At 39.5% G+C, this 144,179-nt stretch overlaps 3 protein-coding genes across 9 annotated transcripts; 1 reads left to right on the top strand and 2 right to left on the bottom strand.

Moving 5' to 3' along the window:
• Positions 1-57,477: 57,477 nt before the first annotated feature.
• CHCHD7 (coiled-coil-helix-coiled-coil-helix domain containing 7) lies at positions 57,478-64,538 on the bottom strand. 4 transcript variants are annotated; one of them, XM_015145388.3, is made up of 5 exons: positions 64,490-64,538; positions 63,423-63,570; positions 61,355-61,424; positions 59,533-59,675; positions 57,478-58,750 (listed from the first exon to the last, which is right to left on the bottom strand). In XM_015145388.3, the coding sequence occupies exons 2-4, from the start codon at positions 63,479-63,481 to the stop codon at positions 59,559-59,561; spliced, it is 246 nt and encodes an 81-aa protein (XP_015000874.2). In that variant the 5' UTR covers positions 63,482-63,570; positions 64,490-64,538; the 3' UTR covers positions 57,478-58,750; positions 59,533-59,558. The 4 variants fall into 4 exon arrangements, with proteins under 4 accessions (XP_015000874.2, XP_002805391.3, XP_015000875.2 ...); XM_002805345.4 differs by having other exon boundaries at positions 59,533-59,631; XM_015145389.3 differs by lacking the exon at positions 63,423-63,570.
• Positions 63,756-65,056, bottom strand: LOC144330578 (uncharacterized). The gene is given in 2 exon segments (XM_077942774.1): positions 63,756-64,031; positions 64,034-65,056. Coding segments are annotated over 2 exon segments (1,146 nt in total). The 3' UTR covers positions 63,756-63,908.
• PLAG1 (PLAG1 zinc finger) lies at positions 65,053-115,716 on the top strand. Of its 4 annotated transcripts, XM_001085625.5 has the most exons (5): positions 65,053-65,205; positions 97,192-97,296; positions 105,314-105,412; positions 108,218-108,576; positions 109,100-115,716. In XM_001085625.5, exons 4-5 carry the CDS (start codon positions 108,335-108,337, stop codon positions 110,358-110,360), a joined length of 1,503 nt encoding a protein of 500 aa, XP_001085625.1. In that variant the 5' UTR covers positions 65,053-65,205; positions 97,192-97,296; positions 105,314-105,412; positions 108,218-108,334; the 3' UTR covers positions 110,361-115,716. The 4 variants fall into 4 exon arrangements, with proteins under 4 accessions (XP_001085625.1, XP_001085496.1, XP_028708517.1 ...); XM_001085496.5 differs by lacking the exon at positions 97,192-97,296; XM_028852684.2 differs by lacking the exon at positions 108,218-108,576 and having other exon boundaries at positions 109,100-113,321.
• Positions 115,717-144,179: the final 28,463 nt, after the last annotated feature.

Genomic DNA, 144,179 nt, shown 5'->3' with positions numbered 1-144,179 from the left:
TGAAATCAGGATGATGCTGGCCTCATAAAATGAGTTAGGGAGGAATCCTTCTTTTTCTATTGTTGGAATCGTTTCAGAAGGAATGGTGCCAGCTCCTCTTTGTACCTCTGGTAGAATGTGGCTGTGAATCTGTCTGGTCCTAGGCTGTTTTTGGTTGGTAGCCTATTAATTACTACCTCAATTTCCGAACTTCTATTGGCCTACTCAGGGATATGACTTCTTTCTGGTTTAGTCTTGGGCATGTGTATGTGTCCAGGAATTTATCCATTTTTATATTTTCCTTTTTTTTTTCTTTTTGTTTTTCAGATAGAGTTTCACTCTTGTTGCCCAGGCTGGAGTGCAATGGCGCGATCTTGGTTCCCCGCAACCTCCGCCTCCGGGGTTCAAGCAATTCTCCTGCCTCAGCCTCCCGAGTAGCTGGGATTACAGGCCTGTGCCACCATGCCTGGCTAATTTTGTATTTTTTAGTAGAGGCAGGGTTTAGTAGAGACTTGGTCAGGCTGGTCTCGAACTTCCGACCTCAGGTGATTCGCCCACCTTGGCCTCCCAAAGTGCTGGGATTACAAGCATGAGCCACCATGCCCAGCTGATTTTTTAGTTTATTTGCATAGAGGTGTTTATAGTATTCTCCAATGGTAGATTGTATTTCTGTGGGATCAGTGGTGATATCCCCTTTATTATTTTTTATTGTGTCTATTTGATTTTTCTTTTTTCTTTTTTATTAGTCTGGCTAGTGGTCTATCTTGTTAATCTTTTCAAAAAACCAGCTCCTGGATTCAATGATTTTTTGAAGGGTTTTTTGTGTCTCTGTCTACTTCAGTTCTGCTCTGATCTTAATTATTTCTTCTCTTCTGCTAGCTTTTGAATTTGTTTGCTCCTCCTCTAGTTCTTTTAATTGTGATATTAGGATGTTGATATTAGATCTTTCTCACTTTCTGATGTGGGCATTTAGTGCTATAAATTTCCCTCTAAACACTGCTTTGGCTGTGTCCCAGAAATTACGGTAAGTTGTTTCTCTGTTCTCATTGGTTTCAAAGAGCTTCATTATTTCTGCCTTCATTTTGTTATTTACCTAGTAGTCATTCAGGAGCAGGTTGTTCAGTTTCCATGTAGTTGTACAGTTTTGAGTGAGTTTCTTAATCCTGAGTTCTAGTTTTGTTGCACTGTGGTCTGAGAGACTGTTTGATAGGATTTCTGTTCTTTTGCATTTGCAGAGGAGTGTTTTACTTCCAATTTTGTGGTCGAGTTTAGAATAAGTGCAGTGTGGTGCTGAGAAGAATGTATATTCTGTTCATTTGGGGTGGAGAGTTCTATAGCTATCTATTAGGTTTGCTTGGTCCAGGGCTGAGTTCAAGTCCTGAATATCCTTGTTAATCTTCTGTCTCATTGATCTGTCTAATATTGACAGTGGGATGTTAAAGTCTCCCACTATTGTTGTGTGGGAGTCTAAGTCTCTTTGTAGTTCTCTAAGGACTTGTTTTATGAATCTGGGTGCTCCTGTATTGGGTGCGTATATATTTAGGATAGTTAGCTCTTCTTGTTGCATTGATCCCTTTACCATTATATAATGCCCTTCTTTGTCTTTTTTGATCCTTGTTGGTTTAAAATATGTTTTATCAGAGACTAGGATTGCAATCCCTGCTTTTTTTTTTTTTTTTTTTTTTTTTTTTTTTTTTTTTTTGCTTTCCATTTGCTTGGTAAATATTCCTCCATCCCTTTATTTTGAGCCTATGTGTGTCTTTGCACATGAGATGGGTCTCCTGAATACAGCACACCAATGGGTCTTGATTCTTTATCCAATTTGCCAATCTGTGTCTTTTAATCAGGGCATTTAGCCCATTTAGATTTAAGGTTAATATTGTTATGTTTGAATTTGATCCTGTCATCGTGACACTAGCTGGTTATTTTGCACATTCATTGATGCAGTTTCTTCAGTGTCAATGGTCATTATATTTTGGTGTGTTTTTGCAGTGGCTGGTACCAGTTTTTCTTTCCATATTTAGTGCTTCCTTTAGGAGTTCTTGTAAGGTAGGCCTGGTGGTATCAAAATCCCTCAGCATTTGCTTGTCTGTAAAGGATTTTATTTCTCTTCGTTTATGAAACTTAGTTTGGCTGGATATGAAATTCTGCGTTGAAAATTCTTTTCTTTAAGAATGTTGAATACTTGTCCCCCTTCTCTTCTGGCTTGCAGGGTGTCTGCAGAGAGATCCGCTGTTAGTCTGATGGGCTTCCATTGTGGGTAACCTGACCTTTCTCTCTGGCTGCCCTTAACATTTTTTCCTCCATTTTAACCTTGGTGAACCTGATGATTATGTGTCTTGGGGTTTCTCTTCTCGAGGAGTATCTTTGTGTTCTCTGTATTTCCTGAATTTGAATGTTGGCCTGTCTTGCTAGGTTGAGGAAGTTCTCCTGGATAAAATCCTGATGTGTGTTTTCCAACTTGGTTCCATTCTCCCCATCACTTTCAGGGATCCCAATCAATTGTAGGTTTGGTCTTTTCACATAGTCCCATATTTCTTGGATGCTTTGTTCATTCCTTTTCATTCTCTTTTCTCTAGTCTTGTCTTCACACCTTATTTCAGTAAGCTGGTCTTCAAACTCTGATATCCTTTCTTCTTTTTGATCAATTCATCTATTGATACTGTGTATGCTTCACAAAGTTCTTGTGCTGTGTTTTTCAGCTCCATCAGGTCATTTATGTTCTTCTCTAAACTGGTTATTCTAGTTAGCAGTTCCTGTAACCTATTGTCAAGGTTCTTAGCTTCCCCGCAGTGGGTTAGAACATGCTTCTTTAGCTCAGAGGAGTTTGTTATTACCTGCCTTCTGAAATCTACTTCTGTCAATTCGTCAAACTCATTCTCTGTACAGTTTTGTGCCCTTGCTGGAGAAGAGTTGCAATCATTTGAAGAAGAGGCATTTTGGTTTTAGGAATTTTCAGCCTTTTTGCACTAGTTTTTCCTCATCTTCCTGGATTTATCCACCTTTGATTTTTGAGGCTGATGACCTTTGGATGGGGTTTCTGTGTGGGGGTCCTTTTTGTTGATGTTAATATTATTGCTTTCTGTTTGTTAGTTTTTCTTGCAGCAGTCAGGCCCTTCTTCTGCAGTTTGCTGGAGGTCCACTCCAGACACTATTTGCCTAGGTATCACCAGCAGAGGCTACAGAACAGCAAAGATTGCTGCCTGCTCCTTCCTCAGGAAGCTTCATCCCAGAGGGGCACTGACCTGATGCCAGCCAGAGCTCTCCTCTGTGATGTGTCTGTCAACTCCTGTTGGGAGGTCTCTCCCAGTCAGGAGGCAGCGGGGTCAGGGACCCACTTGAAGAGGCAGTCTGTTCCTTAGCAGTGCTCAAGCACTGTGCTGGGAGAACCCTCCTTGTTAGGATCCACTGTTCTTTTCAAAGCAGGAAGGCAGGAATGTTTACTGCAACCACAGCTGCTCCTTCCCCAAGGCGCTCTGTCCCAGGGAGATGAGTTTTATCTATAAGCCCCTGACTGGGGCTGCTGCTTTCTTTCAGAGATGCCTTGCCTGGTGAGGAGGAATCTAGAGAGGCAGTCTGGCCACAGCCACTTTGACGCACTGTGTTGAGTTCCGCCCAGTCCGAACTTCGAGGCCTCCTTAGTGCTGTCAGGGGAAAACTGCCTACTCAAACTTCAGTAATGGTGGATGACCCCCCCTCCGCCCCCCGCCCACCAAGCTAGGTTGTACCAGATCAACTTCAGACTTCTGTGCTGGCAGTCAGAATTTCAAGCCAGTAGTTCTTAGTTTGGTCAGCTCCATGGGAGTGGGACCCACTCAGCAAGACCACTTGGCTCATTGGCTTCAGTCCCCTTTCCAGGGGAGTGAATGGCTCTGTCTTGCTGGGGTTCCAGGCACCACTGGAAACCCTTGCAGCTAGCTCGGTGTCTGCCTGAACAGTTGCCCAGTTTTATGCTTGAAACCAGGGCCCTGGTGGTGTAGGCACACGAGGGAATCTCCTGGTCTGTGGATTGCAAAAGTCATGGGAAAAGTATAGTATCTGGGCTGGATAGCACAGTCCCTCACAGCTTCCCTTGGCTGGGAATGGGAGACCCCCCACCAACCCCGCTCCTTGCACTTCCCGGGCAAGGTGATGCCTCAACCTGCTTTTGCTCACCCTCCGTGGGCTGCACCCCCTGCCTAACCAGTCCCAATGAGATGAACAGGGTACCTCAGTTGGAAATACAGAAATCGCCTGCCTTCTTCATTGGTCTCGCTGGGAGCTACAGGCTGGAGCTGTTCCTATTCAACCATCTTGCCCAGCAATTCAAGAATGTATTAAGTGTGAGCTGGGTGCAATGGCGTGAGCCTGTAATCCTAGCTATTTGGGAGCCTGAGGTGGAAGGATCACACTTAAGCCCAGGAGTTTGAGTTCAGGCTCACAACATAACAAGACCCCATCTCAAACCAATAAAATCATATCATATATTAAATGTGAAAAGCAAGGAATACTATATTCACTTTTTTAAAGGTAACAATTTGGGATTTCTCAGGCATCTTTATTATAGTTAGAACAAGTTTCAGATTAAAAGACAACTCTTCTGGCCAGGTGTGGTGGCTCACGCCTGTAATCCCAGCGCTTTGGGAGGCTGAGGTGGGCGGATCACGAGGTCAGGAGATCAAGACCATCCTGGCTAACATGGTGAAACTCCATCTCTATTTTATTGAGGATTTTTGCATCAATGTTCATCAGGGATATTGGTCTAAAATTCTCTTTTTTTGTTGTGTCTCTGCCAGGCTTTGGTATCAGGATGATGTTGGCCTCATAAAATGAGTTAGGGAGGATTCCCTCTTTTTCTATTGATTGGAATAGTTTCAGAAGGAATGGTACCAGCTCCTCCTTGTACCTCTGGTAGAATTCAGCTGTGAATCCATCTAGTCCTGGACTTTTTTTGGTTGGTAGGCTATTAATTATTGCCTCAATTTCAGAGCCTGTTATTGGTCTATTCAGGGATTCAGCTTCTTCCTGGTTTAGTCTTGGGAGAGTGTAAGTGTCCAGGAAATTATCCATTTCATCTAGATTTTCTAGTTTATTTGTGTAGAGGTGTTTATAGTATTCTCTGATGGTAGTTTGTATTTCTGGGGGGTCGGTGGTGATATCCCCTTTATCATTTTTTATTGCATCTATTTGATTCTTCTCTCTTTTCTTCTTTATTAATCTTGCTAGCGATCTATCAATTTTGTTGATCTTTTCAAAAAACCAACTCCTGGATTCATTGATTTTTTGGAAGGTTTTTTGTATCTCTATCTCCTTCAGTTCTGCTCTGATCTTAGTTATTTCTTGCCTTCTGCTAGCTTTTGAATGTGTTTGCTCTTGCTTCTCTAGTTCTTTTAATTGTGATGTTAGAGTGTCAATTTTAGATCTTTCCAGCTTTCTCTTGTGGGCATTTAGTGCTATAAATTTCCCTCTACACATTGCTTTAAAGGTGTCCCAGAGATTCTGGTATGTTGTGTCTTTGTTCTCATTGGTTTCAAAAAACATCTTTATTTCTACCTTCATTTCTTTGTGTACCCAGTAGTCATTCAGGAGCAGGTTATTCAGTTTCCATGTAGTTGAGCGGTTTTGATTGAGTTTCTTAGTCCTGAGATCTAGTTTGATTGCACTGTGGTCTGAGAGACAGTTTGCTATAAATTCTGTTCTTACACATTTGCTGAGGAGTGCTTTACTTCCAATTATGTGGTCAATTTTGGAATAAGTGTGATGTGGTGCTGAGAAGAATGTATATTCTGTTGATTTGGGGTGGAGAGTTCTATAGATGTCTATTAGGTCTGCTTGCTGCAGAGATGAGTTCAATTCCTGGATATCCTTGTTAACTTTCTGTCTCGTTGATCTGTCTAATGTTGACAGTGGGGTGTTGAGTCTCTCATTATTATTGTATGGGAGTCTAAGTCTCTTTGTAAGTCTCTAAGGACTTGCTTTATGAATCTGGGTGCTCCTGTATTGGGTGCATATATATTTAGGATAGTTAGCTCTTCCTGTTGAATTGATCCCTTTACCATTATGTAATGGCCTCAATAAAATACTGGCAAACCGGATCCAGCAGCACATCAAAAACCGTATCCACCATGATCAAGTTGGCTTCATCCCTGGGATGCAAGGCTGGTTCAACATATGCAAATCAATAAACGTTATCCAGCATTTAAACAGAACCAAAGACAAAAACCACATGATTATCTCAATAGATGCAGAAAAGGCCTTTGACAAAATTCAACAGCCCTTCATGCTAAAAACTCTCAATAAATTCGGTATTGATGGAACGTATCTCAAAATCATAAGAGCTATTTATGACAAACCCACAGCCAATATCATACTGAATGGGCAAAAACTGGAAAAATTCCCTTTGAAAACTGGCACAAGACAGGGATGCTCTCTCTCACCACTCCTATTCAACATAGTGTTGGAAGTTCTGGCCAGGGAAATCAGGCAAGAGAAAGAAATAAAGGGTATTCAGTTAGGAAAAGAAGAAGTCAAATTGTCCCTGTTTGCAGATGACATGATTGTATATTTAGAAAACCCCATTGTCTCAACCCAAAATCTCCTTAAGCTGATAAGCAACTTCAGCAAAGTCTCAGGATACAAAAATAATGTGCAAAAATCACAGGCATTCTTATACACCAGTAACAGACAATCAGAGAGCCAAATCATGAATGAACTTCCATTCACAATTGCTTCAAAGAGAATAAAATACCTAGGAATCCAACTTACAAGGGATGTAAAAGACCTCTTCAAGGAGAACTACAAACCACTGCTCAGTGAAATAAAAGAGGACATAAACAAATAGAAGAACATACCATGCTCATGGATAAGAAGAATCAATATCGTGAAAATGGCCATACTGCCCAAGGTAATTTATAGATTCAATGCCATCCCCGTCAAGCTACCGAGGAGTTTCTTCACAGAATTGGAAAAAACTGCTTTAAAGTTCATATGGAACCAAAAAAGAGCCCGCATCTCCAAGACAATCCTAAGTCAAAAGAACAAAGCTGGAGGCATCACGCTACCTGACTTCAAACTATACTACAAGGCTACAGTAACTAAAACAGCATGGTACTGGTACCAAAACAGAGATATAAACCAATGGAACAGAACAGAGTCCTCAGAAATAATACCACACATCTACAGCCATCTGATCTTTGATAAACCTGAGAAAAACAAGAAATGGGGAAAGGATTCCCTATTTAATAAATGGTGCTGGGAAAATTGGCTAGCCATAAGTAGAAAGCTGAAACTGGATCCTTTTCTTACTCCTTATACAAAAATTAATTCAAGATGGATTAGAGACTTAAATGTTAGACCTAATACCATAAAAACCCTAAAAGAAAACCCAGGTAATACCATTCAGGACATAGGCATGGGCAAGGACTTCATGTCTAAAACACCAAAAGCAATGGCAACAAAAGCCAAAATTGACAAATGGGATCTAATTAAACTAAAGAGCTTCTGCACAGCAAAAGAAACTACCACCAGAGTGAACAGGCAACCTACAGAATGGGAGAAAATTTTTGCAATCTACTCATCAGACAAAGGGCTAATATCCAGAACCTACAAAGAACTCAAACAAATTTACAAGAAAAAAACAAACAACCCCATTAAAAAAGGGGGCAAAGGATATGAACAGACATTTCTCAAAAGAGGACATTCATACAGCCAACAGACACATGAAAAAATGCTCATCATCACTGGCCATCAGAGAAATGCAATCAAAACCACAATGAGATACCATCTCACACCAGTTAGAATGGCAATCATTAAAAAGTCAGGAAACAACAGGTGCTGGAGAGGATGTGGAGAAATAGGAACACTTTTACACTGTTGGTGGGATTGTAAAGTAGTTCAACCATTATGGAAAACAGTATGGTGATTCCTCAAAGATCTAGAACTAGAAGTACCATATGACCCAGCCATCCCATTACTGGGTATATACCCAAAGGATTATAAATCATGCTGCTATAAAGACACATGCACACGTATGTTTATTGCAGCACTATTCACAATAGCAAAGACTTGTAATCAACCCAAATGTCCATCAGTGACAGACTGGATTAAGAAAATGTGGCACATATACACCATGGAATACTATGCAGCCATAAAAAACGATGAGTTTGTGTCCTTTGTAGGGACATGGATGCAGCTGGAAACCATCATTCTCAGCAAACTATCACAAAAACAGAAAACCAAACACCGCATGTTCTCACTCATAGCTGGGAACTGAACAATGAGATCACTTGGACTCGGGAAGGGGAACATCACACACCGGGGCCTATCACGGGGAGGGGGGAGGGGGGAAGGATTGCATTGGGAGCTATACCTGATGTAAATGATGAGTTGATGGGTGCTGACGAGTTGATGGGTGCAGCACACCAACATGGCCCAAGTATACATATGTAACAAACCTGCACGTTATGCACCTGTACCCTAGAACTTAAAGTATAAAAAAAAAAAAAAAAAAAAAAAGACACCCCGTCTCTACTAAAAAGTACAAAAAAAAATTAGCTGGGCATGGTGGCCAGCACCTGTAGTCCCAGCTACCTGGGAGGCGGAGGCAGGAGAATGGTGTGAACCCAGAAGGCGGAGCTTGCAGTGAGCCGAGATTGTGCCACTGCACTCCAGCCTGGGAGACAGAATGAGACTCCATTAAAAAAAAAAAAGACAACTGTTCTCAATTGCGCCGTTGAAATGTTCTCCACTCTGAACTTCAGCGCTGTGAAGTTACTACTATTCTGCAAATATTCATTCCCTTCTTCTTCGAGGTTCGGGCAGAGTATAATTCCATGCTCCACTGACCTTGGACTTGGTTAGGTAAGGTGTCTTGCTTTTGCTTTGGACAGAGGAGTTTCAGTGTAACTTACGTAAGCAGATGTCTTAAGGGGCATGGCATTAGGCTGACTCACAGCTGAAAGCAAAGTCTCCTCCTGTAAGCAAAAAAATGAATACATAAACAAATGCTTATCTTTGTGATCCCTAGAGTTTGGGGTGGTTCCTTGTGCAACATTATTGGGCAATAGCTGGCAATTACAAATATTATTTACATTGTCTAAGTATGATTCTAGGTAAAGACCATTCACCTGAAAGTAGCTGAGCTGTCAAACCAGAAGATGTGGAACTCCACCTTGAAAAGACTTGGATGAGATTATTCACCTAGAGAATGACCTGTTTTGTAAGCCTGGAATTATATAGGTTACACTGAATCTTATGAAACTGAAGCCTCCATAGATTACTATTGACTTAGCTTGATTTTATCAATGTGCCATGTATATCACACCTGGGAACCCTAACAGATGCCTTTGCCCTTGTTCTGTATCTTATAGAGAATCTACAGTCACTTTCTAGCTCACACCACACAAATCCTATCTTCAAATGTCCCGCAGCCATATTCTGCCCTTAACCCAAATACCATGTCCAAGGTTTATCTGTAACTGACACTTGACACTAGTTGTGAAAGAATTAGGAAAGGAAGACAAATGCAAAATAAATAAAATCAGCCACAGGGAAATGAAGGGAGTTTCCAATCAATTATTTCCCAAATGGGAAAGATGACCTTGAGCAAATGTTGCTGCTCTCTATAGCAAGCACATGACAGTTGAGAGAAGGCTGAGGTAATTGGACAGTTACATATAATATATACGTATATTATATATGTTTACATATATCAATATATGTATATATCAGTGGTATATACTGTGGTACATGTATCAGTGGTATCAGTATATATATATACACACTGATATATACATAAGTATATTTAAAATACATATATAGATATGTATATATATCAGTATATATGTATGTATATATGTATATGTATATATGTATATTTTATATATATGTATATATATCAATGCCCAGAATTACACTTAGCAACTGTGGTATAATAAATAATATTTGATCTTTGTTTCTGGGGACTCCTAGATAGCTTCAGGATGGGGCTGGTTGCCCAAGGAACCAACCATGTGATTAGAGGGTTGGAACTTTCAGCCCTGCCTCCCAACCTCCTGGGAGAAAAGGAAGAGGCACTGGAGACTAAGTCAGTCATCAATAGTCAATGATTTAGTCAATCATGCCTACATAATAAAACCTCCATAAAAACCCCTCAACAGTAGGGTCCAGAGAGCATCTGAGTTGGTATACACATTGAGGTATAGAGAGGGTGGGGTACCCCAGTTCCATGGGGACAGAAGCTCCTATGCTAGAGACCCTTCTGGACCTTGCCCCATATACCTTGTTATCTGGCTGTTCACTTTATATATATCCTTTATAGCAAGCCAGTAAACATAAGACAAGTGCCTTCCTGAGTTCTGTGAGCCATTCCAGCAAATTATCACACCCGCGGAGTGGGTCGAGGGAATTTCCAATTTATAGCTGATCAGTCAGAAGTACATATGGCCAAAAGATTGCAATTGGCATCTGAAGTGTGGGCAATCTTTTGGGACCAAGCCCTTTACTTTGTGTGATCTGATGCTAATTCTAGGCAGATAGTGTCAGGATTGAATTCAATCGTAGGATACCTCATTGGTGTCAGAAATTTGAAGAAGTGGACTTTGAAAAGACACTGCACATTTGGTGTCAGAAGGAGAGAAACCTTTCATCTGGTGTCAGAAGTGGTGTGAGAAAAAAATCACTTAGCAACCATCCAAAATACATTCTGAGAGAGGTGTAGTCAAGGGGTACACAAGTCTGAAGCATATGCAGAGTACCCCTGAAAACGGCAGACTGATGGGTTATATACAAACATAGTCAAGGAAACTTTCGTTTACCAGAGTCTAAAACATTTTTTGAGGGTGTCATTTGTCTTTTGATGGTTCTTGTGCTCCTTCTTTAGCCTAGGCTTTTCCTCTGCTGGGTGTGAAGTGTTTCTTCTGTAGCCTGCGTAAGTGCCCAGTGCTTGACTGCTCACCTGATTCAGCCGTCTCTTGATAGCTCCTTAACACATCGCTCTCTTGACTCAATTCCCACCTTTCTGGCAGCTCCTCCTGTCTTCTATGCCAGTTCCCTTCTTCCACTATAGGTTGCAGTTTTCTGTGTTCCATCTTCAACCCCCTCACTAAACACATTATTTCTGGGTGATCTCATGACCGCAATCATGATTTAATTGGTAATGAGCCCAAAATATGTGTCTTTTATTTAACTCTACATCCACATATTTAATTGCCTTCTTAAACAGACTCACCTATTTCTCAGATACTTCAATCTCAACAAGTCCAAAACTGAACTCATTATTTTCCTCTGGTATTGACCACCCCATCCTCCCATCCCCTACCCTCTCGGTAATGCACACACAAAAAGGGAAGAAGCCATTAAGTTGCAAGTCATCACTGACTCCCCCTATCCTGCAACACCCCCATACCCCATATGAGAAGTCTCTTTTTAGAGATGGGGTCTTGCTGTATTGCCCAGGCTGGATTCAAACTGCTAGGCTTAAGTGATCCTCTCACCTCAGCCTCCCAAGTAGCTGGGATTACAGGCACATACCACTGCATCCAGCATCCAATCTAAGAAGTCTTGACTTAAGCTTTTTTTTTGAGACAGAGTGTTGCTCTTTCGCCCAGGATGGAGTGCAGTGGTGTGATCTTAGCTCACTGCAATTTCCACCTCATAGGTTCAAATGATTATCTGGCCTCAGCCTCCCAAGTAGCTGGGATTACAGGTGTGCACCACCACACCTGGCTAATTTTTGTATTTTTAGTAGAGACCAGGTTTCACCATGTTGGCCAGGCTGGTCTCAAACTCCTGACCTCACGTAATCTGCTCGCCTTGGCCTCCCAAAGTGCTGAGATTACAGGTGTGAGCCACCATGCCCAGTAATTTAAGCTTTTAACTAGGAATGGGAAACAAGGTATTCTGTGACTCAAAGAGAGATGGAGCCATTAATGAAAACAGAAGAATCAGAAAAGAGAACTGCTTATATTAGAAGTGGTTTTTAGAAATACAAAGTTGAGGTGTTTACTATTATAACATCCATGCATGGTTACTTAACAATCAGTGGGAAATTTAAAATTAAATATATGAACTTGAGGGTTTTCTGGGTGGATGCAATCATTGAAATCATAGAAATTTTAAAATACAAAAAAAGAACAAGGTTAGAGAACAGAACTTTGAAAAATGCCTAGATTTCTACACTATAGAAGAAAGGAATTTAGTGAGAAAGTTTATTAAGAAACAGTTAGACCTAAAGGAAGGACTAAAGTAGTAAAATATATTGAAAGCAACAAAGGAAAGAGTTGTAAGAATAAGGCAGAGGTCAACTTTCTCCATTATAAGAAAAATGTCAAGAAAAATTTGAATAAGATTCTACTTTCACCTATCAGATAAGTAGAGATAGAAACATTTTATATTATTCTGTGTTAATGAAAGTCTACGGGAAAAGGCACTCTTGTGCATTTTTAGTGGAGTGTAACTTGGTTCAATATCATTGGAGACAATTTGGCAGGAACAATTGTTATGATAATTTGTGATAGTCATTTGACCCAAAATTTCCTTAGAGAAAAAATTCAGCCCACAGACATATTTACATACTCAAGCAATTATTGTAGAAGATAATTTATTGTAGGATTATTTATTATAAATAAAGGCAAGAAACAAGTAACCCTTAATAAGGGCAAGTTAAAGAAATTATAGTACATACATAAAATGAAACAATATGCATTTGTTAAAAAGAATGACTCGTGTCTGTATGCACTGATATGGACAATTCTCAAGACGTATTATTAATGAAAAAAACAGGTGCACACAGGATGCTGCCACTTCTCCTACAAAAGGCTGTCTTGTGGAAGAGCGGGTGGGTGCAAATAGGTATGCTTTTATACACACAGACTACCTCTGGAAATCTTCACACGTGCACAAAATAGTAACAGAGGGATTTGGAGGACTGGAGAAAAAGACTTTCCTTTTTTACATTTGTATTATTTAATATTTTTAATATAAGCAAATTTTTTTTAAAATGAGAAACTTTGTTTTTTTTTTCTTGGCAAATTGGCTTCCCTGCCTTGGCCAACCAATTAACAACCACTAGAAGTGCTCAAAGTTTGTATTCAAAATATCTTTTCAAATGTATAGGTAAACTGACCAAAAAGGAGGATTCCTAATCAGCCAAAAAGAGGAATTCAAAGAGGAAAACAGGGATTCAAAGAGATAAGTTGGCATTTTCTCTGAACATTTGTTGAACTCAAAGAACTAGAGTTTGGGTTTTCAAGTATAAAGTCTTTAGGGTCTTCCCAAGTTGGGGAGTCAAATAAGAGACACTCCTCTTAAAGACACATTCTCGGGATAAAGGTGACCTTCAAGTAACTCTTGCTCCTTCTTCCCACCCTTGACCCCATCAGAGAACAGAAAGGATATTTTCCTATTGTGAAGCTTGGTTTACGGAAAAGAAGGAAAAATTACAAACTAACCTTCACATGATTTTGTTGTCCAAATACATCCAGTATGAGAGAGCTTAAAATATATTAAGCCAAGAATTTAGCTGAAAATACTCAAAGTTTCAAGTGCTGAGAAGTCCACCATATAAGTCCCACTGACAAACCTGCAAGGAGCTGGACTTCACAATTAGAAATTATGAACACACGAGGGAACAAAACACTATGAATAAGATAAACAGAAGAAAGAGACCCACAAATACTTGTGATTTTTAGAATGTTCAGATACAAAATATAAAATAAGAATGGGTTGAAAATATTCTTGTAAGAAACAAGAAGAATTGTTCCTTACATGAATTGTTCCTAAAATATGATAATTTTTTACAACAAGCTTATTTATGAAATAAGTAAATATAACTTCTAGACATTTTACAACATAATAAAAATTAAAATATTAATAAATGAATTTATTAGAATCCAGATTTAATGACTTACAGAACAGAATTAGAGAAGTGTTTCCTAATGTAGCACAAAGAAAAGCAAAAGAGAAATGAGGAGAATGGAGTTCAGAGTGTCATGTTCCAATAGAAATGTCCTGTGAGAATTTCAGCGGAACAAAAGGGAGAAAATGGAAGAAATATAATATTTGAGCAGATAATGACAGAGAATCTTTGAGAATTGATGAACTGGGTAAAGAACAACAGTCCTCCGATTCAGATTTGAATATTCTCAAGCACAATAAATAAAATAAATCCACACTTAGATATGTCATGGTAAATGTACTGAAAACTAATGACAAAAGTAATCTGCATCGTAACTTGAAAAAAGATACCTAAATAGAAATGACAATTAGGCTGGACAATTGAACTCTCAAAAGCAATAACTGAAGTTCAAAAGAGTGAAATAGGATCTTCAACATGAGAAAAATTAACAATATAAAACTATACAAAATATCTTTGTAGGAAACAAAAATTTCTTTTAGAAATATCTTTTCTAAAGTTCCCTTAGAAAAATCTTTTAGAAGATTTTTTAGAAATAAAATGAGCCAAAATGTCTTTTTATCTTAAGAATGCCCTTTAAACAAAATATCTTTTGGATATGAAAATTAAAAAACAAAGCAAAACAGTTTCAGACAAATAGAAACTGAGAGTATTGCCACCAGCAAACCTGGTAAGTAAAATGGTCCCAGAAAGAATGATGAGCAAAGAAAGTCGTAAAATGTGAATAACAAATCTAAACAAACACTAGCTACATACAACAATAACAAATGTGTTGTTTTAAAGGGTTAAGATAAGATTGACACATCCAAAACCATCACAGATAGAGATGAGCAGAATTGAAGTGGTCTGAGGTTCTTGTACTGCTTGAGAGGAGATTTTAGATTTTAAAGAAGTAAGTAAATGTATATGCTAACATTGCTAGGGTTATTTAAATAAAGTAGAAATGCAGTATATAACTGATAAACAAAACTGAGAAATGATCTATCTTATTCTATCCTTCCAAAAGAAGGAACAGAAGTCACAGGAGAGAGAGAAAAAGAACCACAGAAAGGGCAGAACCAGGGCATCATGGGGAGATGCAGAGGTTGAGCCCTGGCTTTCCAGTATATCCAAATCCTCACAAGAGATTTAAAAAACCAGACAGAGTCTCCATAGCAAAGACAAGAACCCGCAGATAACATTCCAACAAAATTAGGTGACAAATGAGAACCAACCAGCAAGACCTTCATGGTATCCAGCTTCCACAGAGGGAGAGGAGGGAAGCAACAGACGGCAGACAGTTCAAGGGCTAGGGAACCCAAAACAGCCAACAAGTAGCACCGTAAAGTGTGTTGGGCCAATCTGAGAACAGCAGCAGAAATAGGAGTCAACCCACTCCTACAGAAGGTGAGTACAGTGTATCCATGGTAGGAACTGACTGTGCTACCGCAGCCTAATCCCTAGCAAGTCCACCCACTCAGCCACCCAGGCTCCCGTTCAGGAGAGGGCCCAACAAGGAGGAGACATTTCTAACAGAGGAATTAAAATTATACAGGAGAAAAACAGTAGAAAATAAGAGATGAAAAAGGTCCAGGTGAAAGAGATGAGAGGAAGAAAAAGTCAGGAAATCTCAGAAAGCAAGCCACTAATTTTTGAACACTCCAAAAAAAAAAAAAAAAAAAAACCATGAAAAGGAGAGTTTGGGATTTAGAAGAGCTACCCTGAACATCACCACCTTCTAATATGCAAGAAATATACTTTCTCATAAAAAAAAATACAGGAGAAAACTCTCAAAGTTAAATCTCATGCAAAGTGATTTTAAGGAAAAAAAAGGGAACAAAACAACACCTTTAAACAACACCTTTAACACAATAAATAGAAGCATGGCAAGAGAATTCCCATAGAACAGGTCAAACCATAACTTTCTATTTTAAAATTACTCGAAAACAACCAGGCATGGTGGCTCATGCCTGTAATCCCAGCACTTTGGGAGTCTGAGGCAGGAAGATAACCTGAGGTCAAGAGTTTGAGACCAGCCTGACCAACATGGCGAAACCCTGCTCTACTAAAAATATAAAAATTAGCCGGGTGTGGTGGTGCATGCCTGTAGTCCCAGCTACTCGGGAGGCTGAGGCAGGAGGATTGCTTGAAGCCGGGAGGCAGAGGTTGCAGTGAACCGAGATCATGCCACTGTACTCTAGCCTGGGTGACAGTGTGAGACTCTTATCTCAAAAAAAAAAAAGAAGAAGAAAATAATACAAGAAGGAACATGATCCAGAAACTAGAACCAGAAAAAGTCAGAAATAAGTTGATATAACTAAGGAAGGAATCCAATATAAAAGGAAAACTGATTTCAGAAGTGAAGATTAAGCTAGAAGTAACACAAGAGCACACAGCAGGTAACACCTTAAAAGAAGTAGATAGTTAAAAAGGGGAAATGATAAAAATCAAAGCTAAATGAAAAATTTTACAGAAGTATTTATAACAGCATATTCATCATAATCAAAAAGTGGAAACATCATAAATGTCTATCAACTGATGGATGGATAAATAAAAAATAGCATACCCAATGAAACATTATTCAGCAATAAAAATAAATAAGTGCATGTCATGATATGAATGTATCTTGAAAACATACTAGGTGCAAGAAGCCAGTCACAAATGCCCACATATTGTATTATTCCACTTACATTAAATGGTCAGACTAGGCAAACTCATAGAGAGAAAAGTTACTGATTGCTGGGGACTAAGAGAGTTGGGGGGAAATGGGTATGATTACTTACGGGTATGGATACCTATGGTATGGGGCTATTAAAATGTTCTAAAATTGATTGTGGTGATGGTAGCACAACTCTGAATATAGTAAAAACCATTGACCTGTCTACTTTAAGTGGGTTAGTTATATTATGTAAAAGTTATAATCAATTTTAAAAGTAAATAAATGAAAAAAGAGATTTGAGAGAAATTGAGACTAATATTGAAGATAGGCGAAGAGGATTCAACATAGTACATGAAAGGAGATTGTGAAGAAAACCAGAACAAAGGAGCAGAATATTTAAACTAAAATTCTAGAAAACTTTCCTGAAATATAAATTAGATTTGAAAATGTATGTTGAAATAGCATGCCTGTACATACCTGATAATATTTACCCAGAAGACTTGACACCAATAATTATTCCAGAAAAAAATTGCTGGGCTTTCAGAAAACTAAAAAATATATTTGAATATCTAGACAAAAATATCAAGTAACTTATACAGGAACAAAAATGAATTATCTCTAGATTCTTCTACAGCAACATTTATGCAGGAAGTAATTATGTAACATATTCAAGATACTGAAGGAAAGAAAGTGTGAGCCAAGGATTTTTATATTGAGAAGAATATTAAGTATATAAAGCACAGATAAACATGTAATCAGCATTCTCAGGGAATACTGTTCCTAGGAATCCTTCTTGTGGAATCTACTAGAGCACAAGCTTCAGTCCAGGCGTGGTGGCTCACGCCTGTAATCCCAGCACTTTGGGAGGCCGAGGCAGGCGGATCACTTGAGGTCAGGAGTTCAAGACCAGCCTGGCCAACGTGGAGAAACCCTGTCTCTACTAAAAATACAAAACTGAGACAGTTGTGGCGGCATGCACCTGTAGTCCTAGCTACTCGGGGGGCTGAAGCACTGGAATCGCTTGAACCCAGGAGGCGGAGGCTGCAGTGAACTGAGATTGCACCACTGCACTCCAGCCTGGGCAATACAGCAAGACTCGGTCTTGAAAAAAAAAAAAAAAAAAGAAAAGAACACAAGCTTCAGACAAGCAAAAAAAAAAAGGTTATTAAAAACTGTGCAGTAGGCCAGGCGCGGTGGCTCAAGCCTGTAATCCCAGCACTTTGGGAGGCCGAGACGGGTGGATCACGAGGTCAGGAGATCGAGACCATCCTGGCTAACACGGTGAAACCCCGTCTCTACTAAAAAATAGAAAAAACTAGCCGGGTGAGGTGGCGGGCGCCTGTAGTCCCAGCTACTTGGGAGGCTGAGGCAGGAGAATGGTGTGAACCCAGGAGGCGGAGCTTGCAGTGAGCTGAGATCCAGCCACTGCACTCCAGCCTGGGCCACTGAGGGAGACTCCGTCTCAAAAAAAAAAAAAAAACTGTGCAGTAAAGAATTTAGTCTTGCCCAAAAAGAGGGCTGGTCCTTGCCCTCACATTCTGGGAAGTAATCTCTAGGCCGTTGGCTATCATGCCTGATGGTAGTATCTCTGTTTGCCTGGGGGAAAGGGGTCACACTGGATTGTCTAGCAATATGACTTAGAGGGTGGGTCAGCCCTAAACTTAGGGTAGGAGCTGGCCACTCTAGAAAGAACAACAATGTGATTTAAGGTAAAGGCTTTGAGTCATCTGATATCAGTTGAATGGAGATCAATCACATGGGCAATCCATCAGTGATACCCTCGTGGTGGAGCACCGGTAAGTACTCTGAACACCAAGGTTGGGTGAGCCTTCCTGGCTGACAAAACCGCATCTTGTCACACATCAATGCCAGAAAAATAACACATCCTGACACCATGAAGAGAGGCCAATGGGAGCTCCATTTTTGTTACTTCCACAGATTCCACCCCATGTGCTTCTTCTCTTGGGTGACTTTAAGCTATATTATTTCCCTATAATAAATGATAATTGTGAGTATAATAGCTTTAGTGAGTTTTATGGGCCCTTATACCAAATCTTTGGACATGAGTGTGGTTTGGGAAACTCTTCCACACTTGCAGTTGGTGTCAGAAGTGAGGGAGGTCTTGTGTGAACCAAGTACCCTCTAACAATCGTAGTTGGCCAAGCCCTTGCAAACAACAACATAAGGATTTGTCAGGCCAGGCACAGTGACTCACTCCTATAATCCTAGCACTTTGGGAGGCCGAGATGGGAGGATCAGTCGAGGCTAGGAGTTCGAGACCAGCATGGCCAACATTGTGAAACCCCGCCTCTACTAAAAATACAAAAATTAGCCAGGCATGGTGGCATGCGCCTGTGGTCCCAGCTACTTGGGAGGCTGAGATACAAGATGGTGCCACTGTACTCCAGCCTGGGTGACAGAGCGACACTCTGTCTCAAGGAAAAAAAAAGGATTGGTGGTAAGCATTAGAAGTATAATTACTGTTAGAACTAAGATTAAGTAGGAGTTAAAAGGGAAAACGTCTGGCTTGTAATGTCTGTTTTCTCAATTTACATATTGTATAATTATAAAAATAAGGGGAAATGGGAAGAGCATACACCAAAAATGTTCACTCTTGTCAGTAGGTATATTGAGACTGGTAATATTATTATTACTCTAAAACTTGTGTGTGTGACATGTGATTTGAAAAGAATGAGTAATTATCATTTCAATTCTATAATCTTCTGTGTCCCTTAGAACTGGGATTCTGAGTGTGAAGAAAGGACATGCAGATATAACAAAGAAGAAATTTCTAGAAATATTATCTAGTCCTATTTGAATGTGTGTGTGAGGCCTAGAAAAAGTAGCCCAATAGCAATGAATATCCCAGGTCCCCAGAATGTGGTCTTAAAATACCATTCACCTAGTTACTAAATGAAACAAGGGTTTCTTGGAGCTGATTGCAAGACTGGGATATGAAATACACAAGATGTGCTTGGAAAAGTTAATACCAGATAGCAGGGAAGCTATTTATTAAAGACTGCTAGAGTTGTGTCAAAGGACTTGGGAGACAACTTGAAGAGGCTCCCACTGGCCAGATTGAATTTGAGCTTTTTCAAAGCTCAAATTCATCAATAATTTATCAATTAATAATTCATCAATAGTTTAAATCTATGAGTTCATGAAACATTGTTTTGAACAGATGTGTTATCCTCTGAAGAATGATATAGAAGAAATTATTATCTTGAAAACTAGTTTAGAAAGAGAAAGAATCAATAATTTCTCCTGCCTTTTCAATATGAACTATACCACTGGGAAACCACAGAGTAAATGGAGAAATTGCTAGGCTAATCCTTGTATTTACTTAGTGATGTATTCTCAAAATAGGTAAAGCTAATAAAGTTATAATTAACAGAGCTAAACAGAGCAATATACAAATTTATAATCATAATAGATTTTAACACACCCCATTCAATAATTAATTCCTTAAGGAAACAAAAATCAATGAGTAGTAATCAGTAGTCCTGAAGAAAAAATAAATAAGCTTAATCTACTGGTTGTTTCTAAAGCATTGCAACCAACAAGTGGTATATTAGTTATCTATTGCTGTGTAACAAATTATCCCCAAATTTAGCAGCTTAAAATAACAAACATTTCTTATCTCACAGTTTGTATGGGTCAAGAATCCAGAAGCAACTTAACTGGGTGAGTAATTTCATCTGAAGGCTCAACTGGGGAGGATCTGCTCATTCACAGGGTTGTTATATCTTTGGTAGGCCAGAGACTTCACTTCCTCACCATATGGGCCTCTCATAGCCTAGCAGCTTGCTTCCCCCAGACCAAGCAGTCTAAAAAAGGCAGGAAGTGGGTGAGAACAAGTGAGAGCATCCAAGATGGAAGCCACAGACTTTTTTTTTCTTTTCTTGGTAATAGCTTTAGTGATATATAATTCACATACCATTCCAGTCACCCATTTAAGTGTACCATTTAATGGTTTTTAGTATATTCACTATTCACAGAGTTGTGCAATAATTACCACAATCAATGTCAGAACATTTTCATTACCCCAGAAAGGTATCCCACACATACCCTTTCATTGCCATCCCGTTAGCCCCTCCCTCTTCCTCATTCCTAGACAATAACCAATCTACTTTCTGTCTCTGTAGATTTTCCTATTCTGGACATTTTCATATAAATGGAATCATATAATGCTCAGTCATTTGTGACTGGCTTCTTTCCCTTAGTATAATGTTTTTAAGGTTCATATATGTTGTAGTATGTATCAACACTTCATTTCATTTTAAGGCTACACAATATTCCACGTTTTGATTATCCATTCATCAACTGATGGACTTTCAGTTGTTTCCACTTTTTAGCTATTATGAATACTGCTGCTATGAACATTCAGGTACAAGCTTTTATGTGAACATATGTTATTTTTTCTCTATCCGGGTATGTAGATATAATAGAATTTCTGTGTTGAATTGTAACTCTATGTTTAATCATTTGAGGAAATGCCAGACTCTTTTTCAAAGCAGCTGTATCATTTTACATTTCCATCAACAATGTATTAGTGTTTCAATTTCTCCACATCCTAACCAACACTTATTATCTGACTTTTTTATTATAGCTACCCTAGTGGGTGTGAAGTGGTATTTCACTGTGGTTTTTATTTGCATTTTCATGATGGCTAATAATGTTGAACATGTTTTCACATGCCTATGGCCATTTGTGTAGTCTTCTTTGGAAAAATAGACATTTTTCAGATCCTTTACCATGTTTTAATTGGATTATTATTTTTCTTGTTATTATTGAATTATAAGAGATTTTTTTCAGAGCTAGTCCATAAAGAGGAAGAAGTTCTCTATATAGTCTAAATGGAAGTTCCTTATCAGATACATGATTTGCAAATACTTTCTCCCATTTTGTGAGTTGTCTTCTCACTTTATTAATAATGTCCTTTGAAATGCAAAAGCTTTTAAATTTTGGTGAAGTTTAATTAGTTTTTCTTTTGTTGTTTGTGTTTTTGATGTCATATATAAAAATACTTTGCCTACTCCAAGGACACAAAGATTTACTCCTATGTTTTCTTTTAAGGGTTTTATACTTTTAGCTCTTACATTTAAGTCTTTCATCCATTTTGAGTTAGTTTTTGTATTTGGTATGAGATAAAGGTCCAACTTCATTTTTTTGCATTTGGATATCCAGTTGTCACAACATTTATTGAAATGATTATTTCCCCCATTGTATGGTCTTAGCATCCTTGTCCAAAATTAATTGACCATAAGTATATGGGTTTATTTCTGGACTCCCAATTATTTCAGTAATAGATATGTCTATCCTTGTACTATTACCACATTGTCTTGATTAGCTTTTTAGTAGATTTTGGAATTGGAAAATGTGCATCTTCCAAATTTGTTCCACCTTTTAGGATTGTTTTGGCAATTCTGGATCCATTGCGTTTTCATATGGATTTTAGTATCAGCTTGTCAATTTCTACAAAGAATGCAAGTAAAGAGCCAGAATTAGTGGCGGACTACTGTAATCCTAGCTACTCGGGGGGTTAAGGTAAGAGGATCACTTGAGTCCAGGAGTTCAAGACTAGCCCAGGCAACAAAGCAAGATCTCCGTCTCTACAAAAAAAAAAAAAAAAAAAAAAGCAAGTGGGTTTCTGACAGGCATTGCATTGAATCTATAGATCAACTTGAGATGTATTTCCATCTTAACTGTATTACATTGTTAACATAAGATAGAGAAATTATAAGAAAATAAAGAAGTTTAATTCTTTTCTACAATATTTTGCAGCTTTCCTAGTACAAGTGTGGCACTCTTTTATTAACTCTGTTCCTAAGTATTTATTTTTATGTTACTGTAAATTTTTTCTTAAACTCATTTTTAGATTGTTCATTGCTAGTGTATAGAAATACAATTGATTTTTATATGCTCAGCTTCTATACTGCAACCTTGCTGAGCTCATTTATAAATTAGTTCTGATCATTTTTTAGTGACTTTTATTCCATTTTCTTGCCTAATTGTCCATGGTAGAACCTTTAGTACAATACTTAACAGAAGCAGTAAGAGTGTGCATCCTTGTCTTGTTCCTAATCTCAGAGGAAACCATCTATTCTTTCACCATTAAGTACAATGTTAACAGTGAGATGTTTGTAGATGCCCTTTATCAGGTTAAGAAAATTTCCATCTTTTCTGAGTTTGTTGAGCATTTTATCATAAAATGTTGTAGGTTCATCTATGCCGCAAGGCAGCACTGTCCTTCACACAGTTCTTTGCGCTGTTGCTGTGGAGCCAAAGGAAGTTGGGGAGGCTGGGGTGCCACCACAGAGGCCTGGAGAGGCATCCCTTCAAACTGGAAGGAAAAGCTGCCAACAGCAGCCTGGCATGCTTCAGAAGGGATACAGGTGTCAAATATGGCTTGACGGGACTGGAGTCCACCAAGGTGGCCCTGGATATGGAGTGCTTCTGGGAGTGGGCAGTGGTGCTGGCGGACACTGTGGTCTCCAGTGGCAGATGCTACCGGGAGGTGGCAGTTCTGGTGCATGGGAGCCGGGACTCTGTGGTCCACATGCTACAGATTTCCAGGGTCCAATGGTGTCTGCCTTTGCTCTTTAGGATGGAGAGCTGCTGACCCATTCAGGTCTCAAGGCACCCGAGGACCTCTAGTATATCCATGACAGGAGTCCCTAATCATGCTCTTGGCCAGCCACCTTTTGAAAGGGTCAGAAGCCTTTTTACTTTGCCCCAAGCAACCTCTAGCTCCCACAATTCAATGTCGGGTCCTCTGTGCAATATCCTAGTCATCTTCCTCTTTCCCGCCCTGTGAAATTAGGGATGCAGTCAGGCCCTCCTCCCCTCGTTTCCCAACTACTACAAACTTCCTAGGCTGTAATGAGTGTATCTTCCCTGACGTGCTTCCTACGGTGCCTCTGCCCAGGCCTTTCTCAGAGCGTATTCAGTCCTGGGGTGTTATCCTCCAGCTTTGTTTGAATTTATTCATTACTGTGATATCTCTTCCTCCTTTTGTCCACATGTAACTTGCTTGTTCTTGGAGCTCTACCAAATCTCTCCAGAGTAAATTCTTTCTACCTCTGGGTCAAGGAGTGGTGCACTCAATGCCTTGGCCCTTTCTCTACAGTACAGAGTCAGGGCTCTGGCTTCCTCCATGAGCACTTCATTGACTCTAGGTCAGAATGAAAACAGAGCCCCCCTTCCCCAGTACCTCAATGCCACAGACCCTCAGCCCACACAGCTTCAGCTATCCTCACCCCAAGTCCACCTACCTTACTCTATACCTCTGACAGACACCTAGCCGATCTGTCATGATTATTATCCCAGCTGTAATCATGACCAAAGGGGAAGGGATACTTGGGGGATATCCAGGGGATTCGTGCTAGAAGCTGTTGATTCTTGAGAAGTTCTATCTTCATTTCTTCCACAGTTGGAACTTCCAGAGGAAGGAGGGAGGCCTGAGGTTTTGCACAATCCATTTTGGAGTCTGCTCAGGCTCAAACCTTCACTTCCCTTGGCAGCCGAATACCTAAAGCAGTATTTGGGGTTGAGAAAAAGCTGATGCAGTAAGTGAACATGTATGTGAAGTATGTATTATTGAGGCTCACTCTGGCTCTGTGATTCCATCTTATTCTACCTTCTATGCTGAGACTGGATGCCCCTAGGGGAGAAAGAGAAAGACTGCATTTAGCAAAAATGATTTGTGTCGTTAAATTTTATTTGAGCATATGCACACACATAAAGCTGTCATATACTGTAATATTGTAACATGCTTTTCAGTATTCTATTGAAATGCTTATGTGGGTTTTTTGTTTTTTATTCTATTGATAGGGGACATATACTTGCTGATATTCATGTTTAAACAATCATGCATTTCTGGCATAAACTCCACTTGGTCATGGTGTATAATTCTTTTTATATGTTTCTGTATTTAGTTTGCTAGTATTTTACTAAGTATTTTTGCATTTATATTCATAAGAGATATTGGTTTATAGTTTTCTTTTCTTATGGTATTTTTGGTTTGAGTATCAAGAAATATTGGTCCCATAAAATGAGTTGGGAAGTACTTTCTTCCCCTCTATTTTTTGGAAGAATGTATGAATAATTGATATTAATTCTTCTTTAAGTGTTTATTAGAATCCGCCAGTAAAGCTATCTGGGTCTGGGCTTTTTTTCATGGGAGTTCTTGACTACTAATTCAATTTTATTATTTTGTATAAGTCTATTCACTATTTCTTCTTGATTCAGTTTCAGTAGTTTGTGTCTTTCTAGGAATGTATTCATTTCAACTAAGCTGTCTACTTTATGGGCATGCAATTGTTTATAGCATTTCTTTATAAATCTTTCAATTTCTATAAAGTTGGTAGTAATGTCCCCTGTTTCCTCTCTGATTTTATTATTTGAGGCTTCTCTCTTTTTTTCCTGGTTAATTTAGCTAACAGTTTGTCAATTTTGTTGATAGTTTCAAAGATCCAATTTTTGGTCTCATTATTTGTCTCTGTTTTCCATTCTCTATTTTATCTCCTCTATAGGCTGGAGAGAGACCCGCTGAGCTGAGGTGGCAGATGCAGGGGGCGCAGGAGAGGTCATGCTTCAAATGCTACAGACTCTCACTGTTCTCAGCACGTTTTAGTGATTTTTACTGGATAAATGTTTCTTCAGTTGTAGTATACCCTTAGGATCATTTTTAGAGACTTTAGTTAGAGTTTTTATTGTAATTTCCATTCGTTTCACTGAGAAGTTGCTCTACAGAGCTCCTCACATTGTCTTGCCAGAAGCAGAAGTCCCTCAGTCTATTCATGACCTAATATTGAAATGATGTGCTGTTTTGCCATATTGCCATACTCATACTTATAGAAGTGAGTCGCTAAGTCCAGCTCACACTTAAGGGGAAGGGATTACACAAGGGTATGAACACAGGAGTTGGGGATTATTGGGACTTACCTTAGAGGCTGGGGAACATAGATTCATTTTGAGTATCATGAGACATTTCTGAAAATTTTCCACTAGACCATAAATTTAAGATTCAATGTATTTCAAAAGACTGGGTCTGATACAAATCATATTCTCAAACCCAAGGTAATTAAGTTAGAGATAATAACAAAAAGATGGCAAGGAAAACTTTGTTTGAAAATTACAAAACATATTTATAAATAATATGTTGGTCAAAGACAATTATAATAGGAAAAGTAAACCACCTATACCTGAACATTAATGGAAATATAAAGATTGCAATCTATATATGTATCCAAAGAAAGTCCTAGATGGAAATGCATAGATATCTGTAATTATAATAGAAAAGAGAAGGTTAAATAAAAATTAATAAGATAATCTAACTTACCAAGTTAGATAATAATTTATAGAATAAACATAAAAACAGCAAAAGGGAGAAAATTATAAGGATAAGAGCAGAAATTCAAGAAATAGAAAACAAATAAAATTGAGAGGGTAAAAAATATCAGGAGTTGGTTATTCAGAAAGTCTAATAAAAAGTGGAATGTAACTGCCAGATCCTGCAAAGACTAAAAAATTACTCAGAGAATATTTTGAGCAAACTTATGTCAATAAACTTGAAAACTTAGATGAGAGAGCCAAACGATTAGGAAAATATAACCTGCCAAACAGTACTTCAAGATGAAATAGAAACCTTAAATGTACCTATAACCCTTAAGGAAAATAAACTAGCTAAAAATTTTCCCATAAAGCAAACATTAGGCACACGTGGTTTTACAGGTTAGTTTGACTAATCATTTAAGAAATATAGAAGAAAAGAAGATTGCACAACTCATTTCTTGAGGTTAACATGACTTTCATAACAAAACTGACAAGTGCATTCTGAAAAAGGAAAATTATAGGCCATTATCACTGATTAGCATAGATGCAAAAATCCTAAATAAAATGATGGTAAACTGCATCCAGCAACACATTAAAAAAGAAGAAGAGGAAGAAGAAGAAGAAGAAGAAGAAGAAGAAGGAAGAGGAGGAGGAGGAGGAGGAGGAGAAGAAGAAGAAGAAGAAGAAGAAGAAGAAGAAGAAGAAGAAGAAGAAGAAGAAGAAGAAGAAGAAGAATCAATCAAAACTAACTTAAAGTTTCTAGGAAAGCAAATTTAAAGGAATTATGGTTGTCTCAATATATGCAGAAAAAGTATTTAATTATAATAAAATATCAAAGAAACTCAGCAAACTATGGACAGAATGGTATCTTCTTTTTTTTTTTTTTTTTTTTTTTTTAGACGAAGTCTTGCTCTGTCGAACAAGCTGGAGTTCAGTGGCCCTATCTCGGCTCACTGCAACCTCCACCTCCTGGGTTCAAGTAATTCTCCTGCCTCAGCCTCCTGAGTGCTGGGATTAGAGGCGTGCGCCACCACATCCGGCTAATTTTTTGAATTTTTCATATTTTTTGTAGAGATGGGGTTTCACCGTGTTGGTCAGGCTGGTCTTGAACTCTTGACCTTGTAATCCACCCGCCTCAGCCTCCCAAAGTGCTGGGATTACAGATGTTAGTCACCACGCCTGGCCGAGAATGGTGTCTTCTTAATAATCTACTAGTTATGTTTCTGTTTCCTCCAAACAAGTTCAGAGCTCTTTAAAGGCAAAGACCATAACTCATGCATCTTTACATCCTTGGAGCTTAACAGAGCCTAGCATACAGTAGGTACTGACTGAATGATTGTTGATTTATTATTATTATTATTCTGCCTTTACTTTTAAAGCAAAAACTGAAATTACTTTTGCACCAACCTAATGAATGAATGAATGAAAAAGTGAAGGCTTGATCTTCTTGATAAAATAGTAGACGGGTCATCTGCCTAGAGTAAGAGATCTAGTAAGTCAGCATGTTGGAAAGAAGAGAATGTTTAGGAATGTGGCTGCAAGTCATCAAGGGATAGAAGAAAGAATCAAATTTTGCAAACACTAAAGTAAAATAAGGGAGTAAACCTCTTTACTGTAGTTGAAATACTGACCTGCCCATGCAATTCGTTGTTTGTGCAAGGTACTGTAGGTGCTGTATAGGGCTGCAATTAATTAGCTAATTCCCAAAGAGAATTTAGTAACTGTTGTAATGGATTATCAGCCCTTTACACCTTAGTGTAAATAAAAGCTCTGAAGGTAGGGGAAGGGTGCCATCTACTGAGAATATTGGAGCATAACAGAGCAGTGAAAGCTGAAATTTCCCATTTTTAAATTGTTTCTAGGAGTTGCCGTATCTAGTTTCTTCCTCTGTCCACCACATATTTTATTAAGTATTTTTTCCAGATTATTTTAAAGCATTAATGTTTAAGAAAACTTTACGTCTCTTCAATAAATATTTCATGCCCATTTGCAAATACATCACACTTCATTCATATCTTCCTTAAAAATTGTAAGGTGCTTTGTCTAAATATCTTTAATTAAAAATTTAAAAATAAAAACTAGTGAATAATACATCTCCAAAGTTCAGACTATTATTTATTAACAAACAAAACTACCACTTGTTTTGTTAATAAATTCAGGAAAAGTTTTGTTAATGAGAGGAAAACATTTTCACACAAAGTCAGGACAAGGTATGTTCACATTATTTAATGCAAAATGCAAACAAAGTGCAATTATTAACAAATGCAGAGGTGGAGGCTTTGGCATAAAGGCATGATCGGCACTGCCGTAGACACAGGAAAGCAAATGAAATCACCAGATCAGACAAATGAGTTGTCAGTCTGAACCGACAAATAAGAATGCCACTTAAAATACACTTTAGTTCCTAAGGGCACAGCATGGACAATACTCTCTTTAAGTGGCATGAGATATTTTGTCAAGATCCTTCCTTGTACACAGAGACTCAGTTATTTTTCACCTAGGGGCTGAGCCAAACACACAGACTTTGGCTCCATGGCATTCAAGCTGAGCTCCCCTGAAAGTCCAAACTAGCAGAAATGACATTTATTGAGCGCTTTTTGTATGCCAGACACTCAGCTTTCCACCTTATATATGGTGTATCATTTACTCAAGTAACCATATGAGGCAGGTTTTACACTGAATTTAATGACGAAGTAAGAGACTCAAAGAAACTGAAGAAACTTACCCAAGTTCTTACATTTAGTGAATGGTTGAAATTCTGAGGCTAACCTCTTTGATTCTTAAACCTCTAATATTGTTTTGTACTTGTCCAGGCTGCTTAGTAAGGAAAAAGTAGACAATCTAGCCAAGAAAAGTACAGTAGGCAACATCAAAGTAGACACTCTAATTCTTACATTGGGGAGATAGAGTTGAGTGAATCCCCATTAATTGGAACTCTTTGCAATATATACAAGGTAGTGTTTCTCAAAGAGTTTGCATTGAAATGCTAATCCCTCACAGTGCCCCATGAAAAAGGAATTCTGCATGTTCAGTTGGGTTTGAGAAATGCTGCATCTGCTTTCCTCTCTTAAAGAGCCAAAATGGGGCTACTCTGGGCACACTGCCTGTGGGGTAGCTCTGCTCCGTGAGGAGCAGGGAAAAAAAAAAAAAAAAAAAAGCAGCCAAAATGTACATTCATGTGTTAAGAGGTCCGAGAGGTAAAGAACTCTGTCTAAATATGTTTATCCAAAGTTTCATGCAGAATTTTCCTGTGGCACATCTAACATCCCAGTGATCACCAGGTAGAAAAATGCTGCCCTGGCCAGAAAGGAGTCATTGATGGGTTGAAAGTAGGGGAGTGCCAAGGTTAGATTTCCGTATTTTTTTAAGAGACAGGGTCTTGCTCTGTCACCCAAGCTGGAGTGCAGAGGCACAACCATAGCTCACTGCAGCCTCAAATTCCCGGGCTCAAGCAATCCTCTCACCTCAGCCACTCAAGTAGCTGCCACCATAGGTGCTCACTATCATGCCCAGCCTAGATTTTCATGTTTGACACAGGATTCTGGCAGCTTGGGTTTGAGGATAGAAAAGATTGAATGTGAAGGGAAGCCAGAATCTGAAATAGGGATACTTAGGGGAATAGGGATGGAGAGAGAGGGACAAATGAAGAAATGCTTAAGAGATGGAATCAATAGCACTTGGAGGTGAATCAAACATAAGAGAGAAATAAATAAACTCACAAATTTCTAGATTGGGCAACTGAATAAATGTTGTAACATATGAGATAGAGAGATAGACAAATTGGTTTAACTATTTTTTTTTTAGATAGAGTCTTGCTCTGTTGCCCAGGCTGAAGTGAAGTGGCACAATCTCAGCTCACTGCAACCTCCGTCTCCCAGGTTCAAATGATTCTTCTGTCTCAGCCTCCCAAGTAGCTGGGATTACAGGCATGCACCACACACCTAGCTAATTTTTATAATATTAGTAGAGACAGGGTTTCACCACATTGGACATGCTGGTCTTGAACCCTTGACCTCATGATCTGCCCACCTTGGCCTCCCAAAGTGCTGGGATTACAGGTGTAAGCCACTGTACCTGGCCTAATTTAACATTTTAAACCCATTGTTTTCCAAATGTGCTTACCCCCTTTTTTTTTTTTTTTTTTTTTCCCATGAGATATCCCATGGAACTCGTGTTCTATAGAACACACTTCTGGAAACACTGCTGTGGGAGGATCTTGCATCAGAAAGCCAACTGCACCATATCATCCAACTCCTACTGGGAAAATCCTAAGAAAAACTGTGTGGCGACAAAGGAATTTTGCTGTGAAAGGAACAATGTAAACATGATTTAAAGAGATATACACAGCCGTCCCTTAGTATTCATAAAGGATTGGTTCCAGAACTGCCCAAAGATACCAAAATATGCACATACTCAAGTCCCAAGGTGGGACTTAAGTACATAAAGTATCTATACGCAGATTTCAGATCCCACAAATACCGTATTTTCCATCCACAATGTTTGGTTGTGGATGTGGAACTCACTGATAAGGAGGGCCAACTTTATTTATTGAAAAAAATCCATATATAAGTAGGCCCTTGTGGTTAAAACCCATGTTGTTCAAGAGTCAACTGTACACCCAACTTGAAACAAAAACCTAACTTTTTTTTTTGAGAGAGTCTCACTCTGTTACCCAGACCGAAATGCAGTGGTGTGATCATAGTTCTCAAATCCTTTGCCAGCCTCTTGAGTAGCTGGGTCTGCAGGTGAGCACCACCACACCCAGCTAATGTTTTATTTTTATTTTTTAGAGATGAGGTCTCACTATGTTGCCCAGGCTGGTCTCAAACTTCTAGTCTCAAGCAATATTCCTACCTCAGCTTCCCAAAGTGCTGAGATTACAGGTGTGAGCCACCACACCCAACCTTAACTTCTTTGTTGTTGGTGGTGGTGCCACTATAAGATCTGGAGCAAAGGGTTGGCAAATAGTTCTCACACCAAATCCAGGCTGCGGACTGTTTTTGTAACCTTTTATTGGAACACAGCCATCCTTCTTTCTGTAGATATTGTCTGTGGTTGCCTTCATGCAACAATGACAGCGTTGAGTGGTTGAGGCAGAGACTGAATGGCCAGCAGAGCCCAAAATATTTACTATCTAGTCTTTTATAGAAAAAGTTTGCCAAACCCTGATCTAGTGAACTGTTAAGCACATAGTGGATTCTTGTAAAGAAATGAGCTGGCCGGATGCGGTGGCTCACAACTATAATCCCAGCACTTTGGGAGGCTGAGGTGGGCAGATCACCTGAGGTCAGGAGTTTGAGACCAACCTGGCCAACATGGTGAAACTCTTTCTCCACTAAAAATACAAATTTGCCAGGCATGGTGGCACATGCCTATAGTCCCAGCTACTTGGGAGGCTGAAGCAGGAGAATCGCTTGACCCCGGGAGGCAGAGGTTGCAGTGAGCTGGGATTGTGCCACTGCACTACAGCCTGGTCGACAGAGTGAGACTCTATCTGAAAAAAAAAAAAAAGCTAATTGATACATTAAAATTCATAAATGTGAACACTAAAAACTTTGCAACCCAAGTTTCCTCAGGCTATATCAGCTGATGAGTACAAATGAATCCCAACAACAAGAAAAACCCAGCATGTAAATCTCTGGTTCAGCCTCCCACTCCACTTGCCGAAATTAGGAACTCCATCCCTCCTAAACCCACTAAAGTTTCTAATTATGGCCCTTCTGCTGGCTACCACTTGGCCTCCTTCAGTTCTCCCCTCTATGACTCCTAGTGTTTCCTCCTGAATCTCTGGCTCCCACTCCCCAAAGTGGGCTAGTCCAGCTATTACCAACACCACACCAGTGCTCATCAGCAAACACTTAGGTTTCTCAGAGCTTTCATGAGTTAGAAACGCATTCAGTGGCAAATAGCAGAAAATCATACTAAAGAGGCTTAAACAAAATAGGTGTTTATCCATTCAAAAAGAAGTCTAGACATAGGTGTCCAGGGCTGATTCTGAGAAGGAAGGAAAAAGAACGAAGGGCAAAGTGCTGAAGGAAGCATTCCAGCTAAAGTTGCCTTTTTCCAAAAACTTCACTGATAGCCCCATCTAATGGCTTCCACTTCTATCTCGTTGTCCAGACTAGCTCACCCGGCAACCTCTGTCTGTAAGAGCTTCTGGAAAAGTGAGTGTGTGAGTTTTCCAGCCCCCAATAGAGGATGGGAAAGGACATTGGAAATGACTTTTGAAGCAGCCAAACTCCAGTATGTGACTCAGAGCCTTTACTGTGTTCTCCATCGTGCCCTCACCGTTGTTTGGCCAAGTGAAGACAGCGCCCCCAACTCTTGTTGGTGACCCACTTGGATATGGACCCCACCCAACCCTGTTGGCTGTGTTCAGTGGCTCACTGAGATGTGGAGGCTGTGGCCTCATGTGTGAGCTAGATATGGGACATAGCATGCTATGGCATACTTGGAGCCATGCCACCTTACCAGACCAGCTTTGCCATGATCTCTCTCCCATCTTATTCTGAAGCTGGTCATTGAAATAAAGTTTGTAGTTATGCCAGGCATCTTAAAGAAAATTACTTCCCATGCCCTCTCTAGCATTTTGTGTTAGTTCATCTTTGGGAGGTCTTCTATATCTCTCCAGACATGACTGCATCTGTAGAGGGCATGCAGCTTGGGATCCGACTCTGGAATCTTCGCAAATCTAAAAGGGGGAATGAAAGAAAGTGGAAGGAAATGGAGTTTCAGGAATGCCAGTGCTCAGGGCTTAGGTGGGGCCACAGAAGGAATTATTGGTGGAATACCTACCACTTGCCACAAGCTTAAAGTCTACATTTTAATTATAAATGTGTTGTCTATTTAAGTCTTGGAAATACAGTGACTAGTACAACATTATATTCATAAGTTTCATAAGAATTTGTATTTGATTGGTTGGATAGTGGTTTGTTGGTTGACTATTACTTTTAGTTACATTATATGCTAAGAAATAAAATATGTAATTTTTATTGCGTATTCTAGAAATAGCCTCACTTTATTTTTTTTTTTTTTTTTTGAGACAGAGTCTCGCTTAGTCGCCCAGGCTGGAGTGCAATGGCGCGATCTCGGCTCACTGAAAGCTCCGCCTCCCGGGTTCACGCCATTCTCCTGCCTCAGCCTCCCGAGTAGCTGGGACTACAGGCGCCCGCCGCCTCGCCCGGCTAATTTTTTTTTGCATTTTTAGTAGAGACGGGGTTTCATCATGTTAGCCAGGATGGTCTCGATCTCCTGACCTCGTGATCCGCCCGCCTCGGCCTCCCAAAGTGCTGGGATTACAGGCGTGAGCCACCGCGCCCGGCCAGCCTCACTTTAAAATCAACCATACAGAGTTCTAAATTTTTCAAATCAGAGAAGTTGTACCCAACTCAAATGCATCATGAAAAGAATACTTACCCCTCTACTGAATATATTAAATTGGTCATGCGTGAACATTAACTAGGAATATGGCTAACATTATTGCATAGTAACAATTAATTTTGGTACGGAACATCCAAATCTAATTCATGTGCATTCTCATTTGACTTTTACATTTACTAAGTCACTCCAATTTTTCTAGATTTGTCAGCCACCTCAGAAAAGTGACTGCCTTTATAGGCAAATTTTAAAGGGCACTGGTTGAGGGCCCCAGATATCCCAAAATATTTTTGCAACCTGCTCACTAAAGCTTGGCATAAGAGATAAATTTTCATTCCACAATTAGAAGTGAGACCAAACAAAATTTCCTCGGGATCAACCACATATTATTCAGTGTCACACGGAGGTACAAAGGCAATGTGGTGATTAGGAATTCAAGCCCTGGACAGACCAGCCAGTGATCAACATTGGCTCAACTATTACTAACTACGTAAAATGGAAAAATAATTCTCTCCTCCCCCGTGTGTTTGTTTCCAGGATTGAAGAAAATAATATTTAGAAAGCACTCAGTGAGTCTGGCAGCTAGGAGGATTCAATAAATGTTAGTCATTTTCTTGTTTCACTTTTTGTTTTTTATTTTTGTTGTTGCTGTTGTTGTTTGATGGGGAAAGACAATACAAAAGGCACCAAGTTATCTGAAGGGAAGGCGATACATATTCCACAAAGGAGGAGAGAAAAGGACACCAGAAGAAGAGGGAAACTCCCGTGGCACATAATGAACAAACAATCCAGACTTCCCAGTTTTTCTCTTTGGTGCACAGGGGCCAGCCAAGAGCCCACGGGCTAGAGACTAGGACTTACTGGGGGAGGCAATGCAGCAGTATACCACCAGATGGCAGCATGGAGCCACTGCTGTTTTCATCCTTCGGCAGCATTGCGGCTTCATCACGCTGAACTCCGCAAGGTTCCAAAGAACTGGTTCACAGCAATGGAAATAGCAAATGTCCCAGCCAAACTCCCCACCCCCTTGCACCATCTAAGCCCTGAACATTGGTGTTCCTGAAATACTATTTCCATCCACTTTCCCTCACTCAATCTTGTTGTTCTTGGGAATGTAAAATGACTAGAAAATCTGATTTACTGCAAATTCTCTTAAAAGAGAATCTTTTCACACCCAAAGGAAAGAATTGCAAGGCCCACTCTGCAGCAAGTATTTGGCCTGTTTCTTTCAAACCCACAGTGGCTCAGCTACAGCTAAAATGTTATTAAAACAAAACAGCTCACATGCTTATAGACAAATCACATTTTGACATGATTAGTTCAAAAGCAAAGATGCCAGAGAGATCCAATGGCTTTTTTTGTAGAAAAGTCAAACACTAGTTTATCAACATCTTTGAAGAAAAATTTTCAGATACTGAGTAGCTTATAAATGGATTCATACAAATAAAAGTATATTTCTTCCAAAAACTCAAAAGATTTTGTAAAATTTCAGCATGGATCTAAAGAAATGGGTCATTTTCCTTTATAGCTACCAATAGGAATGACTATGAAGTGATCCATCATAGATTAAAGTATATATTATCATTTACAACAGTGGTACAGAACACTAGAGTTTATTCCTTCTATCTAGCTGTAATTTTATAACCTTTAGCAAATCTCTCCCTATCCCTCCCTTCCCTCTACCTTTCCCAGCCTCTAGTATCCTCTGATCTACTTTTGAATATATTATTTTTTAATTTTTAACATTTTAAATTGATAAATAATAATTGTACATATTCTAGGGTACCTAATGATGTTTTAAGACATATAATATATGGTGCTCAGATCAGGGGATTTTGCATATCCATCACCTCAAAGATTCATCATTTCTTTGTGTTAAGAACACTCAATATCTTCTTTCTAGCTCTTGAAACTATATAACTAATACACTACTGTTTACAACAGTCATCCTACAGTGGTACAGAACACTAGAATGTATTCCTCCTATCTAGCTGTAATTTTATAATGTTTAACAAATCTCTCCCTATCCCTCCCTTCCCTCTACTCTTCCCAGCCTCTAGTATCCTCTGTTCTACTTTTTACTTCTGTGACATCAACCATTTTTTAGTTTCCACATATAAATGAGAACATGTGGTGTTCAACTTTCCATTCTTGGCTTATTTCACTTAACATAATGTTATCCAGGCTCATCTTTGTTGCTGCAAAAGACAAGATTTCATTCTTTGTATGACTGAATAGTATTCCATGGCATATATATTCATATTTTCTTTATCCATTTATCTGTTGTTGGACACCTAGGTTGATTCCCTATCTTGGCTATTGTGAATAGTGCTGCAATAAACATAGAGGTGCAGATGTTTCTTCAATATACTGGTTTCCTTTCCTTTGGATAAGTTTCCAGTAGTGAGATGGCTGGATCATATGGTAGTCCCATTTGTAGTTTTTTGAGGGACCTTCATATTGTTCTTCATAGTGGCTGTACTGGTTTGCATTCCCACCAACAGTGGATAAGAGTTCCCTTTTCTTTGCATCCTTGCCAAAGTTTGTTATTTTTGGTCTTTTTGATAAGGAGAAGGTCAAAAGTGTACATAATATCCCCAAATGCTACAACTTACATTTGGCTCATAGATTTAGTCAACGGATGAGAAAAACATCCAAACAACTCCCTAGAAAATAAGCATATCCAGAATCTGAAAACAAGTTATCCCTGCTTATGTCAGGATTGACATATACTTGACCTGCTTTTGTATTGTAATAACCTAGCCTGACATAGCAATTATGTGCACATCCCTTTTCTCTGGAGGTATGTGTAACTTACTGTGTAGTAAATATGAGCCCATATTAATTCAAATAGGTAATTTTAAAACACTGTTTAATAGTGACACTACTTTGAGCCAAAGAAAACAAAAGAATCTACCATTTAAAATATGTAGTTTTACCTTAAAATTAGTACCACCAGTAATTAACTTTATCAGTGATATTAACACACCACATCATGTGCCTCTAGATACAGTGCACTGGGAAGGACACAACAGCATTTAGATAGTACTATGGGCAAAAAACTCCAGGTTAAATAACTCCAGGTTATTTAAACCTAGATCCAATGATGATGAAATCACAGATAAACCCAAATTAACATAAATTCTACAAATAAATGACCTGTATGCTACAAAATTGCCAAACACGAAAGCCCCCCCCCCAAAAAAAAAAAGAGAAAAGATGAGAAACTGATCCAGAATAAAAGAAATGAAAGAGACATGAAAACTAAATGTAAAATGTCATCCTGGACTGGCTCTTTCACCAGAAAAAAAAAAAAAAAAAAGGCTATACATGACATTACTGAGACAGTTGGCAAAATTCTCCTAAAAACTATGTATTAGACAATACTGATGTATCAATATAAAACTTCCTGATTTTGATAATTGTACATAGTTACATAAGCGAAGTGTCCTTGTTCCTAGGAAATATACACTTCAAGTATTTAGGAGGAAAGGGCGATGTACTCTCAAGTGGTCCAGAAAAAATATAGAATTATATGTGTAGGAGGAGAGGAAAAAAAGAAAAAGAATGTGCAAATGTAGCAAAATGTTAACAACTGGTGGATCAGAGCAGAGCGTATTTGAAAGTCCTCTGCACTATTCTTGCAACCCCTCTATAAATTTAAAATTGTTTCAAAACAAAAAATAATCCATTTAAAAAATCGTAGCAAGATCATCATTCCAGGCCAAAATCCTGTTATTACTTTATTAATAAAGCACCATTGTGCACCAAAAAAATGGAAATTTTTAAAAGAAAATAAAATCAGCCATAAACCTCCTCCCTGTTATCCAGGTAACACCTGTCTACAGGTTTTCTTCCCGTCTCTAAGTCACGTGTCTCTTGCACCCTCTGTTCCAAGCCTCCATCATCTCTTGACTGGAGACTGGGTTCCCCACTTTTTCTTGTGCCCTCCCCATCTGATCTCAGCAGATGTGCGCCCCTCGTGCTTGGCACTTGGTAGGGGCTCAACAAACATTTGCTGAATTAATTAGTAAATGAATCATAGTAAATGAATCATAGTAAAATGAATCATAGTAAAAACATTCTGTAATTTGCTTTTTTAGGTAAAGCAAATTGAAACGATGTTGTACACATTCACATTTTTTTAAATAATAGAAGGAGAGATTTGGGCTAAATGCATTCGAAAGTGCCTGCGTGAATATTTTAGCATTTGCAAAACATCCAAATGTTTAATCTCAGTTAAATTCCTTCTACTGTAGCTCATCCCTAGAGTAACGATGTGCCCCTGACCTTACCTTTATGCTCCCTTTTCCACACCATCTTTACCTGGCTGCCCACATTCTATTGTACACTGTGGTTCTCTACCTGGGCATTATAAATCCAGATGGCTATATCCAAATCTCTCAAATCAGATTAAATTGGGTTCTGCCTTCTGGTTGAACTAGAGCCTCCTGGGCCTCACTGAAATTGTGGTCCTCACTGAAATGGAAATCCGTAGACATTTCCATAACCTGCAAGGGTTGGGCTCCTGATAGTAAGCATGACTCCATCACTAACCAGCTGTAGGCCTTTCTAAATTTTTAAATCTTTCCTGTTCTCAATTTTCAATAGAGTAAAAGGGAGGTGAGATTAAATAATATCTAAAATCACCTTTAGTTCTGAAACACTATGATTCTATTATTCTAACACCAGGAAAAAAGTAGAAATCAGGTAACAGAAAATCAGGAGTGGAAAATTTTTTAAACTCAACAGAATGTAAGTATGATGATCATGCTTTATTTTAGGGTTTAGATGCAGAGGACAAAAGAATAGGACTCCCTTCACACAAACTGATGGAATAGAATTAAGGTAATTACAGACTGGTAGTTTCTGAAGACGATAAATGACTTAATAAAACAGTTGACCATGACTCGTAACAACTATAGTTGAATGACACATCCCCAAATGCTATAATTAAATTCCTCTGTAACCAAATTCTGGCACTGAGTAAGCTTTTCTTCCTTTATACTTTCAAAGGCTTGGGAAATTAATTCCAGTCAGTTTTTTAGATTACTATATCAATGGTTCTCAAAGCATGGTCTACAAATCTATTTGACAGATTAGAACAGAGATCAGAGCACTTCAGAGTGAGACAGGAAGAGTTGATGAACAAGTCCCACTTGAGAAAAGTAAGGGCCAGACTAGTTAAGTGGCTTGTCAAAGGTCACACAAAATGACACAACAGACTCACTTCCTGAATGTCTGATTGGGTATATCATCACCATGCATCTCATCCATAAAACACTTCTAACCAGTCATTCATGAGTTGGTATCTGGTGCTGTTATTGAAGTCATGGGCATATTTCACTTCTGACATTGATTCACACACTTCATCCTTGTTCACACTTCTGGAACTGCCTGTCAGCTTAGGTAGGTCTTGTACAATGAAACTCTTTGCCGTCCTGGAGTCATTGCAACACCCTGGAACGGGGGCCAAAATGGATATCTCCTGCCTCCCTGATGTGCGTCCTTCTCTAAACAGCCAGGTGAATACAATCTCAGACAACTCTTCAGGCACAACCATTCCAGTCAACTGTTTTTCAATGGTAGTAGGAGAACAAGGCTACATATTCTTCTGGGGGCTTATATCTCCAGCAGAGTGCCTTCTGGAAATGTGGAGTTAGAAAGCCATTGCATCACAGCACCTTGTACATGTTTTGAATTCAAATTTATATGTTAAATTTAAAAGCCAGTTCTTTTCTATAGACACTTAGCATGTCTCTTCTCTAGATTTGCCCAGATAGATAAGGTGGAATTAAGGGGTACTCTCATGATGGAAGATAATTTTCTTCATTGTAACTATTGGCAAGAATAAAGATCACCTTTGCTATCTGACATGGTGATAGTAGTTTCTACTTTACCATGTGGTGGAGAAGAATGAGCACATGATCGTGCCTGTGCCAGCCTTGCAGTGAGCCACCTTCAGCACCTGGCTAATCCCTTTACCCTGCCAAAGCTAGATGAGAGCTAAGCTTTTGCAGGTCCCCCCTGCTCTGTGTAGAGACTCCTCTCTTCGTAGTCTTGGGATCCAGAGAGATAGCTGCAGAATCAGTCACAGAGACCCTTGCAATATTTTCTCACAAAAACAATATGAGGTTTTTAAAATCAGGTCCGAAGCATCCTTAGGACAAACAAGAAGGTGATTTTCTGAATTTTGTGCTCTCAGGTTTCCGCACCGTCAGTAAGCCTTTCATAATCATTGGGAAGTTTCCGTATATGTGGCTCCAGCCTTTCCAGGTCTCTCAAGTTCTTCTGTCATTCATAACAGTCCCATGAAACGAAAGTGATTCCTTGTCAATTCAAAAGTTTGAGCATTCCTGATGGGAAATTTGGATTTGGCAGGATATAATATCTAAGTCCCTTTTTCTAGAGAATTGAGACCTGTAACTTAATTTGTGAGATCATTCACAGGAGGGAAGTGATCAAATCATGGGGTTCCACTCCCCTTTTTTGGGAATTAAACTGTATGAATCTGTATCCCTGTTCATTGTTGTTGGTTTTATTCACATAAAGAAAATGTTGTTTTCTTCATCTTTCTGGTGGATGGAGAAGAAAAAGAATTTCCAAAAAATGTAAAATTACCAATAGGCCCTCTTATAAGTGTGTTACTGAAGTTCCTACTATCAACGTTTCCCTAAAAATTAATAGCCAATAATTCATATTAAATGTTCCCAAATTATTGAAAAGCATATGCTCTCTAGAGAAATGTGTTTACAAAGAAGTCTTACAGATAAAGTTCTAAAGAACATATTCATAATCAAAAAAACACCAAACACAAACTAGAACAGGACACTACTGCATGCAAACCACATGAAACAACAGGCAAGATAATAAGATCTGCAGAAATATTAGATACTGGCACCTTCATACATGGAATCACATATATATGTGTGATTAATAGATTTAAATTAAAGATCTACATGATGTTCTATGTACAACAGCAATCCCCAACCTTTTTGGCATCAGGAATTGGTTTCATGGAAGACAATTTTTCCATGGACCAGGGTAGGGGATGGTTTCAGGATGATCCAAGCACATTATATTTACTGTGAACTTTATTTATATTATTATTACATTGTAATATATAATGAAATAATTATACAACTCACCATTACATAGAATCAGTGGGAGCCCTGACCTTGTTTTCCTGCAACTAGACGGTCCCATCTGGGGATGATGGGAGACAGTGACAGATCATCAGCCATTAGATTTTTATAAGGAGCATGCAACCTAGATCCCTCGCATACACAGCACTCCTGTGAAAATCTAATGCCGCCTCTGATCTGACAGGAGGCGGAGCTCAGGCGGTAATGCGAGTGATGGAGAGCAGCTGTAAATACAGAAGAAGCTTCGCCCATTCGCCCTCTGCTCACCTCCTGCTGTGTGTCCCAGTTTCCAACAAGCCACGGACCGGTACCAGTTCCTGGCACAGGAACTGAGGACCCCTGATCTACAGGATTGAACATATGAATAAAGAATGGGAGATTATGAAATAATCAAGAATATCAAGCAAAGAATCAAAGAAAACTTCTAGTAGTTAAAATGCGGAATAATTATAAGTAATAATTAAATGGACAACTTAAAAAGCAGATTAGCCACAGATGAAGAAAGAAGCAAATTGGAAGGTAGAGTTGAAGAAATACCAAAACTGCATCTGTTGAAGAAATGCCAAGACTGTATCTGAGAGACATAAGGAAAAGGGAAATATGAGAGGTTAAAACACTTGAGAATAGAGAACTTTCTACATTTCTAGAAGCGAAATAAAGACTGAATGAGGAATAGACAATATGTTAAAGGATAACAATGAAGTAGGATTTTTAAAAATTAATGTAATATATAAATTTTCAAATTCAAGAAGCTTAAAGAAATACATACCTAGACAAATCAACAAGAAATTAAAAACACAAAATACAAAAAAAAAAAAAAAGAGAGCCTAAATATATCCCAAGAAATAATACAGGCTACCTATAAAGGAATAACAGCTAGACAGACAGATTTCTCCTAAACAAGAAAAGCAAACTTCTGAAACTATTGTATAACAACTTCACAGTACCAAAATAATAACAAAAACAAAAAGACCCTCAACCTAGAATGATTTATCCAGAATAAGTGGCTTATAAAGAGGATGACCCCAAAAAACAATAATTTTATCTAGGTAAAAATGAAGATAATTTCTGAAAATTATAACTAAAGAAAATTATAATTAAAATCTTTAGAAATATGAAAGATACAAGAAGAAATTTTCATGTTTAAGTACATTCATTTTGTTTTTAAAAAGTAGCTATTAATGTCTTATTAAAATATAGAGTTAACAAGATGAATTAAAAACTTAAACATAAGACCTAAAATTATAAAATCCTAGAAGAAAACCTAGGAAAAACTTTCTGGAAATTAGCCCAAGCAAAGAAGGTATGATGAAGACCCCAAAAGCAAATGCAACAGAGACAAAAATAGAGAAATGGATGTAATTAAGGACTCTGCACGGCATAAGAAATAATCAACAGAGTAAACAGACGACCTACAGAATGGGAGAAAATATTTGCAGGTTGGGTGCGATGGCTCATGTCTGAAATCCCAGAACTTTGGGAGGCCAAGACAGGTGGGTCGCTTGAGGTCAGGAGTTTGAGACCAACCTGGCCAACATGGTGAAACCCCATATCTACTAAAAATGCAAAAATTAGCTGGGCCTAGTGGCATGCGCCTGGAATCCCAGCTACTCTGGGGGCTGAGGCAGGAGAATCACTTGAACTTGGGAGGAGGAGTTTGCAGTGAGCCAACATCGCACCACTGACCTCCAGCCTGGGTGACATAGTGAGACTCCATCTCAAAAAAAAAAAAAAAAAGAAAAGAAAATATTTGCAAATCATGCCTCTGACAAAGGACTAATATCCAGACTGTACAAGGTACTTAAACAACTCAACAAGAAAAAAACAACTCCATTAAAAGCTAGGCAAAGGACATGAACAGACATTTCTCACAAGAAGAAATTCATGCAACCAACAACCATGTGAAAAACTGCTCAATATCATCACAGAAATGCAAATTAAAACCACAATGAAATACCCTCTTACACCAGTCAGAATGACTATTATTAAAAAGTCAAAACACAGCAGATGTTGGTGTGGATGCAGAGAAAAGGGAACACTTACACATTGTTGGTGGAAATATAAATTACTTCAACCTTTATGGAAAACAGTATGGAGATTTCTCAAATAACTAAAAATAGAACTACCATTCAACCCAGGAATCCCACTACCAGGTATCTACCCAAAGGAAAATAAATCACTGTACAAAAGACATCTGTACTCATATGTTCATCACAGCACTATTCACAATAACAAAGTCATGGAACCAACCTTACTTAATGTCTATCAAAGTTGGCTGGATAAAGAAAAATGTGGTATATACATATCATGGAATGCTATGCAGTCATAAAAAAGAATCAAATAATGTCCTTTGCAGCAACATGGATGGAGCTGGAGGCCGTTATCCTAAATGAAGTAACTCAGAAATAGCCAAATACTGTATGTTCTCACTTGTAAGTGGGGTCTAAACAATGGGCATGGGCATAAAGATGGAAATAATAGACACTGGGGACTCCAAAAGTGGGGAGGATGGGAGGAAGTTGAGGGTTGAAAAATTACCTACTGGGTACAATGTTCCCTATTTGAGTAATGGGTACACTAGAAGCCATTTTTGCAATATACTTATGTAACAAACATACACACATACTCTCAAATCTAAATTTTTTTAAATAAAGTATAGAGTTAAGATACCATATAACAATCATTAAAATTGAATGGTGGATAAAGTATTCTAAATGGATCCCTATTTTCTAACTTACTAGCCATGTGAACATGAGCAAGTCACTTCACCTCTTCAAGTCTCCTTCAGTTTATTTGTGAAAACAAGTTTGGTAATCAGTTTGATGACAAACAATTAATACATTTCAGCTCTTATTATAAATTCTGCTGGGAAGGTAATGTCACATTACATTTATGCTCGTGGGTTCTGGAATTATATTGCTTGAGTTCAAATCCTGGTTCCATCCCATACTACTTTTGTGACTATAGACAAATTATTTAACCTCAAGTCACAGGTTTTTCTCCTGTAATATGAGAATGAGAGTTGTCATGAAGAATAAATGAGAAGGAAAAGCAATGTATCCACAGAAAGTGCATGGCATGGTGCTTGGTGCATACTAAGCATTTTTAAAATATTGGTAATTGTTAGCCGGGCGTAGTGGCTCATGCCTGTAATCCCAGCACTTTGGGAGGTCGAGGCCGGTGGATCACTTCAGGCCAACATGGTGAAAAACTGACCAACATGGTCAAATCCCATCTCTACCAAAAATACAAAATTAGCCAGGTGTGGTGGTACGCACCTGTAATCCAAGCTACTTGGGAGGCTGAGGCAGGAGAATTGCTTGAACCTCGGGGGCGGAGGTTGCAGTGAGCTGAGATTGCACCATTGCACTCCAGCCTGAGCAACAAGAGCAAAACTCCATCTCAAAAAAAAAAAGGTATATATGTGTGTGTATATATATATATATGAAATTGTTATCATTAATATTAATGTAGTAGCAGCAGCAACAGTCGTGGTAGCAATATTGCTCTATTTGGGAGACAACTTATAATTTATAACTGTGGAATATCTTTGAAAAATGTTTTTGTCAGAAGTAATGTTCCCATTCCTGACTGGAGCTCATTATAAATACCCATCTTCTCTGAACAGTGCAAGGGCCTTTGAAAAAGTGTTCTGAGTAAACTACAAGTGCTCAGCATCCAGGAACATTCTAGATGGGGAAACAATTTTTTCCCCTTGAGGTTCCACTTAATTCATTTAAAACCTTTCTTGTGCTATTTTAACTGACAATTGGCATAATTAAAAACAACAAACAACAATTCCTGCCAATATTTCTAACATAAAAATTTAACTGGCCTAACATTATGAATGTTATTTTTTTTGAAGTGTACTTACTTTCCTTTTTTTTTTTTTTTTTTTTTTTGAGATGGAGTCTCACTCTCTCCCCAGGCTGGAGTGCAGTGGCGTGATCTTAACTCACTGCAACCTCTGCCTCCCGGGTTCAACCGATTCACCTGCCTCAGCCTCCCAAGTAGCTGGGACTACAGGCGCCCGCCACAACACCCGGCTAACTTTTTTTCTTTTGTCTGAGACAGAGTCTTGCTCTGTCGCCCAGACTGGAGTGCAGTGGTGCGATCTCGGCTCACTGCAACCTCTGCCTCCCGGGTTCAAGAAATTCTCTTGCCTCAGCCTCCCAAGTAGCTGATATTACAGGCGCCGGCCACCACACCTGGCTAATTTTTGTATTCTTAGTAGAGACAGGAGTTTCACAATGTTGGCCAGGCTGGTCTCAAACTCTTGACCTCATGATCTGCCTGCCTCGGCCTCCCAAAGTGCTGGGATTATAGGCATGACCCACCATGCCTGGTCATGAATTTACTTTTGAGAGGCTTTCTATTATATAATGGATGTGCACTGTATTTGAAGTTAAAACAAAACCAAACATGCATATTTAAATGATCCTTCATCTACTGTATTAGGAAGAATATTGTGGCCCTGGGCTGATTAATAGTTAATCTCAATTTTCCTCAACTGTGAAAACAGAGACTTTAGAATCTGGCTTGTTTTACAAAGTTGTTATTGGATATTAGCTGAGAAAAACTTGGATTAAGTTGTAATTGATGTCATTGTATAAATTTAAGTTATTCTTATTTCAGAATGTGAGCTCATTCACCCACACAGATGCTGATTCTTGAATTTTGTTTGTACTAACTGAAAAACAACTTATTTGGTTGGTTGACACATTTACCACTGGGGCCTGAATTCAGCTCCCTTTTAGGAGGGACAGTTTCAGAATATGCCATGAGGTGTCTGCGATGTAGATCCACGCTCTCTGCAAGTAGGGGGCTGCGCCTCTGTAGCTGAGTCCTTTCACAGACTTCTGTAAGGAATTTCAACAGGCTTTTGCAGAGCTGTGCACGCTCCAAAATATACATTGACATGATAAACCACAATGGATTTAAGTGTTTAAAGTCAGAAATACACTTTTCAAAATAAGGACTTCAGTTAGCCGGTGGAGCAGTAATACCTGGATGCTGAATTGAATTTGTTTAGAATAAACCACAGAGTAAACTTTTTCATTTTAACATTTTGCAATGAAGCAAGGAAAACCAAAGGGGAAAATACAATTCCATGAAACGCTTCCTTCTTTCTACAATATGAAACAATTGCAACTTGTGGCCGACTTATGAAGCCAAGCCAGAAACTCTGAAGTCTCCATAAAAATGTTTAGATTTGAATTAAAATTAAATATGCTTTCTATGCCTCTGGCTCTGTCTGCTTCTTTCTGTCTTTCACTTGTTTCTTACATATCCTGTAATCCGTTTCTGGTGCCCAGAAAATCTGCTGCAAAAGAATCCCCCAAACTTGAAAAAAAATTGTGAAAACATTCAAGTGCCTATTTTTCACTTATTTATTCTGTATTTACCTGTCAGTGTTAAAAACCTTTCTCTTCATTTGTTTATGTATAGTTCCTATATCACTGTCTAGTTGTCTCCATTGTTTTAATTTGGGTGGAATATTGTGAAATATTTTGATGTAAGCAGCGTCTTGTGTGGCTGGGCTACCCAGGGTGAACTCCAGTGTTCTATAGTGTGGAGGTGATTTTGTCTCATTCATTTCATTCATTCAGACGTCACTGCCCCCAGCATATCCTGAGAAGTGATATATTGTTGTTATTATTTTGTAAGCATTCAAGCCCCAACTTGGAGTGTTAGAGGCTAAAATCCCTGTTTAACTAGATAGGTGGTTCAGCGAACGCTTACTCCATATCGTGTCTTCCAGTCTGTGTGGTGTTCAGACAAAACGCTGAGCTCATCCTGGGGGTAGCCCTGGGAAGGTCTGAGAACTTGGCATAAGAGCCTTTGCTCCTCTGTTTCTCCTGAATTGGTTCTCTAGTCAAGAGGTGGGAACTGGAAAACAGTACTTGCACTGTGGCATCAATTTATAACGGAGTAGAGGTTGACAAATTCTCCCTGTGGCTTAGAGGGGCCCTCCACATTTTGAAACATGGACTCACTGTGCTTGCCTCTGTCAGAATTAAAGGTCCACCACTAAACAATGTGTTTAGGATAGCATGGCCTCCAGCAACCAGGACAAAATAACGGAACATTTTCTAAAAGAGGGGAAAATGTTTCTTCCTTCTACCTAAGATTGCCCTGCTCCAATCTCACACTGGTATCTTATACCAGCCCCCTGATCACAGCTCTAGGCTTGACCCTGGGTACACAGTCCAATGTCCTGGAGAAGAAGTAAGAAATTGAGGCAATCATCTAGGAGCTTGGCATTATCATAGCAAACAACTAACTGAATTTTCCACCTAGGCCCTTAGAATCCCCTATGCTAAGGGATTTTTCTTCAAAGATGTTTGGCATATGTTTTTTTAGCTTTGCAAGGATGCAACAGACAGCACAGCAGAAAAGGAGCTGTCTGACAAAGATGTCTGGCATTCTATGCATTCAAACTTGGAAGTATTTTTGAACTTCATGCACAGCCTTCATTTATTTTGTATACAACAATACACAAACTCACTCCCTGCTGTCTGTGGATTCAAAGTTCATTGCACTGTCTTTGTCCTGGCACCCCTAGAGTCCTTTGCTGCCTGAACCCTAGAAAGCTTTGACACTACTATTCACTGCTGCACTTTCATTACCTCGATAAACATTATTTCCAAGTTCCTTAAATGCCTACTCCTACTCTCATAGGGACACTCATATGATCTCTTTTATTTGCACATTCTAAAACCCAGGAGAGGTTCAGTAGAAAAACAGTCAGATAGGATAGCAAGAAGCTAAGTCACCCATTTGGGTGGTGGCCAGGAAGGAGCAAGCTTTGCTGCCCCTGCCCATTGTCATGTTCAGTACAGTCACACTCCCTCCTCCCCAGCATCCCTTTATTCCCCACCCCTAACCCTCTAGGCACACACCTCCAGCTCCTCTTATCTTGCCTTATGGATCCTTTTGTTCACAGCGTTTATAATTTCCTGATATTGTAATCTGGTTCATTTATCGCGCTTCTTGAAAATTGTCCTTCTCTCTCCACTATCATATAGGTTCCATGAGGGTAGGGATCTGGCCTATTTTGTTCAGTAATGAACCTCCAGTTCCAAAGACAGTGTAACACATGGCAAATACTCAATATTTGTTGTACAAATGAACGAATGCTGAAAGATAGCTACGTCTCTAATGCTCAAGTCATTAAGCATACCCTACTCATCTCTAAATCTTTTCTTTGCTTGCTTTCCTCATTTCTAGGTTCAAAGCCTTGGCAAAATTTCAAATTAAATTTTGTCCGTGTCATTCCTCTCTTTTTTTTTTTTTTTTTTTTTGAGATAGAATCTCCCTTTGTCACCCAGGCTAGTGTGAGATGGCATGATCTCCGCTCCCTGCAACCTCTGCCTTCCAGGTTCAAGTGATTCTCCTGCCTCAGCCTCCTGAGTAGCTGGGATTACAGGTGCCCGCCACCATGCCCAGCTAATTTTTATATTTTTAGTAGAGACAGAGTTTCACTATGTTGGTCAGGCTGGGGTCTCGAACTCCTGACCTTGTGATCCACCTGCCTCGGCCTCCCAAAGTGCTGGTATTACAGGTGTGAGCCACTGTACCCGGTCTCTTCTCTCTTTTGTTACCTTCTTCCCACATTCCCCATTGCCCAGAACTTTTATTTAATCTAAACACATCCTTTCCTTGTCCCACCCTAGCCTATATTCTTCAAAGAGCCCAATGCATTCCCTCTCTTGGTTACTCATTTCTTCTAAGAAAATCCATCTCATCATTTATTGTATAGTTTAGAGAAGAACCTCAGAGCCATAAACATTTCAGGAGGAAAGTCTCTATTCCAATTAATTGTTATAATATGCTCTGGCTATCTTTGGAAATATGTTACTGTCTTCTTGAAGATTAATGACTTGCCAAATCATGCAATTTTATCGAGCTCGCCCTCTCCCTTAGAGATATCCAGATACTAAAACAACTATAATTAGTTTTGAAATCATTCAGCAATAATGAATTCTTACTCAAGACTAGGATGCAATTTTGAAAACATGAGGAGCTCAACAGCATGGCAATTAGGGAATATTGATCTATTATTTCAGCAGATAAAAACTAAACTAGAACCTCATTGTTTCAACAGAGATTTTATAAGAGTCTTTTGACTTTCCTTTCTCTTCAAAAGGTAACAAGAGAGAATAATAAAAGTAGCCAATATTTATTGGTGCTTCCTATGAACAAGTCACGATGCTAAGTTTTTTACAGACATTGTCTTAATCAATATCCACAGGTCACTCTTTGAGGTTGGCATTTTACAGTTACAGAACTTGAGACTTTTAAATCTAAGAATGTATCCAAAGCTCCCAGTCAAAAATAAGTAAGGAGAATTATAAATCCAGCAAGTGAAAGAGCAGAGACCATGCCTCTAATCACCAGTGACACACCTCCCATTGTATACCCTCTCTCCTTACTTTTTCATATCTTCTCTTCCATCCTCATACAACAATTAAAAATAAATAAGCAAATAAGTCATGAGATTTAAGAAGGAGACATAGAAACTGACCCAAACACTAGTCTAACACCCTCGTACTAGGCATGGGAAGTCATAACACTGAGAAGGCTGGAAATGTACAGCCTCAGCTTAGCAGGACTGCAGGAATATTCACCAGTCTGAGTTTTCTGTTGCAGTGGTGGTCCTTTGGTTTTGTTTTCCAGAGAGGGAGACAAATGCAATCTATTAAAGTTATGAAAGACATTCTTCAAAAGTAGGAATTATATACAGAAGCTGTCAAGGGTTTGGAATTCTGTTCTACAAGATGACATATATGTATAAATGAAGTGAAAGAAACAGGGAGATGAGATGACACTCTGGTTGCCCAGGGTGTGTACCATAAACTCATAACACCCCATGCCAGTCCACAACTCCCAAGTCTTTAAGGAATCCACGTATGTGTCAGGAAACTCCAGTACAAGAAAATGACAACACCAGCCCACTTATCCAGGGGGGAGAAGCCCACTTTGCAGATGATCAAGGCTTTTTGCCTTATTCTTCCTTTTGACTTTATGACAAAGGGCATGTTTTCATCTCTCACCAATGTCATCTCTCACTGTTATCAGAGGATAGCAGTGGATGGGATGAGGATGCGATGAAGTTGACAGGATACACAGAATCAAACATTTTGAAAGACTTCTTAGAGTTCATGAGAAGGTTTAGTAGAGAATCAGTTATCCAATCAATGGTATTTGTTAATTTGTAATTTTCTTCTACAGTATAAACATCCTCATTCACTTTTACATCTTGTACAGAAGCATTTTTGTGTGTGTGTTTGTACCACTCAGTAAGTATGAAATGGTGAAATGAATAGTAATTTGAATAATAGTCAGAGTCAGGAGCTGCAAAGGAAATGAAGGACACTGAGCGAGTGGAGTTCACCACAGGAGAAACTGGGGAGTGGGGGCAACATAGAACCCCATTCAGTAGGCAGGTCACTTAAACTTTGTGAGTTTCCATCTTGCACCTACAAAGCAGGACAAATACTGACTTCATGGGGTTGTAGTGCATCTTAAAGGTGAGCATGTTTCTGACAACATCTTATAAACTGCAAAGGGCTGTGCAAATATGAAGTACCCCAGTGGTCTCTGCTTCTGCATTTTCATGCAGGATGTGACAGATAAAACCTATGTGTACAATGTGGGATAAAATGATAGACACCAACATATAACCATGTACAGAGCCACCTAGAGCCGTACTTAGCGCTAGAGCACAGGGAAGGTGGAAAGCGAGGAAGCTGCAGGTGAGGTTGAAGAGGTGCTTCAGGAGCAGGACTAGGAGAGGCAGAATTAGCACACAGATTTCAGTGGAAGTGAGAAAAGACTGGAGCAGTTCTTGAAGGAAATGAAGCACAGCTTTGGAAGGAAGAGAAAGGAAAGGACTTCTAGTTATGGTCAGTGGGACAATCTAGCCGACAGTCAGGTTTTCCTATATATGTTGTGCTCTAAATGTTGATGGATGCTATTAAGTTTCTTCTCAATGATTTGGTATATAGGTCCAATTCCTTTTATAATCTCCCCACCTCCCCCCAATAAAATGTTTTTGTATGCCTTGCTTATTGGAGACTCCAGATATATATTAAGGAACTAGGATCGTGGTAAGATGTGAAGGAGAAGAAAATTATCAAGAGAGGACATTCTGGACCAAGTCGTATAATGAAACTAAAAGTAAAGGAGTGAAATAAAAGAACACACAATTTGATTTTTTGTAACTTTTCATAGGAGAGGTGGAGTTTTTTAAATTGTCATTTTGGATTTTTGGGGGGTGGGTGAGAGAGAGGTTTAAGAGGTGGCTGAGTAAGAAGGTTGTAGTAGTTGATATTATGGCTTTACCAGAGTCGACCAAGAATTAGCTGAGGCTTTTACTTATTACAAATGCATCCAGTATCTATGTAGATGCATTTCAAATATTAATAATGTCTACTTGCACAACACATGGGAAGCTTCTTTGGGTTTCACAACATCCTACGGATTATTTTTTAAATATATATTTCACAGAAGGAAAGGTGCTGAAGATGAAGCAATCTACTCAAGACCATCCAGATGATAAGAGGCAAGGCCAGAACCCACACCCAGGTATTTGGACTCTGAATGCAACGTTCTTTCCACACCCTGCTGTGTTTTACTTCTGTGTGTGCAGCAGGATTTGTGGTTGAGATTCTAGCATGAGGATCTTCATGTGTATGGTAGATGATCATTTATTCTCAGGACCTACTGCAATCCACAGCCCCCATCCTGCACTCAGTGAACCATACTCTTCTTCTTGCTAGTGCCTCATGAGTCTCTATCATTTCCTCTCTTCCTGCTTAAACTTCCTCATATTATAACTGGCCCTGTTTCCCTCAACCCACCAATACTGAAGTACAAGGCTTTGCAATGAACCTGATTTTCCTTTAGTTTCTTACCAGGACTGGTGGGAGGAATCTGAGTCTATCTCAAGCCTATTCATTTGTGGTCACTAAACAATGACAAAAGAAGCAGAAAAATAGAGTGTACAGTCACCTAAAGTTTTTGTAGGTAAGTTTTTAAAATGTAATTTAAGAGTTTTCCTGGAAAAAAAGCATGTGTTCTGAAACAGATTTTGCATTTCGTTGCGCAATAGCACCATCCAGTTGTCAGAGGAAAAGCCCAGCCGCTCTGAAACCACGGGCTCCGAACAGGGCAGGAGGCCTGACTTCAGACCTCACCAACACCATACTTGACACTTGCAGGACTGTCACGTGCTGATGTACACAAGCAATGACAGACACCACTCATAATATGGAAGATTTTTTTTTTTTTTTTTTTTTTTTTTTGAGACGGAGTCTCGCTCTGTCACCCAGGCTGGAGTGCAGTGGCCGGATCTCAGCTCACTGCAAGCTCCGCCTCCCGGGTTCACGCCATTCTCCTGCCTCAGCCTCCCGAGTAGCTGGGATTACAGGCGCCCGCCACCTCGCCCGGCTAGTTTTTTGTATTTTTTAGTAGAGACGGGGTTTCACCGTGTTAGCCAGGATGGTCTCGATCTCCTGACCTCGTGATCCACCCGTCTCGGCCTCCCAAAGTGCTGAGATTACAGGCTTGAGCCACCGCGCCCGGCCCATAATATGGAAGATTATCAGTGAAAATTGTTCTTGTGTTTATAACTGAAAAGCAAAACAAATCTGTCCCTTTGAGTCTCCTTTTTGGAATAAAGCAATTGATGCTTAAACTACATTGTATTTTTTTGTTTCCTTTGCAAAATAAAAACTGAAGGTGAAGAAGATTAGAGTGCATTAGGTGACTTGATTTGCCTAATTTTACCACGTTCAGTAACATACCCAGCTATCCAGAGTACACAAAGTGAATATCACAGTAGAGATGAGGGGGAATTAAGAGGAGGTGGGAAGAATTCTGACCAGGCATACGAGGAAGGCCTTAGAGAGATTACACATGAGCTGAGCCTGAACAGACTGGTGAAATTTTAACTGGAGCAGTCAAGAGATGGCCATTCAACTTCAGAAAATAGGATACATTGGGAATGGTGAGTGTGCATGGAAGGAATGGACAGGTTGAGCATCCCAAATTTGAAAATCTGAAATCTAAAATGTGCTGAAATCCCAAATTTGACGCTCATAGAAAATGCTTATTAGAGCATGCCAATTTCGGATTTTCAGATTTGGGATGCTCAACTAAGTATAATGCAAATATTCCAAAATTTAAAAAATAAAAATCAAAATAAAAAGCTTTTCCAGTCCTAAGTATTTCAGATAAGGGATGCTCAGCCTATAGTTAGATATTTTTATGTCTCTCTCTCTCTAACTAAAATCTAAGGTCATTGAGGACATGGGCTGGGTCTTATGTGTCCAAAACCAAATCCCTTTTCAGCTTCCTCGAGCTGCTGCCTTCATAAATGTGCCAGCTCTCAGAGGATTTTGTAAACCAAGGGAAGAAATATGAACATGTGCCTGAGGTGGCGAGCAGGTCTTGGGAATTTTTTCCCAAGGAGAGGAATTATTTCGTTTGTGTTTTAGAAAGATTTGCCTGGCCATAGTATAGAGAAGGAATGGTGGTGAGAGGTCGGGGTAAGATTCAATGGGAGAAAAGTTAACACAGCTGCAGTGTGATTCAGAATCACTGTAATAAACTGCCTGCCTCAATGCCTCTAGATTTTTCTAAACACAAATTAGATTTGATCCTCTCCATTTCAAAATCCTTCATAGCTTTCTCTTGCATACAGAATAAGGTCTAAAATACCAAGCACAGCATTCAAGGCCCTTCATAATCTACACCCATTTTACCTTTCTAGACTTTTTCTCTTGCTACCTCCCTTCACATACCCTGGCTCCCATAAGAACTTCTCCTCCAACATGCTATGTTTATTGCCCCTTTGTGTTTATTGAGGTTCCCCTCTTAAAAGTTTGCTCTTATTCCTATTATGGTGTTCGTTTCATTTTCCCTTACAGCAGAATGGAATTCTTTGAGGGCCAGGATGGTGTTATTCATCCATGCTCCTCCACAATGTTAGCCTAGCATTTTGCACATTATAGACACCTGGCAAATATCTGTTGAACAGAATTGAACGGTAACAGCAGTACTGGTATGTGGATTCACTGAGTATTTATTGAGCTCCAGAAATCATAATTTAAAAAATGGATCCACTTAATTACATTGAAATGTAAAACACTGTACAGAAATATCTTTACAAGCAAAAAATAAAGTTAAAAGACAAACTAGGGAAAACACATAGAAGACATATGACAAAAAGGTAATTTCTTTGATAGACCAAAGGTCCCCAAATCATTCACACCAACATGTTTTAAATGGGCAAGGGAAAACAAATAACCTGCAGTTCCATTTTTCACTGATTAGACTGGTAAGGATGAAAGAGTTTTCAAGTATCCAGTGGGACTGAGGGTGTCAGGAAAGAAACACTCACAGGCTTTGTTTATGAGCGTATAAATTGGTGTGGTCCTTCTTGAAGGGCAATTGATTTGCAGTATCTACACATTTTTAAATGCAGAAAGCTTTAACCTAGAAATTCCACTCTTAGAAATTTTACAGATAAAAACATGCACAGACAAAGATCCCAGAACAAAGATGTTGCAACCTTGTTTGTGGCATACTCATCAACAGGAGATTGCTTCAATAATGGTATGCCATAAAACAGAAACTGAAGCCACTGAAAGAAATAAAGTAAATCTATAATCACAAATAGAAAATTATTCCAACCTTAATATCACTTAATATCAAGTGAAAAAAGCAAGGTATCCTATAGCTCATGTACTATGATGTTCTTTTTATGTAATAGGTAAGCTTTTAAATGCAGGGAAAATCTGGAAAATTCTTGACACCGGCTGCTTCTGGGGCAGATTTATTGTACTGAAAATCCGAAATTGGCATGCTCTAATAAGCATTTTCTATGAGCGTCAAATTTGGGATTTCAGCACATTTTAGATTTCAGATTTTCAAATTTGGGATGCTCAACCTGTCCATTCCTTCCATGCACACTCACCATTCCCAGTGTATCCTATTTTCTGAAGTTGAATGGCCATCTCTTGACTGCTCCAGTTAAAATTTCACCAGTCTGTTCAGGCTCAGCTCATGTGTAATCTCTCTAAGGCCTTCCTCGTATGCCTGGTCAGAATTCTTCTCACCTCCTCTTAATTCCCCCTCATCTCTACTGTGATATTCACTTTGTGTACTCTGGATAGCTGGGTATGTTACTGAACGTGGTAAAATTAGGCAAATCAAGTCACCTAATGCACTCTAATTTTTTCACCTTCAGTTTTTATTTTGCAAAGGAAAAATAAAAAATAAAATGTAGTTTAAGCAGTAAAATGCCTTCTCCATATTTTGTTAGTTGATAATTGATATCAAAAGCTTGCCCGACGCCAAAATTTCTCATGGCGCCCACTGACACAATTTATCAAATTAATTAGCTTCACCTCTCCCAAAGCAGAATCTTGGAAAGGGAAATAAATACAATAGAGGCAAATTTAACAGTGGTGATGAGAAAAACTCCTGAGACTGCCACTAAAAAGTGGTGCCATGAGATCTTGAACAACCAGGTTATAAGAAGAGTATACTGAAGTTTTCAGGGTAGGTGTAAAGAGGCAAACTAGGAATTAGGGAATTACCAAAGACAAATTTTAAACTGAAGAGTTTTGCCTGGACGGAGTCATTACATATATGTTAAGGATTTACTGATTAAAAATCCCCAATTAGTTTGTCATTGAAAGCACTTTATAAAAAACACACTTACAGAAACCAATCATCAAAGAGCTGTGCCATTACTACAAAGCTACAATAATCAAGACAGTGTGGTGCTGGCATAAGGACAGACCTATACAGATCAATGGAATAGAATTTCAGGCCAGAAATAAACTCTCACATGTACAGTCAACAAATTTGCAACAACGGTGCCAAGACAATTCAATGAAGAAAAGAATAGTTCTTTGTCAATAAATGGTGCCGGGAACACTGAATAGCCATATGCAAAAGAATGAAGCCTAACTCCCACCTCATAATGTACAAAAATTAACTCGAAATATACAAAGACCTAAATGTAAGAGCTAAAACCATAACGCTCTACAAAAAAAGGTGGAAATCTTTGTTACCTTGGATTAGGCAATGCTTTCTTACATATGATACCAAAAGCAACGAAAGAAAAAAATTGGAGTTCATCAAAATCAAACACTTTTGTGCTTCAAAGTACACCATAAAGTGAAAATACAACCCACGGAATGGGAGAAAAAAATTGCAAACCATATATCTGATAGGGAATTTTTATCTGTTATATATAAAGAATTCTTAAAACTCAGTAATTAAGACAACCCAATTTAAAAATTTAAAAATGGGCAAAGGATCCAAATAAACATTTCTCCAAATAAGAGATACAAACTGCCAATATACACATTAAAATTTGGTTGACATCATTAGCCATCAAGGAAATGCAAATCAAAGCCATAAGGAGATACCAGTTCACACCCACTACGATGGCTGTAATCCAAAGCAGATAACAAGTGTTAATGAGGAAGTTGAGAAATTTGGAACTCTCATACACTGTTGATGGGATTGTAAAACAGTGCAGCGACTTTGAAAAACTGTTTGTGCCTCAAAAGGTTAAACAGTTACCACCTGACCCAGCAATTCAACTCCTAGGTATATATCTTAAGGAGAAATTAATGTCCACATAAAAACTTGTACAAAATGTTCAAAAAACAGCATGACTCATAATAGGCAAGAAGTGGAAATCCAAATGCCCATCAGCTGATTCATGGATAAATAAAATGTGGTATAGCCATATAATGGAATGCTAAAGTACTGATACATGTAACAACATAAATGAACCTTGAAAACATGAGGTTGTCAGAGGCCAGTCATAAAAGACCACATATTATATGATTCCATTTATATAAATGTCCATAAATAGGCAATAAGATAAACAGAAAGTAGATTACCAGTTGCCTAAGTGTTGGAGGTTGGCTTTAGGAGAAAATGGGAGCCAGGCAGGCAGATACAACTCCAGCTACTCAGGAGGCTGAGAGAGGAGGAGGGCTTGAGGCCAGGAGCTGAAGGCTGCAGTGAGCTATGACGACGCCAATGCACTGAAGCCTGGGCAAGAGTGAGACCTTGTCTCTAAAAAACAAAATGAGCCGTGCGCGGTGGCTCACGCCTATAATCCCAGCACTTTGGAAGGCTGAGGAAGGTGGATTACCTGAGGTCAGCAGTTCAAGACAGCCTGGCCAACGTGGTGAAACCCCATCACTACTAAAAACACAAAAATTAGCCGGGCGTGGTGGCTCATGCCTGTAATCCCAGGTATTTGGGAGTCTGAGGCAAGAGAATCGCTTGAGCCTGGCAGGCAGAGGTTCCAGTGAGCCAAGATCACACCACTGCACTCCAGTCTGGGCAACAGAGCAGCACTCATCTCAAAAAAAAAAAAAAGTTTCTTCCCCAATCTCCAGAACTATAGCTCCCTACAGAGTGCCACTGGTGACCAACTGGTTCTTCTTCTTTTTTGAGACAGTCTCACTGTTGCCCAGTGGGCTGGAGTGCAGTGGCGCGATCTCGGCTCACTGCAAGCTCCGCCTCCCAGGTTCACACCATTCTCCTGCCTCAGCCTCCAGAGTAGCTGTGACTACATGCACCCGCCACCAAGCCCAGCTAATTTTTTGTATTTTTAGTAGAGACGGGGTTTCACCACGTTAGCCAGGATGGTCTTGATCTTCTGACCTCGTGATCCACCTGCCTCGGCCTCCCAAAGTGCTGGGATTACAGGCGTGAGCCACCACGCCGAGCCGCCAACTGCAGTTCTTGAACCTACATCAACCTCAACCCAGAGGCCAGCGGGCAGGAGGGCCTGGTGGGAAGGCGGGTATCCATGTCTTTACCTGAAGTGCTCAGCAATAAGGCAAAGGTACTGAAAAGACTCAACAAGAGTGGCATCAGGACAACTAGTTACAGGATGAATGTTGATATTGGTATGTAAATTCAAAGAAGTGACATTAAAATTCCAAGCCCTTTAACAAGTGTGCTTAAAAAAGTACTAAAATACTTCTTATACAAGTATGCATTCATTCTTTTCTGGTCCTGTTTTAATCCATCATTTTTATACCAGTCCATACAAATGAAAAGAATTTTGGAAATAATTCATTTTTTATTCAAATATAACTACATTTAACAATCAAGGTCATGTGGCTTGTAAACCCAAGCTTGGTTTTAGACTCAGACAGATGGTTCATTGTCAGCAGCCATTAAAACAATGTTCTTGAATTAGACCAGATGAAGAGAAGGGACAAAAGCATGTTTTCAAGTACATATTAAATTTCATTCAATAATAGTATGTCTTCATACAACTACCGTGAATTAAACAAATGATTCTAAAAGGCAGTGGGCATAAGGAGGGTTGCTTCACAATCTACCCCAGTCACCACACTGAATAAGTATTGTGTTTATATCATAAAGTGAGGTTCTAGTCTCATCAGTGTTGAGTTCACCTGATGAACCCCGACCCCTTTCCCTACCCAACTCATCCTGCAAATAGAAATTCTACTTCTAAAGGAATCCATTTGTCTTTCTTCCCATTACTGTGGTTCAAAAACTGATACTACAGCTACCCAATATTTAAGGATTTTAATCACAGAATCCTGTAACTAAGCCTTTCTTTAAAGAAAGACAACCAGTTCTTTTTTATGCCATTTATTTAGAAAAACCCCTTTGTCCCTAGTGAATGTACTAACCTTATTTAAACAAAGATAAGTGAGGGAAGTAAGAACTGATTTGAGGAATGAGCCTGGGATCTGAGGCCCACCACACATTCCTTACCTTCAACTTACCTTTCCAGTCTTCTCCCACCACTGCTCCACCCACCTGAGATTTTAGGTGGAACAAGCTACAGGATACTCTCTGAATGTGGTTCCAGCTTCCCTTGCCTCACACTCTTGCTCATAGCATTTACTTTACTTGGAAACATTGCCTTCATCTCAGCCCCATTCAGTCTTTACTTGTTCACATCATACTCTTCTTTCAAAACTCAGTGGAAAAGTTCGATTTCTCACGTAGCCTTACCTAACTCCATGCCTCGAGAAAATCATGCAAACTCATGCCACAGCACAGCCAGCAGCAACATACCATCGGCATGGCACTGACAGCAAGCAAAAAGGACACGGGGTGACTTCACTGTCTCCACTTGAAGAACTTAAGGTCTGTCTGGGTGAGGGGTGTACAGTCTTAAATATTACAGCGATCATTTATTAGAAATATTCATCTGCTTCTAAGTTATATAAATACTTTTAATGCAAACATTCAATAGGGCATCTTTCCCATTGCTCTCAAGATTTCATCTCTTTCTGCTGCTGTAGGCATACATGGCTTCACTCCGTTCCGTCTTCTCTGCATCATGATAGAATGCTGTGTACAGGCATTAAAATAAAAAAGAAGAAACCAAAATCAGTCATGTATTAAATGCTAATCATTTGCCAGTAATTTGCTATTGCTTCCTCAAACAGGAAATTCTAAAAACCAAGTTTAAAAAAAAAACCCAAAACCTAATTATAGGACTCCAGATAAACGTTTTTAAATTATTAACAATTAAATAGAAGTAGTCATTCCCACAGGAATACATTAACAGCAATTGGGATGGGAATATACAAAGTACAAAAGTATATACAGTCCATCAAGAAGAGCTACTGAATAATCGTGAAATAAAACCAACAGTGCGTTTAGCAAAGGGAAAGGAAATAGCTGGATTCAGTGGTTCAAGGAAACAGAAATTATATACCAATGTTTTCAGAAAAATGGAGCATTTTAACTACCATGGATGGCAGTGAGAAAGAAAAAGGCAGAAATGGAAGTCTAACATGATGTGTTATGACAAGGGAAGTGAAACATTCTGTTCATCTCCAGGAAAACTAAATTTATAACAAAGACATTGTTTTAGGGCTGCAGATACTTAAATGCCTAGGAAGACCCACCTATATTAAAACTGCATTCTTATAGCTTAGAGGATGAGGAGGCAGCTAACGAGAGCTCTCAAGGATCTTTCAGGGCTAAAGCAGCAGAGGATAAAGTTGAAAAGTTAAGTTTCCCTACAGCCATCAGTGGGAAAAGACTGTGGGTACTGACTAATTTTAGGCTTCAGTTTCAAGCCTAGGAGATGGGTTTTAACACAAAGTTAACCAATCTAGGCTTACCCAGAATTTCCGGCAGTTTTTATACTTCAAGAAGTAAGTGGAACACCTTTCCTTGTCATAGTTATTTTCATCCAGACATCTGGTGGAAGCATCAGATTCCTTACAGACATAAGAGAGGCATCATTTAAAAGGTAGAATAGGATCTAAAAGCAAACAGACAAAAAAATAAACAAGCTGCTTCCCTAGAAGCAAATAACGTGAAATAGTTCATTTGTGTTCATTTTGACGGGCAGACTCTAATAAAAACTGGACAATCTCGCCAACTATCCCAGTATGCACTCTGCTTAGGCTAACACCTTCCTTTTTATAATCTGGGCCCGTTTTCTGAATATGTGATCACAGGAATTTGAGCCAAATAACTGTGATTAATTAATCCAGTAACCATTTTAGTAAGAAACTGAGGCAAGGTGCAATGTGTTAAATGACTACTGCACAGCTAGAATCAGAATCCATCTCCTGACTCACAGTACATCTCTCCTGCTTTTCCAGATTTTCATTTTGGCTTGAATGTTTGATCATAACGTTGGTTTCAAGATTCCAAGTAAATCACTAATAACTGGTCTACATCAAGACAACCTAAATTAACACCATTTATCTCAGTGCATTTTTGGCTACCATTTACTCCATTATACGAATACACTATTATATAAGCAATTTTAATAGATATTACTTCAAAACCAAACAGGCTATAAATTCAAAGGAAAGTAGGTGCCACATGGGGATTAAATTTAAGCTGTGTGAACTGGAAGTACATTGAATAACTTAAAAGTGAAAGGTATGATTCTGTGAAGTCATCTAAAGCAGGGGTCCCCAAACCCCGGGCCACAAAGTCGTACTGGTCTGTGGTCTGTTAGGAATCCCGCCAGACAGCAGGAGATGAGCAGTGGGCGAGTGAGCCTTACCACCTGAGCTCCCCTTCCTGTCACGTCAGTGGGAGCATTAGATTCTCACAGGAGCATGAACTCTATTGTGAACTGCATGTCTGTGAGGGATCTAGGTTGCAAGCTCCTTATGAGAATCTAACGCCTGTTGACGCCCACCCCCTTCCCCGTCTGTGGAAAAAATTGTCTTCCACAAAACCAGTCCTTGGTGCCCAAAAGGTTGGGGACCACAGATCTAAAGGAAAGCTTTAGCTATATGGGTAGATAGTTTGCAACACATATCTAAGAAACATGTTCTACCTAAACAGAACAAAGCCGAATTTCTATGCCAAATATTTAATGAATGTATATATTTGGAAAATGTGTATCACTAAAGAGTATAATTTTCATGGGACCAGTTATGATAACTACATTATTCAAAGGTAGCAAAACCACAAGTAAGTATTGCAAATCATACCAAATAAATGCCAATAAAAGCCTACTCTTAAGACATTTTGTTTATGAGATACCTTTGTGAAAACCTTTAAGCTTTAAATAGGCTAATTCTATTATCAGCCCATTACTCTCAGCCAAGTTGTCAAGGACATGATGCTATTATTACTAGTGAAACAATAAATGTCAGTGACAGTTTAAAAATATCGTACCTTCCAGTTTTCCATGTTTGGACTAAACATTCTCAGTGTTACATTTTCCTGTGTAGTTTTACAGTGACAACCAAATGCTTGCATATTATACAAATAAGGAAAACTAAAGAACACATGAATGTTACAGAAATTATAAACATCTAAAAATGCTCTAGTTAAAAAGGATATGCTGGCCAGCAATATTTTTTGTAGAGAAATAACTTTATTCAACAACTGCAGAAAACAAAGGCCCACAAAACTAAAAGCAGCCTGTTTTTCCAACTTAACACTCATGAAAATTAAAGCAAACCATCCTACCGACAAGCAAGGATTTATGTCAGGATCTCTCAGCCTCCCTGTTACCACGGGCATCCTGACAGTCTTCTTACTGAGGGTAGACACAAAAAAATAATTATGCAGATGACAGAAAATAAATCAATACATCTCAACAGCCCTAAAAGTACCTGAAATTTTGATTTTGGCATAATGATCACCTAGTGAGGAACTTCGTGTATTCTCTGTATTTTGTGAATAAAAACTTGAACGTGGCTGGGTGCGGTGGCTCACGCCTGTAATCCCAGCACTTTGGGAGGCTGAGGCGGGTGGATCACGAGGTCAGGAGATCGAGACCATCCTGGCTAACATGGTGAAACCCCGTCTCTACTAAACATACAAAAAATGAGCCAGGCATGGTGGTGGGCGCCTGTAGTCCCAGCTACTCGGGAGGCTGAGGCAGAAGAATGGTGTGAACCCGGGAGGCAGAGCTTGCAGTGAGCCGAGATCGCGCCACTGCACTCCAGCCTGGGTGAGAGCGAGACTCCATCTCAAAAAAAAAAAAAAAAACAAAAAAAAAACTTGAACGTGTTTTTCCTTTGTATGGCCATGCCTCAACACAAAGGCCATATATTGGACTGAAATGCATCTACGGCCTGGGTGTGGTGTCACCTGCCTGTAATTCCTGCACTTTGGGAGGCTAGGGCTGAAGGGCTGCTTAAGCTCAGCAGTTCGAGATCAACCTAGGCGACACAGAGAAACCCCATTTCTACCAAAAATACAAAATTAGCCTGGTGTCGTGCCGTGTGCCTGTGGTCCCAGCTACTTGCAAGGCTAAGGTGGAAGGATCACTATAGCCCACGAAGTCAAGGCTGCAGTCAACTGTGATTGCATCAGTGCACTCCAGCCTGGGTGACAGAGAGAGACTGTCTCAAAAAAACAAAAAAGAAAGATAGTTCAATTATAATTCAGTTGTGGTTTACTCTTATTCTTAAGCAACCAAATGCACTAATAAAACCTAAGAATACAGTATGCATTCCAACAATTACTTCCTTATTTTACAGCAATTAGCATACAAAATAAGAATGGAATTCAGTACAGTCCAACTTTAGCACAAACATTCATCAACTGAAGTACCAGAGTGCCTATTTTATGGCCAATAGTAGGGTAACCAACACACCAAAAAGCCAAGTTATTGCTTAGTTGACATTATGAAAAGTTATACTGTTTAAAAAACAAAAGAGTAGAAATTTTACTTCCAGTGGCATCTTCTTTTTAACTGATTGCTTCCCTGGGTTGCAGGAAGTCAGGGAATGCTACTGTGCTTCTGTAATCTTCCAATTCAATTCCTAGAGAAACAGCTTTGCAAAAGCTGGGGAGGCCGAGTCGGGCGGATCACAAGATCAGGAGTTCAAGACCAGCCTGACCAACATGGTGAAACTCTGTCTCTACTAAAAATACAAAAATTAGCCGAGCTTGGTGGCACGCGCCTGTAATCCCAGCTACTCAGGAGGCCGAGGCAGGAGAATCGCTTGAACCTGGGAAGCAGAGATTGCAGTGAGTCGAGATCGTGCCACTGCACTCCAGCCCAAGCGACAGTGGGAGACTCCGTCTTTTAAAAAAAAAAAAAAAAAGACTCACCCAGCCCGGTTCTACTATGGGAAAGACCAGGATGTCCAGGCCAAAGGAGACCAGGCTTTGCAAAAAAATCAATGGAAAAGGGTTTGGTTATTCTGGTGTCCATTAACTAATCACTGAATAATAATTTTATGATTTTCATTGAACAATACAAGAAAATATCCTGCAAACAGTAACATCTTGGCAAAAAAGAAATCGATGCTGTTCAATTATATCTACAAGCTTCCTCCTCTCCTGAAGATAATTTTTTTTTTCACGCTTGACTTCTTCCTGAGAGATGATAGTAAATAAATTCACAGCTTTCTTTTTTACATCTATCCTATGATGTGAGAACACAGAATTCTTCTTAGCTGTTCATACACTTTAGATTTAATAATCTCAACGAGGATCAGACAACTTTGCATTAAAGTTTCGTGCCTTACGTGAAAGTATCCTACTCTATATTTTATTGTCAGTCAGAAATTCTTTATAATACCTAGGTAACATGACATATAACCAGTTCGAGTTTGGTGCATGAGTTTCTTCACATTTCATTTCCTTTTCCTTCCGGATTCTAAACACAAGGCACTCTAAATTTGGATTTCCGAAAGTCCCCTCCTTTGCATGAGTTCCTCGTGTATTAACTGGAATTGAAGAGGAAATGTCAATTTACAGTGAGAAGCGGGGCTGAAGTGCAACATCGAGTGCTTGGCTGAAGGGGCCTTATCTATTACTTTTTGAATGTACTAAACAAATGTTACAAGGCTCTACTACTTGCAGAGGATAGCCAGAAAGAAAAACCAAGCAAAGATTTGAAGGAGGGGCCACAAAACCATAGCACATTCGGGTAATAACTCTAAAATCCACTCCAAAGGGCAAACTGCTTAATAAAGCAGTTCTTGATTTCCCATCCAGTGGTTCACGTCCCCCCTCTCTAAGTAGCTTTGAAAGGGCAGGGGGATGGGAACGTTTCTGAACACGTTCATGCCCACACGCCCCGGGGTCGGAGCCCGGGCAGGGTCCACGGTTCTGCTAAACCCGGAAGCTGCACACGCCGTGCCGTTAACCTACTGCCAGGTGCAGAGGGTAAGAAGTCAAGGGTGGCCCGCTGGAGGTGGGCGGGCAGGGCGAGGAGAAACATGGGGCGAACCCGAGGCCTCGCCGTCTTCCGCGGTGTAGCCCGCCAGCGTCTGATCCTGGACAGTGCGCACAGGTGAACACACCTTGTTGTGCCCTGAGACCGTGCCGAGAGAGGCAAGGGGCGAGGAAAACGCAGGGAACTGGGGGTGGGGCCGGCAACTGCGCTTCAGAGGCTACAGAGAAGGAGAGTGGAAGAAGAGCTGGGGTTGCCCGGACTAGGCAGGGGTCATCTTCCTCGCCCCCGGAGCGAACAGACCGCTGTGGCAGGAGGAAGAGCAACGGGAAGAGGATCGCGCTGCGGCGAAACCTGGCGGCAGCGCCTCCGCGCCGCAGAAGTGGATTCGGGCCCCGCTGCGGCCCAAGGGCACCCCTCTCTTCCCCCTTTCTGCGGCCGCCGGGGAGGTAGGGCGGGGGACCACTCACCTCGGGCCTCCGCTTCGCCAGCACCCAGGCCGTCTCCAGCTCCAAACACGTCAATGGCTCACGCAGCAGGACCTTAAGTAGCGCGCATCCGAACTTGCTGCCCCCGCTCCCCGGCGGCAGCCCGCCCAATCGGCGCGCGCCGCCGCGAGACTGACAGCCGCGCGGGGCCCTGGGCCGCAGGGGCAGGCGGGCCTCGCCCCGCCCCCGCCTGGCGAAAGGAGGGCCGAGGCGGGAGGAGTGGGCGGGGAGGGGCGCGCGACCCCGCCCCCTCTCCCCCGCCCCACCGCACCTCCCAGCCGCGGCCCGTCTCTTAACACTTCGCCTTGACGGGCGGCGCCGCGGCCCAATGGGTGGGTCGGCTCCCGCCAGCGGCGGCGCCGAGTGGACGGCTCCCGGGCGGAGCGCGCGCGGGGGGCGGGCGCAGTGGCGGGCGGGGGTTGGGGGCGGTCCGATGGGAGGCGGGGGCGGCGGCCGAACAGGCAGGGGGAGGCGGCGGTGGGCGCGACGTCGGCGGCGGCGGCGGCGGCGGCGGCGGCAGCTGCAAGTTGGGCTGCAGGGGCAGCGCATACACTACAATGGCTGCTGGAAAGAGGCGTAAGGAAACAATTTCCAGGCCCGCCGCGTCCAGCCCGAAATATGAGAAAAAAATTATTAGAAATTCCGCGGGCGGTGTAGAGGCGGCGGACGGGCCGGAGGGAGGATGTTAAAGCCCCGCGGTGAGTTCTCCGGGGGTCCGGGGCGGCGGCGAGACGTTTAGCGGGAGAAATATCAGGGTTATTTAAATTATGGGACTAGCCGAGGGGGCAGAGGAGCAGCGGCGGCGGCAGGAGGAGGAAAAGTTTGTGCTACTCTCAGCCCCTGCTCAGGACCCCAGAGAGAAAAATAATAATAAAAAATAAAATAAAATAATTACGCGGGGCTGCGAGGACTCCCGAAGTCGCTTCTGACAGGGCAGGGGGCGATGCGGCTGGGGACCCGAAGGTGAGGTCGGTGGGAAAAAAAAAAAACCCTTTATTCAGGGTCTGGAAAGTTTGAAAAGTTTTCCTCCTCCTCCTCCTCCTCCTCTCTGGTGCTGTGAATATTGTGACAGCGGCAGCGGCAGCAGCGAGAGCGGAAGACATTAGAGACCCGAAAAATAAGGGAAAAATTAATATAAATTCAGTTTTGAGAGTAAACTCTCCGCATTTTCCACCAAAACATCCCGGGGGAAGGTCGCTTCCCAAAGGGCCTGGCGGAAACCCGCAGTCGGCAATATTTGGGGGGCACTTTGAGTGACTTGGGGTAACTTTGCCCCTTTTTCAAAAGAGGTTTTTCTTTTCTGGAGAAATGAATTTGTTTTTGCCCTTTCCTCAGGTGGGCAAGCCGGGGTCGGGGTGCGGGGTCTGCAGGGAGGTGTGAGCCTGGGGTGTGTGGCTGCGAGGGGGGGTAGGGGGAGGGGGTGCTAAATGAAAGCAGGAGATCGGCACAGAGCAGGGACAGCTTGTTGTCAGTATCATAAACAACCAAAATGGAGGGAGAACTCAGGCATATAACCAAATAAAAATTTTTAAAAAATCGCAAAAAATCCCTAAAAATCCGGGATGCTCCCCCTTTTCTCGCTAAAGGTAAAAGTATGTACCGCCTTTCCCCTGAAGTCCATTTTGACTTTGCAGGGACCAAGGAGTTAATATTTATTTATTTTTTAAAACTTTCGAAGGGCAAAAGCCTTTTATAACTCAACCGACAATGAGAAAACGTGAAAATCCGATGCAAGAGAAGCAGGGGGAGCGAGGGGGGGAGGTGGTAGTGCAGAAACTGCTAAACTTATTGGTAATGTGGACTGATCTGAGATAAGATAAACACTATATTTGCTATTTTATAACTCTCTTTTAATGATCTTTGCGGGGTTTTTTTGGGTGGAAAAAAAAGTGATGCCATTTTCTTAATAGAGTTAATATGTGTGATTGGAAGAATAAACCTTTCCGGCTTTAGATTGCATTTTCGTCGCATTTATGCTTCAGGTTTTGTTAGTGGCTCCCTCCTTTCTTTAAACTGGGCTCTGCAAAGGAGGGATAGAGAGGTGATGGTGCTCAGAGAGGCTGGAGTGCAAGGCTGGAGTACCTTTTGGGGAGGGGTGTGGAGTTGCTTGGTTTCCCCCTTCCTGACACGTTTGCTTCACCTGTTCATCCTTCCTGAAGAATGTTAAGCTGAGGTTTTCTGGTTTTATGTATATAAAAGGATGATGTCTCTTGCATCACATTGATGTTAATGGGAAAGTGCTGCTGATGTTGGTTCCACGTGGGATATGGGACAGAGCAGGGCATTTTAAAGGGACAGCTTCTCTTTTCCTATGGTTTTCATCACCTACACAGAATCACTGTCTGAGGACCAAAAGCAGAGGTGCTAGGAGGGTGTGGTGATGGAAGATCCTTCCCTTTCTGTTACTCCAGTGCACCCACCCATAGGAGTGATGGAGGGACAGGAGGGATAAACAGCCTCAACTGAAGATGGATATGTGTATAGTTTGTATCCAAGCTGTTCTTTTGTGTAACAAGCCCTCCCAGGAACTTTTCATGTTACATTGCTTTGCTTTGGAAGCTGATTTTGGAAGGAATTGTGGAAAAATGGAAATAGTTTAAGGTGTGTGGTGTAATGGTGTAGCATTATTGAACAGTTATGAATTCTGTGCAGTGAGATCAAAGAGCTGTGTATGCCCATATTGTGATTTTACAGCCATTTTGTAAAAGCTGTAAAATACCTAATATTCAATTTTGCTTAAGGTACATTGAGGACTTCTGGTTGAAAATTACAGAGTGGTGAAGATTCTTTTAATATTATAAGCAGTAGGCATTTCTTTAGGGGGAAGGAAAGTACACACACCAACACCATGGAAAAGTTTACACATCCATATTTAAAGTCCATCCTATACATGGGCTGTAACTTTGCGCCTTTGAAATGAAAAGATTTAAAAAATCCTGAGCCCTATGAGTTTTCATCTTCTGCGTTGAATTTATTTGTGTTATTTAACAGAAAGTGTTTACTGACCATAAACTACTATCGGCTCTTATGTTTTAGATTTCCACGATATTTTCCAAATTTAAAATATGTAAATTGTTAGCTGTACTATAATGGGGATTAAGGTTAATCTTCAGTAGAAATTACTTGTGTTCCATTTTCCACAGGTATATGGAGTTTCTGAAATAAATCCTTATTTCCTCTTGTTTTTATGATTTATAGACATGGATTAAAGTTAGAGCTGAATTTTTAGACTTCTTATATAGAATGTTTTTTCTTGCCATACTGTATAAACAAGTTATTATTTTTGTAGTCCATTATATGTTAACTTGTGTTTACAACTGAGTTCTTCCAACTTTCTGTAAATACCTCCATAACAACATCACATCGGTAACGTGTTTGAGTACATCATCTTGTGGTTTCTGATTTTGGAAGCAATTACAACTTTCTAAGAACTCATTAAAAAATTAATCTCATCACCCACAGTTAAATCAAAATTGATTGGAAAAGGATTAAGCTATCAATAGAGAAGGGAAACTCCTCCCTGCCCAATGATCTTCTGTCCGGAGGTTTCAGAATGCCATTAAGACTTACAAAGCCTTTTCAGTTTATCTTACGTTTTCATTGTATTTTGGCTCAAGACAGTTACATTGACTATAAGTAGTCAGAATTATGCTGTGCATTTAAAGTAAATGAGACTTAGATCTTGAATAATTGCCACTTTGACAAACCAGATGCTAATATCAATAAATTCAATCTCTATAAAAAAATGAAGGAATTCAAGTTATATTAGATCATCGTGTTATTCAGGTTGTTTGGACACTTTGTGATTGGTTTATTGTCAATCTAAATAAAAGTGCTAGTATTGTGATTTTTTTTCTTCCTCTCATATAGGGTGGTGTAAAACTTTCTTCATGTTTGTATTTGATGCAACTAGCTACTTGTCTGATTTAGAAAATGCACTCAGAGTGCACAAATCTAAAATCTGTAATCGCTTAGAGAGTCTTATTTAGATGGGGCACAGCACAATATTTAATTTGAAGTGATTGTACTGAGCTTTTGTGATGCCTTAGAAATACTACCTGTTGAACATCCTTTTCTGAAGCTACTGTTAAATTATACCAACATACAGAAATAATGTAATGATGTTGTGTACTCAAAATCTTTATTTCAGTTGGAATCGGAGAATTCTCATATATTGATAGTCTTATTTGAAATTTATATGCCTAATTTTGCTACTTGAAATTCTACAAAGAATTTAGCTGCTGTAGAAGATTTATAAGTGTGGGCTAATATTGACACATTCTGTATCTGTATATTATTACCAAAATATTTTAGTAAATAGTAAGTAGATATTTATAACAAAATAAATTAGTGAATTTGCTTTATCAGTATAGTTTTAAAATTTGAAGGGTACTATTTGTGTTTTAATAGCATGCACAGGTGGGGGTTATTCCTTCATTTTTAATGTAATCCTCGTTGTCAGTATGTACATTTTGGTTTGATATTCTGCAAATTTTCCTTTCTAAGGATTAAATTTGTTGTTTCCTAAATTAAATGTAATGCTCCTGTCCTAAGTGAGATTTGAAAAGCCAGATGACTAAAATATATATCTATAGCTATCTTTGAAGTTTTGTTTCAGTAATCATTTGCCTCTTGAGCTGTGTAGTCCAAATAATTTTATCTAAGAATGTTTTAATATTTTTTCTTTAGAATCATGTTCTTTGGAAAATTAAGATATATAAAAAATTACCAGTTACACACATCCCCAAGGAAAAAAAAGTTTTACTGAAGAAATTTACTTACATTGCTTGGAATACATATTCTTTTTGGTGTGTTTGCAAGTGTATAAGAAATAAATATTAATTTTTTCTCTTTATATTGATAACATCTTAGATTCTTTAATTATTTGAGTAAGGGAAGAGTTTCAAAAGGAGAAAACTGAATCTGTTCAACAAAATCCAAGGTAGTGAATATGATCAAGGTAAAAGGGCTATAAATCATCCCTTGAGCCATTTTTAAATGTCTTAAGAACCTGATAAACACTTTTTCTGAAACACTGAATACTTTGAAAGTATATAAGTCACTTCTGAAAAACAAAGGTAGACCTTTAGTTTTAGCAGGACTTAATATAGGTAGCATATTTAACCAATTAGTAAGTGTTTAGGTAGTCATGGAAAAGTATTTACAAATATGTAAAATATAAGTGCAGGGTAAATCAGATTGATTAGCTGTAAAGTTAACCTGATTTTAGAATTCATGCATGGGAACTCTTTTATATTTTACCATAAGAATACCTTGGAGGTAACTAATTTTTGCTTTTTGTATTTATTTTATTGCCTAAATGTTTTGAAATGCTCAAACCTGAAATCCACTGTTACTACTTTTCATTTATATTAGGTTAACTTTTATATCTTATTTGCAAATTTCATTGTAAAATATCATTTGAAAAATTAAGATTTTTAGATTGTAAAATTTTATAAAAGTATTGAGCTATTAACATTTGAAGTTATAAGAAATGTATGTGTGTAATAGCCTAGTAGAAATTATTACAGGGACATAATTTGATTTTTACTTTTAAATTGATTAGCCTGCTGCCCAGAGGTTTGCATTATACTCACTGTTTATAGCTATCCCTGCCTCCTCTTTACAGGGTGGTATTGACAAGGATATGGTGGTGTGGAACTTCCAAGGGCACTTGAGTATTTTTGTTTTCTGATTTTGCGTATGTATTGGTGTTTGTTGTTAAGAATTTTGCTCTTTAAAAAAAATGCTTATCAGCACATTTAAAAATTTTATAAAACAGAAATATCTTATTTTTTTTTAAAGGTGGTGTGATACTGCATTAAAATTGTTAGTATTTAAAAGTCCCTGGATGTCTTGTAAACAGAGTTACTACAGGATCATTGTATTAAAACTAACCATAGTGTGTGTTGGGAATTTGAGATGACTACCTAAAAAATGTGTGTGCATGTGTAGAATGAATGAACTTATGCAGTATGTCTTAGGTTAATAGGACAAGAAATTTGCTTAAAATATTTCCTTGCATTTAAAAGTGGAATCTTCTTAATCTAAAAACATAGAAAACCTAGCAGTGTGAAGATGTTAGGAAGCAAAAATGTTTTTTTGGTGCCTTTTAAAAATAATAATTTTAAACAATGAAAATATATAACAATAAGTATGGACTAAAATGTCCAAAATTCATGGTAAAGAATTTGGTAGATAAGAATTTCAGAGAAAAATAACAATTGTGGTAAATTAAAAATTCATCTTATGTGAATAAATAATAACCAACTACAAGGCAAAAGTTATAATTTTGCCTTAAAAATTAGATAATTGGGGAGATCTGCCAAGAATATTTTTAATACCAATTGTTGGTTTTATAATGACCTTTTTAAAATAGATCCCCAAAGCTTTCCTTCCTTATCTTCTTAGATTTGAATTAAACTAAATTAAATTCTAAGAATAATTTGTAGTGGTTATTCAGAATTTTTTTTAAATAAGAAAAATTACTTTCTGCTATTTTTATAAAAGATTTTAAAGATTATTTTAAATGTGTGTCTTCGTGAAGTGTCCTGAGAAAGTTAGAAATTATTGAAAATCATTTTCTTCATTGTTCATCAGAAAGCTTAAAACTTTAAGTTAATGAAATAAATTTTAAAACCTCAGTCTAAGAATAGTTTGCTTCATGGACTTTTTTAGAGCAATTTAAATAATTTGTTACAGACTTAGTCACATTTAAAAATCCTTTCACAAGATAATGATAACATTTCACCAACAAAGTTCTTAATTTCTGGTATGTTTTTAGGTCTATACTGCCGAGTAAAGGAATTTTTTCTTTCCCATTTATTATTTAGCAATTATTTTTCTGAAAGAGAATCTAAACTTTTGGTATTATCTTCTGGGATAGAAGTTGCCTTTAGTATTAGAAAATATTTTGAGAGTGGAGGGGGCATCTTTTCTTAAAAGGCAACAGAATCCTTTACAGATTGTGAAGGATGTGCCATTAGAGAGTCTTGAACTCTTCTTTTTTGAAAATGAGAGCCCTATTTTAGCCTTTCAGTCATTAAATATTTGAATTATTATTGCAGACCAATATTGGAATTGCACATATACATATTGATTATGATTTCCTATCTTTTTGTTTCTGAATGTGATAATATTCTCAGAATAAATACTACATGTAGAGGACTGCCATATCAGTTTTTTTAAAAGTGTATCTCTTTAACCAATGGTTAGACATTAGAGCCCTTTAACTTTAAAATACATTTTTGGAGACTTTTAAACTAGAAATCAATTAGCAAATGAGGAATTTAGCCCCTTTGGCTCAAAGGCAAAATTGGAAAGTGTCATAATCACTTTTATTCCTTAGAAGATACCTTAGTAAATATTTATTGAATTGCTCTTGATCATGAGAATTTTAAGAAATTAAACCTGGAAACTTAAGATAGTTCAAGTGTATAGGTTCAAAATAGCACCGGTTGGATTTTAGTCTACCAGATTTTCTCAGTAACTTGATTTTTTCTTGTGTTGTCTTAATGCTGGAATTACATAGAGCTCACATCACTTTTCATCATACCCTAAAAGAGTTATAATGACTACGTTTCATTTTTATCAACTTTGGGCAATGAAGGAAAAATGCTGTTTTATTATATATGAGCACTTTCCTTTTCTTAAGCTATTTTCTGTATTTCCTAGACATAATTTATTTAAGCACTGCATTCCATTGAAGAGAAATTTGCTCCATTATTCTATGTTATTATACATTTGCAACTTACAGAACAGTTGTCACTTTATATATTTGGATTCTTATGACCTTATAGCCTATTATAAACTTAAAAACAAATATTAACATGACCAGCATATCCTATTATAAATAAGCTACACCTCAAACATGAATTTGTTTTCCTTGCACCTTTAAAATTCTTTCTAAATAAATCTAAGAAAATGTTCATCTGTTTTGCTAATTTGTCATAGACTGAGGTAATTTAATTGTATAAATTTCAATCTAGATTTTTCTCTTCTAATATTGGTAGCATTTTACTTGATATTTACTATTCAATTTCATAGGATTTTAGCATTAAAATAGAAATAGATGTATAATAAAATAGGTTAATTACACCAAGAGTGGTGGAAGCAGCCCTACCAGTTATCTGGAAGATTTTTTAAATGTTTCAAAGAAGGAAAGTTTCTGTAATGATCAGGCACACCAAACAGGAGTTAGTGACATTTTATGTTTTTATCTTGCTTCATAAAACGTAAGCATTCTCAGGGCTACTGTCATGCAAACAAATAACTGATTTAACTGTGCTCTATGTTAAGCACATCTATCAGGTCTAGCTTTTAATGTAATTTGCTCAGTTTATTTTTAAGAAAAAGGTATCAGACATATTTTTCAGAAATAATTTGTCATATATTATGCTTTGAAAGATGCTGTATTAAAATATATTGTCATATTTGCTTACCCAAATCAAAATGAAAGTAAACTATCAAGTAATAGGCTTAATTAGACATAGAATGAAAGCTTTAAATATTTAACTGAATAACTTGATTTACTGCCGAAATACACATAATTTTAATTGAAGTAGTTGTTTTTGTATCTAAATCTACTTTTTATGCCTAGAGGTTTGTAAGCAAAGTACAAAAAATACATATAAAATTCTGTAGAAGTTGCTGAGCAGCTAGCCTTTATCAGTTAATAAAAATATTTTTTTTCAAATATATGGTCAAAATTACTTAAAAATCCTGATATATTCAATTATTTTCATTATTTTTCAAAAAAAGGAATGACAAATAGGTCAGCACTTAGTTGAATGTCTATTGTATTTAAATTCTTAATTATCAAGCATTTAATACTTTTAATAGTATTTCAATTTTTTAAGTACTGTTACGGATGTTTTTCTTACAAGCCCTTCTTTTGGGAAGGTATAAACAAGTGTCTGTACTTCCTATCTCACAATATTGCTGTTGAGAGATTGCTGGTAGACAGTTATTTTAAAACTTTACTTCTATAACTGCTTTTATTTGATATGTTCTCAAGATCATGTTATTCTTAAATTCCTATCTGAGAGCACTTTTAATTATAGCCTGGGTTATCTTTTAAAATATATACCAGAGATACAGTTGCTCTACTTAAACATTGGATCTCATATGGTGCTTGAATTTAATTATTCTTAGTTCACCTTTTATCCGTCAGTGCAGGGAAAGGTAGAGAAAGCAGTTTGTTGTGGGAGAAATGCAATTGATCACATTCAGAGGCTGACTCATAATAGCTTTTGTACAATGCATGATACTCTTCCAGAATTAAAAGAAATTTCTTAATTAAAGCCAAAATATCCGTACATCTAAGTTTGTCCTAATCAGATTTCAGGCACACTTGTGTGCTTCCATTGGCCCTTCCAAGTGTTCTTGCTGTTTGCATGTGTTTGGTTCTCAGTGCTGCCACCCTGTGTATGGCAGTGCCTTACGTAGACTAGTTTTCTGTGCTTTTTAAAATCAAGCAATAACATCCAAAACCACTTCTGGAAAATGAGCATATGTATTAAAATTAATATAAAAGTCATTGTGGTATACTCTGGTTCTGTGTTTAATGCTGTACTAAAATCTAGATTTTTTTTAAGTTGCGCAGTTCAGAAGTGTGGTCTTCAACTGCTAAGTATAAAATTTAGAAAATTTTAAAGATAAGTAACTTTATATATTTCATCCATCATTTCACTGAAATAAAGTAGAATTAGATTAGTATTTTAAATCTAGCTTGAAATTGATCAAATAAGAAAGCAGAGGTTCTGATCCTTTAAAGATGAGATGTTACAAGATTTTTTTATTTCAGCCAAGTTTTAGTTAAAAATTTTTCCTAGTAAAAACAAAACAAAGTGAGCACAAAAACTGTTTATGTTTAAAAGAAAAAGAAACTCGATTTGATTGGTTGAATTATTCCCTGAATCATTAGCAACATGACTTTTAAATTATAACTCCCAAAATATTTTGAGCATTAATGCTATGCTTCAGCCATAAAATACTTTGGCTACCTGTCAGTCTTTGCTTTTACCTATACTATCGCATTTAGTTTTCACAGCAATCTCATGAGATAGGAATTGCAAGGATAATGTGTATGCAAGAAGCAATAATGATTTCAGAAATTGGAATTCTGTTACTTTTTATAAGTAAATCTTTAGAATGGACAGACCTATAGCAGCTAATTATTATATGTTATTTGGGTAGTATAAACCTAAATTATGTCCATATTGAAGTTCATATATTTAATAAAATGTACATTCTTACAAAAATGAAGATTTCAGGCATAGAGTTGACAGAGTAATTCAAGTTAAAAAGTGCTAAATGTCAGCTTTAAGCTGTACATAAGGAATTGGGGAAATTTATCAACTTATTAAGCTAAAGGAGATTTTTGTAAAGATATAAGCATAAACTTTGTCTCATAATAAGGATCTTAAATAGGTAGTTTTGTTAATTTTGACCTTAAATTTGTTGCAAAGCTGTCTAATTTCAGAATAATAAATAAACATTTTCCCCAAAATTTTTGAATGGTCTTAGTTCATTAAACAATGTAATTCTGCATGATGACAATTGAAAATACTGCTTAGCTTGGTTAATTTTAGATGTTAGGCTTCCAAGCTAGAAATGCCACTGATGATCTTCCCACCCAGGAGAGTTAAAAGAATTTAATATAGTATATGGTATTGTCCCAATTACTAAAGAATTTCAAGTTTCACATCTCCATTTTGTTATTCATGTAATCTCCATGGGTTTGGGGGATTTGGGGATTTCTCTCTTCCTTTGTGTCTCCCCTCTAATAAACACATAAATATTCCTTAAATTTATTTTAAAATAAAAATGTAATTGATACAGGAAATGTGGCTAAATGTTGAATTGGGAGAGAAAGAAAAATTTTTTAAACTTCTCTGCTTTTATGTCTTTGGATGATGAGTTAATATATAAAGAGATCCCAGAGCATTGTATTTTAAAATGCTAAATGAATGGTAGAGACAGTAAAAACTATAGGTGCTCAAGGGAGGAAGAGATGGAACTTGAGATGGGCTTTGAAAAAGGCATGAGTTAGGAATCGGCAGAAAGAAGCAGGGCTGTTCAGGTGAGAGGAATGGGTTCAGCAGAGGTTAGGAGACAGAGAAGACCAGTCTGACTGGAGAGGATGGTTTGCAAGGGGACAGTTCAAGAGCGGCTAGAAAGGTGTGCTGAGATCTGATTGTGAAAAGCCTTTGTTACCAGCCTGAGGAACGTGCACTATGTGCTGTGGAAGGCATTGTAGCTTTTTGAGCAGAGGAGGATGAATTAGGAAAGATAAGTTGATCCAGAGTCCAGAATAAACTGACCCCACGGATGTAAGACTAGAGTTAGAGAAATGTGAACATATTCCGCATTGGAAGTGGGGCCCGCTGCATGCAGAAGTCTCAGGTCTTTACCACTAGGTCCATTCTGCTAGCAATTAAGACTTCAGCTATTCTGTGAATGGCTCTACCATTTTTTTAGTTCCCCAGTCATGGAACCACCTTTTTCTGCATTCGGTTGGAACTTACATCATAGGTTTAATACTAGTGTTATAGAGATATTAATGAAGTGGACAGATAGAAGAAGTTAATACCACCTGGAGGAATTAGACTCACAGAGGAGCTGGCTGTAAAGCCGAGAATGGTGGGGGATGGCCAGGCGACCCGGGGAAGGATGCTTAGGCCCAGCATATGTAGCACGCACCCCATTCTCCTGTAGTTGAGTGTCAGGGTGTCAGGGGTGAGCAGAATGATGGTGGAGAAAGCTAGAAAGGGAGACTGGGGCCAGGAGGCATCAGGTCCTGAAGGCCACACAGAAGGGGTTTTATTCCATTGAGAGGGCACCCACTGAGGTTCAGAGCTGGGTCTTTCATGATGTAAACCCAGTCTTTTACCTGCGTTCCCATTCTCTCTCCTTTGCTCATTCCTCTCACCAGCGATTCTCAACATCTAATGTTCTCCTATAACCCTCTCACCAGATGTCTAGCTTAGCTCCCAGAGAAGACTGGGACTGGCAGTGCCCTCTTTACCTCTGGATTCCTCTGTAATGGTGCCCAGCCCTCCTGTAGGGGAGGATCGGGGGTGGCAGAGATGTACTGCCTAGTGCCAGGAAGCGTTGGTCTAGTTGGGGAGGCTGGGCCCCAGGGCTGTATGCCGGGGCTTCTGGAGCCAGCCAGTTACTCCGGCCCCTCGTAGGGCCTTGTATTGTCACTCACCCCTCCCATCTTGGAATTTCCCATCTCTTCCTCTCCACTTGCAAAATAAGCTCAGATCTTCCCGAATCAAAAAAATAAAATATACCTTTGGCTTCATCATCCCCCTTCCCTAAGTACCTTTCTCCTCATCAGGGCCAGACTTTCTGGAAGAGTGGTCCATGTGCTGTCTGTTTCTTTCATCTCCCCTTACTCTTTAGCTATCCTGCCCCTTTATTTTGAGTCTGCCTTTGGAGGGAACATCCATCAACAGCCTCCCAGGTACCAAACCTGGTGGCATCATTTCCATTTTATCCCCACTTGGCCTTTCTGCGGGATTCCACATGTTTTGCAAACTCCTGCATCTGTGACTTTTCTGGCTTTGCTGTTCCTTCTCTGGCACCTCCTTTGCACTTTGGTTGGGTGGCACCATTTTTCCACCTGTCCCCCAACCACCAGCATTTTGGCATTCCCCAGGGTTTGCGGCATTCCCCAGTCCATTTCTGTCAGTGTACACCTTTCCTGAGCACCGGTTCCCACTCCTGTGGTACCTTCAGCTTGCAGCTTTGTGCTAATGAAGCCTCAGTCTCTACCTGTCTCTAGGGCCTCCATGTCGCTTTTCTGTTTACACTAACATCTCCACATCTATGTGCAAGACACCTTTCCTTTTATGTGTTAGTCATTCAGCAAAGTTTACAAAGTGCCTGCCACACAGGTCAAGTACCATGTTGGGTACTAAGCCAGGCCCCACCCTCATTGAGCAAAGGACACAGTAGTTAGCAGGGTTCCCTTGGGGTGCAGCAGGCAGCATGAAGGAAGGAAGAAGGAGTTCAAAGGTGAGGAGTCCTGGGGGCCGGGGAAGAGGGACTCTAAGAGACAGCGATCAGGGGACACCTCTTGATAAAAGGCCCTTTGTATAGAGGCCTGAATGATGAGAAGGGGTGGGCCAGGAGTGACCTGGAGGGATGCTCCAGACAGAGGCCCTGAGGTTGTATCGGAGGAGCCCTATGTGCTGGAGGCAGAGGGAGCGAGATGGGGACTGGGCAGAGAGCCATCTTGCTGGACTGTCTTGTAACCTCTATGGGGACCACTGGCCCGGAGTGCAGTAGAACTCTGGAGCAGAGCGGGGGTTGTCCTTTGCAGGGTGGCTGTCACCTCCAGCCTCATCCTCATCTGTGCTGCCCTCTGCACATGGCTATAGGAGGGTGCCCCGTCACCTCTTTCCTCCCCTGCCTCTTTGAGAGCCATGTTGCTGGGGCACCCACAGCCTGCCTGCCTCAGCTATGGTGACCCTTCTGTGCCTACACAGCCACGTCCTTCTCACCTGCCCTGGAACACCGCTCCATACCATGCGTGAGTATGCATCTTCCTCTCAGGACTGAGCCGTGGAAGGCAAGGACCGCGTGCTGTCCTCCACTCCGCTTTCTCTGTCTCAGAACCGGCGCGTGGTAAATTCCTGGAGAGGAGTGCTCTGTTTTCAGGGGCAGTCCAGAGGTTTGATTGTGGTGAAGGGAAGTTAGAGGAAGCCCTGAGCAGCAGTTAGAGGCTGTGTGATGCGGGTCGTCCATTCCAGAGGGTGTCCGGGATGACATTGAGTCCCGGGGAGAAGTCAGTAAGAGGAGGCCTGGGATCACTTCTTTGGAGTCACCCAGCCTCTTGTTAACTGTGAAGTGTGGAACAGCAAGGTTGGGGGAGAGGGGGTGGTTAAGCTTGTCTCTGCTGCTCCCTACCCACCCTGTTCCCTGCTCCTTCCATGTCTAAGCCCTGCCCAACAAGTACAGACAGACCCCCTGACTGCCACCAGGCCAGCCCTCACCTGCAGCAAGCCTTGTTACCATGGGGGTGGCAGAGACAACTACACATGCCTCAAAGAAAGACAGACACAGACACATGAGGCAAAAGGATGCACACCCCTCAGAATACCCAGAGCAAGGGAGACCCACAATCCCAGAAAGAGAAACACACGGGGGCCTAAGCACAGTGGGCGTGGGAGGCTGTATCTGTCTGTGCAGGTATGTGTAAATTATGTTTATATTTCAGGAGAGAACCAGTGGGAGAAAGACAGGCACAGAGAAAGAAGAGAGACACACACCCAGTTCACACCCAGAGAGGGGAAAGAGATGCGCCAGCAACTCTGACTCTGTCTTTCCCCTGCTTGAGGGGAGACCTCAAAGCGGGGAAAGACACTGCATGCTCACCAGGACAGGCTGGGAAGAGACACTGAGGACAGCCGGACTGGGGGAGAGAGTGACACATCCAGAAGGTGGAGGTGGGAGAGACAGATTCCAGGATGGGCGGGAGAAAGAGGTACACTCACGCCAGGATGTGAGCAGAGACGCACACTCCCACGGTGGAGGGACACACAGCTCCAGACACGAGGACAGGACACCGGTCCCGCCAGGATTTGGGGAGAGAGGCACACATGCTCAGACGGGGTAGACACACACAAGCATGCAGAGCTGGCAGAGAGACACAGACACCTGCTCTGCAGCATGGAGAGAAAGACCCCCAGAGTTGGGGGAAGAGACAAATACACTCCAGAGTGGGAGGGCCCCAGAGATCCACAAACATACACAGCCCTGGAGGGGAGAGAGGAGCACACACACACACTAGGGAGGGAGAGGGTGCCTGTGCCCCACTTGGGAACACAAGACCACAGACAGAGCAACTCCAAAGGGAGGCGGCACATGTGTGCACACACATGCACACCCCCATGCATCTGGATGGGGTGAGGGGAGAGACACATGCATAGAGGAGGATGCACACATGTGTACGCATGCCAGGATGCAGGAGGGAGGCCCACACGCTTGCAGAGGAGTTAAGACAGGCCAGGTGAAAGATAGCGCACCAAGGGCAGTGAGAGGAGATACACGGGATCAAGAGATGTTTACACACTACTCATCCATGCCTGTGGTACTTGCACTGTCCCCGAGACTCAGGGCGGGAAATGATCGCAGTGCCACCCACTTGTCCTCAAGCCCCACTGGGTGCGCCCATAGAGCCGGGTCTGTGCATGGCAGTCAGCGCTTGGCCCCTGAAAACACCTGAACTCTGCCTATCCTCCTCAGGTCACCCATATCCAGACAAAAGGTCACACCAAGGTCCTTTACCCTAATTAAAATGCTGGAAGTATGCAGCAGAGGCATCACACGCTCATATAGCCGGTTCTATCCTCCGAATGTGATGTACATGTGAATCACAACTATCTTGAGAGTACAACAGTAGAGTGAAGAACCTCTCGATTAAACCAATACAGTAAATGCTGGTGCATCACCAGATTCAACAGTTAGTGCCTCCACGGCCAGGCTTGTTTCTTCTATCCCCTACCCATGCCTGTCCCCATTCCCTCGAGGTTGTTTATTTTCCTGCAGGTGTGAAGTTATTTCATGTCATTTGTATATTTATGATCATGTATCTTTGGCTTCCCAGCATCTTCTGCTTGGGATTCTCTTTTCCCCTGCTCCTTAGACAGCAGCTTTCCGGCCAACTCTGTGGTTCCATGGTACTTCTGTGCTCCCCAAATCCCCCTGTGGTGCCCGTGTTATGGCAGTGAGCATGCAGCTACCTTGCCTTGTAGTTAGGTGTGTCCTCCCACACCCGCGGGACTAGGTCTGTCATCTTGATATCACTCCTTACCTGCACACAGCAAGCACTTGGGAGGTTTTGTGAGACAAGTGCCCCGATCTGTAACAGCTCAAAGGAGAGACTTGTGTTGCCCGTCTTGGGCCCTGTCTTCTCACCAACCCAGAGCTCCCTGGGCACTGGCCCTCTCCCGGCTTGCACTGTCTCCTGTTCTCCCACAAGAAGCCAGGCGCCTTGAGCTTCAGGACCTCTTGCCGCCTTAGAGTTGGGCTGAGGTGGCCTCAGGCAAGGGAACCTGCTCGGTGCTCTCTCCAGCCGCTGGCTATGAACTTGGGGCTTCCTCACATCTGTCTTGCCCCCTGCAGCCTTCACCAGCCCTGGATGCTGGCTTTCTGGGTCGTGGCTCCACCACCACCCTACCCCAGCCTCTCTGGCACCTGCCCTCTGCATGTTCTCCCCTGCTGGCCCAAGAAAGCTGGTTAGCTTCCGTGAAGAGTGCAGGTGGTGGACCAGCTGGCTCTGTAACGGACTCCGTGAACTGAGAAGTGACTCCCTTATCTGGAATAATAGTGCTGTCTGACTGAAGTGCTTGCCCTGTGCTGACTGTTCTGGGCACCTACACATAGTGATGCCTTTTATCCTAGTGATGGCTCCCTAACGTGGGTATTGTCCTGATTCCCACTTACGGAGGAAGAAAATGAGCAGAGAGAATTTAAGTCACTAAGTATTAAATGAGATAATACATGAAAAAAATTCTCAGCATAACACTCGGTTCCATTCAAGTGGTCAAACGGTTTTTGTTTGTTTGTTCTAAACAAGCCTGTTCACTCTTTTTCATGAAATTTTGGCTAATAATGATGATAATAGTCTCTAATAGAACTAGAAATCTCTGATAGTCGTTAGGTAACTACCCCCCAAGTTCACTGAGAAAATTGAGTCTATCAGATGTGCACCCTCAGCAGCTTCTTCTCTCACCACCCACCTTATTCCCATTCTAACCCCTCCTTTTCTTGGCTGCAGAGGAGCTCTGCTCTTCTGCCCAAGGCTCATCCACTCTTTCACTGTCCCATTAAATATGGGATTGTGTTTGGTCCCACTGACTTCTTCCCTTCAGCCAGTGGAGGTGTTCAAGATTCTCCAGATCAAAACGGTTCAGAGTCCTCACTTGTCTCTGCCATCTCCATTCTCTTTCTGCTACAGGCCTTCACATCTTTCTCAAACCACACACACCCAGCAGACTCCTGCCTCACCACTCCCCCGAAGCAACTTGGGCAAAGGTTTCATGATGGCCTCCTGCCACATACGCATGCTGCACCCACATACACACGACACACACACACACACACACACACACACACACACCCCCAGTGCTGAGTCCAGCAGATGCACACACCCCCAGTGCTGAGTCCAGCAGATGCTTTCCCGGTTGCTCCACTTGCCTGCTTCATGACCCAGGACTCTCCCGCTGTAGTGTACCCACTGCACCCATGAGCCACCATATTCTGCCACCTCAGCCTGACAGCGCCTTGATCTTGCTACGCTCATTTATTCTCCACCTTTATTAGTTAAAAAATAACTAGTCATCAGTGAAACCCCGTCTCTACTAAAATTACAAAAAAATTAGCCAGGTGTGGTGATGCACGCCTGTAGTCCCAGCGACTGGGGAGGCTGAGGCAGGAGAATGGTGTGAACCCAGGGGGCAGTGCTTGCGGTGAGCGGAGATCGTGCCACTGCACTCCAGCCTGGGCAACAGAGCGAGACTCCGTCTCAGAAAAAAAAACAAAAAACAAAAAACTAGTCATCATATGCTGAATAGTTGCTTGATAGCCTAATGGCAGTATTTCTTTTTCCTTTTTTTTTTTTTTTTGAGACAGAGTTGTGCTCTCTCACCCACGCTGGAGTGCAGTGGCACGATCTCAGCTCACTGCAACCTCCGCATCCTGGGTTCAAGCGAGTCTCTTGCCTCAGCCTCCCGAGTAGCTGGGACTACAGGTGTGTGCCACCACACCCAGCACACTTTTTGTATTTTTTTAGTAGAGACAGGGTTTCGCCATGTTGGCCAGGCTGGTCTCAAACTACTAGCCTAAAGTGATCCAACAGCCTTAGCTTCTTAAAGTGCTGAGGTTACAGGAATATTTAATTTCTAAAAAATAGTTTACCTAATGAAGGCCAGGCACAGTGGCTATGCCTAAAATCCCAGCACTTTGGAAGGCCGAGGCGGGTGGATCACAGGGTCAGGAGATGGAGACCATCCTGGCTAACACGGTGAGACCCCATCTCTACTAAAAATACAAAAAATTACCCAGGCGTGGTGGCGGGCACCTGTAGTCCCAGCTACTCGGGATGCTGAGGCAGGAGAATGGCGTGAACCCGGGAGGCAGAGCTTGCAGTGAGCGGGGATGGCGCCACTGTACTCCAGCCTGGGTGACAGAGCGAAACTCCGTCTCAAAAAAAAAAAAAAAAGAAAGGTCTGACTGTTAAACATTTGTTACTGTGTTACTTGTACATCAGTCTCAAATGCTTAAAAATAACCGTTTAGCCTCAGTAGAGTGGAATTAGCCTCAGTAGAGTAGAATTATCAGTTGATTGGCCTGTGGCCTTTGTAGCAGGGTCAAGGGTGTAAAAATGATCATGTGCATTCCTTAGTTTGGAGAAGATGTAAACATCATAAACTGTGTAAATCATTTCTGACTTTGTCATTGTCAACCAGCTTTTATTATGTACCCAGAGCTTGTGGTACATGTACGTGTAGGTTTACTGTGTAGGGTGAAGTGTAGTGCTGCCTTTAGAGATTTTTTTTAAAACCTTTTATTGTAGAATATTTTAAAGATATATAGAAGTACAGAAAACAATAGAATGAATCCTCATACCCATCGCCAGTTTCAAGTTACCACACCTCAGCAGCCAGTCTTGTTTCCTTCCTCCCCTACCCATACCCATTGCCTCTCCTGCAGACTCTTTTGATGCAGTTACTTCATATCATTTGTATATTTCTTGGTGTTTCCAAAAAGTATAGACTCTTTTTAAAGGTATAATTACAATACAATTATCACACACTAAAAGAACAATAATTCCTTAATATCTAGTGAGTTTTTTAAAATCTGCCTACCTATCTCCTGTTTTTAATGATTTCCATGATCCAAATCCAGTAAGGTCCATACCTACTATTAGCTGGTATATCTCTTTAAGTCTTTTTTGACCCACAGTTATTCTTTTTTTTTCTTCCTTAGAACGTATTTGTTAAAGAAATGGATGTTTTGTTTTGTCTTTTGTTTTTGTGTCTGTCTGTCTGCCCTGTAGTGTTTCCCCCAAGTCTGAGTTCTGCGGATTGCATCCCTCTTGTATTCTTTACATGCTCTGTAAGGTTCAGGTTCTGCTTTTTGCCTCCAAACACATTCTAGTCTCTTAAAAAGGAAAGTTGGAAAGATTGAATGTGGAAGAAATACATATTGAATTAAGTGCCATAAGCAATCATGATAACGTTGCTACCAATATAGTAAATATAGCTATTTATCATAGCTATAGTATTATGGTGTAGAATTAGCATTCCCATCGTTTTAAAAAATGCATTAAATACTAACAGATATTTCCTTCTAAAATGTTCTTTAAAACTGTGTAATACTTTAAAAAATGGAATTGGGATCTTTGTTTTGTATCTTACTTTTTAAAAACCTAATATTGTGTAAAGATTGTTTCCCGCGTACTTATATTTACTTCTGTGTATTCCTCAAAAGCTAGACCACTTGAGAATGAATGACCACAGTTTATTTAGCCTTCCCTAGTTGTTGGCGAATAGGTAGTTTCCAGTCCAGTCTTTAAATAATGCAGTAATGAATGACCTCATGCATGAATCTTTATGGGTGTCTCAGGTTATTTCTTAAGTTAAATGCTTAGGTGTAAAATGAGTGGGCAAAAAGATAAGTGCCCATTTTTCATTGGCTTGGCAATTGCATAGCAAGTTTGACCTCCAGGGAAGACTTCCAGTTGCTGTCGCTGGTGGTACACAGGAGTGCCCATTTCCTTCACTTTCCCTACCATGGGCCACAGCCACTTAGAGCAACCTTCCCTCTCTCTACACTTGTTGATTTCCTTTGTTTTAATTTGTCCTTCGTGTTTTCTGTTCTTAGCAGTCACCTACCTGCCGTCATTGCATTTCCCTTTGATACCTGGGGCTGCTTATCTTCCCTGTACCAAAAAGCCCAGTTAACCCCAACTTGTTATGGTTTTGCCTACAAGATTGGCACTGAGTGAGTACATGCCTCAATATGAAGTGCTTGATATGTGTAGATTTGTAGTATCTACTTTGGCTGTTCAGAACCTGTGTTCCTGTGTTCCTCCTTTCTAGGTTTTTTTTTTTTCCTGTGTTTTAGATCGTTGATGTTGCCAGATAAATGAAAGATCACCCTATGTTAATACCATAGGTTCTGTTAAGGTAGGGAGAAGAACACGTGCCAAACTCTGAATTATATTGGAATTTGTAAAGCAGATAATTTAAGAGAATAATTATTCACATTACCCAACAAGTTGCCTTTTAAAAAAAAAAAGGATTGAAATTGGCACCTCTTTTGGTACCGTTAGTTATTACCTATCTGAGCAATGTCAGTTGAGAATCTAAAGTATTAGAACTCCAAAAGTCATCATCGAAGTGCTCTGAAATTACAGTGCATACTAAAAATACCTCACATTTGCATAATGCTTGTAAAGCTGCATCATTGTCTGGAACACCCCACCCCTGTGAATTTGAACCCTAAAGTGGCCCTTGCTGACCACAGGCTTGCGTCCTCTGCTTCTATATCCTTCCTTGCTCCTGCTGACTTTGTTTCTGCTACTACAATTTATGCTACAGTTAAAGAAAGGTAAAAAATCATGTCTAATGTTACACAGGTAAATACATGAGAAAGTACATACTCAGGTCTTGGTATCATTCATTCCTTTATGATCAATGCCAGCAAAGTGTTTTAAAGCAAAAGAAAGCAAACAAGTCCAGCATTGTGAAAGGTGCCTATGGACAAATTTGGTATATACCTCCTCGCTAGCTCAGGTCTCATGTGCTCTCTGCTGCCACCGCTGGCTCCTGCTAGTGCTCTAGAATGTTCTGCTTCTCCACTGCTCTCTACTTCACCTTCCTGCTCCCAGCCCTGGGAGAATCCTCTCCTCTTGCCTTTTCCAGATGACTCAGGACAGTGACATTACTGGGTGATCCAGAAGCAGCGTGTGTAAAGCAGGCCTGCAATGATGGCATGAGTCCAGGGCCTATGGTCGTTTGGCCCTCCTCAGTCACTCTCCAGCCCTGTCATGGGAACATCCCCCCATTCCCTTTAAATTCCGTAGTGCCGGGCTCCCACGTTCCTCCAGCATGTCAAGCCACATTTCACATGCCTGCCCTTGCACATGCCATTTCCTCTGATGGAATGTTCTTACCCCTTTAGTTCACTGAACCAATACCTACTCATCCTTGAAAACTGCTCATGTGTCACCTACTCTATGAAGCAAAATTAATTACTGTCTGTGTCCTCCCCCTGTGCCTTGATGGTCTTTGGTTTAGCATCTGCACACACCCTGTCCTTCTCTATCTCTTCTTGTGCCCTGGGTCCCATCCCCTCCAATGCATTATCCTTTCTTTGCCTTTCCTTCTCCATCTGATCCTTCCTGTCAGCATTTAAACATGACAAATCTCTGCCATATTTTTAAAAATAAAACAGTGACAGCTCACGCTCCTCTCTGTACCTTCCCCTTCAGCTGATAGCATTTCTCCAAAGAGGGATGTGGACTTAGTGCCCCAGGTTCCTCATGCAGCACTCATTCCTCCACACCAGGCTTCCATTCTGGTTCCCCAAAGTATAATAGTTCTTTTCAAGATTACTAAAAACCTGCATGTCACACAACCAGGAGGAAGTAAGGTTTAGTCCTTATCTTGGCTCTGCCTCCCTACAACATTCTCTTCCCTTGGCTTCTGTGACCCTAGAGCATCCTGGCTTTCCCTGCTACTCAGTGGCATACCTTCGACCTGTTTGCTGGCTTCCCCACTCTGTCCATTCTCCAAGTAGTCCCTCCTTTCCCCCTCTCCATGCCCCTTTCCACACCTTGCGGTGCCATGGTCTCTGCCATATGCCATCTTCCCCCTAGTCCTTACCCTGCTCTTCAAAACCTTTACTGGTGTGCCACTCACTGTGTTTTGTGCCTTACATGCAGTATCATTTATTCCTCACAACAACTCTGTAGGGCTTCATTATCTCACTTTATAGCTGAGGAAACTGAAACTGAAGAAAGATAAGTCATTTACCCAAGGCCATGAGCTAGTCCACTTGACTTGCAGTCATCAGGCAAGATTGCTTTCACACCACTGGCTGAGTGACCTGTCCCACAGCCCTTCCATCTCCAGTTACACTTGCTAAAGCAGTGGCTCTCAGCCTCCAGTAGGCTCCAGCCTTGCCTTTCTGGAACCTCCCTTCCCACTGCTTTCCTTAAGACACCATCAGCTCCAGTCACAGGAGGAATAAGCACTTCTACCCTGGTCTGCGCTTTTCTTCTCCCCGGACTGGGACACACTCCCCACCTCTCCAGCCTCACCTGTCTAGGTCCACATCTCACCTCCCCCGAATCTGGGTTCAGTTGGCTCTTTCTTCCCAAATTCCCATCTCCAAAGCTTGGAAAGATCTTTTCTTTCTGTGAATTCCCACTGTACCTAATCTATACTTACCTTGTGGCATCTTCTACCTTCTGTTTTGTATTATCAATAATTATAAATTATGAGTATCCTTTTGGGATACCTCCCCTACTAGACTGCAAGCTCCTTGATGGTAGAACTGGTGACTGATTAATCTTTGTGTTCACCATGATACCTTGATAGCTAAATTAAATGATAAGGATTTATTTATCTGTAAGTTTGTTCTTATAGCCCTTTCCCAGAGCTCTCTACAGATAGGGGGACTGTACTGGTCTGTTGGGGAAGACGAACTTTCTGGACATGACCACAAGATGGCAACAGTGACTGCAGCGTCCTGGTGTCTGTAGAGGGTGGGCCAAGTCAGGAAAGAGAACAATGTCTTCTTGATTGCAGGAGACTCAAGGGAAATCCAAGAGAATTTTCAAATTTAAAGCATTCTGTCAATTCCCAGTTACTTACAGAGGTGAGCAAATAGATTGGACAACTGTTTTCTTCTGTGGGTTCATTTGGCCAACAGCATGGAAAGCTCTCTTCCTGCCCTTCCTCCCGTCTTCCTTTTATTCATTCAGCACATACTTGAGTGTCACCTGTGTGCATCCACTGTTCTAGGTACTAGACATACAGAAATGGGCAGTAAAAGGCAGGATCCTGTTCTGATGGAACTTACATTTTGTGGCCTTCACTGGGACCCAGTGGAAGATACTGGAGATAGAACCAAGAGTTTCCTTGCTGCTTTTTGTTACTTCTGGAGTCATCTTTTTCCCCTTTTCCCCAGCATGGATCGATCTACACACGTTTCATTTCAACAAGCAAAGGGACCACTGGTCAGTGAATCACAGTGACTAATTTTGTTTTAGCCATGATTATTGGTGACCTTCTCCCCTCTTCCCAGTTACCCAGTTAATCAAGAATCGACTGTGTTCTTCTTTTTTTTTTTTTTTTTTTTTTTTTTGAGGCGGAGTCTCGCTCTGTCGCCCAGGCTGGAGTGCAGTGGCGCGATCTCGGCTCACTGCAAGCTCCGCCTCCCGGGTTCCCGCCATTCTCCTGCCTCAGCCTCCCGAGTAGCTGGGACTACAGGCGCCGCCACCACGCCCGGCTAATTTTTTTTGTATTTTTAGTGGAGACGGGGTTTCATTGTGTTAGCCAGGATGGTCTCGATCTCCTGACCTCGTGATCCGCCCGTCTCGGCCTCCCAAAGTGCTGGGATTACAGGCTTGAGCCACCGCGCCCGGCCGACTGTGTTCTTCTTACAGTTAAAGATATGGAAGTCAAAGGTAAAAAATCATGTCTAATGTTACACAGGTAAATACATGAGAAAGTACATATTCAGGTCTTGGTATCATTCATTCCTTTATGATCAATGCCAGTAAAGTGTTTTAAAGCAAAAGAAAGCAAACAAGTCCAACATTGTAAAAGGTGCCTATAGACAAATTTCACATACACGGTGTCAGTGCTAATGGTGAGTGATAAAGTTGACCTAATGTAAGTTTACTTAAAGTTGCGTCTAGTGTTTAGAAACAGTTCTTCTTCAAGGGGTAAACAAGAGTGTAAAAAGAATACACATGTAATAATTTAGAAGCATCAACTACCACACATTGCTTGTTTTAAGACCAAGAAGTTACTATCTGTTAGAGCAGCCTCCTTTGTGGTATGAATCTTAGTTGAGTATTCATTTTTTTTTCCAGTATCAGTTCCCTGTCCCCTCCCTCCATCTTCCCCGCATACCGAATGACTCTGAAAGATGGGATTCGGTTCCACACAACCTCTTACCAAACCTTCCCTTCATTTCAGGAGGACAAGAGAAGGGGATTAATTTGAAAGGCTATGTGAAAGAGGCATCCTGTGTTGTAGAACTCACAGTATGGAATCGTGGCTCCTATGTACTTCAGTCGAGTAGATTTTTTTATGACATGTAGCTATTTTCTCTGATTTTTAGCAATTATAATGTTTTCATATGTGCATTATCATCTGTTACCAACCAAAGTTAAGCCATAAACAGGGGTCAGTCCATTGCTGAATAGTCAGTAATTATGTATTACCCAAGTTGCTTTTCAATTGAACATGCAGAATAACTGCTGGCTTCCCATGGATCAGTTTTATTTTAGCTGTGATTTGGGTTTATGTGTGACCATGGCCACCATAAAATTTAAGGTACACCTCGCCTATGCCACAGAGATGAGAAGATTAGAAGTATGCTACTTCACCAAATAACACTTTTAATACGAATCTCATTTATATATGAGCCTTCTTCTCAGGAAGTATTCCCATTGTTTGTCCTTCAAAGATTCCATTGACTGTGATTCTGTATAAGAGCCTGTGCCCAAAAAAACAAAAATAAAAACAAACCTTATTTTTTAAATCCACATCAGGCCAGGGCAGCACTTACCTCTGAGTAACACTCTGAATACAATAACTTTGCATTTTGAGCCCTCAGAACTATGCTAGAGACTTTGCGTACCCCACTTTAATTCACACACTACTGCAAGGTAAGTATTTTTTCACATCCTACAGAGAAAAATGCTGAAGAGAGACCAAATACATCATTGAAAGTAGTTACACAGATAGTGAAGGTCAGACAGGATTCAAATGTAGTTCTGATTCTTGCCTTTGCCTCTCTGCTACTATTCCCCTGCACTGCTTTAGGCTCTGAATCAGGGCAAGGATTCATGTTTTGGGGCCCTCTCCAAGTCAGAGTTTTAAAGTAGCATTGCAAAGGTGATTTCCAGAACTATACTGCCTGAGATGATGGAAAGATCTTCTCTCTGTAACACATTTCTGTATCGCAGTAGGGAAGGAGACCAGGGGAATGGGGAAAAACCAAGGAGTGTGTCATGCAGTGTAGGGGCCACCCCAGATCCTGGTGCTGAAGCTTCAAGAAAGAGGAGCCTGGGACTTTGCATTGATGGGTTTGAACCCCATTTTGTTAACTGTCAGCAAACACTGCAAAGCCTTAAGTGAGTTTATAATTTAGGAAGGTCAGGCCAGGCACAGTGGCTTATGCCTGTAATCCCAACACTTTGGGAGGCTGAGGCCGATGGCTTACCTGAGGTCAGGAGTTCGAGACCAGCCTGACGAATATAGAGAAACCCCATCTCTACTAAAAATACAAAATTAACCAGGCATGGTAGTGCATGCCTGTAATCCCAGCTACTCAGGAGGCTGAGGCAGGAGAATCGCTTGAGTCTGGGAGGCGGAGGTTGCAATGAGCTAAGATCGCACCATTGCACTCCAGGCTGGGCAACAAGAGCGATACTCGGTCTCAAAAATAATGTAATAATAGTAATTTAGGAAGGTCACCTTTTTTTTTTTTTTTTTTTTTTTTAAATGCTAATCTAACAATGGCATTGGGTGTAGGAGTTGGGGAAGCAAGTTGTATAGGCATCTACACTTAAGGTAATTTATAAATTATACAAATAATTTTTAAAGTTTAAGCCCCTGGTGACATGACACATACATGGCTCCTTCACCCTTCTTGTCTCCTGCAGAGCTCCAGTCTGCCTCTCTTGCTCTTAGCCCCAAAAACAGTGAATCTCCTGAAGTTACCTAGACCCACAGAACAGTTTGTGACTCCCTCTACCTGGAGTACCTGCCCATGCCTGGCTGATACTTGTTCTTTTGTTATCTTGGCTTCTGTATTACTTCATCTGTTTTATTGAGTTAATCAAAGGCAGGCCTATCAATTAGCATGGCACTTATTTCTTTTAAAGCAACTGCTAGTGAACATTTTTTTTAAAGTCTATGCAGAGGCTGAATTGAAACACTTCAGTGGGTACTTCCTTTGGTATTTGATAAGTGGAACGTATCCCAGAACTATTTATCATCCATGGGTCTCAGTTCCAGTTAGATGTATTCTTGGAGCCTTTAAATCATGTAGTGTGATACGCCAGCCCATAACGCAACAGGTGAACTGAACTGGCTTCCTCCAAGTTTGACAGCTGAGAATGTGGCTCTAAAACCTGCCTAGATATATATCCTTTTCTAGTAAGAACTGAATGCAACTCACATTTAAGCCAATATTCTTTCCTCTTTTTTTCCTCCCTCTGAATGGGAAGGAAAGATTTTAGTCATTTTGAGTCATTACCCTTAAAGGATTTTAGTTTATCAGTTTGCAGAAAGTTTTATTTTCATTACTTCTGTAAATTTATATGATAATGAGTTTCTCATCCTCATTTTGTTTTTTGTAATATGAAAACTCTGCCATTTTGTTGTTTTTTAACAGTTTGGGGGGGTATAATTGATATTGTACAGAATGCCCACATGTAAAATGTGCTTGCAGTTTTCACATATATATGCATACATCCCTGAAACCATCACCATTATCAACATGGTGAGCATATCCGTCATTCCTAAAAGTTTGCTCATGCCCTTTTGTGATGGATCCCTCCCTATCCTACCTCCTGTCCCCAGACAACCACTGATCTGCTTCCTGTCCCTATGGATAAGCTTGCATTTCCTAGACATTTGTATAGATGCAATCATATAGTATGTACTCTTTGTTTTGCCCAAGTTCTTTCATTCAGCCTACTTATTTTGAGGTTCATCCACGTTGCTGTGTGTATCAATAGCTTATTCCTTTTTGCTGCTGATTAGTAGCCCATTATAGGAATATACTACAACTTGTTTTTTTGTTTTGTTTTGGGGTTTTTTTGTTTTTGTTTGTTTGTTTTTTGAGACAGAATCTCACTCTGTCACCCAGACTGGAGTACAATGGCATGATCTCAGCTCACTGCAACCTCCGACTTCCGGGTTCAAGCCTCTCCCGGGTTCAATCAATTCTCGTGCCTCAGCCTCCCGAGTAGCTGGGATTACAGGTACATGCCACTATACCCAGCTAATTTTTGTATTTTCAGTAGAGATGGGGTTTCACCATGTTGCCCAGGCTAGTCTTGAACTCCTGACCTCAAGTGATCCACTCACCTTGGCCTCCCAGAGTGCTGGGATTACAGATATGAGCTACTGCGCCTGGCTAGCTAATTTTTGTATTTTCAGTAGAGATGGGGTTTCACCATGTTGCCCAGGCTGGTCTCGAACTCCTGACCTCAAGTGATCCACTCACCTTGGCCTCCCAGAGTGCTGGGATTACAGACGTGAGCTACCGTGCCCGGCTAAAACTTGATTTTATCCATTCACACAAGGATAGACCTTAGGGTTGCATCTAGTTTTGACTATTATAAACAAAGCTACTATGGATATTCATGAAGAAGGCTTTGTGAAGGCTTATGTTTTCAGATCTCTTGGTAAATAGCTAGATGTGAAATGACTGTGTCATATGGTAGACACGTGTTCAACTTTTAAATAAATTGCCAAACTGCTTTTTAAAACAATTGTACCATTTTTACCTTCCTGTCCATGGTAGATAGGAATTCTATTTGCTTCACATTCACAGCAGCACTTGATACTGTCCAGTGTTTTTAATTTTGGTCATTCTAATGGGTAGATAGCATTATCTCACTGTGGTATTAATTTGCATTTCCCTAATGATCAATGATCTTTTCGTGTGCTCCTTTACTATTCATATATTTTCATTGGTGAAATATCTGATTAGATCTTTTGCTCATTTGTTAATTGAGTTTTTTTATTGCTGAGTTTTGGAAGTTCTTTATATATTCTGGATACAAGTAATTTATGAAGTAAATGCTTTGCAGAGATGTTCTAATCTTCTAGTGGCTTGTGCTTTTTATTCTCTTAACATTGCCTTTTGAGGGGAAGTTTTAAATTTTGATGAAATCTGATTTATCAGTGTGTTTATTTTATGGGTTGTGCTTTTGGTGGTGTGACCAAGGACTTTTTGACTAAATGAATGCCACAGAGATTTTTTTGTTTTCTTCCAGAAGTTTTATAGTTTTAGGCTTTACATTTAGGTTCATGATCCATTTAGAGTTAATTTTTCTATACGATGTGAGATGTGATACCAAGTTCATTTTCTTGATGTGTAGATACCAAACTTTTCCAGCAGCATTTGTTTAAAAAAATATTTTTGGTGAAATAATTTTTTCTGATTATAAAGACATGTAAAGATTGTAAAGACATTGTAAAGATTATAAAGACATTCGTATAATGTAGAAAAGTGTAAAGCTTATGTCTTCCTAATCTTCTGTTTGTAATTTACCTAGGTACATTTAACAGTATTGGGAGAGGGAGAGCAAGTTTTAAGTGCATAGTTTTAAAAAATTGGTATCATAGTGTATATACTTACTGTGTGTCCTGCTTTTTACAATTTTAACATTATAACTTTCGCCACGTAACTTAGTATTCTTAAATTGCTCTTTCCCATGGGATTTAATATTCTTTAACTGCATGGTTTTTAATGGCTGCATAGCTGTTCTATCACATGCATATCACACTTCACCTCTTTTATTTGACATTATCAATTTTTAATCTTAAAATATATTTTGAGCATCTTTAAACTTAAAATATTTTTATTTTTGCTTAAATTTTTCTAAATGAATTATCAGGTCAACATATATTAACTTTTAAATGGCTTTGATTACATAGTTGCACAATATATTCCAGAAAGGTTTCAACAATTTACACTCCCATCAGCAATAACTAAGCAATGTAATCCTTTATTGCAAGTTTTGTTTGTTTGTTTTTGTAAAAACCTCAAGGATACCCTGGACACTCCTCTGCTTCTCTCAAAGGCAAGTATTTTCCGCTAGCCAAGTGCCATTCTCCTTTCTCATTCTTCCCAGACATAGGACCCTTCTACTCAGCACTGGCCAAGGTGAGCAAACTCCATGCATTTCTTGCCTTTGCTACCAAAAAAATTAGCAGGATGAACATACCTCCCTCCTAAGTCTAGTTTGATAAAGAAGCCCCTTTTCTTATCCAGGGCAAAATCTTCTCCCTCTTCTCTAGATCCCGTTCTACCCTGATTCTTCCAGGAATGCCCTACTTTCTTCCCTGTATCTTTATCCCTAGCATGGAAGCATTCTCTTGTCTCTCCCTCTGGGATCTTGAGTTCCCCCTTAGCTACCCCCTATTTTATTTTTCTCTTTAGATGCAAAACTCCTAGAAAGAAAACATCCTCTTGTTGGATGTCATTTCCTTGTCACCCAATGAGCTATCCTTACTTACACGTTCTCATTCTCCCTCCCCCCATTCTCTCACTCCCTCCCGCCCCACTTCTCTTGCTGTAGTTTGGCATCTTCATGCCTAAGTGGTGAACCTATGGGCCGGTCCTGTAGCTCTTAGCATTTTTATATTTTTGTGGTTTCCACCACACTTTCCTTCCTTCTCCTTAAAGTTCTATCTCTGCTCTTTCTCCCCTTAAATTACCTGATTTTGCCTCATAGAGGTGATCTTTCGGCTCCATCAGCAGTTAACCAGTAATTTGGCTTGAGTCTGTCTCTGTAAGAGTTGGCTGTACAACTATCATTGTCTTTCTTCCTCATATCTCTTTTTGTTAATACTATTGGGCACATAAGTAGACTTTCTTCTAGTAAATCTTATTTTTGCTGGTTTTCATGTCTGCTTTGGATAATTCCAACACATATCTTCTGTGTCTCATTCAAACAAGCACTGCCTTTCCTCTCTCTCCCATCCTACCTCCCCAAAGCATTTGCTGTTCTCAGTGCTTTCGATCCATTTGGTGTTTTACAGTTGCCAAACATCTCATAATGAGTACATGAGTACATGAGTGAACAGTCCAGCCCATTGGGCACTTTTCTCACCTGAATCTGTACAGCATGTATAAACTATGCTGCATGGTAGCCAGAAGGTCATCTTAGAATCTAATAATCTATGGTTCTGATCCCTGACTTTATTTTTTGCAGTCATGCCCACCCCTACAGCCACACACACGCTTTTTTCCTTTGTCTTTCTTAATTGTACATTTTTTAAGGCAAAAATTACCAAATATCCATAGTACTGGTTTCCTTTTCTGACCTTCTGTGGTACTTTTTTATACCATATAATATTGTTTTTAAATGTTGATTTGTCACTCCGATACCACCTTATGGCAGATTTTATTTAACATTTATATTTCTTAACTTGACAAAAGGTATATATTCTTTTTTTACATACATACTTTAAGTTCTGTGGGATACATGTGCAGAACGTGCAGGTTTGTTACAATAGGTATACACGTGCCATGGTGGTTTGCTGCACCTATCAACCCGTCATCTACATTAGGTATTTCTCCTAATGCTGTCCCTCCACTAGCCCCCCACCCCCCGCCCCGACAGGGCCCGGTGTGTGATGTTCCCCTCCCTGTGTCTATGTGTTCTCATTGTTCAACTCCCACTTATGAGTGAGAACATGTGGTATTTTGTTTTCTGTTCTTGTGGTAGTTTGCTGAGAATGATGGTTTCCAGCTTCATCCATGTCTCTGCAAAGGACATGAACTCATCCTTTTTTATGGCTGCATAGTATTCCATGGTGTATATGTGCCACATTTTTGTTATCCAGTCTATCACTGATGGGCATTTGGGTTGGTTCCAAGTCTTTGCTATTGTGAACAGTACCGCAATAAACATAATGTGTGCATGTGCCTTTATAGTAGCATGATTTCTAATCCTTTGGGTGTATACCCAGTAATGGGATTGCTGGGTCAAATGGTATTTCTGGTTCTAGATCCTTGAGAAATCGCCACACTGTCTTCCACAATGGTTGAACTAATGTACACTCTCACCAACAGTGTAAAAGCATTCCTATTTCACCACCTCCTCTCCAGCATCTGCTGTTTCTTGATTTTTTGATGATTGCCATTCTAACTGGTGTGAGATGGTATCTCATTGTGGTTTTGATTTGCATTTCTCTAATGACCAGTGATGATGAGCTTTTTGTCATATGTTTGTTGGCCACATAAATGTCTTCTTTTGAGAAGTGACTGTTCATATCCTTCGCCCACTTTTTGATTGGGTTTTTTTTTCTTGTAAATTTGTTTAAGTTCCTTGTAGTTCTGAATATTAGCCCTTTGTCAGATGGATAGATTGCAAAAACTTTCTCCTGTTCTATAGGTTGTCTGTTCAGTCTTTGACAAACCTGACAAAAACAAGCAATGGGGAAAGGATTCCCTATTTAATAAATGGTGTTGGGAAAACTGGCTAGCCGTATGCAGAAAACTGAAACTAGACCTTTCCTTACACCTTATGCAAAAATTAACTCAAGACGGATCTAAGACTTAAATGTAAGACCTAAAACCATAAAAACCCTAGAAGAAAACCTAGGCAATACCATTCAGGACACAGGCATGGGCAAAGACTTCATGACTAAAACACCAAAAGCAATGGCAACAAAAGCCATAATTGACAGATGGGATCTAATTAAACTAAAGAGCTTCTGCACGACAAAACGTATATATTCTCCAGCCACAACTAACTTGTCTGCTCCTACAGAACAGGAATCATGTCTGTCTGTACCCATAGTAATTCAGATTGGTACCATACATAATAGGTGTTGGTAATGTTTATTCCATCAGTGTCACATATTCGTCTTAGTAGAGTGGTAACCATGTATAATTGAGCCTTGACCCTCTGGTGTAGGGAAATGAAGCAAGTGATTTTCTGCATAGAACTTGTGGCTTCCTTTTCTCTCCTAGTTAATATCCCTAGAGATTGGTCTTCGTAACCTGCACCAACAGACGGATGCTGAAGATAACCCAAAACATTGAATACTTCAGAATACATTTTGCGTTTTCTTTGTATGTCGTTGAGGATGGACATGACCTGGGAATTTAATTGAAAACAAGCAATAATCACATCATAAAGACTAATTCAAGAGCTCAGAAATTATCCCTGGCTCCTTATTCTGCCTCTGCCTGAGGGCGCTCAGTGGCTTGCACCCTTCTCTGTGGACAGATGGCCTGGTCTCAGACTGAGGAAAGCACTCATGGGGCAAGATTTCTCCCATAGCGATTGTTAAGGACAAGATAGACACCACAAAAGGTTTTTCTGAAAACTGTGTTGTAGAGAAGATAATGGGTGTGTTTAGAACATAAATAAAGAAAGTAAGCAGCAGTTTTGAGAAATGACAGTAAACTTGAAATAATTTATCAAAATAAAAATGTGAGTAATCTAGATAACTGTGATTCAGGGGAAAATACATAAATCTAGGGATATTAATTTGTGTACTTTTCATTTTTCCATGTACTATATGTTTTTAACAGGATTTAAGATACATTTTTCAATAAAGTGCAAAGAATGTGAATAAATGATAATGAATTAAAAGCAGTTTAGTACATATGCCATTAACCAGATTGGCCTGACTTTTGGAATTTAAAACTAACTCTTCTTTTCTTTTTAGGTTGCCTCTTGGTGCTGCCTTGGCCGTATTTGGCACCCAGAATGCTTCATTCTGTGACGGTCTATTAATAAGGTTGCCTTGCTAGAGTTTGGAGCAGGGCCTCAGGTAGGTGGCTTTTATCATTATATGGCATGACTTTCAAAGTGATTAATTATTCCAGTTCCTAAATACTATAAGATATAATATTAAAAGCTTTGAAAAGCATGCCACATAATAAGCATGCCACTTACGATCTTAGGGTCTATCAGTATGTACTGTGATCAGGACTTTAGTAATAATTATGGTTGAATGGGAGACCTAAAATACTAGCAAGGAACAACCTTCCTCACTCTTTCCACAAAACACATAGCTGCTGTAAAAACTTAATATTTGTTCCTGTTCCCCCGATAGCCCACAGATGTACTTTTAAGCTCTTCTTTCTCTAAATCTTGCTCAGTGATACACTATCCCATGTTGCCCTTATATCTTTTTTTTTTTTTTTCTTTTTTCTTTTTGTCCTGGGAAGGATCCTGTTACCTATGGGCAGGTGGAGAGGGGGATTAGACTTGCTCACAGGGATGGGGCAGATGCTAGAATAAGGAACCCAATGCAACAAGAGCAATTTGCCAGCATTGTTGGGAAGAGGACACACACAAGCATCTAGATTTCCTAACCTGTAGGCGCAGCTCAGTGTCACAGAATCAAGGTGTAGCAATACTTGGAAATCCAGGCATACATGGATATGGTACCAGGTAAGTCTGTCAGTACGACCTTCAAGATAGGGTAGAGGGTGAGAGGCCAGGACCCCCAGCCCTAGGATGGGGAGACTGGAAAAAAAGCCAATGGTGACTGTGCCAGATACCAGGGGATGGGCTCCTAAACTCTTCACTGATGGCAGATGGGGGAAAGGAGGCCTTGGACAGGGTTTCACAAGATACATGAACAGAGCTTGACAATCAAATTAAAGGTACATGAATTGATCTGGCTAAAATTTTCTATAAGAACAACATTCTATGGGTTTAAGCATCAACGCCATTAACATTAAAATTTTAGCTATCTGTATACTATAAATATTTTAGCTATCTGTATACTATAAAAATCTTTCGTGTTAGGGATTATGGATTTTTTTTCTTTTTCTTCTTTACTATAGTTTTTAAACTTGTTTTTAATGAAGTTGTTTTTTAGTAGCTAGAAAAAGGAAAAATGATTAGTTTTACTTAGCCAAACCACATTTATGCAGGTTTTCTCCTTTTTTATTCTCCTGTATCTGTAATCAGTTGAAAATTTTCTCTGATATTTTAAACATGATCCTCACATTTTATTTTCACATGAAGGATGTCCTTTTTTAAAGATTTTAAATTTTACTTTGTTCCTTTTTCCTTCCCATAGAAATTCACTCACTATTTCTAAATCATAAATCATGATCAATACAGGTTCCATGTGCTTAAGGAGCTATGGAACAGGACATTTAAAGCAGAAGTGTTCTAAACGTCCAGGCTGGCTGAGTGCTACCCAGGTTTGTATCCGTGCTTGGCGGGCTCTGGGTAGCACGAGCCTGAGACTCCCTGGCTTTTGAGGTCTGCCAAAGCAAGTGACACCTCTCCTGGGGACACGGAAGCAGTACGGACTCCCAGGTGGCGGTGGTGCTTTCCCTAAGTTCCTACCTCTCTGCCAAAACAAACTAACCATGTATTTCTCTGGGGCTTGTCTTCTGAGCTTGCTTTATAACCAATGTGAAATTTCAGGAGACCTGAAACATATTTACCTGCTAGGTTTGATTCCTGAAATTCCCTTAAAGGGACCACAGTTCTGTTCAGCAAATGTCTGCTCCATGCTAGGGTGCTGACCAGGTGCTAGGGATATGAAGATGAATAATAGCATCCCTGCTGATGAATTTACTGTCACTGGGGGAAAGACATATCAGGTCATTTCAAGAAGAGCTTTCCAGTCCATATTAAGGGTAAAAGGTTCAGAGAGGTAAGGTTTTCAAGGTCATTCTTGATCAAATAGAATTAGTCAAGGAATATAGATAACAAATCTCTTCTAATTGTTCCAGCCAAGAGAGTACATGGTGTCCTCTAGAGGGAGGCAGAGGAGAGAGCAGCTACCCTTGATATGACGGTTTTGCCTAGAACTGATCCTGTTTAACCTTAACTATGTGGGAATAAATAGAAATGGTTGTTTCTAGAAGTGATTTTATCCTGGACATCCACATGGGCATAACTTAGGGAAGACAGATGGATGGTATGTGCAGACCTGAACCAGGCCACAAATTCTGTTTTCATTACATTTTTTAGTGCTACTCAAGCATTAGCACATATACAACATTTATGCCATAGCACAAGCCCATCTTTAAAGTACACTTTACTTTGAGATGGCTTAAAACTAATTCTCTGCTTGAGCTTTTATAGCTAAGTAAAACTTAAATTTATAGCTAAGTAAAATTTTCTTTCCTTAGCACTTTTATAAAGTGTCTGATGTCTGCCTTTTTGTTTGAATTTATAGACAGATTCAGTATGAGTGCTTGACAGTTCAGACATGAAATTTGGATTATTCTGTATTTGCGATTTTAATAGCATTAGGCAATTAACTATACATGAATGGAGGCATGTTCTCCAGATATTTAGGGTCCTTCATTGTGAACATTTTTATAGTTGGTGTCAAACATTTTTGTTGTACCCCCAGAAACTTAAGCAGTTACTGGTAATAAGATCAATAACTTACCACAATTTGGGATACATGCAGTTTTCAGATTGAGCTGACCTGTGGGCTACCTACTTTGTAATCAGACCCAGATCACCAACATTTTGGGACTGTTTTGTAGAAAAAAAAAAAAGCACAAGAAATTATCTGAAAATAGAGTACTGATTAATCTTACTTTGCATTCAGATATAATTGCCCTTCTTTGCTCTCTGAAGCATCATTGCTTCCCTTTTGCACAATTTCTTTTTCATTTCCTCTTTGAAAATACTAATGGCCCTGTGTGAAGAAAATGAAAAATCTCAGTATTGTACCACCCATTGTATTTTTAAGTCTTTTTATTTTGATAAAAATACACAATCGTAGGGAACCCCTCCCCACCCCCCACCCCACATAGCAGTTAAAATGAAGTGCTTCTAAGTTATGGATCACTAGAAGGGAGCTTTCGGTTGGGCATGGTGGCTCACGCCCGTAATCCCAGCACTTTGGGAGGCCAAGGCGGGTAGATCACTTGAGGCCAGCAGTTCGAGACCAGTCTAACATAGCAAAACCCCCATCTCTACTAAAGATACAAAAAATTAGCCAGTATGATGGTACATGCCTGTAATCCCAGCTGCTGCAGAGGCTGGGGCACGAGAATCGCTTACACCTGGGAGTTGGAGGTTTCAGTGAGCCAAGACTGCACCACTGCACTCCAGCCTGGGTGACAGAGTGAGACCCTGTCTGAAAAAAAAAAAAAAAAGGAGTTTTCAAAAGAGAAAAACAGTTTTTAACTTAACATGGCATTTTTGCTCTATAAAATAAATAACCAAGGAAAATATGTCTGAAATCGGAGATATTTACTTGATACTCCTTCTTCATTGGGTTATCAATTCATTCTCTCTGGGTACTCTAGAAAATGAGTGGCCTGAAAAGGAACATCCTACTTTTAGAGATAAGAGAACTGATATTGGGGTTTCCTGATTCCACTTTGGAATTCATTGACTTTTTCCTGTTGGTTCTTACACAAAAAGTTATGCCATTTTTCTCCTCACTTCTCAAATAGTTGTATGCTAAATATAAGACATTTCTAAACATCAGTAAGGCTAATTTTTATGGTAAATTTCAAAAAGATGAACTATATTTTAATGAATTGCTCAAAATGAGTTAAAAATATAAAACAATAATTCAAAAAGGGCATCCTTATTTTTTATTAACTTTAGTTAACTATGACATCTAATTTAGGAAAGTAAATGCTGAGTTTTCCACATTCCAGTTATAAAATGCATTTTTGGGGACCTGCTGTAACTCAGGCGAGTTAGGTACATGTCTTGGCTATGTCTCCTGCTTCTCAGTAGTTGCTCCAGCTCCTTTCTGTTCCCCTCTGTAGGGACCAGCAGCCCCAACTGAGGGTCTCGTTGTCCTTCCTGCCCCATACCAAGGACTAATGCAAGCATCAGGCATGTTTTCACTTTGGAAATTTTTATTAGGAATGGGAGCCAAATTGATGTTATCTACTGGTATTAGTTGATTTCTTGGTATTAAGGTTAGAGAATGCTTGTTTTCTGAGGCAAAATAAGTATTTTTAGATAACCTTTTATTACAATTGCTATTGTTTTAATCTAAGACTTTTCAAATAGCTGCTTAGTTTCAAAAAAAATACTGTTCTATTAGCTTATTCAATTTGTTGGACCAAATTTTGTTCATACTACATTATCTTTGACTTGAATATAGATATATACAGTTGTCCCTTGATATTCGTGAGGGATTTAGTTTCAGGACTTCCCTGGGATACCAGAATTCACAGATGCTCAAGTCCCTGAAATAAAATGGCATAGTATTTTCATATAACTTATGCACATCCTCTCATGAACTCTTCACGTCATCTCTAAATTACTTATAATACTTAACGCAATGTAAATACTATGTAAATAGTTGTTATACTGTACTGTGTAAGGAATAATGACCAAAAAAGTCTGTACACGTTCAATACAAATGCAGTTTTTAAAAAATATTTTCAATCCATGGTTGGCTGAGTCCATGGATGCAAAACCCACAAATACAGAGGGCCAACTGTAAATTCTGTCTTATGTCTATTACGATGACTAAGCAAGCCTGTAGGTCATTGTGGTGCTGGTAAGCACTTGGCCCTGCTTTAATTTTTTTTCATTCATTCAACAGTTATTTTAACTGCCTTTTATGGGAAACAACAGTGAATAAAACTGGCACAACCTCTCTGCCCCTGTACTGTCTGCAGCTGATTTTTCATTCTTAGGTTTTTATAAGATAGTTTTTTTCCTGTTATTTTTCACTAATAAGTGATTTTACAGACCTGTGGAAAGTGAATGCTATAAAAATTTACAAATTATACAGAAACACCGAAGTTGTTTCTTAAAAATGTTCTAAGTATACTGTTGCTCTTACTTCTAAACTGACTGCCTTCAGTTATTATCTTAGTAATAGATTATTTCACATTATTCAAAACTCTCTTGTGTTTCATACATGTAAATTACAATATTAAAAACTGGTAAGTTTCCTTTTGCAATCTACTTTATTTACTCTATATGAAAAACCTGTTTTAAGGAAATTTTTTTAATTCTTCTGAATTACTTACTAAAGGCATCTTGTAAGCATAAAGGAGGATAAAGCTTTGATGCTTGATGGTATTTGCCCTTAATTAGCAAAATATATGTTTGACTTTTAAATATGAAATAATTATTGATGCAGGTAAGTGAAAAAATTCACAGCTCTTAGCAAAATGATTATCAGAACTATGGAATTTAAAATATAGATGCAGTTTTAATACAGGCCTATTCTTTTGCTGGCATCTCATAGGAACTGATTTTAGTAGACCCTCTGCCGTATGACTCATTTTTGCTTGTTAGTTTTCTATATGAGTCACTGTTTTGGAATAATGTAAAACATCAGAAAATAAACCTGGGTGTGTGTGCACAAGCACTCCATACTGTATTGTTTCTGTATGCAAAGTTGCCCTAGAAAAAAATGCTTCTTCTGGTGCCAATAAAAACTAGAAGGGTACTCTGAACTGCTGTTCATCACAGAGTGATTTGAAATGGGTGTATGTATTTTCTACTTTGATTCACAGTTCGTCAGACCAAGGCAAAGAAGAATTTTCATCACTTGAAAAGCACAGTAACCAATCTATCTAACTTTTCAGTTAGGATTACATAAATACAAACTCTTCAATTTTTATTATATCAATCCAAAGAATAATTTCTAACCAGTCCTGCTTTCTTTTTTGGGGGGAAATATTTAGCAGAACTTTGAAATTATCTGGCAATTCATAAGAACTCAAAATAGGTTCAATTTAGGGAAATTAAGAAATTCGAGATTATATTTTGGGATAAAATAAAGTAAAATGATTGGCTGTGTTGTTTTAGACTGTAAAATATATAGCATGGGTAATTTCTAAACTATTGGAATATGTCACAATATACATAATTTTAAACTGTTGAAATACTTAGATGCTGAAGTTTTTTATTGTAAAATGCCATTGAACAATAAGCATAAATAAATATTTTATGAATGTATTTGAGAATGCAATAAAATTTATATGGATTGGAGAATAAAGGAAAAAATACATAAACTTATTGTTTACTAGTTAACTTGGGTTTTCAATTTGTTTCTACCCAAATCGTTATCCACTCAGACAGATGTATTAGCTATTACTTTACATTAACAGCTGTTTAAATTATTTAAAACTGACTTTATAAACTGTCTTTTAAACGTTTTAAGTCTTAAATTTATTTCCTTTTGGATATTTGGCAGCTCTAAAAGAGAAAATAGGCACTGTCCCCTCTTTTGATCTTTTAAGTGTAGTGACAGGATTTATCCACTTGCAAATTGGTTTGCTAACCTGCCTTGTCATAGAAAATAGTAGAATAAAAGTGAAGTCGTGGTTTTAGGGCATTCATCCCTTCTTTATCACACATATGCTGTCAAGTTGTTCATCTTCTGTGGGCCTCTCACCTTAAAATGGCAATGATGGTAAACACATCCACCTCTCAGATTCATTGAATTCCAGGGAGATAATAGAGATGAAAACACTCCACACGTGTCAGGTATTTATATTCTTAAAATAACATAATGACACAAAATGGTCTTTCATATTCTTAATTACCCTACAAAAAACTCAATATGTGCCCTGGGCAAGTAAGTATTTACAAAGTTAATGTTGTTATTTTGTAATTTTGATGTGCAGAATTCCGTTCTTCCATTTATGCATGTCCTGTGCTTTACAAAAGAATGGAGCTTTTGCTTTAATGTTTAAAATATCTTTTGTAGGTCTAAATTTTTGCTTTTCTTGTCTTTTAAACTATAAAAAACTGCTGCTTTCAGATATACCCTTGGCATTTTTATGATGATGCTTGAATGCCTTCTATTAAATACCTGATTTAGATATCATCAAATTCTTCAAGAATGAAAGTTTTATCACAGGGGACATTTTTTGATTTGTGTTAAGAATTTGAAAGTTATTTTTATTTAACCTGTCATTAACATATCTGTTTGTTATTATATTTTAACTATTTGATTTAATTATCCCTTTATAATCATGATTTCTGAATGTTCATCTTTAAAATACTCTGAGTTTACTGATCTCTTATGCCTTGTGCTCTCTACAATAGATGATTCTAGATTATTCTGACTTTTGACCATTATTCTTTTCATGTTTACTTGTACAATCAAGAATTAACAGATTTTTTTCTGTGTGTGATCTCAGTCTACTAATGATCATACTACTGATAGACATTATAAGCTACTTCAAGAGTTTTCAACAATGACCTCTTAAACCAAATGATGCTCTCTTCCTAACACCCCCTTCTTCTGTAGCAAATCTATATTTAACTTCTCTTGCATGCTTTTGAAATCTAAAGAGTGCAGAGTTGTTGCTACATTTCAGCCATCCTTGCAGCATCCTGAAAAATAAATTGGCAGGTGTTGCAGATAGCAAAAGTATAGCTCTGAGAAGCCCCAGTTGTGCTAGTGTGCACAGTGTGGGCGTGAGTGCTTTCACCGGGAGCCTGTTGTTCTTTGGGTGGCTCCAGATACATCCTCCGAAAGGGGCCTAAGATTGTCACTTCCATAATATTAATAAACAATAAAATTTTGATCATTTGGTTTATAAACAGTAGGCCTAATATCCATTTCAGTAGGTAAGTCAGATTTTAGAAATAATAAATTTGGGAAAGAAGTGGGGAGTCATTCAGCATCACAAATTGCTATTTATCTAGGTAATACTTTTTATTTATGCATTTATTTGGTCATGTAAATGTGCTTAGACCTAATAAACATATGTAGTTGGTGAAAATTAATGCATGACTCATAAGCAGAGTATGGAATGTAAGCATGTGCCATGAAACTGCAATTCTTTTATCCTGTATTTTCCATCATTTACACACCGGTTCCATTTAGAGGATAGTCCATTTTCACTTTTTTTTCATAGATTGGCCAAAATGGGAAGGATTGGATTCCACTCTCTTCCACGAAGAGTCAATGGGACTGGCTAAGATCAAAGTCTGAGGCTTTTTCCATCTATAATCAGGTATGCATTGAACTGAAAATCACTGTAATTCTGTGCATGCACCTTTAAAGTATTTGACTGATATGCATATTATGAATGTGGTCTTTTATTAGATTTTGAGCTCACAACCTTATCCTATAGTTTGAAATGCACCTATGATAATTAATTTGAGTTTTGTAATATACTAAAATAAAAAGGTGTTAATCAGCCATGAAAAAATTTCAGCTGGTCTTAGAAAAGTGTAATATTTGAAATCAGTGCAATCTTCATTGCTCAGTATGTACATCCAAAGATAACACAATTCATTTGTTACTCCATATTCATTATCACCAATTTTAGTACAATCAAATGTTTGTATATTGCATATTGGTGCACTTCTAATAATTTTTTTAATAACTTAGAAGTTGTTTTTCTTAACTGGAATTCTCTGCCTGTTATGGTTGGATTTTATAACACAATGGCAAATATGACCAGTCTTTGAAGTATTTTCAGATATTAGTTATATACAGGGATTCAGATACTTTGCATTCCATGTAGATTTTGCAATTGTGAAATGATCAACTTGTTTCCCACGATGTTCTAAATAGGTGCATAGAAGTATCAGGTTAGGAAATCAAATAATGAAAATTAAAGTTTGTTTCCTGCCTTGGTAGAATGCTTTATGCCAGTTTATAGTGTCATTACTGGTCACAGCAGAATAGCTGTTTAGATATTTCCGAGGGAGGCAGAGGACCTAGCTTTTGAATGAGAATATAACAGAAAAAGAGCAAGAAGTCCTTGAGATCCAGAAAATCTAAAACAAAAAGAACGTATGTTACCATTGGTAATGTCAGTTGCATTGTGTTAATGTCACTTTTAAACAGCAAGGCGGATTTTTAGACCATTTGAATAGCACAAAGGCCTTGCCTTTATCTACCCAATAAAGAAAGACACTTGAAGCAAGTACTGATGAACTTACCCATATGCCTTACCATTTTAATTAAGCGAGTGGATAATTGCTGTATTTTGCCTGTTTAGAAACAGCCTTTACATTAAAATACAGTAAGACCTGTTGTAACATACAGTTAATTTTACAAAAATGTAGATAGATAGAGTTCCTGTGAAAGTATAACTGGAATCCGTGAAAGTCAGTCTAATAGTAGCTTGGTAGTAGCTTGGGACAGCAAGTGTCAGTGTCAGTCTGGTGCCAAAACAAAGTGATATAAGGAAGTTGGTTTTCTTTTTTTAAACATGTAGTAGGGTGAAAAAATCAATTGATCAGTAGTTAATAACAGTCATTTAGTCATATTCAAGTTTTCAATTTAAAAATCAGATATTTTTAAAAGAGGTTGCAGGTATTATTTCTATGGTCTCTTAAAAGTACATCACAGGCCAGGTGTGGTGGCTCACGCCTGTAATCCCAGCATGTTGGGAGGCTGAGACTGGAGGACTGCTTGAGCCCTGGAGTTCAAGACCAGCCTGGGCAACATAGTGAGACCCTGTGTCTACAAAAAATAAAAAATAATTAGTCAGGCATAATGGCATGTGCCTGTAGTCCCAGCTACTCGGGAAGCTGAGGCACTTGAAGATAGCTTGAGCCCGGGGAAGTCAAGGCTGCAGTGAGCCATGCTTGCCCCACTGCACTCCAGCCTTGGTGACAGAGTGAGACTCTGTCTTTTAAAAAAAAGAAAAAAAGTACATCACTCTATTAGCCTTTACAAACATTGAAGAATTGGATCTTTGAGGAGTTGGTTTTCTTACCCTAGAAACAGAATCAATAATATTTACTATGTTTTGTCAATGAATTTTTAAAGGTTTTAATTGATTTTTAAATCTTTTGTTTAAAAAGATATACTCCTTGCTGTACAATATGTACATTTCATTCTTTTTTGCAGCACCAATAACAAATTGAAACTCTGACATACCTTTTTGCCAACCTTAAACACCTCTTTGATGATGTGTTGTGTGCCATGTCAGAAGTCCACACAGGTCTGCTGCACAGGGGTTGCAGGTGTGTCCAAAGGCCAATGCCTTCAGCTCTCGGGGATGCCTGCTGACTCATTTACCTACTAACCTCAGTGTGCCTAAAATTTTTGTGATGTGAAAAACGATGAGGAAAATTATATTAACCATGTCTTTCTCCCAAAATGACAAAGAACCATGCGCTTCACCTAATAAAACATCAAAAGGTTTTACTATTTGAAGAATTAGTATTTGTTGGGAAGATGAATAATTTCTACTCTTGACTCAGGAATCCCTCAGAGTATGATGACACTGGTATAATGCATCACTTTGGGTGGCGCATTCAACTCTTTCAGGCCTCTAGTGTCTCTGCGTGAAGTACCTCTTCCACAGACTTGCTGGTTCACAAGGTGCCTAAAAGAGTTTACAGTTGCTTATCTCTGTTTTCCTATAATGCAGTCTGACTAGAGCTGACATGCACAAATCAAACTGATTGTTAAAGACTGAAATATTTGCTGAAACGTTTTTAGTCAGATTTATGTTCTCTCATCCTTTGTAAAAATTGAAGCTTAATAATGCCACTTTTTAGAGTCATGTTTTGATGCTTCATGAGAGTTCCTGAAATCACTACTGCTATGCCTAAGTAAAACATGTGTCAAGTGGAATTTCAGGGTATGTATGAACTGTTCATTCTGAGCAATGCATTTCTATGTATTTTGACAAATATAAAGAAACCTATGGGGTTTCTAATGTAATGATATTACATTAGACCAGCTGAATCCATTTTATTGGTTTCTTTTTTAATTCGAAAGCATCACATAGCAAATAAAATTTTTAAAAATTGAGTTTAGTTACAAACTAGTTGTTTCTTATTTTTTTTTCCAGTCCCTTTTTGCTTTCTTTTACGACCACATGAAACTTGAGAAGCCACCTAAAGCTATATCATTTAGTGGAGTTGGGCAGTTCCCAAGTGTCCAACAAGAAGGCCTGGTTTAGGCTGCGATGGCCACTGTCATTCCTGGTGATTTGTCAGAAGTAAGAGATACCCAGAAAGTCCCTTCAGGGAAACGTAAGCGTGGTGAAACCAAACCAAGAAAAAACTTTCCTTGCCAACTGTGTGACAAGGCCTTTAACAGTGTTGAGAAATTAAAGGTTCACTCCTACTCTCACACAGGAGAGAGGCCCTACAAGTGCATACAACAAGACTGCACCAAGGCCTTTGTTTCTAAGTACAAATTACAAAGGTATTAAACTCTATTTGTCTTTCAGATTATATTTTCTCTTATGTTGGCTGTTTGAAGCCATTGTAAACGTATGTATTTGTATACACATTTTTCAGCTAATTTGCAGAGAGGAAATGTTAAGTAGATTAGACATTGGTTAGTTTTTAGTATTCTGAATCACATACTTTTATGTGTTAGTGTCTTTGGACTTTTTAAAATAAAATGCTTAATGGGTAGAATTTCCATTTGTAGAATGAAATTACAACAAGAAAAGGGTAAGGACGTTTACGTGAGTATATTCAGTCTTGCTCATTTGCTTTTGTAATGATAGCTGGAAACCAGCAAAAACTAAAGTGGCAACTTAAATGGCTCAAGTTTTGCAGTAATTAGGCATATTAACTATCCTTGTGGTATATATTAAGTTAAACAGTTTCCATTACTAAGGGAATTCTGTGTTAGCATAGTAGTTTAGCTTCCATTTGAAAAGTGAATACATGCCATTTTTGTCATGATAACTACTTATAGATTATATCTGTGTTTAAAGGCACATGGCTACTCATTCTCCTGAGAAAACCCACAAGTGTAATTATTGTGAGAAAATGTTTCACCGGAAAGATCATCTGAAGAATCACCTCCATACGCATGACCCTAACAAAGAGACGTTTAAGTGCGAAGAGTGTGGCAAGAACTACAATACCAAGCTTGGATTTAAACGTCACTTGGCCTTGCATGCCGCAACGAGTGGTGACCTCACCTGTAAGGTATGTTTGCAAACTTTTGAAAGCACGGGAGTGCTTCTGGAGCACCTTAAATCTCATGCAGGCAAGTCGTCTGGTGGGGTTAAAGAAAAAAAGCACCAGTGCGAACATTGTGATCGCCGGTTCTACACCCGAAAGGATGTCCGGAGACACATGGTGGTGCACACTGGAAGAAAGGACTTCCTCTGTCAGTATTGTGCACAGAGATTTGGGCGAAAGGATCACCTGACTCGACATATGAAGAAGAGTCACAATCAAGAGCTTCTGAAGGTCAAAACAGAACCAGTGGATTTCCTTGACCCATTTACCTGCAATGTGTCTGTGCCTATAAAAGACGAGCTCCTTCCGGTGATGTCCTTACCTTCCAGTGAACTGTTATCAAAGCCATTCACAAACACTTTGCAGTTAAACCTCTACAACACTCCATTTCAGTCCATGCAGAGCTCGGGATCTGCCCACCAAATGATCACAACTTTACCTTTGGGAATGACATGCCCAATAGATATGGACACTGTTCATCCCTCTCACCACCTTTCTTTCAAATATCCGTTCAGTTCTACCTCATATGCAATTTCTATTCCTGAAAAAGAACAGCCATTAAAGGGGGAAATTGAGAGTTACCTGATGGAGTTACAAAGTGGCGTGCCCTCTTCATCCCAAGATTCTCAAGCATCGTCATCATCTAAGCTAGGGTTGGATCCTCAGATTGGGTCCCTAGATGATGGTGCAGGGGACCTCTCCCTATCCAAAAGCTCTATCTCCATCAGTGACCCCCTAAACACACCAGCATTGGATTTTTCTCAGTTGTTTAATTTCATACCTTTAAATGGTCCTCCCTATAATCCTCTATCAGTGGGGAGCCTTGGAATGAGCTATTCCCAGGAAGAAGCACATTCTTCTGTTTCCCAGCTCCCCCCACAAACACAGGATCTTCAGGATCCTGCAAACACTATAGGGCTTGGGTCTCTGCACTCACTGTCAGCAGCTTTCACCAGCAGTTTAAGCACAAGTACCACCCTCCCACGTTTCCATCAAGCTTTTCAGTAGGATTCTGGGACATGGATTTATTACAGAAATGTATGTGTAGCCGTGCCCTAGATGACCATTTTTATTTTAGTGCCTACTTTAAAACAGTATAAAAATTTCTGCTTTTGTATAATACAAATTTTCATTAAGCCAGTATAAAATAGAAACTAGCTTTTAAAACGAGCTTTGGAACCATTTGTGTTCAGTTATGTTTACCTGGGTATTTTGTCCTGATTCACTGCCAATTGTCATATTTTAAGAGGTTGGTTTTGTTTTGTTTTTTTTTTTCCATATAGGAAAGCCATTATTAGTAGTAAATCTTTATAAATCCCATTTTCAAATTACTTTTAGATCTTAAAATTTTCATTTTTGTCTAATAACAATGGCTCTACCTTTTGACATCTGGCTCATTAAAAGTTTAGCAATAGAATGTAAATTGTATAAAATGTTTTTGAATAACTAAAGGGTTTAAATTTTGTTACTAGCATCTAAATGGATTAATAATCAAGTACTTCAAATGAATTAAGAGTCCAGTTTGGGAAGATAACAGATGTTTGTTAGATACACCATAATTTCAGATCAGTATACTCTGAAGACTCGCTATTGTCTGGCTAAAATATTTGCCATCTTTATTATGAGCCTTTAAGAAAAATAAACCCTAAACACAAAGCATCAGTATTTATAGCAAAAAGAAACTCTTTGTTAGGTGACATGGCATTTCGTGCCACTTAATAGTTGGCCCTAAATTATTACACAGGATATTTTGTCATGTTTCATCCTTCTTAACATGCTACCTTTTCATTTAATAATAGTAATAATGTATGGCATTGGGGTCTTCAGAGTCAATACATAGGTAGATCTCTTTAGTCTTTTCCACCTTTCACATCCAAGGGGTGGGTCAAGTACAGCCAGCAATTTATTTTGATTGTTGGTCCATGGTTAGTCCATAATCTAGAGCCATTGTGGAACTGCAGCCATGAGGTGTGTTTATCCCAGAGTGGACTGACTCAGCCTCTGTGGGTGACAGACTTCTAAGCAGGAAGATAGATGTGAAGAACATGGTTACATTTGGGAACTTGGCTAGGGATCATGGCCCCTGTAGCCACAGTTAAAAACTGGACTTCTTAGAAGTGAAGTGAAAGCATATCGCTTATATCATTTCTTGTTGAATTTGATACATTTTTCTTTCCCTTAAGAACCAAAAGCAGAAAACAAAAACAACAGTCCTACCCCCATGTTATCTTTCTGATTCAATGTGAATCCATCTTTCCTTGCAATTTTTTGGATGGAGAATTTGAAGTTAAATGCATTAGAAAACTACCCGAGGAACTACCACAAAGTTTTAAGTGACTAGAAATATATACAGTAAAATCCCACTTTGATGCTTCTCTGGGAAATGATAGGAGTGTTGCAAATAAGTTGAGTTTGTAGAGGGGAACAAAGTAAAGTAAAACAAGCCTATCTTAGTTAACATGAAAGTAACAATCGAGAATATATTATATTCACTGAATAATTATAGGCTTTTCCTCACCTTAGACAACCAACATAATCTTCTTAAAGGTCTAATTAATATATTTTTCTAAGGGTCAGTTGGGACATTAACCTAAGAAACATATCTATTAAGCACTTGTTAACACCTTATTTTGGGACCCTCTCCGTTGGGGACGGGGGCAAGGGTGGGAGGTTTTTAGAAGAGTATATATCTCTTTAAAAAAAAAAAAAAGAAAGAAAGAAAAATATTTCTGAGCACTCATTAGCCCTATATGGAAACTTCTTTCCTTTTTGTAGGGCCAGTTATCACTGCAGATTGCAATGTTTACCAAGAATTTCTAAAAATGAGTGCAGATTACTGAATATAATACGTTATTTAAAATATTTGGGAGTAGTATAATTTGTGGAGAAATGTAAATTGTAATAATGTAAATGGGGGCTTCAATATATATATATAAAATACACACACACACACACACACACACATATCGCACTTCATAGAATCAAAGTTGCTCTCTGAAGGAGCTTTGGCTCCTGATATTTTATCATGCTCCTATATTTTTTTAATCCTAGGAGCAGTAGTTTTTATACTTATGTATTTAAATTTTATTATGAAAAATTACATTTATTAAAAAAGTGTGTTCCAAAGGCATTAAAATTATATATGTTAATAAGGAAGTACATTTTTAAATTTTTCAAACTGCTCCTAGCTTTTGGTTAGGAGAATATTTGTTCTGAAAGTAGGCTTTTCGCTCTGCTTCATTACTGCTTCCTTTAGTTTCTATGAAACAGATTGCTTACCTAAATCTTTAGTTGAATGATTAGTGTTCAATATTGCTTTAATCACCATATAAAAGGAAAAAAATTGGTGACAGAGCACAAATAGAAAACCTATTTTTAAATAGAAATCACAAATAGCAAGTATGGAAGCACTACTTTATTCTGTTTAAAATTTACTTAAGAAGGCATCAAATTAGTGAACTGAGACATTGGCCTTAGTAGGCTGTATTCACTGCTAATTTTAAAAAGGGAGTACCAGGATTTATTAAGTAAAGCATTTTGGAAATGGGGAATAGCGCCATATATGTGTGTATCTGTGTATATATATATATAAATAAATATATATATACACATACACACACATACACTTAAATCTTGCCCTGCATGAAATTCAAATATATGGAGGCACATCTTTCAGGGCACCAGTGTTAAAATTGTGGAGTCTTAATTTTCATATGTACACCTCTTTGCCTGTTCCCGCCCCCACAGACTTGAAATAACACTTCAGAGTAAGAGGGAATTCAGCTAATTTGTTTTGAAAATTGACTGTAGTGGTCACTAAACCCTTTTTGAGAGAATTTCTATTAAAGATGAGGCAGACTCGCTTATTTGAATTGCACAACATTCTAATAAGGATGTAACACAGAATTGGCTTTTTTTCCCCCTAGAAAAAGATTGTTTGTTTCAATGTCAACTAGATATGATTAAAAATAAGTATTGCCAATGCTGTTTTCATTCTCCAGTGGCCAGAATCATTATCCTTGAAATTTCTGGTAGTGCCTTAGCTTGGTTTAAAAAAAAAAAAAAAAAAAAGGGATTAACATTAAATAAAAGTAGTTTAGAATTTGGACCTCAGACAAGATATTGAACCTCATTCAGTTTCACTTCCACATGTGTGTACAAATTAGGTCACCAAACAGAAGTGTGAGTGTGGAAGGATCTTGGCACTGTAAGCAATGCTATCCATTGATGTATACAAGTACCTTTATAGTTATCGATCACTGTTAAAACTTTCATTTTAAAATCCTATTACCAAGTTCAGTTTTTTAAAACTTCAGTTGTCCTGGCTGATTATGCATCACTCTGTGTGCAGCTTTTTTATTTCATTTAGTGTTTCTTTCAAGCTGTGTATTTTTGCCTATTTGTTGCTTGTGCTTTATTTTTCTTAGTTATTTGTGGAATATAGTGATATATTGTGTTAATTTGGACAGTAGCGGTTTTTAAAAACCATATACTGACTGAAACATGAGCCAGAGCTGATTGCTTTATTAAGCTAATAATGAATGTTAAAGAGTACATATTTTCAGGATCGTTCATCTAGTGAGCAATACACATAGGCCAATATTTTTTTAAAAAATAGAGCTTGGTCAACCTCTATACTACACATATTACAAGATATAGCACTTTCAAAATGAATCTAAACCTTTACAGAAACTTGCTTATAGGTTATGCCTTTTAAGACTTATTATAATTCATTTCAAGTGCCATTAGATGATATATATGTAGGCCTTTGATATATAATGCTTTGTGTACAAAAATGGTAGATGGTATTTTAAACAGGTACATTTTTACAGTGTTTTCTTATCAATTTGCTATATTGCACAGAATCAGTGTGTGTCTTTTCATAAGGTTTTACAATGGTTTATTTTTTTACAAGGTTTACGTGTCTCAAAGCACACTGTCTTCCCAGTACGTAAGTTGAAAAATACCAGTTCACCCAAGTTGCTTCTAGCCTACTGAGATCCATGTGACATTGGAGGAGATCTTTTCAATGTTTAGTATTCGTCATTAGCAATGGCTGGCTGTTAGTTCTGGTAAATGTGTGCCTAAGTTGAACTTGCCTTGTTTTTCTCACACTGTGTCAGCAGCCATGTCTACAACACACAGTCTGTTGTGATCACATAGATCTACATAAGTTGTGCAGTTTTGTGCTAAAAACCCATAGGGAGCTCCTTTGGGATCATAGAAAAGAAGATCATGTGACCAGCATTGGTGAAGGCACACTCAGATTGCACTTAGGCCCTTTCCATGATGTTGTCAACCCTCTGAGGATGGAAGGCAGTGTCTTTTGATGTTATCTAGCCTAGAAGTGACACAGAACTATTGCTAATGTATAAAACACTTCATTGTATAAGCTTCAGTGGTACAGATGAACCAGAATGAATGTTTATCTTCTCAGAAACACTCCTTCAATATTATGTTGGATCATGCTGCTAATGTAACTTGGGCTACAACTCTTCATGGTGCTACAAACTTCTCTGTCTCATTCAGTCGTATTTTTTTATCCATAGAAAAAGGACTACATTAGGTGTAAAAGTGTACAATATATTTTTATACTGTGACTTAATTTGTCATTAACAAACTTTTACACCACCACAATGTATTCATGTGCACTTGCAAAAGGAGATCTCGGACATGCAAATGTTACCAGAACAAACCCAGCTTTTGTCCACAAGGTGACTGTAACTCAGAATGGAAAGTGGGCTTTATAATAGGGTGTGGAGTGAAGAACATGATGTATGTTACTAACAGCCCTTTGAATTTAACAAAAACTGGGAATCCATTAGGAAACGGATCGCATCATACCTGAACATAAGCTGGACTGCTGAAATTGTATTTTTAGCTAATGAAAAAGTATTTGGACTAGTACTCTAAAAATGTTCTAATGATAAAGTTTTGAGTCAAAATAGAAAAGAAAAAATCTGCATTCCAGGCCGAATTTTGTATATTTTTATTGCATTTAAAATTGCTATTCTGTAATATTGGGAAATCAAGTGGCTTATCATGTATATCATGTACTTAAAATGTATTCACAAACTACTGTTGTATTTGTATAAAATATAGACAAAGATCATATTTTTTGTGTGTGTATAAGCTCTGTAAAATAGCAATCACATTATGAAGCTGCAGTGATACTACATTTTAAACATTCACATCCAAAGAAGCAGGCTATTTATTGTCCATATACCGGATTTAAAATATTAATTTGCTGCTAATTAAACAATAGTACTGCAGCTTCTTGTGGCCTACAGTGTTATGTTTGCTGTAAGAATAAGATATGTGAATTCCACAAAATATATGAATAAAATTATAGAATGGCTTTAGATAATGTAGATCTTCCTGAAATTTTAATAGATGATACTTTTCTATTTGCTATCACATTTTTTCTTCAAATTATAAATATTTTCTCCTTTGATTAATATTCTAATAGCTGGCTCTAGGACAATATTGTTGAAATGAAATGTAAAAGCTAGGTTTTTGGTTTGTTTTAAAACTTTTGTATCTTTAGAGGAAGGATAGAAATTGTAAATAAAAAAAGTCAAAAGATGATGCATCAAAACTTTAATCCAGGTGAGTTTAGAATTCAAAAAAGGATATTAGTTGCTTGTTTCTGTGAGATAAAATTGGCATTTAGCATTTATTTAACACTTACTGTTTGTCAGTACTAAAATTATTCTTTCAGAATATTTTTATGTGTTTTTCAGAATAATTTTTAGCTTTGGGCTGTTTGCCTAAAATTTTGCTGAAGAAAGCTCCCTTGACAATTTGTGTGGACCAAAATGGCTATCACACACACATTTCAGCTAAAACTCATCTGCTAAATGGTCAGCAACACAGCTTCTGAGACAGGTATTAATTCTAAAAATTTGGTTAATACCTTTCCAGGAACCAACTGTAAAAATAATTTGTTATGTATCTCATAGCACCTCTTTGAGTATAATAGGAAAAATTCTTCCCTTACCTTTTCCGACTTCCAGAGGGGTAAAGAAAATGAACATAATTCCAGTGTGGCAATTCCCGCCTCTTTTCACTTGTTTAATTTCTGCAAATTAATGCAATATTTCTATGTTCTTAGAATTAACACTAAATATGTTTTAAATTCATATGAAATAGTTCAAGGACTTCAAAGAAGGAAAATACTTGTGCTCTTTTGCCTTTTGCAGAATATGTCACTGCCATTCTTTCTTTTTTTTTTTTTTTTTGAGACGGAGTCTCGCTGTGTCGCCCGGGCTGGAGTGCAGTGGCCGGATCTCAGCTCACTGCAAGCTCCGCCTCCGGGGTTTACGCCATTCTCCTGCCTCATCCTCCCGAGTAGCTGGGACTACAGGCGCCCGCCATCTCGCCCAGCTAGTTTTTTTGTATTTTTTAGTAGAGACGGGGTTTCACCGTGTTAGCCAGGATGGTCTCGATCTCCTGACCTCGTGATCCACCCGTCTCGGCCTCCCAAAGTGCTGGGATTACAGGCTTGAGCCACCGCGCCCGGCCACTGCCATTCTTTCGAGGAGATAGTTTTACCTTAAAGGAAACGAAAATACTTTTCTCCCTGATACACTGTTAACAGCATAGCACATAAATTCCCAGGTTCTGTCTGCTTGAGAAAAGGAATGGGAAAAGAGCATGGTGCTTGATGGAGACTGTATCCATGAAGGAGTACACAGAGTATCTTCTTTACTGTAGTCTTTGGCTGCCATTATTGCAGATGAAAATGAACAATTTTTTTTTTATGTAAACAGGCTAACTTTGCTTTACTCAATAGATAGATACTTTAAATGTAAACCAATGTGTATTATAAATGCACAAGTGGAAAATTCTATAAATTTGAATCTTTTTTTTTTTAAACAGGCAGATAGTCCATTTAAAATAACACCTCCATCAAGGTCTTAGGGTTTTGAGGGAATGAGAGTGGGAAGAGTAAAGGCCCCTCACATAAGGTTTTCTGCTTTATGGTATTATAATTTTTGGAAAGGTATTACTTCTGGTTTACTCTATTTGTCATTAGAGAACTTTAATAATTTATTGAGGCTCCTTTCAAAGTGTTGCTAGTGCAACTAGTAGTCTTACTGGAATAATGTTAGTAAACTGCTGTTTCAAAATAATTAATCTATTATTAGGATTCACACACACCTGATATTTTTAAGCAGGTTCCTGTAAACAGATTCTCATGACCTAGGAATGTTCATTGTGTAAGGAAGTTAATAACCCAAGCCATGATGCCCTGTTTAAAGATTTTTAAGTTTTGTCGGCTTTTCCCATCCCAGAATTAATGGTGATCAGTGGCTATAACAAATATAAACCCTGTGTCTTGAAGACCATGTGTCTTGAAGACCATGATGAGATAAGTTCAACTCATCCCCAGCTTTCTCAGTTAAATTATTATTTTTTTTTTTTTTGCAGTGGTAAAGTGCTACTTTTGTATTTTGTCATAAATTCTTTTATATGATATGTCCATATTTATTCCTATATGCTAGCTTTATTGAGTCAGTCAGTGACCCTTAAATGTTCCTCCATCCTTAACAGCACCTGCCCATTTCCTCCTCTGCCTTTTTCCATCATTTTCATAAGCAGTTACTCACTGTTCCTTATACTGGAGCCTGTGCTTATCTGTCCCTTTGCCTCCAGTTGTCCACCATCCCTGGAATGCTGGATTTCTCCTCCTGCACAGGAATTCCACATGCCAAAATCTTACCCATTATCCATCCTCCACCCCTTTTTTAATTCTCTCTCTTCCACAAAGCCTTCTGGTCTCATTAACTGAACAGTAATTTATTTTCCCTCTGAACATATATTACAGTTGATAACAGAATAATATATTTTCTAGTACTTGAGGGCAAAACCCTATCCACATACATTGATTAGATCATCTCAATAATATTTTTTCTAGTACTTGAGGGCAAAGCCCTATCCACATACAGCTGATTAAATTGTCTCAGAATTATATATATATATATATATATATATATATATATATATTTTTTTTTTTTTTTTTTTTTTTTTTTTTTTTTTTGAGACGGAGTCTCGCTCTGTAGCCCAGGCTGGAGTGCAGTGGCCGGATCTCAGCTCACTGCAAGCTCTGCCTCCCGGGTTCACGCCAGAATAATATATTTTCTAGAACTTGAGGGTAAAACCCTATCCACATAGTTCCAAGCACAGGGCAGATAATCAAGTATTTGTTGGAAGAATGACAAACAGTGCTTCCCTGAAAGACTCAGCCATTTTAATACTTAGGAGACTTTTAAAAAACCTTTTCAAAATTTGACACTAGAAATTAATAAAATAATTTTGACATGGGGCATCTCTATTCTGTGGAAAAGTATATTTTATACTCTGAAGAGTGTATAGTTATCCTTAAACTTCCTTTTGTTCTGGTTTTCTGCATCAGCGTGAGGAGATGCTACACGTGTACTGTCTCTTCACAGGTACATCATCACTAAATGCGTTCCCTACAGTGAACCAAAACTAGGGAGCCATCGAAGATTCTAATCCTCCTTTGTACTTCAAAGGCTCGTTAAGCTCTGAATTAGACGGATAAAAAGAAAAAATACACAGGTCCCAGAGACCTACAATTTGAAAGAGAATGAGACAGACTTGAAACACTGAAAGAAGTCAGTGGAACCAGGTGTGGAAGTTGTCAACCAGGTGTTGAAGCAAAAGACGAGTTCTGACACAGTTCTGATACTTAAGGACTCAGAAAGCATACTTTGTATTTTTTTTAATTACAAATAACCTAGAGAAGCAAAAATCGAATCAATATGGACATCTCCAGAAAGCAGAAGATAAATGTGGTTATAAACAGGGAGTTACCAATAACTTGGTTAAATCTAAGTTATTGATAATTTGCTAGTGAATAAGTATTTTTGAAAGCGATTGATGCTAATGTAATATAAATGTTTTCAATGGCTATTTGATAATCATACAAGTGGCTAGGGTTGACATATCAAGTTCCTATCTCCCCCTCCCTCTCCCTGCTCTCCCCCGCACTCTCCCTGCTCTCTCCCCCACCCCACCCCCCACCCACCCCCACACATACACAAAGGAATAAAAGATCCCTGCTAACCCTTTGGAGACATACATGGAACCACAGAACAAGGTGTTATGGAGTTCGAGTTGGAAAATCCAGTTTGGGGAGCAATTTAAAGCAAAAGTAATACAGTATTTTTCTAGTGTCCATGCCAGTTATTTCATATTCTTATTACCTTTACTAAAACCTCCAAAAAATAATAATGGCGATAGGCATTGGTGTCTCATTCCTGAGGTTAACTGAAATGATTTTTTTTTTTAATAAGATACTCTGATAGTTTGGGGACAATCCAAGCGTTTCTCCTGTAACATCGTTTCCTGAAGTACCTTTTCTTCTCTAAACACTGCACACAAAATAACGGGGCTTACCAGAGAAGAATGCCAGGACCTGCCCGGCGGGCGGACAGCGGGCCAGGGGCTCTGAGTCTGCAGCATCTGGACCCTCCTCCTTCGGGGGGGTTGGGCCGGGGCGCCCCGCTCAGGCGCGGAGCAAGGCGGTCTGGCGCCCCCACCGCAGTTCTCTGCGGTGTGCAGCTCGCCCTGCGTGGACGCTCCGGCCCAGGGGCAGCCTGTACCCACCAACCTTCTCCGCCATCCGGGGCACCGCTTCCTCGGGCGCGCGGGTCTCGGCCGCACCTGGCTGCGGGCTCCACGCCGAGGACGCGGAAGGTGCGGGGCCTGCGGCTCTGGGACAACCCAGACGGCCGAGATGTGCGACCTGGGGCGGCGTTGATGTGACGCCTGCATCCGGCCCCTCCTGTTAAGAAACCCCCTCCGAGCAGAACAGACGGTCGCCTTTATCACATGCAAGAATTACCAAGTTTGGCTGCCGACTTCTAGGAAATGCCTTTTCAGCATCTGTTGATGCGTCCATGTAGGTTTTTCTACTTTCGTTTATTGGTGTTTTCATCTTTGTTGAAACAGGTTGGCATTCCGGGAGCTAGCTGCTTGTTGTTGACACATTACTGGATTCTCTATGCTAATACTTTGTTTGAACTTTTGACTCCATATCAATATGTGAAATCGGCACCTAGTTTCCTTTTTGCTGAATTTATTAGCCTTTGGAACTCAAGTTATTCTGGCTTCAGAAAGACTGGTTGGGTAGGGAGGAGGGTGGAGGATGAGGTTCATTTTCTTGCCGTTTTGAAAGAACTTAACTATGGGAAATTCAGCCTGCTCTCTAAAAGGCGGATGGTGCTTGAGGCTCCCCTTCCTCTGGGCAGTTCCTCCTTCCCATCTTTACTCAGGCAATTGCTCACTTCAAATGCTCCTGTTGTTCTTGGATCCATCTGGGGACTTGGAATTGCCAGGAAATCACCCATTCCCTGCAGAATCTCACCTGTGCTGCCACAGGATTTGCATGCTGGGAGTCTTTCATCTCCACTGAAAGGAGACTCCCTTATGTCTGTAGCCGTTCTAGTCTGACTTCACCAAGCTGGCACTCAAAAAGTCTCACTATTTGTGATGTGGTCACCCTTTGTTTGCTTTAATTTTGTGTGTGTGATAGTTTACTATTGGTTTTCAATTTTTCACCTAATCTAACAGTCTTTGTCTTTAATGAGTTTATTCAGTTCATTCATAGTTAAGACTGATTTTCTTCTCTTACTCTGTGCTTATTACTTTAAGGATGGTTTCTCTTTTTCATTTACCTTATTTTTCTCAGTTTAATAGAGTCGTTAATCATTCCACTTCTTCCCCTTTTAACTTTGATGTTCCTTTGTATGTTTTTGTCTCTTTAATCACTACAGTCCCTTTTCCCCTGCTTTTTATTTTTTTGTTTTGTTTTTGTGTTTTTGAGATGAAGTCTCCCTCTGTTGCCCAGGCTGGAGTGCGGTGGCGCGATCTCACTGCAACCTTCCCCTCCCCGGTTCAAGCAGTTCTCCTGTCTCAGCCTCCCAAGTAACTGGTATTACAGGTGAGTGCCATCATACCTGGCTAATTTTTTGTATTTTTAGTAGAGATGGGGTTTCGCCATGTTGGCCGGCTGGTCTCGAACTCCTGACCTCAGGTGATCAGTCCGCCTCTGCCTCCCAAAGTGCTGGGATTACAGGTGTGAGCCACCATGCCTGGCCTTCCCCTGCTTTTTAAGTCTTACCACACATGACTCTTGTTTTATTTGTAGACGAAAATACCAACTATTTTCCTCCATTGAGAACGCCCCATAACACACTAATTCTTCGCTATTCCTTTTCTCTACCCTGTTCTTCACAAATGGACCCATTTACCACCCCCACCTACACACACCCCCATGGCACTTCTCGGACAACCCCAATACTTTGCAAGCAAACTTTAGCGTTATTATTTTCCATAACTCTGGATGACCATCTATTTAAATGTATTCTGATGGTAGATTAAGTGCTATAATCTTTATTTGGTTCTTTATTACCGTTTGTCTTTCTCTACTGAGATTTCCTATGTGTTCATTCAGTGAGCACGTACTTTTATGTCATTCAGTATCATCTTCAAATCCTTTTCTGCTGATCCCAGCCATTGCTCCTTCTCAGGATCTTCCCACGGATCACCTTTTCTCTTGTCTATGGCTCACATGTTCCTGTTTGTTGTTGTTGTTGTTTTGTTTTGAGACGGAGTCTTGCTCCATCACCCAGGCTGGAGTGCAATGGTGCTATCTTGGCTCACTGCAACCTCTGCCTCCCAGGTTTAAGTGATTCTCCTGCCTCAGCCTCCCGAGTAGCTGCAATTACAGGTGCGTGCCACCACGCCCAGCTAATTTTTGTATTTTTAGTAGAGACGGGGTTTCAACATGTTGGCCAGGCTGGTCTTGAACTCCTGACCTCAGGTGATCCACCTGCCTGGGCCTCCCAAATTGCTTGGGATTACAGGCATGAGCCACCTCACCCAGCCTCTGATATAGAGATTCTTTTAGCCTAAATTTGGCCCCTTGGGGTCTGCCCATTGTATGGGTACAAGAGTCAGAAATGTGGGCAAAGTTTGTACACAGAATTTGCCTCCTGTTCTGAGTCTCTCTGCTTTCCAGGATTCCCACCTCCTCCTTTACTTTCCAGCTGCTGTTTTCCCTCCAAACTGTATTGTCTGATTTTTCAAGTCAATAAGACTACAAAGTTCTATCTGCGATTTAGTTGCCCTGGGAGTGTGTGATACACTTGGAAAATGAATTTTATTTGCCTTGGTTTATAATACTGCATCTGGAAAAGCTATGAAATCTGTTAATTCTCAGAAAAAGTTCCCAACTTTTATGGGTTTATGGTCTTTACATACAATAGGAATGAAGGATTATGTGTGTGTGTGTGTGTGTGTGTGTGTAATCTTTGCAGGTAGCAAAGATTCTGTGTGATGCCTAGGTCATACAAATCTATGATTAACTTTATAACAACTTTTCATACTGTCTTCCAAAATGACTGTACCAGTTTTTTTATTTCCATGAATAATGAGTGAGAATTTCTGTTGCCCCACATTTTTAAGCTATTTTGATATTCGTCTCAGGCGGTTTTAGCTAGTTGTTGTTTTAATTTACATTTCCCAATAACAAATGATGTTGAGAACCTTTATATTTTATTTTCCAACTTCATAAAACATTTTTAGCAAAATATCTGTTCAGATCCTTTGTCTATTTGGTATTGGATTAATTTTGTATTAGGTTGATTTTTTTGTCATTGAGTTTTAAGAATTCCTTATGCATTCTAGATATGAATGCTTTATCAGATAAATGATTTGCAAACATTTTCTTCCAGTCTGTTGCTGGTCTTTTCATTGTTTTAACAGTATCGAAAAAAGCAAAAGTTTTCCATTTTTGTAAAGTCCAATTTATATTTTTTTTTCTTTTGTGGATTGGGCTTTTGAAATTGTATCTAAAAATTTATAACCAAAACTAAGTTCATGAAGATATTCTAGATGTTTTTCTGTAGGTTGTGTAGTATTATGTTTTACATGTAGGCCTATGATCCATTTTGATTTAATTTTTGTATAAGATGTAAAGTATATGAGGTTTGAGGTTTATGTGATTTGGGTTTTTGTTTTGTTTTGTTTTTTTCAAATGGATGGTCATTTGTTTTAGGACAACTTTTTCATTTCTGACTTTTCTATTCTGTTCTATTGATGTGTGTATTTATCATTTCACCATCTCACACTATCATAATTACTGTAATAGTCTTGAAATCAGGACACATGCATCTTCCAAGTATATTTTCCTTTTTAAGAGTTGCCTTGGCTATTCCTTTGGTTCTGTGTACATTACATAGGTTGTATATATTTTATAATCTACATATTGATACCTATTAAAAAGTTTGTTTGGATTTTTGTGTTGTGTTGCATATATAATTTGGGAAACATGGACACCTTTCAAATATTAAGTCTTTCAATCCATGAACTTAGTATCTTTCTTCAGTCATCTAGATCTTTGTTGCATTGGTATTGTATAGTCTTCTACATACAAATCTTCCACATATATTATAAGACTTATATCTAAGTACTCTTTTAGTGTTATTGTAAATAGTATTTTTTAAAATTTTAGATTCTAGTTTTTATTGGTGATGTATAAGATTAAAATTGACTTTTGTATGTTAACCTTATATCCTGTGACCTTGCTAAACCCACTTATTAGTTCCAGGTAGGGGTGTGTGTGTGTGTGTGTGTATGTGTGTGTGTTTCTTTTCTCCTTTCCACTGTATATGCCTTTTATTCCTTTTTCTTGCCTCATTGAACTAGCTAGAACTTCCAAGATGATGTTAAGTAAAGGTGTTAATTGAAAACACCTTTGCCTTTTTCTGTATTTTTATAGGGGAAGTATTCAGTATCTTGCCATGAAGTATGATGTTAGTTGGAAGTTTTTCATAATCATCTTTTATTAAGTTAAGGAAATTCCTTTCAACTTCTAGTTTGTATGAGTTTTTTAAAATTATGAGTAGATGTTGAATTTTCTTGAGTGTTTTTTCTTCATTTACTGATGATAGGTTTTTTCTTATCTAGTCTACTCATATAGTGAGGTACATTGATTAATTTTGAATGCTGAACCAGCCCTATATTCCTGAGATAAGCCTGACTTCTTTGTACAGTATTATCCTTTTTTATGGACTACTGGATTTTACTTGCTAATATTTTGTTAAGGCTTTTCATATCTGTGTTCATGAGAGATGTTGATCTGAAGTTTTCTTGTGAATATATGAGAAAACGTGTGTATGTATGTGTGTGTTTATCTCTCTATAGATATAGAGATATATATACATACAGGTAGATATATCTCTACCAGTGCATAGTTATGCATAGGCAAATTTTAATACAACAACTCAGAGTCCATTCTAACCTTCCCCCTTTTCATATATTAACTCTCTTCTCCTGGTTCTTATTATCTACAATATATTTACTTACTTACCCAATTTTATAATATACATAAAAGTGCTTCATAATTGCTAACCCATATCTACTCACAAGAGCATAATATTTGTTTACAGTTCTTTTGGTCTTTAACCTGAGGGCATGTAGTCAAAATACTGTGTTGACTATTACTCCCGTCCTCTTTCAGTGTGGTCATGTTATCCATTTAAAATAGAGCTGGGTTCAGGAGAGGTTCCAAGATGGCCAAATAGGAACAGCTCTAGTCGACAGCTCCCAGCGTGAGCAATGCAAAAGATGGGTGATTTCTGCATTTCCAACTGAGGTACCGGGTTCATCTCACTGGGGCTTGTCAGAAAGTGGGTGCAGCCCACAGAGCCTGAGCCAAAGCAGAGCAGGGCATCACCTCACCTGGGAAGCGCAAGGGGTCAGGGAATTCCCTCTCCTAGCCAAGGGAAGCCGTGACCTGGAAAATCGGGATACTCCCACCCTAATACTGCACTTTTCCAATGGTCTTCGCAAACGGCACACCAGGAAATTATATCCCGTGCCTGGCTCGGAGGGTCCTATGCCCAGGGAGCCTCACTCACTGCTAGCACAGCAGTCTGAGATCGAACTGCAAGGCGGCAGCGAGGCTGGGGGAGAGGGGTCCGCCACTGCTGAGGCAGTAAACAAAATGGCCAGGAAGTTCAAACTGGGTGGAGCCCACTGCAGCTCAAGGAGGCCTGCCTGCCTCTGTGGACTCCATCTCTGAGGGCAGGGCATAGCTGAACAAACAGCAGCAGAAACTTTTGCAGGCTTAGACGTCCCTGTCTGACAGCTTTGAAGAGAGTAGTGTTTCTCCCAGCATGGAGTTTGAGATCTGAGAACGAACAGACTGCCTCCTCAAGTGCATCCCTGACCTCTGAGTAGCCTAACTGGGAGGCACCTCCCAGTAGGGACCGACTGACACCTCATACGGCCAGGTGCCTCTCTGAGACAAAGGCTCCAGAGGAAGAGGAAGGATCAGGCAGAAACATTTGCCATCCTGCAATATTTGCTGTTCTGCAACCTCCACTGGTGATACCCAGGCAAACAGGGTCTGGAGTGGACCTCCAGCAAACTCCAACAGACCTGCGGCTGAGGGTCCTGACTGTTAGAAGGAAAACTAACAAACAGAAAGGACATCCACACCAAAACTGCATCTGTATGTCACCATCATCAAAGACCAAAGGTAGATAAAACCACAAAGATGGGGAGAAACCAGAGCAGAAAAGCTGAAAATTCTAAAAATCAGAGCACCTCTTCACCTCCAAAGAAACGCAGCTCTTCGCCAGTGACAGAACAAAGCTTGATGGAGAATGACTGAGGATTTGAGAGAAGAAGACTTCAGACAATTGATAATAACAAACTTCTCTGAACTAAAGGAGGATGTTCGAACCCATTGCAAAGAAGATAAAAACCTTGAAAAAAGATAAGACGAATGGCTAACTAGAATAAACAGCATAGAGAAGACCTTAAATGACCTGATGGAGCTGAAAACCATGACACGAGAACTACATGACACATGGACAAGCTTCAGTAGCCAATTCTATCAAGTGGAAGAAAGGATATCAGTGATTAAAGATCAAATGAATGAAATGAAGTGAGAAGAGAAGTTTAGAGAAAAAAGAGTGAAAAGAAATGAACAAAGCCTCCATGAAATATGGGACTATGTGAAAAGTCTGATTGGTGTACCTGAAAGTGACAGGGAGAATGGAACCAAGTTGGAAAACACTCTGCAGGATATTATCCAGGAGAACTTCCTTAAGCTAGCAAGGCAGGCCAGCATTCAACTTCAGGAAATAGAGAGAACACCACAAAGATACTCCTCGAGAAGAGCAACTCCAAGACACATAATTGTCAGATTCACCAAAGTTGAAATGAAGGAAAAAATGTGAAAGGCAGTCAGAGAGAAAGGTCGGGTTACCCACAAAGGGAAGCCCATCAGATTAACGAAGGATCTCTCGGCAGAAACTCTACAAGACAGAAGAGAGTGGGGGCCAATATTCAACATTCTTAAAGAAAAGAATTTTCAACCCAGAATTTCATGTCCAGCCAAACTAAGCTTCATAAGTGAAGGAGAAATAATATCCTTTACAGACAAGCAAATGCTGAGAGATTTTGTCACCACCGAGCCTGCCTTATAAGAGCTCCTGAAGGAAGCACTAAACATGGAAAGGAACAACCAGTACCAGCCACTGCAAAAACATGCCAAATTGTAAAGACCATTGATGCTAGGAAGAAACTGCATCAACTAACGAGAAAAATAACCAGCTAACATCATAATGACAGTACCAAATTCACACATACCAATATTAACCTTAAATGTAAATGGACTAAATGCTCCAATTAAAAGACACAGACTGGCAAATTGGATAAAGAGTCAAGACCCATCAGTGTGCTTTAATCAGAAGACCCATCTCATGTGCAGAGACACAGATAGGCTCAAATTAAAGGGATGGAGGAAGATCTACCAAGCAAATGGAAAACAAAAAAAAGCAGGGGTTGCAATCCTAGTCTCTGATAAAATAGACTTTAAACCAACAAAGATCAAAAGAGACAAAGAAGGCCATTATATAATGGTAAAGGGATCCATTCAACAAGAAGAGCTAACTATCGTAAATATATATGCACCCAATACGGGAGCACCCAGATTGATGAAGCAAGTCCTTAGAGACCTACAAAGAGACTTAGACTCCCACACAATAATAATGGGAGACTTTAACACCCCACTGTCAACATTAGACAGATCAATGAGACAGAAAGTTAACAAGGATATCCAGGAATTGAACTCAGCTTTGCACCAAGCGGACCTAATAGACATATACAGAACTCTCCACCCCTAATCAACAGAATATACATTCTTCTCAGCACCACATCACACTTATTCCAAAACTGACCACATAGTTGGAAGTAAAGCACTCCTCAGCAAATGTAAAACAAGAGAAATTATAACAAACTGTCTCTCAGACCACAGTACAATCAAAATAGAACTCAGGATTAAGAAACTCACTCAAAATCGCTCAACTATATAAAAACTGAAGAACCTGCTCCTGAATGACTACTGGGTACATAACGAAGTGAAGGCAAAATAAAGATGTTCTTTGAAACCTATAAGAACAAAGACACTGGCCGGGCGCGGTGGCTCACGCCTGTAATCCCAGCACTTTGGGAGGCCGAGACAGGCGGATCACGAGGTCAGGAGATCGAGACCATCCTGACTAACACGGTGAAACCCCGTCTCTACTAAAAAATACAAAAAACGCCGGGCGCGGTGGCTCAAGCCTGTAATCCCAGCACTTTGGGAGGCCGAGGCGGGCGGATCACAAGGTCAGGAGATCGAGACCACAGTGAAACCCCGTCTCTACTAAAAATACAAAAAATTAGCCGGGCGCAGTGGCGGGCGCCTGTAGTCCCAGCTACTCAGGAGGCTGAGGCAGGAGAATGGCGGGAACCCAGGAGGCGGAGCTTGCAGTGAGCCGAGATCGCGCCACTGCACTCCAGCCTGGGCAACAGCGTGAGACTCCGTCTCAAAAAAAATAAAATTAAATTAAATTAAAAAAATACAAAAAACTAGCCGGGCGAGGTGGCGGGCGCCTATAGTCCCAGCTACTCGGGAGGCTGAGGCAGGAGAATGGCATGAACCCGGGGGGCGGAGTTTGCAGTGAGCTGAGATCCGGCCACTGCACTCCAGCCTGGGTGACAGAGCGAGACTCCGTCTCAAAAAAAAAAAAAAAAAAAAAAAACAAAGACACAACATACCAGTTTCTGGGACACATTTGAAGCAGTGTGTAGAGGGAAATTTATAGCACTAAATACCCACAAGAGAAAGCAGGAAGGATCTGAAATTGACACCCTAACATCACAATTAAAAGAACTAGAGAAGCAAGAGCAAACACATTCGAAAGCTAGCAGAAGGCAAGAAATAACTAAGATCAGAGCAGAACTGAAGGAGATAGAGACACAAAAAAACCTTCAAAAAATCAATGAATCCAGGAGTTGGTTTTTTGAAAAGATCAACAAAATTGATAGACTGCTAGCAAGACTAATAAAGAAGAAAAGAGAGAAGAATCAAAGAGATGCAATAAAAAATGATAAAGGGGATATCACCACCGATCCCACAGACATTTACAAACTACCATCAGAGAATACTATAAACACCTCTATGCAAATAAACTAGAAAATCTAGGAGAAATGGATAAATTCCTGGACATACACACCCTCCCAAGACTAAACCAGGAAGAAGTTGAATCCCTGAATAGAGCAATAACAGGCTCTGAAATTGAGGAAATAACTAATAGGCTACCAACCAAAAAAAGTCCAGGACCAAATGGATTCACAGCCGAATTCTACCAGAGGTACAAAGAGGGGCTGGTACCATTCCTTCAGAAACTATTCCGATTAATAGAAACAGAGGGAATCCTCCCTAACTCTTTTACTGAGGTCAGCATCATCCTGATACCAGAGCCTGGCAGAGACACAACAAAAAAAGAATTTTAGACCAATATCCCTGATGAACATCAATGCAAAAATCTTCAGTAAAATACTGGCAAACCGAATCCAGCAGCACATCAAAAAGTTTATCTACCATGATCACATTGACTTCATCCCTGGGATGCAAGACTGGTTCAATATATGCAAATCAATAAACGTCATATAAACAGAACCAAAGACAAAAACCACATGATTATCTCAATAGATGCAGAAAAGACCTTTGACAAAATTCAACAGCCCTTCATGCGAAAAACTCTCAATAAAGTAGGTATTGATGGGACGTATCTCAAAATAATAAGAGCTATTTATGACAAACCCACAGCCAATATCATACTGAATGGGCAAAAACTGGAAGCATTCCCTTTGAAAACTGGCACAAGACAAGGATGCCCTCTCTCACCACTCCTATTCAACATAATGTTGGAAGTTCTGGCCAGGGCAGTCAGGCAGGAGAAAGAAATAAAGGGTATTCAATTAGGAAAAGAGGAAGTCAAATTGTCCCTGTTTGCAGATGACATGATTGTATATTTAGAAAACCCCATTGTCTCAACCCAAAATCTCCTTAAGATGATAAGCAACTTCAGCAAAGTCTCAAGATACAAAATCAATGTGCAAAAATCACAAGCATTCCTATACACCAACAACAGAAAAACAGAGAGCCAAATCATGAGTGAACTCTCATTCACAATTGCTTCAAAGAGAATAAAATACCTAGGAATCCAACTTACAAGGGATGTGAAGGACCTCTTCAAGGAGAACTACAAACCACTGCTCAACGAAATAAGAGAAGACACAAACAAATGGAAGAACATTCCATGCTCATGGATTGGAAGAATCAATATCGTGAAAATGGCCATACTGCCCAAGGTAATTTGTGGATTCAATGCCATCCCCATCAAGCTACCAATGACTTTCTTCACAGAATTGGGAAAAAACTACTTTAAAGTTCATATGGAACCAAAAAAGAGCCCGCATTGCCATGACAATTCTAAGCCCAAAGAACAAAGCTGGAGGCATCATGCTACCTGACTTCAAACTATACTACAAGGCTACAGTAACCAAAACTCCATGGTACTGGTACCAAAACAGAGATATAGACCAATGGAACAGAACAGAGCCCTCAGAAATAATGCCACACATCTACAACCATCTGATCTTTGACAAACCTGACAAAAACAAGAAATGGGGAAAGGATTCCCTATTTAATAAATGGTGCTGGGAAAACTGGCTAGCCATGTGTAGAAAGCTGAAACTGGATCCCTTCCTTACACCTTATACAAAAATTAATTCAACATGCATTAAAGACTTAAATGTTAGACCTAAAACCATAAAAACCCTAGAAGAAAACCTAGGCAATACCATTCAGGACATAGGCATGGGCAAGGACTTCATGACTAAAACACCAAAAGCAATGGCAACAAAAGCCAAAATTGACAAATGGGATCAAGTTAAACAAAGGAGCTTCTGCACAGCAAAAGAAACTACCATCAGAGTGAACAGGCAACCTACAGAATGGGAGAAAAATTTTACAATCTACCCATCTGACAAAGGGTTAATATCCAGAATCTACAAAGAACTTAAACAAATTTACAAGAAAAAAATTCAACAGCCCCATCAAAAAGTGAGTGAAAGATATGAACAGACACTTCTCAAAAGAAGACATTCATGCAACCAATAGACACATGAAAAAATGCTTATCATCACTGGCCATCAGAGAAATGCAAATCAAAACCACAATGAGATACCATCTCACACCAGTTAGAATGGCAATCATTAAAAAGTCAGGAGACAACAGGTGCTGGAGAGGATGTGGAGAAATAGGAACACTTTTACACTGTTGGTGGGACTGTAAACTAGTTCAACCATTGTGGAAGACAGCATGGTGATTCCTCAAGGATCTAGAACTAGAAATACCATTTGACCCAGCCATCCCATTACTGGGGATATACCCAAAGGATTATAAATCATGCTACGATAAAGACACATGCGCACGTATGTTTATTGTGGCAATATTCACAATAGCAAAGACTTGGAACCAACCCAAGTGTCCATCAATGATAGACTGGATTAAGAAAATGTGGCATATATACTATGGAATACTATGCAGCCATTAAAAAGGATGAGTTCATGTCCTTTGTAGAGAAATGGATGAAGCTGAAAGCCATCATTCTGAGCAAACTATTGCAAGGACAGAAAACCAAACACCACATGTTCTCACTCATAGGTGAGAACTGAACAATGAGAACACTTGGACACAGGACGGGGAACATCACACACTGGGGCCTGTCGTGGGGTGGGGGAAGGGAGAAGGATAGCCTTAGGAGATATACCTAATGTAAATGATGAGTTAATGGGTGCAGCACACCAACATGGCACAGGTATACATATGTAACAAACCTGCACATTGTGCACAGATACCCTAAAACTTAAAGTACAATTAAAAAATAAATAAATAAATAAAATAAAGTATAGCTGGGTTCATTTGTTTTTGTGTTCTACTTTTTTTAATTCCCTGTCCTTGTTGATGTTTTCTTTGAGTATATTTTCTTTAATTAAGTATGTGAAACATTAACATGGTTCTAACATTCAGAATATATTTTTAAACTATGTCAAAGAAATACCACTTCTTCATCATTTTTATCTTATTCTCATACTCTCACATTTTCTACCCACATCTTACCGATTGGCTTTGGTAAGCAATCTCATTAGTTTCCAGTCTATTCTTCCTAAATTTCTTTCTTTTTTTTTTCCACAAATAAGCAAAACATATATATTTTCTTATTCCCCTCCCCCACTTTTTACACAAAAGATGTATTATGGGATATATATTGTTCTATGTTTTGCTTTTTCATGTAACAATATATCCTGGAAATCACTTCAAGTCAGTCCATAGAACTCTTCCTTGTTATTTATTATACTGCATAATTTTATCTTCTGTGGATGTAGCATAGCTTATTTAACCACTCTCCTATGTATGGATACTTAGATTGTTTCACATATTTTGCAGTTGCAAATAATGCTGCAATTAATAACTGCATATGCATTTTCACATTGTTAGCAGTGTATCTTCAGGGTAAACTCTAGATGTTCGATTGCTGAGTCAAAAGATAAGTGCATATGTAGTTTTGTTGATTCTCCAAGTTTCCCTCCAAAATGGTTATATGAATATGTATTCCCATTTATGTTGCTTTTAACAAGTTATTTTTCTCTTTGTACATTCCCCCAACATCTGTAGTTGTTTTCATGGAAAGGTGGGTCTGAATAAACTATTTCAGCATTATACGGAATAATCCCTTGTGCATCACCCTTTTTTTTTTTTTTTTTTTTTTTTTTTTTTTTTTGAGATGGAATCTCACTCTATCACCAGGCTGGAGTGCAGTGGCACGATCTCAACTCACTCCTACCTCTGCCTCCCGGGGTTCAAGCAATTCTCCTGCCTCCGACTCGTGAGTAGCTGGGACTACAGGCACATGCCATTACACCCAGCTAATTTTTGTATTTTTAGTAGAGACTGGGTTTCACCATGTTGGCCAGGATGGTCTTGATCTCTTGACATCGTGAACCGCCCGGCTCGGTCTCCCAAAGTGCTGGTATTACAGGCGTAGGCCATCATGCCCGGCTGCGCATCACTCTTAAATATGAAATCAATCAGTGACCACTGGATGTTTCAGGCAACATTCCACATGAAGGAGACAGAGACCTAAATGACAAAAAAGAAAAGTGGAAGCGCAGATGAAACAAAGGCAATGAGGAATAGAAAATAATTTTTAAATCTTGTCGTTAATATTCTGTATAAGAAAGACTATTTTGTCCACAAAGAAAAAAAACCTTATTTTTTCTTAAAAAAAGCAATGTGTGTGTATATATGTGACATAGAGATATATGTGTATACACACACACAAGCATGCATATGTGTATTTCCTAACTCTGCCATCTGAGCTGGCTTAGAAGCAGTGATAGCTAGTAGTAATGAGCACACTAAATACTCAAATCTTGGTTTCCAAGTACCATTCTCCACTAAAACATTCAGGGCTGCTTCTAGGGATGTGTCAAGTAAAGTACAAAACAATCTTCCAACATATTGTTATACTAGACAGTAAGGAAATCCTTAAAGAATGATGGGAGAACATGTGAAAAAGGACACAGAAGCCAACTTCAAGGGGCACCCACTGGCTTCACTTGGGCAAAAATAAATAAATAGTGATGGTAATGGATTATAACCCGCAGAATAAGACAAGAATATATGAAGCCATAAATGAAAAATTAGCTGGGCATGGTGGCATGGGCATGTAATCCCAGCTACTCAGGAGGCTGAGACATGAGAATCACTTGAACCTGGGAGGTGGAGGTTGCAGTGAACTGAGATCACGCCACTGCCCTTCAGCCAGGGCAACAGAGTGAGACTGTGTCTCACTAAATAAATAAATAAATAAACAAACAAACAAATATGTATATAAGTAGAGAAGTAGAATTCCATCTAATAATTGTAGAAAGAATGATGAAATTGCCAAGCCAGGAACTGACAACTATGAATCATCAGTGGATACCTACTAATGGGCAAAACTATGTTGTTGAGAATCAGGTTATTTACCTAAGATTAAACTATTTCCCCACGAAAGCTAGAAGTGAAATAGGAAGCCTATTCTCATCTGATAGCAAAAAAGTTATAGGTCACCTGAATAAAAGTCTAACCTGAATTATAAAAGCAGACTGTCACAACCCCTCAGTCAGTTCCTAGACTTACAGAGCCAGTTTACAGGCCCAGAACCCCTTGAAGGAAGAGGCTGAGTCTCCTTAAAGAAGGACCCCAGACACTGTCAAGAATTTATATTGTTAATCTTTTTTCCTAGACTTCCCTAAAAAGAACTATGGCCTTCTATCAGGGTAACTGTGCATGGGGGAAAGGAAATAATCAGACTTTCCAGAGACTACTAGACACTGGCCTTGAGTTGACACTAATTTCAGGTAACCCACTATGTCACTATACTCTACCAGTCAGAGTATAGGTTTAGGTCCAGTGATCAACTGAGTTTTAGCTCAAGTCCAACTCACAGTTGGCTCAGTGTGTCACTGAACCCATGCTGTGGTTGTGTCACAGAATCATTGGGGTGTCGCTTTGCCAGCCGGAAACCTCTGTGGCTGGTGGCGCCTTTGCCCAAGTTTGGCTCGGGCCCACTGGGCTCATTCCACCCACCCAGCCAGGCAGGCTGCACTTGGCTTCTGCTACCAGCCCAGATCTCATGCCTGCCAAAGGTGAGCCAGGCGCAGAGTGGCAAGGGGCGTGTGAGTGAGCATGGGGTCTGGCCACTGCACACAGCCAGGCATGCTGGCTGCAGTGAGACAGGCAGGTCCAGGCACTGGCACAGGTGCCGGCTCCATGCAAGGCTGCAGCTGGACCAACCACACTGCAAGTGGCTTCCACTATGGGCACCAGGGAACATGGTACCCAGAAGCTTGGAGATGCCAGGAACTGCAGAGCCCCAAAGAAGGTATCACAATCCTGACCCAAGGAGTCCTAGATCTGGGCTCCTCAATGTCCCGCAGCTCTTCTTTCCTTCTTGTCACCTGCAACATGGCGAGTGATGGGGTATGTTTCAGCCCTGTTTGTGTTACAGCTTTTTCAGTCCTGTCATTTGGCACCTCCCAAGTTCTTATCCTGCATCCAGGAAGAATGAGGTATGCAGACAACTGGAGGGTAAGCAAGGCAAAGAGGTTCTTTATTGAGCAACATTACAGCTCTCAGGAGACCTGGAGTGCATAGCTCCTATCTGCAGGCAAGTCATCCCAACGAGTGTCAGCTCTCAACGGAGAGGAGACCCAGAGTGGGTAGCTCCTATCCACAGGGAGGTTGTCCTGACCAATGTGCAGCCCTCAGCAGAGAGGAGACCCAGAGTGGGTAGCTCCTATCTCAGGCAGGTCATCACATTGTCTCTGTTAGTATGACTGAGTCTAGGGGTTTTATGCGGTTCAGAAGGGAGGAAGTGCATGCTGATTTGTCCACAGGCAGCCATGGTGGGCCCAGAAGAAGCACCATAAGTTCTCACTCCAGGCTGCAGACTCCACTCAGCACTGACAGCCCAACCCCCATGATTCAGGTGGCCCCTGGCTTGAAGGGACTTCACTAGGGACCTGCCTCCTTCCGCCCAGGAGCCTGCCTGCCTCCCGCCACCATCTACATGTCATCCATGACACCAAGGGGCACCTGCAAGCCTGTGCCCACCCACCCTCAGCACTCCCTTGGCCTCCCTCCTGAGCTCATCAGTAACCAATGTCTGGAGAAGGCTGAGGCGGCAGGGGGCTGGCATGTCAGCACTACCCCGAGTGTGTGCACACCCAGCCAGGTCAGACAGCATCCAGGACTCAGCCAGAACTTTGCTCCAAAATCGGAGCTGACACTGGGAGCAGGGAGAGGCCAAGCAGCAGGACCAGGCACTTATAAGCCTGTGGGGAAGGGGGGTTTCCTGGGCCCCAGAGAGTACAGGGATGTCCAGTATGCAGCCATGGCCGAGCAGCTGCAGCTGCACCCAGGAGAGCAGTGCTCTCACCTGCCAACTTGGAAGGGGATGGGGCTTCCACCTGTTCCTGGGTCCCTGTGGCTCCATGGAGCACGCAGCCCTAGCTAGGCCTCCCCTGCTGCAGCCAGTGTCATGGCAGCAGCTGCTCCAGACAGGCTGCTGCTGCCATCAGGTGTACCTCTGTTCTGGAATGCATAGTTGAAATAGATATACTCAGCAGTTGGCAGAATCCCCACATTAGTTCCCTAACCTGTGTAGTGAGGGTTATTATTGTGGGAAAGACCAAATGGAAGCCATTAGAGCTGACTCCACCTAGGAAAATAGTAAATCAAAAACAATACCACATCTCTGGTGGGACTGCAGAGACGGTGCCACCATCAAGGACTTGAAAACCGCAGAGTGAAAGACTGCTGCCTGGCCACTGGGGATCTCCATGCCTCTGAATCAATAGACAAAAAAGGGGAGTTACTGATCTGGCTAGAGTGATTGATCCTGACTACCAAAGGGAATTAGGACTACTACTCCACAATAGAGCTAAGGGAGAGAGTGTCTGGAATGCAGGAGATACCTTAGGGCTTCTTTTAGTATGACCATGCCCTGTGATTAAGGTCAGTGTAAAATTACAACAACCCAATATAGGCAGCACTGCTAATGGTCCAGACCCTTCAGGAATGAAGGCTTGGTTCACCCCACCAGGTAAAGAATCACAACCAGCTAAAGTGCTTGCTGAAGGCAAAGGGAATGCAGAATGGGTAATGGTATTTGTAAGTAGTTACAAATACCAGCTACAATCATGTGATCAGTTACAGAAATGAGATTGTAATTATGAGTTATCTTGCTATGAATATGTTTGTGTGCATTAATATACATAGACACATATATGCAAATACTTTTGCTTTATTCCCTTTCTAATTTCCTTATATAACATAACATGAATTAACTTTATATCATAATATTTAAATGTAGTTAAGTATTTCAATTATAGTATTTAAGTTTTGAGATATCAGAAGGGTAAACATCATTCTAGGATTTTACCTCATCTTCTGGGGAAGGGGTTAGTGTGTTTCTGCTGGTATGCAGGATAGCTGTACCCTGTTAGGCAGAATTATCACTTTGTTATTATATTTATTTGGAAATAAGCATGGTTTGAGGAGGTGTCCACGTTGACAAGGGGCACACTTGTGATGGTTAATTTTATATATCAACTTGACTGGACCATGAGATGCCCAGTTATTTGGTTAAACATTTCTGGATGTGTCTGTGAGGATGTTTTTGGGTAAGATTAACATTTGAATTGATAGACTGAAGAAAACAGATTGTCCTCCCAATCGTGGGTGAGCCTCATCCAATCCATTGAAGACCTGAATAGAATAAAAGGATGAGTAAGAAAGAATTCTTTCTCTCTGACTGACTGTCTTTGAGCTGGGACATTGGGCTTCTTCTCCCTTTAGACTCAGCCAGACTCAGACTGGAACTTACACCATTGACTTTCCTGGGTCTCCAGTTTGCCAGCTGCAGATCTTGCAATTCTCAGCTTCCATAATCACATCAGTCAATTCCTTATGGTAGAGGGGTGTGTGTGTGTGTGTGTGTGTGTGTGTGTGTGTGTGTGAGTGTGTGTATTCCTGCTGGTTCTATCTGGAGAACCCAGACTAATATGTATATATATTAAACATAAAGCTTAAGTACCAGTGTGAATGCAAATGTAATGAATGAGTTGCATTCCCCTATAAAAAGACATACACTGTCATAATGGATTTTTTTAACTTACACAAGTTGTTTACAAGAACCACACTTAAAGCCAAGGGATAAAATAAGATTTCAAATAAATGGATATTCCTGTTCTAGTATCCAGAAGATTGTTCAGAAACAAAGAAGGAATTAGATTATGGACATAAAAAGAAGTGACCACTGACAAGGTAGAAACATGTTGGAGAAAAAAACAAGCTTTCAAGTCTGTAATTTCACGTTTTTTTAACCACATGGGAACGAGTGGAAGTTGTGCTAGAGGCATTTTGTCCTCTGACTGCTTGCAACTATAATTTTATTGTGATTTAAGAACAATTTTAAAATCCTGGCTCCCCTCCTATTCAATATAGTATTGGAAGTTCTGGCCAGGGTTATCAGGCAAGAGAAAGAAAAAAAGGGTATTCGGATAGAAAGAGAGGAACTCAAATTATGTTTGTTTGCTGATGACATGATCCTATATCTAGAAAACCCCATTGTCTCAGCCCAAAAGCTTCTTAAGCTGATAAGTAACTTCAGCAAAGTCTCAGGATACAAAAATCAATGTACAAAAATCGCTAGCATTGCTATACATCAACAACGGACAGGCAGAGAGCCAAATCATGAATGAACTCCCATTTATAATTGCTACAAACAGAGTAAAATACTTAGGAATACACCTAACAAAGGGAAGTGAAGGACCTCTTCAAGGAGAATGACAAACCACTGCTCAAGGAAATCAGAGAGGACCCACAAAAAAAAAATGGAAAAACATTCCATGTTCATGGATAGGAAGAATTAATATTGTGAAAATGGCCATAGTGCCCAAAGTAATTTACAGATTCAATGCTATTCCCATTTAACTACCATTGACATTCTTCACAGAGTTAGAAAAAAACTATTTTAAAATTCATATGGAACCAAAAAGGAGCCCGTATAGCCAGGTCAATCCTAAACAAAAAGAACAAAGCTGGGGGCATCACCCTACCTGACTTCAAACTATACTACAGGGCTACAGTAACCAAAACAGCATGATACTGGTACAAAAGCAGACAAATAGACCAAGGGAACAGAATAAAACACTCAGAAATAAGACTGCATACCTACAACCATCTGACCTTCAACAAACCTGACAAAAACAAGCAATGGGGAAATGATTCCCTCTTTAATAAATATTGCCTCACAAACTGTCTAGCCATATGCAGAAAATCGAAACTAGAACCCCTCCTTATACCTTATACAAAAATTCACCCAAGATGGATTAAAGACTTAAATGTAAAACCCAAAGCAATAAAAACCCTAGAAGAAACTCTAGGCAATACCATTCAGGACATAGTCAAGGGCAAAGATTTCATGACAAACACACCAAAAAAAAAATGGCAACAAAAGCAAAAACTGACAAATGAGATCTAATTAAACTAAAGAGCTTCTTCACAGCAAAAGAAACTATCGTCAGAGTAAACAAACAACCTATAGAATGGGAGAAAATTTTTGCAATCTATCAATCTGACAAAGGTCTAACATCCAGAGTCTACTAGGAACTTAAACAAATTTACAAGAAAAAAAAAATCCCATTAAAAAGTGGACAAAGGACATGAACAGACACTTCTCAAAAGAAGACATTCATGCAGCCAACAAACATGAAAAAAATTTCAATTAGAGAAATTTCTCATTAGAGATATGCAAATCAAAACCATAATGAGATACCATCTCACACCAGGCAGAATGATGATTATTAAAAAGTCAAGAAACAACAGATGCTGGTGAGGTGTGGAGAAAAAGGCAATATTTTATACTGTTAGTAGGGGTGTAAATTACTCCAACCATTGTGGAAGACAGTATGATGATTCCTCAAAGATCTAGAAGCAGAAATACCATTTGACCCAGCAATCCCATTACTAGATATATACCTAAAGGAATATAAATCATTCTATTATAAAAATACATGCACATGTATGTTTATTGTAGCACTATTCACAATACCAAAGACATGGTATCAATCCAAATGCCCATCAATGATAGACTGGATAAAGAAACTGTGATACATATATATACCATGGAATACTATGCAGCAATGAAAAGGAATGAGATCATGTCCTTTGCAGGGGCATGAATGGAGCTGGAAGTCATTATCCTCAGGAAATTAATAAAGGAGCAGAAAACCAAACACTGCCTGTTCTCATTTATAAGTGGGAGCTGAACGATGAGAACACATGGACATATGAGGAGGGAAGAGCCCACACTGGGCCCTGTCAGGGGTGCAGGGCAAGGAACAGCATCAGGAAGAATAGTTAATGGATGCTTGGCTTAATACCTAGGTGATGGGTTGATCTGTGCAGCAAATCACCATGGCACGTGTTTACCTATGTAACAAACCTGTACATCCCGCACATGTACCCTGGAACTTAAAATAAACATTGATGTTAAAAAAAAAAAAAAAAAAAAAGTGCTGGCTCTCCCCCTCAGCCCCCAACCAGAGTATTTCTTATTTGATGCTTCACTGTAGCTTGTTTTCTTGAAACACTGTATATGTTTTTAGATAACAATAGTAGGAAAATAAAAATAAACATACTTTTCACTCAATACTTTATAGGTTCCAAAATAGTAATGGCATAAATATTCTATCTGGTATTGTCAATGAAAATGGGCAGGTGTGTGATATAGTTATGTTGGAATAGTAGACACAGCCCACTGCTAATGATTAAATTGGTTAGAATCATAATCTAGATAGAAGAGATAGATAGATAGAAAATGGATAGATTATAGATAGATAGATAATTAATAGATAATAGATCTGGTCTGCCCAGAATGTATAATTGAAGTCAGAGAGCAACAACTTAGGCAGGTCCACAGACCCAGTAGCAGAATGAACAATATTTGTTATATGTGTAGTTCTTTATGATTTACAAAACTCTCCCAGCCATTATCTTCTTTCAGCCTTATAAAAGAGCATATATTATTATCCTCATTTACCTTCTCTAGTAAGGCTTTTTTTCTTTTTTTCTTACTAGAGATATAAGGCTTAGGAAAAAAGTGAATACTACAATAAATGAATACTAGCAAAAAGATATCACAATCACAAATTATTAATATCTGAAAACATAGATTTAAGATTAAATATCCAAAAAGAAACACATAGATACAAATAACATTAAATGAACAATGTTTAAAGAAAATATAATAAATTTGGCAAGGTGCAATGGCTCATGCCTATAATCCTAGCACTTTGGGAGGCTGAGGCAGGTGAATCACTGTGCTTAGGAGTTGGAGACCAACCTGAGCAACATGGTAAAACCCTGTCTCTACAAAAAACACAAAAATTAGCTGGGCATGTGCCTATAGTCCCAGCTACTTGGGGAGCTGAGGCAGGAGGATCCCTTGAATACAGGAGGTCAAGGTTAAAATGAGCTGAGATTGTGCCACTGTCCAGCCTGGGGGATGAGGTGAGGCCCTGTCTCAATAAATAAATAAATAAATAAATAAATAAATAAATAGGAAAATACAGTAAACTTAAATTTAAAAACATGACAGGTAAATATATAAATGGAAATTATTAGAAATGCAAAAAATTCTAAAAATTATATTAGAATGAGGGAATTTAATAAATCTTTCAGAATTAGATATAAAAGACAAAAAGAAGAAAGGACATAATGTAATCAAACGTGTGTAGTTATTAGATAAATCTTTGTCATTTGAAAAAGGAATATATACACACACATATGTGTGTCCAGGTATTACAGAATTCCTTATTCATTTGGTCATAAACACATTTGTCTAAGTATACATTTTAGGGACACATTCTCTTAACAAATAAAAATAAATAATCAAAATGTGACTTTAAAAAGTACGTAAGTATTTGAAAACTAAGAAACATCCTCCAAAATATTCCTTAAAGAAGAATTCCAAACTGAAACTACAAACTACCTAAAAGAAATACACAATGAAGGCCGGGCGCGGTGGCTCAAGCCTATAATCCCAGCACTTTGGGAGGCCGAGATGGGCGGATCATGAGGTCAGGAGATCGAGACCATCGTGGTTAACACGATGAAACCCTGTCTCTACTAAAAGATACAAAAAATTAGCCGGGCGAGGTGGCGGGCGCCTGTAGTCCCAGCTACTCCGGAGGCTGAGGCAGGAGAATGGCGTGAACCCGGGAGGCGGAGCTTGCAGTGAGCCGAGATCCGGCCACTGCACTCCAGCCTGGGCGACAGAGCGAGACTCCGTCTCAAAATAAAAAAAAAAAAAAAATACACAATGAAAAGGAGGCTGTGTCATACCAGAACCTCTGAGTCAAAGAAGTTGTTCTGGAAAAAAAATCATTGTTTGACATTTCTTCATTATTAAAGAAGACAGACAGAAAATATAGGTACTTCGTGTTTATCTAAGGAGGAAATGGTAGCAATCCTCCAAACTCCATTCTCTCCTTTTACCACAGTGAAAGATTAGTAGGTGGGCCGTGGTGTGTGTAGCTGATGCCAACTAAACTGCAGTCCCCAGACTCCCTTGCAGCTAGATGTGGCCATGTGACAGTTTCACCAGAAAATGTGAGTGGAAGACTGTGTACCACTTCTTGGTACAGTGGACATGACTTCTCCACATTTCCTTTTCTCTCCCCACAAGCTGAAAACAGCCAGGACGTGTTGGTGACCCAGTTTTGATTATGCAGACTGGACACTGCCTTAGAGCAGCATCAGCAAGCTCTTCTGAAAAAGGCCAGAGGGAAAATAATTTCATTTTTGTGAGCCATAACTACTCAACTCTCCCATAACTCTCTGCCATAACTACTCAGCTCTGCCATTACAGATCAGAAGCAGCCACAGGCAACATGTAAACAAATTAGCATGGTTGCATTGCAATAAAACTTTATTTGTAAAATAAACCACAGGTAGAATTTGTCTGTATGCTGTAGCATGCTAATCCCTACCTTAGAGAGTGGCAGCATCATCCTGTTTGCCTGTGTTCCTGAAATAAATTTGTAGAATAGATCACCTACCCCTCCTGGACTGTTCCATGAAAGAGAAATGAAGAGGTTTTGGGATCCTTTTGCTACAGCAATTTAGTCTTCATCATAACTAATACATACCCTTAAGAAATTAGGGAAAAAAGACAATAAAATGAATCTGAATAAGTGAATAAAAATAAGGTGAATTGGCCGGGCGCGGTGGCTCATGCCTGTAATCCCAGCTCTCAGGGAGGCAGAGGCGGGAGGATAGCTTGAGCCCAGGAGTTCGAGACCTGCCTGGGTAATATAGCGAGACCCCGTTCTCCACAAAAAGGAAAAAAAAAAAAAAAAAGACAAAAATAAGGTGAATTCAATGAGGTAGAAATACAACAAAAATAAATGCAAAATTAATTCATTAAACAAAAAAATGATAAAGTAGAAAACTCATGTTGATCCTTATAAAAAAGAGATTTAAAAAGATAGAGTAAGAGAATTATAAGAGACTACTAAATCTATGGAAATTATTTTCGAAATGTAGAGGAAACTGATAGTTTTTGAGTGAAGTATTAATTACCCAAGGAGTAGAAAATTGAACTAAATTACTATAGACAAAAAAGGAAAAGTGATTTAAAAATCTATTATTTTAAAATACCAGGACCCCATGGATAAAACTCACAGCTGAGTTCATCTAAACATGCAAGGGCATGTATTCATTCATTCCACAAATATGTACTGAGTGGTTACCACCAGCCAGGCACAATTCTGATCCTGGTGAAAAAGCAGTGAACAGAACCCAGGGTTTCCACCCACATAGAGATGACATTTTACTGGAGCGGGACAGACAATAAAGAAACAAATGAATACATGATATATATACTGTGATGATAAATGCTGTAGACAAAGACAAAGCAAGGTGTGAGAGAAAATAAATATTCCTAATGCAAGTGAGTTTCTCTTATAACACATCTTTGCATGTGATTGTCATCTTTACATCCTCATCCATGAAATGTCTCTTTTTGTCTTTTGCCTATTTAGATTGAGTTTTTTTTTAACTGCTAAGCTTTGAGAGTTCTTAATATATTCCATAGACTAGTTCTTTGTTGGATATGTGGTTTGAAAATATGTGGTTTGTGGATATGTATTCTCTCCCAGTCTGTAGCTTATATTTTCATCCTCTTAACAAGGTCTTTTCTAGAGCAAAGGTTTTAAGTTTTTACGAAGTCTAATTTATTAACTTTTTCTTTTGTGGATCATGTTTTTGGTGTCCAGTCTAAGAACTTTTGGCATAATATTAGTTCTTGCAGATTTCTCTTATGATTTTTTCCCTAAAAGTTTTATAGTTTTACATTTTATATTAAGCCCTTGATCCATTTTAAGTTAATTTTTGTATAAACTGTGAAACTTAGGGAAACATTTATTTTTTTGCCTGTAGATGTCCAACTGCTCTAGAAATCATTCATTGAAAAGGTAGTCTTTCCTGGTGGTGGTGGTTGTTGTTGTTGTTTTTGAGTTGGAGTTTTGCTCTTGTTTCCCCAGTTGGAGTGCAGTGGCGCGACCTCGGCTCATTGCAACCTCTGTCTCCCGGGTTCAAGTTATTCTCCTGCCTCAGCCTCCTGAGTAGCTGGAATTACAGGCATGTGCCACCACACCCAGCTAGTTTTGTGTTTTTAGTAGAGACAGGGTTTCGCCATGTTGGTCAGGCTGGTCTAGAATTCCTGACCTCAGGGGATCAGCCCACCTCGGCCTCCCAAAGTGCTGGGATTACAG

Source organism: Macaca mulatta, chromosome 8 (genome assembly GCF_049350105.2).
Source record: "Macaca mulatta isolate MMU2019108-1 chromosome 8, T2T-MMU8v2.0, whole genome shotgun sequence".
NCBI classification, from domain to species: Eukaryota; Metazoa; Chordata; class Mammalia; order Primates; family Cercopithecidae; genus Macaca; species Macaca mulatta.
This window is presented reverse-complemented; position numbering and strand designations above follow the sequence as displayed.

Coding starts and splice junctions, on each gene's coding strand:
- CHCHD7 (XM_002805345.4), bottom strand. CDS start 63,481: ATGAAATGTGAAGAAACTCATGCACCAAACTCGAACTGGTTATATGTC. Junction 61,425..63,422: donor TTATATGTCATGTTACCTAG/GTATTATAAAGA, acceptor GTCTACCCTCAG/TAAGAAGACTGTCAGGATGC. Junction 59,632..61,354: donor ACATAAATCCTTGCTTGTCG/GTAGGATGGTTT, acceptor TATGTCTGTAAG/GAATCTGATGCTTCCACCAG.
- PLAG1 (XM_001085496.5), top strand. CDS start 108,335: ATGGCCACTGTCATTCCTGGTGATTTGTCAGAAGTAAGAGATACCCAG. Junction 108,577..109,099: donor TCTAAGTACAAATTACAAAG/GTATTAAACTCT, acceptor CTGTGTTTAAAG/GCACATGGCTACTCATTCTC.